Source organism: Microtus pennsylvanicus, chromosome 6, assembly GCF_037038515.1.
Source record: "Microtus pennsylvanicus isolate mMicPen1 chromosome 6, mMicPen1.hap1, whole genome shotgun sequence".
Lineage (NCBI taxonomy): Eukaryota > Metazoa > Chordata > Mammalia > Rodentia > Cricetidae > Microtus > Microtus pennsylvanicus.
In genome coordinates this window covers 57227738-57371916 of record NC_134584.1, presented here as the reverse complement: position 1 = coordinate 57371916, position 144179 = coordinate 57227738, and the positions used below count along the sequence as shown (strand labels likewise).

At 43.0% G+C, this 144179-nt stretch overlaps 1 protein-coding gene across 2 annotated transcripts; it reads right to left on the bottom strand.

Moving 5' to 3' along the window:
• Positions 1-26050: 26050 nt before the first annotated feature.
• Positions 26051-91888, bottom strand: Jmy (junction mediating and regulatory protein, p53 cofactor). 2 transcript variants are annotated; one of them, XM_075976303.1, is made up of 11 exons: positions 90432-91888; positions 73867-74040; positions 63831-63981; positions 61620-61789; positions 46791-46956; positions 46227-46414; positions 45609-45695; positions 37351-37443; positions 35872-36463; positions 34160-34470; positions 26051-31402 (listed from the first exon to the last, which is right to left on the bottom strand). In XM_075976303.1, the coding sequence occupies exons 1-10, from the start codon at positions 91422-91424 to the stop codon at positions 34163-34165; spliced, it is 2922 nt and encodes a 973-aa protein (XP_075832418.1). In that variant the 5' UTR covers positions 91425-91888; the 3' UTR covers positions 26051-31402; positions 34160-34162. The 2 variants fall into 2 exon arrangements, with proteins under 2 accessions (XP_075832418.1, XP_075832417.1); XM_075976302.1 differs by having other exon boundaries at positions 37351-37446; positions 90432-91887.
• Positions 91889-144179: the final 52291 nt, after the last annotated feature.

Here is a 144179-nt window from a genome sequence, read left to right as displayed (position 1 = left end):
ATAAACAAGCAAACTGTAGGGACTCAGTTCAGAGCACTAGTTTTTACAGAGGATCCAGGCTCAATTCCTAGCACCCACATGACTGCTCACTACCATGCATCACTTAGTTTCAGGAAGTCCAGCATTCTCTTCTGATTGCCACAGACCCCAGACATGAGCACAGTGCAGAGACACTGCAGACCCCAGACATGAGCACAGTGCAGAGACACTGCAGACCCCAGACATGCACACAGTGCACAGACACTGCAGACCGCAGACATGCACACAGTGCACAGACACTGCAGACCGCAGACATATACACAGTGCACAGACACTGCAGACCGCAGACATGTACACAGTGCACAGACACTGCAGACCCCAGACATATACAAAGTGCACAGACACTGCAGACCCCAGACATGCACACAGTGCACAGACACTGCAGACCCCAGACATATACAAAGTGCACAGACACTGCAGACCCCAGACATGTACACAGTGCACAGACACTGCAGACCCCAGACATGTACACAGTGCACAGACACTGCAGACCCCAGACATGTACACAGTGCACAGACACTGCAGACCCCAGACATGTACACAGTGCACAGACACTGCAGACCCCAGACATGTACACAGTGCACAGACACTGCAGACCCCAGACATGTACACAGTGCACAGACACTGCAGACCCCAGACATGTACACAGTGCACAGACACTGCAGACCCCAGACATGCACACAGTGCACAGACACTGCAGACCCCAGACATGTACACAGTGCAGAGACACTGAACACAGTGCACAGACACTGCAGACCCCAGACATGTACACAGTGCACAGACACTGCAGACCCCAGACATGTACACAGTGCACAGACACTGCAGACCCCAGACATGTACACAGTGCACAGACACTGCAGACCCCAGACATGTACACAGTGCACAGACACTGCAGACCCCAGACATGTACACAGTGCACAGACACTGCAGACCCCAGACATGTACACAGTGCACAGACACTGCAGACCCCAGACATGCACACAGTGCACAGACACTGCAGACCCCAGACATGTACACAGTGCACAGACACTGCAGACCCCAGACATGTACACAGTGCACAGACACTGCAGACCCCAGACATGCACACAGTGCACAGACACTGCAGACCCCAGACATGTACACAGTGCACAGACACTGCAGACCCCAGACATGTACACAGTGCACAGACACTGCAGACCCCAGACATGTACACAGTGCACAGACACTGCAGACCCCAGACATATACAAAGTGCACAGACACTGCAGACCCCAGACATGCACACAGTGCACAGACACTGCAGACCCCAGACATATACAAAGTGCACAGACACTGCAGACCCCAGACATGTACACAGTGCACAGACACTGCAGACCCCAGACATGTACACAGTGCACAGACACTGCAGACCCCAGACATGTACACAGTGCACAGACACTGCAGACCCCAGACATGTACACAGTGCACAGACACTGCAGACCCCAGACATGTACACAGTGCACAGACACTGCAGACCCCAGACATGTACACAGTGCACAGACACTGCAGACCCCAGACATGTACACAGTGCACAGACACTGCAGACCCCAGACATGCACACAGTGCACAGACAGTGCAGACCCCAGACATGTACACAGTGCAGAGACACTGAACACAGTGCACAGACACTGCAGACCCCAGACATGTACACAGTGCACAGACACTGCAGACCCCAGACATGTACACAGTGCACAGACACTGCAGACCCCAGACATGTACACAGTGCACAGACACTGCAGACCCCAGACATGTACACAGTGCACAGACACTGCAGACCCCAGACATGCACACAGTGCACAGACACTGCAGACCCCAGACATGTACACAGTGCACAGACACTGCAGACCCCAGACATGTACACAGTGCACAGACACTGCAGACCCCAGACATGCACACAGTGCACAGACACTGCAGACCCCAGACATGTACACAGTGCACAGACACTGCAGACCCCAGACATGTACACAGTGCACAGACACTGCAGACCCCAGACATGCACACAGTGCACAGACACTGCAGACACCAGACATGTACACAGTGCACAGACACTGCAGACCCCAGACATGTACACAGTGCACAGACACTGCAGACCCCAGACATGTACACAGTGCACAGACACTGCAGACCCCAGACATATACAAAGTGCACAGACACTGCAGACCCCAGACATGCACACAGTGCACAGACACTGCAGACCCCAGACATATACAAAGTGCACAGACACTGCAGACCCCAGACATGTACACAGTGCACAGACACTGCAGACCCCAGACATGTACACAGTGCACAGACACTGCAGACCCCAGACATGCACACAGTGCACAGACACTGCAGACCCCAGACATGCACACAGTGCACAGACACTGCAGACCCCAGACATGTACACAGTGCACAGACACTGCAGACCCCAGACATGAGCACAGTGCACAGACACTGCAGACCCCAGACATGCACACAGTGCACAGACACTGCAGACCCCAGACATGTACACAGTGCACAGACACTGCAGACCCCAGACATGTACACAGTGCACAGACACTGCAGACCCCAGACATGCACACAGTGCACAGACACTGCAGACACCAGACATGTACACAGTGCACAGACACTGCAGACCCCAGACATGCACACAGTGCACAGACACTGCAGACCCCAGACATGTACACAGTGCACAGACACTGCAGACCCCAGACATGCACACAGTGCACAGACACTGCAGACACCAGACATGTACACAGTGCAGAGACACTGCAGACCGCAGACATGCACACAGTGCAGAGACACTGCAGACACCAGACATGTACACAGTGCACAGACACTGCAGACCCCAGATATGCACACAGTGCACAGACATGCACACAGTGCACAGACCCCAGACATGCACACAGTGCACAGACAATGTATACAAAACACATGAAATAAGTAAAACTTTAAGAAACAAAAGCAATGGCAGCTTGGTCTTCAGAACTAGATTCGGGATAGCCAGGACTATACAGAGAAACCCAGTCTAAAAAACAAACCCAACAGCAAAGTGATCATCAAGGCCTTAGGAAGACAATTCCACTCCTGGAAACTCATTCCTAGCACTGAGGGAGATCACTGGGATATACCATGCTGTTAATTCTGGATGACTAGTCAGTGCTAGCTCTGTAGGCTTCTCCTAGTCGATCTAACCAATAAACAATGAGTGCAAGTTAAACCTTGAAGAAGGCTGAAAGCACTTAACAGAGTCCCAGTCAGAGCACAGCCATGATTAATAGAGTACCTGCATTGTGCTGGGTATGGGGGCTATTAGGGCCTCCTGGGTCATGTGACTTTTTCTCTTATATCAAATTAGATTTAAATAGAAATAACATAAGCATAGCATTCAACATTTGAGCTTCCCCTCTCCCTCAACCAAGACAAGTTTTTCTGTGTCTCTGTGTAGCTCTGGCTGTCCTAGAACTCACTCTATAGACCAGGTTGGTCTCAAACTCAAAGATCTACCTGCCACTGCCTCCCATGTGGTGGCATTAAAAATGTCAGCCACCACCACCTGGCAGAGTGGAGGAGACAAGACAGAACCCTGAGTTGATGTGTCACATCCTCTGCTATAGGCCTCCCAACTCATTTGTTTATTTGCTTATTTATTTTTGAGGCAGTTTCTTTATATAGCCCTGACCATCCTGGAACTCACTCTGTAGACCAGATTGGCCTTGAACTCGACCAAGGTTCGGCCTCCGCCTCCCCAGTGCTGGGATTTAAGGCATGCACCACTAAACCCAGCTCATTTAAACCATTTCTGAGAGTGATTTTTGATACTTTCATGGTGTTATTATCACCACTGTCTGTTTACCCTTCTGTCATCTCTGATGATGTACCTTACACCTCTGTACATTCTTGGATGCATGGAGTCACAGTGTTTGTCTTTTGGGGTCTGACTCGTTTCGCCTAGCCTGATATTCTCAAGGTCCATTCATGTGTTGCTTGTCTGGGCATTCTGTTGCTTCTTGAGGCTGATAAGATTCTGTTGTGTAGACACTAGCTTTACTTCACCTATCCAGTCATTTGTGGATGAACGTTGGGTTGTTTCTGTCATTGTGAATATGCTGCTGTGAACGCTTGTGTACGTGAATCTGAGTCTATGTGTCACCTTTTGGGGGGCTATAAACTTAGGATATAAATAGGAATTTCAAGTGATAATTCTAGGTTTAACTTTTTGAGGAACAGGCAGAAGATTAGGTTTGAATTGGGTAAATTAAAAAAGACTAGGATAAGGTGTGAGCTGGCAGGGAAATTCCAGTCTCCAGGCTGGTGTTTTGTAATAGGTTCATATGTGACCCACGTGCCTTGTTTTAAAGTATGTGTGCATGTCATGCGGAAGTCAGGGAACAACTTTTGTGAGTTGGTTCTCTCCTTTCATGTTGAGTCGTGGGGATTAAATGCAAGCTGTCAGGCTTGCCTTGCACGCACTTTTACCTCCAGAGCCGTCTCACCAGCCAGTCCATATGCCTTTTACACATTCTTTCCTAAGACAGTTACTGAGCACCAGCTATGGCCCAGGCTCTGTACTGGGATAGAAACTACAGAAAGAGGGCCATAGTTGCGTGCTAGGTCAAGTTATTTATGCTATACATGCTGTGGCAAAAGACGACTCTGGCAGGGGACATCATCCCAGGGAAGGGGAGTGGGAAGGTCTTTTCCAAAGGAAGGGAACCCTCCCAAATTCTTGCTGGAGGAACTAGAACTAGTCAGTTATAGGCATAAAAGAATTACTGAGAGTGCTTCATATGCAAAGACTCAGACAGAAAAGCTTTGGGGCCTTTAGATTAAAGTGGGTCAGTGCAGATGAAGCATAGAACATGGGAAAGGGCATGACAACGAGGGGGCAAAAGGTACATTGGAACTTTGTAGTTCATTTGCAAGGTTTGATTGGGGCATTATTCATTCTGAAGGTAATGGAGAGATGAGGGGATTTTGTTGCAAAGAAGTAATGCAATAAAATATGTTTTATAAGACCAGGCAGTTACATGAATGGCAATAATCACTGCTGACATGAATTGACAGCTATGGCGCTGGGGATGGTAACTATGCAATTGTGTGTTTGAATAGGATTTAGGAGGTAGGATTTCCTAACTCAGGTAGGTGAATTGGGAGAATGCGTCTTGAACTGCAGGCTGAGTTCAACATGAGGAAGAGCTGCAAGGCAGAGATCAGATGCGTGGATTAGGCTCTGTTCCTCTTGTGTGAATAGGTGGAGTAGGGGTGGGACTACTGGAGCAAATGAGTTTCCTTTTGAATGAGTTTAGTGTGCATGGAAAAATACCCAAGTGAAGCTTTAAGTCTAGGTATGAGACTTGGGGGAAAACAAGAGCTGAAGATAGCTACTTAGGAATCCTCGCTGTGTGTGGTAGCATAGGGAGAATGCGAACTGGAAGAATCTAGGCTAGATGCATCTTGAAGAAGAGTTACGGGGGGGGGGGGGGGCAGCCAGAATAGTGGGCCTTCTGAGAGCCTAGCGTGGAGTTCTAGAAAGCCATAATTCACATGAAAATACAGCCACAAATCAACTCATGTCTCAGGGTGATGGCTTAAAATACATTCTGTTGAGATCCTTTATTTGATATTTTAGGCTTAAAGGAATAAAAAAAAAACCAACAAACTGAAATATGTACTTTTAGCAAACTCAGATTCTCTATGTATAACCTTTAAAAACATGAAAGAAATTCGGGCTAACAGTTTTTTTCCTGAACTAGCACAGCAAGCTGGTAAAGGATTGCCGCTGGTCTCTGTAGGAATTGGGACTTCCTGAATGCACCAGCTGAACTAAAACCCAAAAATGGCGTCTTCTAGAGACCCATTTTAACACTTAACGAAAACAGCTTTATTTTCTCTAGTGGTATGTTGACTAAATGCTCTGAACCACTGTTTGTGTATTATTGGACTTCATGTTGTTATAGAGAGTGGGGTAATGAGGCTACAGCCACAAGAAGCTTAACTACTCCTTTCTGTAGCTCCCCAACCTCATCAGGGTTAAGTTCTTGGGACTTGAGTCTGAGGTTCTTTGTCTTTCGGTTTGTGAATTTGATACTGAATTCATGACCAAGTATTTGTATATTTTCAATGCTTTAGAAAGTTTGTTTCTGTTATTCTAAGTACTCCTCTTTCTTATTAATTCATAAGCATAACTACTTACAAATTATTCTCTTATAAAAGTAATCTCAAATGGTATCAACAAAAACTATTCTTTGTACTTGGTTTTAGTCTGCTGTGGTATTTAAGTTTTATTTCTAGTTTGAGTTACATTTAAAATTAGTTGGAATTCCTTGAGTAGACATTATTTGTCACTTGGGCAATAGATGGAGCATGTTTGACATTGCAGGAAGGAAAAAGGAACCACCAGTGTTCACAGTTTGCTCAAAATATCCTATAAAATTTTCAAGTCGACTTGGGAATTGTCAAATAAACAATAACTTTGAAGTCACTCGTGTTCATCTTTTTCTGTCTCATTAATTTTGGTATCCCATAGAAGCTTTACTTTACAGTCTGCGCGTGCAGTGACGTCCCAGTGCTGTGTGTATGGGGTAAACAGGCAGCTGCTGCTTCACGGTGTGTGGCCAGCTCTACACAGAAGCTACCACAGCAATTTCGTGCTAAAGCGTTTTTGTCACCTCCACTTCTAAGATGGGGAGCTGGGGACTGGCCTGGTGAGAGGCAGCTGGGGAAGCACAGGCCTTCTACTGGCGGCGGGCTTGAACTGTGCCATGCAAATACGTTTTTAAAAGGCAGTAAGTATAAAAATGTATCAATATGTAACGCTTATCAGCCTGTTAAGAGGAATCAGATGGCTTGTTTTCCATCCCTTTTGCTGTTGTGTCTCTGACCTCCCTAACCTCTTTCCTTTTTTTAAAAAGGAAATTTGTCCTAATTACACAGTGGTTCATGTGTGCTTTCAAAGAAACTCAACTTTTATTATTGTGTGGGAGCATGTGGGCCTCAGTGCTTGTGTGAAGTCAGTTCTGCCTGTACGGATTCTGGAGAGCAGATGCAGGCGAAACACTGTTAACCCGCTGGACCATCGCACCGAACCATGTGCTTTCTCTCTATTTGTAAAATAATACAGATAAAGCAAAAGTCACTAGGATGCTCCTTTCGTCTTTTGACATTATTGCTGTGACGCATTAAATGTCATTCCTTCAGTATGTCATATCCATGTATATACTATATATATATATATATATCTGTTGAGACCTCTAGTTTATGGGGCAAATTGTATCATAAGGTCTGGGTTTTCTCCTGCATCAGTTTCCTTGTTTGAGGCTATTATAAATCTGTCTTATTCTTTTTCTCATAGAGTTCTCTGTTTTGGGAATCAGGTTATATGTTTCCGTATTTTTTTTCCTTACCCATAGATTGCTTGTTAAATCTTAGGAGTATTCAGGGTTAGTTAGTACCTAGTTACCAAATATCCCCCAGTACCTCTAAAACCCCATAATCATTAGAAAGCATGAACTCTGGAAAGAACATTGCTGAAAGCTAAAAAATAAATGTTTGGCTTCCACTGATGAAACTCCAGAATTATCGTACTGTCCAGCAACGTGTGTTCGACAGAGTACCCAGTGACTCGACGCACTGGACATAGTGCCTGCCTTAGAAGGTCTGTCACTCTTCTTTACCTGGTGACTAGGTCTGGGAATCGTGATCCAGTGCCACCATTGCCTTCCATCTTTACGTGGTCTCGAGCTCAAACTGCAGGCTTACTGGGAAAGCAGTGTTCCCAGTGAACCACATTTTGCAAGATTCTATGATCTTTAAACAGGAAGATGGGACAAGACGGAATAGTGCTGTGGCAGATCAGGACGGTGTCTGCCTCTCAGGTCAGGAGGATCTAATGCCAATTGCTTGGTAACCCATCCTTTCATGAACACCTATGAGATATGCCTCAGAAGAGCACACACACTGGTGAGAGAGCTGCACAGCCATCTGACATCAACGCTGCAAGGCAAGGGATACACGTGGGGCAGGAGCTGGTGTCCTGGAGGAGGCAGCATTTGAACTGATGTCAAAGAGGAGTAATCGCTCCCTGAAAACCCAAGCGATAAGAGGGAAGAGAGAACACGTTAAGTTCTGAGACCCTGGCTGCACAGATCAGTGGTCCAGCACGGAAGATCTAGACTGCAGGCTTGTCTCACATCCCGAGTGGAGATTCAGTGAAACCCTGGCTATCATGACCGTAATTGCACTAAGGAGAAACTGAGCAGTCATTGGACTACGCAGTCAAGAAAGGCTCAGAACTTCTGCAAGGCCAGATTCACGAAGGTTCTTAACTGTAGCAGTCTAGAAAGACCTGGAAATAGCAAACAGTTGTGCTAAATATGGGGATCAGTCACGAGGTAAGTGACAGGGAGACACTTGTTCCTTCCTCTCCTTAACACCCACCCCAGTCCAGTACCCACAAGAGCTGTTCAGTTTGGAGGTTAGTTCTCTACATTGGAGTTTTCATGTCAGCTGAGATTTTTTTTTTAAACTGACACCAGAAGGGAAGTCTGTTGGGGTTGGGAGGTCACTAGGAAGGAGCCCCAGCCATAGGCTTCCTCCCATCCCACAGGCTTCCTCAAGGATAAGTAGTGGAGCAGAGAGCCTTGGGTACACAGTAATGCTCCATGAAGGGAAGACGGCAGTGCGGTGTTGCAGCAGCAGCAGCAGGGGTGAAGAGGTCAGGACACGGCACACACAGTCACTAGAATGGGTCTAGGACACAAAGAAGGACCTCTTGGTGAGTTCTGCACATGGCAGCATGGATGGGGCCTCCCACCAGGAACCTTCACCCTAACATGGAACTTAAATAAAGGTCAGAGAAGGTAAAGAAAGCATAAATATTGAGCTGACAGAAGCCATGTTTTTCTAGGCTAGGCAGAATAAATGTTTAAAATAGATTTGTTGCTGTTGTTGGGGTAAGGAAAGCCTGTATTTTATGAAGGTCAGAGGAAAATTTGTGTTCTCTCCTTCCATCTTCATGTGGATTCCAGGGATAAGGTTGGGGGTCCACTTGTGCAGCCAACTCTAGTCCATGAATACATGTTTAGATGTTCATGTTTCCTAGCTGGAGTTTGAGGAAGTGTACCTGCTACTGTGAGCCTGTAGGGGGCACACTGCTGGGCAGATGTCTCCAGGCCTTGGCTCACTCTGCTGCTTGCATCTCCAGAGCGCTTGCTGATCTGATGCCCACACAGGGGAGTAGCAGGAGAAACTGACTCAGGGTTACCAGAAAGGGGTGGCTGGCACAGCCATCACAGAACCAGAGAGTGAAGAGAGGACAAGAGCCCTTGAAAGCCCTGATAGTGAACTCCGAGCACCGGGAAAGGAGTTAGAAGGGATGATCTGAAGGGCAGTCCAGCATGGCCCGAAGAAAGGTGGGTGACACCATGCATCTAGTTCTGAACTTCCAGATGAGAATACTGAGCATAAGGGAGTTTGAATGGTGGGTGCTTCAATTCTTTGTATTGGATTTTTTTCCCTCTTTTATCAAAACGCAAGGCCAAATTGTGACTATGTGTAGATGTCAGGATTCTGAAACTCCCAGGACTAATGTTTGATTACTGTGTGACGTGTGTAGCTCCACTCCATGTCAAGGAAGAGTGTGGTTCATGTCAAGGAATGTTGCTACTGGCTTTGTGGATCTGCTGTGCTGTGCGAAATATTTTTAATGTAATGCCTAATTTCCCTTTTAAGAAAAGATCCTCATCTTGTTATTTTCTAAGGACTAGGAAAGCTTGCTCTTCTGATGTAAGGACTAGGAAAGATTTTCTCTTCTGAGCTGTTGAAATAGGGGCGGCGGGGCTGCGTCCCCAGCACCCCGGCCACCTACATGGCTAGCTCTATGCCCCGAAATAATTACACGGAAACTGTATTCTTTTAAACACTGCTTGGCCCTTTAGCTCTAGCCCTTACTGGCTAATTCTAATATCCCGATCAACCCATCTCTAATATTCTGTGGGCACCAGTCTTACCGGGAAGATTCTAGCCTACGTCCATCCTGGGTTGGAGCTTCATCGCGTGCATGAAGCCCAGGAGCCGGGAGCATGGCGTCTCCCTGAGGTGTCTGCCCCCGAGAGGAGAGCTGTCGAGTCTCTGAGCTCACTTCCTCCCCAACATTCTGTTCTGTTTACTCCACCCACCTATGTTCTAAGCTATGAGCCCAAGCAGTTTGTTATTACTTAGCCAATAAAATCAACAGATTGATATATGACACTCCCACATCACTTCCCCTTTTTCTGTTTAAACAAAAAAAGGAAGACTTTAACCTTAACATAGCAAAATTACATATAACAAAACAGTTATCAAGCAAGAATTACAGTTACAATATTTATATCTATTTTATCTTTTATCATAACAATGGAAAACTATAACTATCTATTCTGCAACTCCATCAAAGACTTTAGGCAAGTTTAGGAGTCTTCTCTCTGTGGGTTCTCTGTGTCCAGTTTATGCAATAGTCCAGGCAAGAACAGTTTCTTGCCCAAATGGCTATCAAACTCCATAAGGATCCTCTTTGATGCCCATCTTCTTCTTGAAGTAGATTGGTGCTGCCAGGAGCAGAGTGTCTCATTGTCATGAAAAGTCCTAAGTTATTAAAATATTTTAAATGCCATATTCTGCAGCCTTTGAGAGATATGAGGAATGCCTATCTGAAATATATCTCTATATATCTAGAAAATCTAAGTAACATGACTACAAACTTGACTATTATTTATGATTATCCATCAACAACCTATATTTCCTAATTATACATTACATTTTTAAATGAACTACACAATCTCAATACCTTAATCAAGATCAGAAATACATATACATATAACAAAATTGACCTTAAAGTCCATACCAATGTAAATTATTCATAACTATATCATATCCCCCTTTAAATGTAAAAGAACATTTATAAACAATATTTGGGAACATGGGCGCAGTTTTTTCTCTCCAAACTACTTCCTGCTGAATGGGGACACTGTTAATCAGATCATTTAGGGTGTAACCTGTGTGCCAGGTTTATCTCAGTTGGCAGTTGAGTGAAGTAATTTTTTTTGAGGGTGTTCACAGGAACTTTTCAGGAGGTCGTGGTGTATCATACCATATCGGGATAGATGCAATCCACAGGATCTGGTCCTCTGTGAAAACAAAAGAAGACCCTCTCCAAAGCATCATATCCTTAGACCCAAATTTTGAAATCGTAATACCCTTATATCCATTCTGGTTTAGCTTGGCAGCCCATGTAATGAAATGTCTGTCTGTACTTAGCTCCTTTACAGTCAAAAATTTTAAAGAAAACACAATGTACATAATCCAGACTCTCTGTGAATTTTCCATTTTTACGTGGCTTATTTTTCTTTATTTCTTTTAATCTCTTAACTATCTGTATTCTGTCTCTTTAAAGACTTTACCTTTTTTTAAAAAACCATTAACTTTATTCTCTATATTCTTTTTCTTCTCTCTCCCAAGCCTACGTACATTCATCCAACACTGTGATCCATAAAGGTCTTTTATGTCTGAATTCTGTTCTATTGTGAATCTGCAATTTTTTTACTATCCAGGAGCACTTTGTTTTGTGTCTTTAAATCACTAAGCGCTTAAGAATCTAAGCTGTGACATTCCTAGGTCAAAAACAGGTATTGCCTGCTTGCCCCGCCCAGTCCAACATGGCGGAGCCGCTCGTGCCTCTGATCCTTGCACATTGCACCACTAGCATGGCGGAGCTGCTTGTGCCTCTGAGCTGCGGCATGCAATGTCCCCATTTTAGGCACATAGCAGTCTAGTTGCCATCAAACAAATCGTAGCAGTTTACTCCAAATGTTCCATTCAAAAGCTCTGTCTCCTGCAGGAGCCAGACAGAGATTGCAATGGCGGCACAGCCCAGAAAGCCAGCATTTTAAAACAGCCAGTTTTTTCCTGCTGCTGAGTCAGGAAAATTTCAAAATGGAGGATGTACCATTTTGTGCTAACTCTGGGGCCGCCAGGGAGGAATGGCACTCAGCACTTTAATTCTGAGACTGAGCGTGCAGCACAGAAATTCTTTTCATCCAAATTACAGCCAAATCTGACACGCAGAGCACTGCGCAGTCCTAATCCGCCATGCTCTCCCGCCTGCCTAAGCCTGATTCGGCCGTCTGCCCAGGTGCAGGCGGGGAGTGCTGAGCCATCAGCACAGTCTCAGAGCACTCTCCTTCCGATCCCAAGTGGGAACACAAACATCCAGTCCCATAAAATCCATTGAAATGCTTTACAGCCAGAGTTCACGCTGGCAGCACAGCCCCAAAAAGCCACGCTTTAAAATGACGCAGTGTTTTTTCTGCTGCTGATGCCGAATCAGGAAATCTCTCTACAGCACGCCACCAACTAACAGCCAAAAGCTGTGTTAAACTGTTTTTTCTCTGTTTAAAATTAAGCTCTCTCAGGTTTTTAAGTGGATTTAGCCCATCATGTCTGGGCACCACTCTGTAGTAGTACGAGCAGCAGGCTGCGTCCCCGGCACCCGGCTGCCCCCACGGCTAGCTTTATGCCCCGAAATAATTACACGGAAACTGTATTCTTTTAAACACTGCTTGGCCCTTTAGCTCTAGCCCTTACTGGCTAATTCTGATATCCCGATCAACCCATCTCTAATAATCTGTGGGCACCGGTCTTACCGGGAAGATTCTAGCCTACGTCCATCCTGGGTTGGAGCTTCATCGCGTGCATCTGCCCAGGAGCCGGGAGCATGGCGTCTCCCTGAGGTGTCTGCCCCCCGAGAGGAGAGCTGTCGAGTCTCTGAGCTCACTTCCTCCCCAGCATTCTGTTCTGTTTACTCCACCCACCTATGTTCTAAGCTATGAGCCCAAGCAGTTTGTTTATTACTTAGCCAATAAAATCAACAGATTGATATATGACACTCCCACATCACTGAGCCATTGCCCATTCTAGGCAGTGAGAATTCCATAAACATATATTTCATCATTTTGCCTGATCAAAATTCACGAATAGGTTTTGAAACCTGGCAGTGGTGGGAGCATTTGGGAGGAAGAGTCAGGCAAATCTCTGAGTTCAAGGCCATTCTGATCTATATAGCCAGGGCTATATAACAATTTTTTAAAAAAAGGAAAAAAAAACAAGAATAATAACATAGGGGGAGAAACAGGTTTTGAGCATAATTGCTGTAGTGCAGTTGACAGTTCTGGTTGTTTTTGTTTGTTTCTACATTTTTTTCCTCTTGACCCTTGTTTTTCTATTTCTTTAACATTTTTATAATTAAAAAGTAAATTATTAAATCTATCCATTTTCTTTTATTCCAGTTTCCCCCCCATCCAACTTCATAAGGTTGTTTTGGTTTTTGGCTTTTTACACACACAGTCTGTCCCCTTTGTGCTGCCACTGTGTAGATGGGTGTGGCGTTATCTGCTGAGCATGGGTACCTTCTTAGGAACAACATGCCAAAGAGCACCAACTGCCCAGCAGCCATCCGTTACCAGTAGCACTCAGGCCCTGGTAGGATGTCATGACTCCTCCCACTCCATGCTGGTTCTGGGTCTGGCTTGACTTGTGTGGGTCTTATGCATGCAGTCAGTTACAGCCTCTTTGAGTTCATGAATACAGCCATCTTCTTTTGTCCCTAGAACACTATTTCAAGACAGTCCTCTACTTCCTCTGGCTCTTAAAATCTTACTGGTTCCTTATCTGATAATCCCTGAACCTTTGGTTGAAGGGATGCATCTATTTCTGTTTTTGTTTGTTATTCGAGGGATTTTTTTTTTTTTTGGTTTGTCTGAGACAGGGCCTCTCTATTATGTAGCCTTGGCTGTCCTAGAATTGGCTATGTAGACCAGGCTTGGTGTGGGAGGTCCTTTTGTCTATGTGTTGCTTTATTGGTTAAAGAATAAAGAACTGCTTTGAGCCTATAGCAGGGCAGAACAGAGCTAGGCGGGGAGAACTAAACTGAATGCTGGGGGAAAGAAGGCGGAATCAGAGAGACGCCATGTAGCCTTGCCAGAGACAGACACAGGACAGATACTTGTCAGTAAGCCACAGCCACATGGTGATACACAGATTAATAGAAATGGGTTAAATTAAGATGTAAGAGCTAGCCTATAAGAAGCTAGAGCTAATAGGCCAAGCAGTGATTTAATTAATACAGTTTCTGTGTAGTTATTTCAAGTCTGGGCAGCCAGGAACGAACAAGTAGCCTCCTACAACATAGGCTGGCCTCAAAACTCACAAAGATCAGCCTGCCTCTGCCTCCTGAGTGCTGAGACTAAAGGTGTGTGCCACCACCGCCCAGCCTTATTTCTACTTTTCTATTTCTTTAATGACTAGCTTACTTTTACTATATTGGTCTGGTGGTATCTGGCACGCGCACGCGCACACACACACACGCACGGGGATAAGCATACTAGGCTGGGCATACCATCTGTCATTCTAGTAACCAGAAACTAAAGCAGGATACATATGAGTTCCAGGCCTGGCTGGGCTCTACAGAGAAACCCTGTCCCTAAATAAATAATTAACTATATAAATAAAACAGCAGTGAGCAGCATGAAAGCCACAAACTTGCTTTTGAGATTCATCTTGATCTTCAGGCTCACAACAAGCAGAGTGATGAAAGGCCTTTGTTTCTCCATGAGCCCGGCTTTCGTTAGGTGAACAGACGCAGGTGACAGCAAGAGCAGATCACAGCTCTCAACAAGCTGTTACTCTTTTTATGGTTTGCTTCAAAGAATCTGTGAATTTCATTCCAGTATTAGGAAAAATGAACCAAGAAAAAAAAACCAATATATTATTTTCACATCTCACATTCCCAAGTCTTTTTTCTTAGATGGGTGTCTTAGTTAGGATTGCTATTGTGATGGAACACAATAACCAAAGGCAGCCTGGGGAGGAAGTGGTTTATTTTGGCTTACACAGCCAGAATCAGAGTCCACTGAGGGAAGCCATGGCAGGAACTCAAACCAGATGAGAACCTAGACACAGGTACTGAAGCAGAGGCTATGGAGGGGCACTGCTAACTGGCTTGTTCTTCCTGGCTTGCTCAGCCTTTCTCACCGAATCCAGGACCACCAGCTCCAGGACTGTCTCCATCATAATCCCTCCCCTCACTCCATCAATCTCCAAGGAAATGCCATACAGGCTCACCTCCAGCCTGATCTTATGGAGGTACTGTTTTCAGCTGTGGTTCCTTCTCTCAGGTAACTTCAGCTTGTGTCAAGTTGACACAAAACTAGCCAGAATAAGACGTGTAATTTTATTTTTTTTGTTGAGATTATGGTTAAGTTTTCAAGCAACTTGATTTTTTTTGTCCTCAAAATATTTAGTTTTTGATTACTTAATTGCTGTAGTGGTTTGAATAAAAATGGCCCCCAAAGGCCCGGAGGGAGTGGCACTATTTGGAGATGTGGTCATGTTGGAAGATGTGAGTTACTATGGCAATGGGCTTTGAGTTCTCAGGTGTCCCAGCCATGTCCTTTGCCTGCAGATCCAGATGTAGAACTCTCAGCTCTTCCTCCAGTACCATGTCTGCCTGCACACCATGCTTACCACCATGACAGTAATGGAATAAACCTCTGAAACCATAAACCAGCCCCAAATAAATGTTTTCCTTTATAAGAGTTGCTGTGGCCATGGTGTCTCTTCACAGCTTCAGAAACCGTAAGACAGTTGGAACACTTAAAATGCCATGTTTCAAGAAGTGTTCAGCTAAAAAAAAAAAAAAAAAAAAAAAAAGAAGTGTTCAGCTAAAATAAAATACTTGTGCTATCACTAAAAATGCTCTTAAAAATCCTTCCCTGGCCAGGCAGTTTGAGGCCAGCCTGGTCTACAGAGTGAGTGCCAGGACAGGCTTTAAAGCTACACAGAGAAACCCTGTCTCAAAAAAACAAAACAAACAATCCTTTCCTGAACAATGCACAGTAACCACAATGGAGAAAAATGTTGGATTTCAACTAGAATCTTACTTATACTGAAATTTGATTTTAATATTAGGAGGTTTTTAGCTAAAGTTTTAGATTAAGAAAACTATTTTGTCATGTAGTGATTTGATTCTGTTTTATTGCAATGGGAAGTGCCATGTTATACTTCATCCAGCATGAAGTGTCCCCATAAAGCTATGGGACTGCTCCCAACTCCCAGAGCTGGCCCAGAGAAAGAACTTTAAAACTTAGAGACTGTGCCAGAGTCCCTGTTGTAGTGTAAGCTAACAGAACACAATGCTGCATCCATACAGTGGACTGCTTACTGAGCAACTGAAAGAGGAAATGGTGTGCATTGGATCCCATGCTAAGCCAAGGAAGGCAAGCCAACCTCTCTAGTGACAAAGAGCAAATCAGTGGTTGTTGTGGGCAGGGTAGGCATAGTCTAGAAAAGAGTGTGGGACTCAGCTGGAGGTGTAGCCCCTGCTAAAGCACTGGGTCCATCCCCAGCAAAGAAAAACGAGGAGGGGCAGTAGAGGGAGGGAAGGACTAGTGGGAAGCCATGCTGTGGACGTTCTGTTACGACGGCATGTTGTCAGTGTGTACAGTCGTCCAAACTCTTTAGGTGAAAACAGCTTAGTTGTAAACTATTTCTCAGGGTGGTGTTAAGGTGTTGTGTAAGCTACTGGAGCTGAGGCTGGAGCAAAGATAAATGCACAGGGACTTTTATGGGGTCGATGTCAGAGTATTGGTGAAGCAACCGTTTAGTATCATCTTGCCAGCCTGGAGACCCCTTGGGCCTCTGGCTATGGCCAGACCCACATAATGGATTTTATAGTTGGGGTAAAATTCCCCCAAAACAAAGATTTGCCTTGGGAAAAATCTGTCCCAGGCTGGTGCAGTGTTTCCCCTTCTCCTAGGCAGTGAGGTGGAGCGTGGCAGGCAGCTATGGTCTTCCTTCACTCTTCCCCAGGTGGCATCTTTTGACTTCTGTGTGAGGTCCACTCCCCTGTGGCTGTTAGGCAGGGGCCACGGGCAGTAGCACTCTTACTCTATTGACTGCCTGCAGGGGAATGTTTGAGTTTGCATGACTCAAAGAAACACAGTGGAAGATGTGAAAACTTCAGATTCTGTCCAGCCTGTGTCTCAGAGGCAGACTGAGGCACAGTGAAGGAAGGCGGCAGGTCTGCACTTACAGCCCAAAGGGTCTAACGTCACTGCGCTCTGGGGTGTCTCCACTGCGCTCTGGGGTGTCTCCACTGCGCTCTGGGGTGTCTCCACTGAGCTCTGGGGTGTCTCCACTGCGCTCTGGGGTGTCTCCACTGCGCTCTGGGGTGTCTCCACTGCGCTCTGGGGTGTCTCCACTGCGCTCTGGGGTGTCTCCACTGCGCTCTGGGGTGTCTCCACTGCGCTCTGGGGTGTCTCCACTGCGCTCTGGGGTGTCTCCACTGAGCTCTGGGGTGTCTCCACTGCGCTCTGGGGTGTCTCCACTGAGCTCTGGGGTGTCTCCACTGCGCTCTGGGGTGTCTCCACTGCGCTCTGGGGTGTCTCCACTGCGCTCTGGGGTGTCTCCACTGCGCTCTGGGGTGTCTCCACTGAGCTCTGGGATGTCTCCACTGCGCTCTGGGGTGTCTCCACTGCGCTCTGGGGTGTCTCCACTGCGCTCTGGGGTGTCTCCACTGAGCTCTGGGGTGTCTCCACTGCGCTCTGGGGTGTCTCCACTGTGTTCTGGGGTGTCTCCACTGCGCTCTGGACGTGCCTGAGTGACCTGTAAAATGACTGGGTTCTAACTGAGGCGGTCGCGTCTTCTCAGCCCTGCCTGCTGTGAGGCAACCTCAGCCCATGACTGAATGGGAGGCATTTAGACTACTGTAGAACTTGGCAGCAGTTACAAAACCATGGTGGAAATGGCCATGTTAAATTTCCATTCATATTTAATGTGCAAAAATAGAACAAAATTACTTCCTGGGTAGAAACAATCTCTAACTGGGAAATGTCGCTCCATTGTCTTCCTCCATTTCTTTCGTCTTGGTGGCTATTGAAATAAGTATTTTACACAGAGAATTTTCATGCCAGCACATTCTTGATTGAAGGAGTATTGAATTCTTGCAGTGAATCAGTCATGGCTAGGGAGTAAATTGGGTCTTTGTAATTGCCTGGTGACAGCTTGGCAAGACCAGTGGGAGCTATAGCTCTGTCCTCCTCCGCGCTGCCTGGGCTGTCAGGCCGGGGCAGGCTACTCCCTTTGCAGGTCAGGGAACACAGACCTAGGACACAGGCTGGAAGCTGTGCTCTGGTAACCTGGTGAGTGCTCCTCACCGATTTTCCAGAAAATCTGAACATTAGCATAGTAATCTGGAAGGGACCTTCAGAGGAAGACTTGGAGGAGTGGAAATCAGCCTGACAGAAGGAAGCAAGATTAGTCTCCTGAGACCAGCAGGCATTGTGGGTAACACAGGTGTATCTACTATGGATGGCCAGCTTTCCACTCTGTGGGTCATCATGAGGGGAGAGGCCTGACCTTCTCTGTGGGTGTCCCTGTGGATACACATATACGGAGGTGCATAGTGCATTCTGTGGACCCATCAGAAAATGGCAGGAAATCAGCTGCTCTTATGTGAACCAGTAGGACCCCTGTACTGGTGATATTAAACACACACACGCACGCGCAGAAGATCCTTGCATGACTACAATAGCTCTGTGACTCCACAGAGAACTGAGATAGGCATGCGGGAGGGAAGCATAGTCTCCCCACCTTATCTGTCCCTTGAATTGAAAGTGTATCACAACCACAGGCGTTGGGCCATCTTGTTTTCTTTTTTCTTGAGACAGTCTTGCCACTTAGCCCAGGATGACCTTGAAGTTGAGATTCTCCTCAGTCCTTTGAGTGCCGAATTACAACTCTACTGCTGTGTAACAATCTTTGCCCACTGTAAATATGTATTACTGTCGTTGTTAATAAAGACCCCATGACCTAGAACTGGGAAAGAAGAGATTGGGCAGGAGAGCCAGACTAGATGGACTCTGGGGAGAAGGGTGGAGTCTGAGGATCCACCAGCCAGACTCAGACACACAAAATAGGATGGAGGTAAAAGCCACGTGTTAGGATGTAGACTAAAAGACATGGGCTAACTTAAGTTATAAGAACTTGTTAGAAACAAGGCTGAGCTATTGGCCAAGTTTTATAATTAATAATAGTCTCCATGTCATGATTTGGGAGCTGGTAGGAGGGACAGAAAAATCTGCCTATACTGTGCCACTATGATGCTCCCCAATTTCTTAATTATAAACTAAGAAACAGGAACACATGGCTATTTCCTGTTACTTTGGCTTTTTTAACCATCACACAAGCATACTCCAGTGCCTTTTCCCTTAAGTGTATCCTACTCAATTCTTTATAGAACTTCTTAAAGCCCTGTTCTCACAGAATATCGTCACTCCACAGATCTGGCCAGATTCCCCTGGGAGCACTCTGAAGTCCTCACCTCCTGGAGTGTTCCTCGGGTAACTTGTTATGTAGGAAAGCAATCCCAACTTGAATTCTTTCGAACAAAGACAGGAAGCAACTGACAGTGCTGCTTCTGATCATTGCACCCCCTAGTCATTTCTCTCCTCTTCCAGGCAAGAATGAGATGTACCCTGGTGGGATTAATCCTCCAAATTGTCCATTGTCCACTCTGGCCAGCTTGCATTTCTTCAGCTATTCAGTGTCAACCCTGGGTTTCACCATGGAATTCTGGCTGGCCTGGAACTCGTTACATAGACCAGACTGAGCTCAATCCAGAGATCCTTCTGCCTCTGCCTTCCTCTTGCTAGGAATAAAGGTGTGTCACTATGCCTGGCCCGTGCCCAACTTTGTAGTCTTAGCTGCCATAGATCTGGTTTCCACGCCTTCCCCTTTGGTCTTATTAGCACAACACATTGTTTCATGGATTATTTTATCATTTTTTTAGATACGTGATTTTTAACTTCCCAGTTTCTGAATTGAGTTTTGTTTTTGTTGTTCTTTTTTAGTTGCTTTCATCATGTTTTGGTCTTATCCGTGGTGTGGAGACTTCTAACAGTGCCTCTAAGTAGCCCGTTCTTGCTCTACAGGAACACTGGAGGCTGTACAGTGTGTGACAGTGACTTTAGGATAGAGCAGTGGGGTGGGAAGCCAGCTTTGTCATTCCATCAACATCTCTCCACAAATAGCACCCATGGACTTTTCTTTGGAGCTGTTTCTACAGGATGACTCTTAAGGCCCACTAGATGGTGTGTGAATGTCTGCACTCAATTCCTTCCACAGAGTCAAAGTTATGGATCTTTTATTCATTTAAAATGTGACTGATAGTGTTCATTTTGTGGAAACCAACACTAACTGCGGCTTTCTCACAATCACAAGGCGTCTTTCTAGTCATGGATGTGTTTACTTCTGAACTCTCTTCCAGGTGATGTCAAGCAGTCCTGTGTGCCAGGACTCTGTTGTGGCTTTCGGGGTTCTCAGATCCCATCACAACCAGGAGACAGATGAGCTCTTGGTGCCTCACTTACACCACTGAGCTGCAGGACCAGGCCTCAGGTGTCCTCACTCCTTAAAGCAGGTTTTGTTCTTAAAAATCTCACCTACTTCAAATCTGCATATTAAAACAAAACAAAACCCATAGCAGGAGTTAAACCCTCCATAGAGCTAGTAAAACAGGGAAACTTTCCAGAAGCCTGCACTGCCCTAAGGCTACCAGAGCTCTGAATTCGGCCCTGCTTCTGCCAGCTAATCAAAGTAAAGCAGCCATGGTTCTCCATGTTTGCAGCAGCCATGGTTCTCGTGTTTGCAGCAGCCATGGTTCTCGTGTTTGCAGCAGCCATGGTTCTCGTGTTTGCAGCAGCCATGGTTCCCGTGTTTGCAGCAGCCATGGTTCCCGTGTTTGCAGCAGCCATGGTTCTCGTGTTTGCAGCAGCCATGGTTCCCGTGTTTGCAGCAGCCATGGTTCCCGTGTTTGCAGCAGCCATGGTTCTCGTGTTTGCAGCAGCCATGGTTCTCCATGTTTGCAGCAGCCATGGTTCTCGTGTTTGCAGCAGCCATGGTTCCCGTGTTTGCAGCAGCCATGGTTCTCCATGTTTGCAGCAGCCATGGTTCTCGTGTTTGCAGCAGCCATGGTTCTCCATGTTTGCAGCAGCCATGGTTCTCGTGTTTGCAGCAGCCATGGTTCCCGTGTTTGCAGCAGCCATGGTTCTCGTGTTTGCAGCAGCCATGGTTCTCGTGTTTGCAGCAGCCATGGTTCTCCATGTTTGCAGCAGCCATGGTTCTCCATGTTTGCAGCAGCCATGGTTCTCCATGTTTGCAGCAGCCATGGTTCTCGTGTTTGCAGCAGCCATGGTTCTCGTGTTTGCAGCAGCCATGGTTCCCGTGTTTGCAGCAGCCATGGTTCCCGTGTTTGCAGCAGCCATGGTTCTCCATGTTTGCAGCAGCCATGGTTCTCGTGTTTGCAGCAGCCATGGTTCTCCATGTTTGCAGCAGCCATGGTTCTCCATGTTTGCAGCAGCCATGGTTCTCGTGTTTGCAGCAGCCATGGTTCTCGTGTTTGCAGCAGCCATGGTTCTCGTGTTTGCAGCAGCCATGGTTCTCCATGTTTGCAGCAGCCATGGTTCTCGTGTTTGCAGCAGCCATGGTTCTCCATGTTTGCAGCAGCCATGGTTCTCGTGTTTGCAGCAGCCATGGTTCCCGTGTTTGCAGCAGCCATGGTTCTCGTGTTTGCAGCAGCCATGGTTCTCGTGTTTGCAGCAGCCATGGTTCCCGTGTTTGCAGCAGCCATGGTTCTCCATGTTTGCAGCAGCCATGGTTCCCGTGTTTGCAGCAGCCATGGTTCTCGTGTTTGCAGCAGCCATGGTTCCCGTGTTTGCAGCAGCCATGGTTCTCCATGTTTGCAGCAGCCATGGTTCTCCATGTTTGCAGCAGCCATGGTTCTCGTGTTTGCAGCAGCCATGGTTCTCGTGTTTGCAGCAGCCATGGTTCCCGTGTTTGCAGCAGCCATGGTTCTCGTGTTTGCAGCAGCCATGGTTCCCGTGTTTGCAGCAGCCATGGTTCCCGTGTTTGCAGCAGCCATGGTTCTCCATGTTTGCAGCAGCCATGGTTCTCGTGTTTGCAGCAGCCATGGTTCTCGTGTTTGCAGCAGCCATGGTTCTCGTGTTTGCAGCAGCCATGGTTCTCGTGTTTGCAGCAGCCATGGTTCTCCATGTTTGCAGCAGCCATGGTTCTCGTGTTTGCAGCAGCCATGGTTCTCGTGTTTGCAGCAGCCATGGTTCCCGTGTTTGCAGCAGCCATGGTTCTCGTGTTTGCAGCAGCCATGGTTCTCCATGTTTGCAGCAGCCATGGTTCTCGTGTTTGCAGCAGCCATGGTTCTCGTGTTTGCAGCAGCCATGGTTCTCGTGTTTGCAGCAGCCATGGTTCTCGTGTTTGCAGCAGCCATGGTTCTCGTGTTTGCAGCAGCCATGGTTCTCCATGTTTGCAGCAGCCATGGTTCTCCATGTTTGCAGCAGCCATGGTTCCCGTGTTTGCAGCAGCCATGGTTCTCCATGTTTGCAGCAGCCATGGTTCTCGGGTTTGCAGCACCTATGGTTCTCTGGGTTTTGAGCTTGCAAATTATTTTGCAGTTCAAAAGAGAGAGGCAACTGAATTCTAGAAGCAATTTTCTGTAATTCTAAGAGAACATTTTAGAAAGGCACAACATGTAATACTTATTTTTAAAATGCATAGACCCAATCAAACAGGTTATTGACCCCATATCAAACCACCATCTGAAGCAATCTGACAGTCTACAGATGGCTTGGGTCTGTTCGCCTCCTAGTACTTTGCTTTAAAGGTGACAACTGTGATTTCTATAGCAACCACTTTCTTTTCTTTATAATTTTACTATCTGAATAACACCCCAAACACTAGCTTAGTTTTGCCTGTATTTAACTTCCATGACTAGAAGTATATGTATACTTGTGGCTTTGTTTTGCTTAGTAAGATTCCTCAAGTTGCCTTCTTAGGCTGCGCCTTTCCTGTTGCTGTCCCCACTAAGTGCATTCACATTTGAAGACTACAATTTGTTCACCTACCTGTTGATAGAGCCCTGGGTTATCTTTAGTTGTTGGCTCTTACAGATCGCTACCACGAGCCCTCGTCTGATTTGATTCTACACACATGCACTACATAAGTAATTGTGTCTCAAGAGAACATCCTGGCTAGTCTTTGTGGATATCCTGTAATTTTCCATTGTCGTGCCCAATTATAGAACCATTGTGGGTGAACTTGTCTACACTTGGAATTACCAGTCTAAACAAGTCTAACAAGTCCAAGACTTGTCTACACTTGGAATTACCAGTCTAAAGTGTAACAACGCATGAGCACGTGTCTTGGTTTCCAGCGTGAACTCTAGTTACTGAGGTCAACTACTTTCCCATAGGTGCACTAGCATTTGGATATCTTTAGCTTGTCATGCCAATTTTTTTCTTTTGTACTGTTTTTCCTCACTTCTCGAATGACATTTTTAGCATGTTTAACTCTTTATGTCATATCTGGTAGCATTGAAGTATTTATACTTTAACATAACTGTTAACTATGGTAGTTTGGGTACTTTTGAGTTCCCCACACAGCCTCGCCAAGTGTTTCCTGTCTTTTCCTCACTTTCTTGCCTAGCTCTTAACAGAAGCAACTCGGACGAATCGGTGATAATGTCCTCGTCTTTGCCATCTCAAAAAAGTCTCCACTACTTCCCGTAGCAGATCTGCATTTTCCAGGCAGGAGACCAGTATTTCTGCTTCTCATCCACTGGGTCCAGTTACCTGGCTCCTCTGAGAGCAAGTGCAGGGGCACCTGGTGGGACAACTGGTTGGTTTGGATTCATCATACTGGCAGACACAGTAACAGGGCAGACTTGAGTAACCATGGTGGAAACCTGACAGATGCTACCTTGGTTTGCTAGGGTTGCTGGATCCAGCTGTCAAAGGCTGGCGGCTTGACATCTCACAATTCTAAAAGGGCAAAGTCAGATGTCTGCAGGACTGGCTCCTTATGAAGTCACCAAGGGAAGGATTTATAGCAATCCCTTCCCTTTCAATAAAAAACCTGAGCACATGTGCTCAGATACAAGGCTTTAGGACATGACTATATACTGAGACATACAATGTTGGTCAAACTGTCGGGAAGAGGGGACATGGACAGTGCTAGGAAGAGACACTTTGCATAGAGCTCCAGCAATAAAAGTCCACAGAAATCCTGTCGTCTAGTCAAGAGCAACACAGGGGAGAAGCAACTGTGCAAAGGCACGCATAGGAAAGGCAGTGCAGAGACCGTATGAAAGCCCATGCCAAAGAACAGCTGAAAGATGGTCTAGCCAGGCCGTCTGCCAGACGGAAGTCAGAGTCAGCTTCAGTAAGACAGAGGGTGGGATGTGGGCAGGGACTGAAAGGTCTAAGGGCAACTGCTTGTGAGATGTGGAGATGGGAAGAAGTGGAGAGATCTAGCCAGATTCACTTTGACAGGGATAGAGTCAGGGGAACCATTTTTAGATCAGAGAAGCTGGACACAGCCCTATGAGCCAAGAAGTCACAGAGCAGAAGAAATCCACTGTCCAGCATAATTACTGAGTCATGGGAAAGGGTGTGGAGAGGGGGGTTAAGACTTTTTGGTTCAGTCATCAGGAAAGCCAAAGTTTAATATTCACAAGGCTGGGATGAGCTGGGGAGTGAGCGGGCCCATATCCAGGTGTTTCCAAAGTTTAGATAATGAGAAAGTTAAGTCAGCCAGGCAAGAGAACATTCCAGGTACTGAGCACAAAACAGCATGGCTACCTCTTCTGATTGTTTTAGGGAGTTGCAGAGTTCTATCCAGGCTCAAAGACTATAGAGCTGGGCCCTGTGTGTGAGGAGAAGCTAACCTGTGTCTGAATAGGGGGTCAAGCCTGGCCTGGGGGAGAACAGACAGTGAGGAATTGAATGGCTGGAAAACCTGCCTATCAGAGGTTTAGATAAATGAAGAGATCCATTTATGAGCAATTGCTACCCACTGGACAAACCCGACCTCAGAAACCACAGCAAGGCTCTGTGCAGGGCTGTATTCCAGGAAGCTAGACTCTTCTGCCTCAGACTGCTCTCCCAAATTCTGACAGAATCTAGTATTCGATTACACAAAACATCTCTTGCCAACCCACGTTCCATGCCCTGGGGGGATGAGTAGCTTTTCACTTGTTCATACTATTAAACTATGCGGACAGAAACTGGCCAGTGTCTGCTGGCCTCTAGTTAGGGCTTTCCAAGTATGAGGTCAACCTCTCTCAATTTAGATAATCACGAACAAACTCCTAAAAACAAACTCCAAGTTTGGGGAAGCATGTTCAAGCTTTGAACATATGTGTACAAACAGTACATATAATAAACAGCGCAAATAAAGCTGCCATGGAAATCCTCAACAGCATCCAGGAAGAAGCAGTTCAGCCATGGATAGCCCATGTCTCAGGGTCTATGGAACTGAGATGCTTTATCGTGAATCATCAACTTTACTGGACTTCACTCACCATGGAAACACAGCACTGGAAATACCTATGCGGGTGTTTTTGGAAAGGTGTGACCGAGAAAGAAAGGCCTACTCTGAATGTGGGGACACCACCGCGGTTACCTGGACTGAATGAGAAGAAAGCAAGCCGAACACAAGGGTGCTTGGTTTCACCACCATGCTGTCATCATGTAGTCCCCAGAACTCTAAGTCAGAATAAATCCTCTCCCTCTTGTCTCTTCTCAAGGTATTTAGTCACCGCAGGAGGTAACTAATATAATGAATACTATTTAAAATGTGCAATATTGGGGGCTGGAGAGATGGCTCAGAGGTTAAATGTTCTTCAGAGGCCCTGAGTTCAATTCCCAGCACCCACAAGGTGGCTCACAACCATCTTGGCTCACAACCATCTATAATGAGATCTGATGCCTTCTTCTGGTGTGCAGGCACACATACAGGAAGAACACTGTATACATAATAAATACATCTTTAAAAAACAAAAGTGCAATATTGGTGTGCTCCTTTCTGAAATGAAAATACTACCAATGTGTTTAAACAAACAAATCAAGTTAATTCAAATAAATATCCTTTTATTAAAGAAAAAAAAGAATATTGTTAAGCACCAAAACTGTGTGTTGTTACATTGCATGTACAATAAGAAAGGTGAGTGCAATATTGGGTGAACAAGTATTTAAGTCAGGAGTGTGAAATGATAAAAAGAGAAAAAGCAACATAATAATGCAGAAAGTTGCACTAAAGAGCAAAAGGCAATAGTCAACAATTATTGGAGATTTCATAGTATTGCTATAAATGCCTGCTTAGTATTTTCTTTGTATTTTTAATACTTTAGAATGTTAATTGAGCATATAAATGAAGTATATAAATTTGCAAGAGATGGCATTTACAGTACGCTGCAGACAAACCCACTTAATGTACTGATGGGAAAGTCATCCTGCAAAGCCAAGCACAGTGCACTAGTGTTTTGCTTCTGCCTTTATAACATTGCACAAAGCTGATAGTGCTGAGTCAGTTTGCCACTGTAATTTTCATATACCCAAAACAGGTGAAAAGAAGTGTCAGTTTCTTAGCCCCAATGGGCTTTACTCATGCAAAATGATCTGCAGCCTTCCGTTTCTCAATAAACTACATATTGTGGTTTCACACTTGGCAATGCATACGGTACAGAGAGATTCAACAAGGCAGTGGGGCTGTGTCAGAGACACTGTGTGTCACTGTTATGGGCTGCACCGTCCAACCTTTGTAACATCACACAAATGAAGAGAAATCACAAGAGAGGGAATGCCACTGCTAACGGCGAGGACTGGAGCAAGGACGATGGACTTTGCAAGGAGAAACCTAAAACAACGCATTACACCCTTTGATAGTTAACTATACAACATGCAAGTAAAAATGTTTCCTCCCGTTAAAACTCAACTTTTTGCTTTTAAACTTCTCAAGGTTTTTCCTACATACTTTCTGAGCCACTTTTATCTGTACCTACAAAAACAAACAAGAAATGAAACTTCCCCTTCCTCTCAAAACAAATGATTGCTTTCGAGTCAGTGTGAAACAGCATCCATGAAGAATGCTTAGCATGTCCACCTCAGAGGTATCTTCTGTACACGCACCTAGCAGTAACCCAGTAGCGCTTTGAAGACAGGGAACATTTCTAAATTTGGAATCCAATCATACAAATGCCCAGCTGTGCATCACTGTGGGCAAAACAAAAATTTACAATAAGAGCATCTGTAACATAACTCACAGGACATTAAGTAGACACACATTCTCTCTCTCTCATTCTCTCTCTCTGGGTCAGGACTGCCTCCCATTTTAAAAAACTTCTGTTTAAATACATGACAATTTAGATAATGATATAAACTCATTTGTATGAAAATTTTTTAAGTTACATTATATTTATAGGATAAAAATACCATTGCTTCACTTTACAAAGCAATTAGGCAGAATTTTAATGTGCTTTAACAAAAAAGGGAAGTTCAGGCATGACTACTGATGGATTTAGTAGCAAGACATAAATGCTGTATGCTGAACAGTAAGGTGCTTCTGCTTTTTACCTCTGCCATCTAAAGAAGTCTTGATGGTCACTAGCAACACCAAGCACAAATAAAAAGTTTAATATGCACATTTAGCTTTATATCATCATATATTCAGTGCAAAAATGAGGGAAAACTAAAGGTCTCCACTTCTCCTGCCAAATGGCATCGTAAGCTGTCTGCAACTGTCCAAATGTTCTGCAGTTGCTCAGAATTTAGTTATTCTGCTCTACCTGGTAAAAGTATAACTCAAAACTCCCTGAAAGGTCTGCTTAAGACCCAAAGTCACTATGCAGGTTGGTTTCTGGTGATGAGCGTATTACAAAGCTAGGTTAAAAGCAATGGTTTAAATAAATACAAATACATCCTGTGAGGATAGAGATGCGACTGCATCACTGTGTGCGTCCCTGTGTGGCATGGCTGCTGCATACAAGGCTGCATCTCACTGAACGTTAGATTCTTAGTGTGTGGTTTCCATGATGCACTGTGCAATTAGCACTTTCTATGATATTCTGTGGGCACACACACTCCACCAAGTGTTCATTTTAGGAAAGGCCACCACAACACTATGTTTTTAAAAATGGGATTTGAAGCACTCTTAAAAGGAAGGCAGACAGGTGGATCCCTGAGTTCAAGGCCAGCCTGATTCTACTGAGTTCCAGGACAGCCAGGGCTACACAGAGAAACCCTGTCCTAGGAAAAGAAAAAAAAAAAGTCCGAGTGCACAATGAACACCTAAGGAATGATTGTTTTTAATGAACTCCATACCCCTACCTATAAAGCACTCTTTACACTCAATAGCCCCTATAAAGGGCATTGCATATCCCCTAGAAGTCCTTATTATTCTCCAGCACTTTCTTATGCTAAAATACAATTAGCATTTAAATCATGAGATATCCTTTTCTATACATACTACATTGGCTATTAGACACAATTTTGGTTGTATTGAGGGAATATTTGGACTTGACATTCAAGTATGAACATTAGTGTCCCCAAGCGATCTACTGGCTATACCGTATTTGGGAAGAGCACAAACAAGCAGGGTCTGTGGGCAGGAACGACAGCAGGAGTCTAGCTGTACAAGCAGACCGGGAACTGGGAGCACTGGGAAGGCCAGAACTCATCACTTCGGGTCCACTGACTTCATCCAAACCCTTTACTATTGTTTAGGAAACTAAGATAGAGGAACAAAAACATGCTTATCATTTTTCTGGGGCTCTAAATCCACTTTAAACTAATGTGGGTTCTCCTAGTGATTTCTCGAACACCTGTATGCTAATTACTTTGTGTTACTGTAAAAACAGTGGCATAATTCTTTAAGTAGAAATCTTTCCTTGGAGGTTAGGAAGCAACACTACTGACGGAACATAAGGTCTTGAACTCTACTCTGAACCACACTCCAGTACAAAACCTGAGACAGAGAAACTGGCATTCAAAATGGGCTGAAGGCTCCGTGCTGTAGCCATGGATTGTCAAGAATGAAGTCATTCCTGGAGAGCTAAGACAGGATGTACTGAGAGCTGCTCATGATTCCCTGCTTTCCCACCTAAAAGGCCAGGAGTTTGATGCCAAGACTGACTACAACACAATGGCTGTTGTTAATTTAATGTTATAGTCCATATTTTCCTAAAGTTTAAAAAAAACGGGCTGTAGAGATAGCTGAGGGATTAAAAGCGTGCACTGTTCCTTCAGAGGATCCAAGTTTGATTCCCAGCAACCATGTGAGGGGGAGTCTGTAAATCTAGCTCCAGGCAAGAGCCTCTTGGACATACATACTTAAAATATTTTTTTAAAAAATGAAACTTTAAAAACAGGAAAAAAACCACACAAAAACACAACCGCAGCCAACCTTATCTTGGCCCCCAGCTGCGGTCCTACCTAGCCCTGGGAGGACAAGGGCAGGACGAGTGCGGATGCAGTCTGCACGGCAAGTCCTAGGCCAGCCAGGGCTCCAGAGCAAGACCAGTAGCAAAAGTGAATAAAAGCTCGGGAGATGGCTCAGTGGTTAACAGCAATGGCTGCTCTTCCAGAGGACCTGGGTTCAATTCCCAGCACCCACATGATAGCTCACAACTGTCTATAACTGGCTCCAGGGAATTTATCACCTTCACACCAATGCACACAAAATAAATCAGTTAAAAATGTTAAAAGTAAAAAAACTAGATGTGTAGAATACTGATACACGGATATTTAATATTAGAAGTGCATAGATGATGGGTGACTTTTACAAAGTTTGTAAACTTTGCAATTTTTCAGATATTTTTATCTAGCCAATGGATCTTTGGGTATGAAGAACCCACACATCATCCTGGGGTGAGGTTTGTACATCGGAGCTGTTTTAATTCTTCTGGACAAGATGTGGGAATTGTGCTAGGACTAAAACCAATATATAAAAGGTTACAAAAGCTCCCAGTCTCATCAATAAACATGCTACGAATATTCAAGTGCAAAGATTTGGTTTACTTTAACCTGCTACCAGAATTTTTTTTCCATAATTAAAGAAAAATATCTCTCAGTATTGACAAGAAAAGCTGTGTTTCTGGAGGAAGTCATTGTGGACAATGGTGTGCTCTCACTGCAGGGTGGTTTCTGGGCTAAGCTGGGGAAGAACTTTCTGGGAATGAAGTTCTTTTTGGTATTTCAATCCCTCCTTATAAAGCCAAGATCTGTCTCCATCATTAGCACACACTACACCATGCTGTAAACTGGGGCCAGCATATCTACTTTCAAGCAGGTCCACAAATCCCATTGACAATCCATGACAGCTCCATTCATAAATGGACCCTGTGTGATACAGCTAAGTCAGCACTACAACTATGTATGTAAGTTTCAAGATTTGGTGACAGCAACGAATGCTATCCTAATGTTCTATCCAAAGCATAATAGTGAAATGCCAGCTGCGGGTTTTGGGGAATGGCTGCCTTCTGGACCTCTACTGAACAAATGCTCTTCACCATGGATCATAACAATAAGAACCTAGAACTGGTGCAGGATACAAACAGCTGTCATCTGTAACCCCACTGTTGAATCCTGATTTTTGATTCTCAATAGGAAAGTCATGAGTTACAGTAATCAAGCAGTAGTTCAAACAAAAAGACTAAAAATAATTTGAAACATTATCAAATTACGAAGAACTGCTTCTCATAAACAGGGTGCACATAAAATTCAAACTATTCTAAATTCAGAATTATGAAATGCTATTTTAAAAGCATGGAAATTTTAACTTCAAACTCTTACAAAATGTAAGACTGTGGCCTCTTAAAAATATGCCTTATTAAATGTGTTGTGTTTTGGTGCACACATTACTAGGTCTATCTCCACTGGCTTCTCAGACACTGAACATCTCTGGAGATGAAAAAATGTGGGGATTTTTAAGTGCGCTCCATGTTGTTTTCTTTTCATTCCTGACTGTGACTACCATGATAAATGTCTTCTTCAGCATGTTACTCTAGTTCTAGAAGCTGATGTGGAAGCAGCTGAGCTTCAGCAGATATCTTCTCGGTGCACCGAAAGATGACTCCCAAAGCAGCTCACACAGTAGAACTCTGCCAACCCAGGGTTCTTCTAATTCAGTGACCCCTAGTGTAATCGGCCACCATGAGGTTGTGAAAGGGTGGGCGGGAAGAGGTGTGTAAGGAGCAGCCGTCTGTCTCCAGGAGGCCTTCGCAAGGCAGTCAGGAACATTGCACATAGAAAACCGACGTCACCACTACCAGCGAGAGTGACTGGACAGTAATATCCTCCAATTGTGCTTCTTTTTTCATACTCAGCAACTAATGGAATTCAATTTTGGGACCAAGAGATTAAACTTTTTCCCAAAAGAATGAGAACCAGTCTTAATCCGTGGGTATTTTTCTTCTTTCTGTTAAGTCACCTGTATGTAAAGAAAGTAACACAATGTGTTAGAATAAGATACCTCTTACAGGTAGGTATATGCTTGTCCCCTCAGACCTTTATTCTTTATATAGATGGGAGAAAAAGCACGACGTTCTGTATTATAGTTCTGTGTTTTCTACTCGTGAAGCTATACATGGTACTGAGGTCTTGAAACACAGCTAGTGTGAGTGAGAAAATATCTTCTAGTTTTTAGATTAAAAAGCTCAAACAAAACCGTTTTCCAATAAGAACATTTCGTTTTGATAGGCTAACTCACTGAGATGCGCTATTAGACTGACTTAGACTCAAAGCCTGGGATTGAAAGCCCTGAAAGAGCCTACAGAGGCCGCGCACACAGAGGTAAAAGAGCCTACAGAGGCCGCGCACAGAGGTAAAAGAGCCTACAGAGGCCGCGCACACAGAGGCATACTATTTCACAACTTTATGGCCACTGTATATGGAAAGGAACCATCTTTGTCATATAAAAAATCAATTTCATATATCCTTTTTTACCTTTGAAACAGGACCACCATCAGTTTTCTTGAAAAGACATTTATGCCTCGCATCTCTTTCCACTGTTACATGGTATTCCTTTCCCTCATGCTTAGAGCCACATAGGGCTACTGTGAGCCACAGCTGTCTGCAGGGAGGCTCAACAGGATGATGAGAACATACATTTATCTTTTAAATGCAACTGCGAAAGTTCCAGGTCATACATCTCCCGAGCGTTTCCTGGTTTTCTTTCAACACTGAAGAACTATCAGCCCCTCCCACTCTCTCAATCAGTGCCCAGACATAGGATCCACTTCAGCTTAGCTACGCAAAATGATGCTGTCTGTCGTGTGTGTCAGGCAAGACCTTGCGGGATGGAGAAGACAAGCACGGAAATGCTGACCTGAGCTGCTGCAGGGAAGGACCGTGACTGGGCGAGGAACAGAGAGTGGGGGAAGCTACAAGCAGGAACAACACAGAGGGGCAAGAACAGTAAAGAGGGAGATAATGTGCAAGTATCTGCTATGGAAAAGGCCCTTGGAAGACGACATGAGTCTGAATATAGCCTATTAGTTAGATAGACTGATATTAATTATACTCCTTTACATTTCTTAGAGGAAAATAAAGACCAAAGTTTACCTATGAGTAAGCAAGATGACTGAACATCACTGCACAGAGCAGTAGTAAAGGAAAAGGCCAATCAGAGTCAACACATATTATAGAGACTATGATAGAAACCGTGCCTTTGAAGCTAGAGGCAGAGCCACGGAAAGAGGTGCCTGACATTTCCTCATTTCCTAGGCTCACAGGAAAAGGTGGAGGTACTTTTAATATTAACTCTTTATTTGACCAATTCCTATTTTACTGTGCCAAGTCTTCAAAATCCATGTTTGCTTGAGTATACATTAAATAAACATTTAGATTCAGAGTTAAAGGCAGAAATCCACTCTTCAGTAATTCCCTTAAGCTATTCTTAAGATCATACATGATCAGAAATCACTGCATACCCTCCCATCCAAAGGTAATTATCCTGGATATATCTCTGCTAGAAAATCATTTACAAATAAGCTCTCCCCGGCTCCTCCCCTGAGATGGGGTCTTTCTGTATTCTGGGCTGTCCTGGAGATCTGTAGACCAAGCTGGACTGAACTCACACAGAACCTCATGCAACTGTCGCTGAGTACTGGGATTAAAGGTGTATGCCAGCATACCTGGCTTTAAGAAATAAGCTATCTTGTATATATCCCCTCTAGAGTGTTCCCTTTTGGAGGGGCTGCTTTCCTGTTTAATATGCAATCATAACTGTCCTTAAAGTCATGCTCCTCCTGTCTCTACTTCCTGATCATTGCCTGAATATTGCAGAACTGCACGGCCAAGTCTAGTTAAGTCTTCCTCTTTTGCTAAATATCATAAAGTCTATCAGAGACCAGAACATGTCACATGCTCTGTACACTTTGCTGAAACCACTGCATAACTTACAGCATATGCCATAACCACTTTATTCTTTTCAGCATAGTGTAATTTGTGCCATTTAAAAGCAGCAGAGGGCTTGGTGGCATGCACCTTTATAATTCCAGCACTCAGGGAAACAGAGGCAAGACTAGCCTGACCTATCTATACAGTTCTAGACCAGCTAAAGCTGCATGGTGAGACCCTATTTTTTTTAAAAAAAAAAAGAAAAGAGATATGTAACCAAGCAGCAGACTGCAAATATTAGAATACATATATGTAAACAAATACAATCTTACTGTGCAGGACTCAAGTGTTCATATTTATAAATGGAGCTGCTTATTAAAGATAACAAAGAAACAGCAGTGTGACAGAACATTTTAAGTATTTATAAAGCTATGTAATTACAGGCAGCAAAATTATCAAATTTTAATATGCCTACTTTAAGTAGTTCAGTTAAAAAGGCTGAAAAATCTGTTTAAAAAAAGTTTAAAAATCTGTTCAATATACAAATAAGACTGCCTCTTTTCTTGGAATATAGCTATACTGTAGGTTTTTTTAAATGAGCAAAACAGAAAAAAACGACCTGCTGCATAGTATTTACATAGCCATTGCCCTTTAAAAGTGCTTTCTGGGGCTGGAGAAATGGCTTAATGACTAAGAACTCTTGGCACCCTGCAAGAGGACCTGAAATGGATTCCTAGCACACTGTCAGGGAGACCACAGCTGTGTCATATGATGAACAGCCACAGAGAACAAGACCCGCTACAGCTGGATCGCTGGCTGGTGCTGCTGAAGACAGCAGGTCATTTACCTGCTAGTTCTCCCAATCTGTGCAAGGTAAAGACTCCTCCTCGTCTTCTGACTCTGGGGATGCTTCTTTAATTCTTCTTAGAGCTTCATGGATGCTCCGTGTCAAAGGGTCTGTATCAGGCAGAAGTGTGAAGGATTCTCTCAGAACTTCCTTCTGAACCTTCTTCAATTTTACCCCTTTCCTTATTTGCGCCAAGATATTGTTACTATCATCTTCATCAGGAAAAGGAGGCAGAGTCCGCTGTTCAACCTTTTTCAGATGAAAACTACCACGCTTCAAAGATGCTAACACCTCATCCATGGGCGAACTCACTTTGGAAAACAAACAAACAGAGTTAGTCAAACTTTGTGACCGCTAATACAAGTGGGGAGATGGTCTTGATATGAAAGCTGAGATTCCCAAAGGACCCCCATATTGCACCCACCACGAGCCCAAGGTAAGACAGTGATTGGTTGATTTTTTAACTGATTTATTTATTCATTTGTTTTCAAGATAGGGTCTCTCTGTGTGTATCCCTGGTTGTTCAGAAACTTGCTCTGTAGGCCAGGCTAGCCTTGAACTCATGGAGATCCGCCTGCCTCTGCTTCCTGAGTGCTGGGATTAAAGGTGTGCACTGCTACCACCTGGCTTTAAAAAAAAATGGAGTTGGAAGGCGAGCATCTGAGTTTAAATTCCCAGCATCCATATAAAAGCTGGACACAGCAGTGCATACCTGTAATTCCAGTGCTTGGGAAGTGCATGGTGACAGGTGGAGCCTAATGGGGTTGACGTGGGGCTACTGACTACCTAGTCAAGCTGAAATGGTAACCTCCAGGTTCAGTGAGAGACCCTGTCTCAAAAAGTAAGGCAGAGAGCAGTTGGGTAAGATACTCAAATTGACTGGCTCAACATGAAAAACTGAGTACATATGCATCTAACACAAACACACACATACACCCACAGTCCCCCCCCCACAATTTAATGCTGGTTCACTGTCGCTGTGCTTTTTCATTTAGTTGTTTCACATGAGATTCTGTTCAGATTGTGGTATGAAGTACTTTACAGAATATTCTCAGGTTAATATGTGATAGCAAGATGCTCTGTATTATTTGCCTCATGCAAACTGAAAGTCCCTCAAAGGCAAGAAAAGTTACTTAGAGGGAACTTCACTGAGGCACACTGACATGTGGTAAGTTACACAGAACTTCCTGCTCTGAAAAAAGAATTGTCTTTTTATATGAAGAACACTCTTAAGTCTTCAATACTAAACTGACCAAATATATGATGTTGTTAATGGCTTCATGCCCTTTCTTACAAATGATATCATTGTCATAAAACAGCATATGAGCTCCACCACTAAGCCAGACTCCCTAGTCATAACAGTTTACCATTCAAGTTAAAAGTCAGATTTGTTTTTTCCTCACACAAAAAGTGCTACCTAACAAATAGGCCAAATGTCACTTGGATATTTTAAAAACCTGTGTAGCTGGGCGGTGATGGTACACACCTTTAATCCCAGCACTTGGGAGGCAGGCAGATCTCTGTAAGATCGAGGCCAGCCTGGTCTACAAGAGCTAGTTAATTCTGGGACAGGCTCCAAACCTACAGAAAAACCCTGTCTGGAAGAAAACAAAAAAACAAACAAAAAAACCACGCCTAACAGCTCAAGAGAAGGTATAAATTTGTAAACAATTGCTGAGTTCCTAAGACTTCTCTAGGTCCTGTTCGCTCACCTCTCCTCCGTTGCAAACCATCAGCTGTCTTCCGGAGCTTCTTCCGGGCACTGACCAGCTGGCTGCTATCGAAGAGCTGAGCTGAGGGGGCGCTGGCTGACTTTGGGATCCTCTTCTCACAGCCCTCCTTTCTAAGTGCATCTTTCTCCAGTGTCTCTGAAGTGGTGGTGGCACCATTGTCCTTTGCAACAGGCAGAGGTGGAGGCGGGGGTGGAGGGGGAGGGGGAGGTGTTGGAGGGAGAGGGGGTGGGAGTGGATCTGCTGCAGCAGAACATGGTTTGAGGTCATTACTGGTCAGAAGTGGAAGTGATGAGGGAGGAGGCAGTTCAGAGGTAACAGCACTGGGAGGTAATGAAGGGGCTTCAAGTTGTACTGATGAAGTGTCTTCAAGATGGACAAGGCTCTGGGGTTCTGCTGTCTGTGAAGACCCAAGCTTGCTTCTTCCTTCTCCCACTTCAGTCTTCTCTCCCTGCAGCTCTCCAGGTAGAGAGTCACACTGCTCCTCACAGGGCCCGGGACTTGCTGTACTTTTTCTCCTCGCATGAGCCACTCTTAATCTTGTTGATTTAAGGATGACTTGCCCAGGGTACCTCTAAAATATCAAAGTTATTGTATGAGTATATTAAAATAATTTGCCAACAAATGCTTAGTTATTTCTCCCTTTAACAGAATGTTATTATTTTGGCTCTTTTCTAACTTTTTCCAAGGGACAAGAAAAAAGACAACAGGAAAACTAGAAAACCTTTGCATACCCTTTCAATACCTTTAAACAATTATCACCACCTCTTTTATTGCCTGCTATCAAACCCTTCTTCCCTCTTACCCAGTTGCTTAACAATGCCACATTTAGGGCTTGTTGGTGCACCTGCCTTTATTCCAAGCATCTAAGAGACAGAGGAGGTGGGTAGCTATGTGTTTAAGGCTAGCCTGGTCTATATACATTCCAGTTTAGCCAAGGCTATAGCAAGACCATATACAACACAAACAAGAAAACTAGTCAAATGACTTTAAGTCTTCAATGGAAAAAAATTGTATATAAAACTCAAGACAAACAGGATCAAATATACATATATATTTGCATATTTACTGGTACTTAGCAAGAAACTAAGAAACTATTATAGTTTATTTTCAAATACTTATATAAAAAAAGTTAAAACTTTAGGGGGTACAACAAGGCACCTTAAAAAATGCCTGGTCACAACTTTATGACAGAAGGGGGAGAGTGCAATAAAGTTCGTGATATCGACATTTTTCTATTCAAAAGAATCCAGGTTTTCTTGACAATCTACTCTCTCCATTCTTTACATTCCTGAAGCAGCACACCAGGGGTAAAAGAACATTACTGTCAGACTCAGCCACAAGAAAGGGAACTGATCACACTACTAAGATTGGAGTAATTTTAAACGGAAATCTTATAATAGGACTATACTATGACTCTCTCTGAAAAGCAGTGAAAAACCAATCGAGTGTTTCTATTACCTGCTTAAATGTTCTAAGTCTATCCAGGGTCCTCTGTCTCTCTTGGCTAACCCAGGCACTTTTTCTTTCCTCTTCATCGTGTAATTTTTCTCTCTTCTGGTAAAAAAGAAAAAAGAAAAGGAAGGAGAAAGGAAGAAGGAAAAGAAGGATATTACATTACACTGTGCCCAGATATATTAACTATTTTCCCCAATATATTAAACAAGTGATTAAGGGAAGATTCACTGGACAAAACCTTTTATGCTGTGCAACACTATAGCTCCTGCAGGATCACACTGGACCGATAAAGATGGAATGTTTTCTAAGCTAAACACTGCTTAGTCTCGGAGGTCTGGGATGAAACAGATTTAGTAATAAATCTATTTCTGGTCTCCACATTCACCTAACTCGAATAAAAGTGGTTTTTGAAATAAAATCAGCAACCATGTCAGTGATTTAGTGTTGAAGAGTTAGAAAAACACACTTCAAACATCCGTGCATCACGTGGCTCACAGCACACCTTGCAGGCAGGAGTTGGCCACGCTGGTGTTATAACTTTCTCCTCACTGTTGAATCACCTAAAAGGTACGACAGAATCTCACTCGTCAGCTTATATCTTAGTGAACAAATGAAATACAAAGGGCTATTACTTAATTTTAAAAGCTACCTGCTTAATTTTAAAAGTACATTCTTCCCTTCAGCAGCCCGTGAACTAAAACTGAAATGGGCGTGGCTTAGGGAGGCCTTGCTCACGGCTGCAAACTCAGGAAGCACTGCACACTTAAAACAAGGAACAAGACGCACTGGAGCTGGCACCTTATGAGGCTGATTTCTCGGAAATTCAGCTTTTCTACACTATCCTTTCACCCCACTCTCTCTACCCACTGTCTCTTAACAAAGACAGTTCTTACTGTATTCTCCTCGGAGATAAAGAGACCTTTGCTTCTTTAAAATGGGAGGCAGAAATCTCTGTGAGTTAGAGGCCAGCCTGGTCTACAAGAGCTAGTTCCAGGACAGGAACCAAAAGCTACGGAGAAACCCTGTCTCGAAAAACCAAAAAAAAAAGAAAAAAGAAAAAAAATGTGAGAGGTGGGGTCGGTGTGGTAACACACACCTGCAATCCCAGTCCTCAGGAGGCAGAGGCAGAGGCAGAGGCAGAGGCAGAGGCAGAGGCAGAGGCAGAGGCAGGAGGATCTCACTGAATTTGAGGCCAGTCTGGATTACACAGTGAGTTCCAGGACACCAGGGCTATATAGAGACCCTGTCTCAAAACAAACAAACAAAACAACAAAAAGAAAAGAAAAAGATGAGACTGCAGAAATAGCATAGTCAGCATAGTGCTTACTACAAAATATAAGACCCAAGAAGCCATGTAAATCCATGTGTGGGGGCTGGGGAGATGGCTTAGTGGTTGAGAGTACTGACTGTTCTTCCAGAGGTCCTGGGTTCAATTTATAGCACCCACAATGCAGCTCACAGCTGTCTGTAACTTCAGTTCCAGGGAACTTGACACCCATGGCAAAACACCAATGCACATAAAATAAAAAATAATTAAAACACCAGTCAGTGGTGGTACATGCCTTTAATCCCAGCACTCGGAGGAGGCAGAGGCAGTTGGATCTTTGTGAGTTCAAGGCCAGCCTGGTCTACAAGAACTAGTTCCAGGACAAGCTCCAAAAAGCTATAAAGAAACCCTGTCTAGAAAAACAACAACAAACCCCAACATGTTCCTTTAAAAGTATCTCAATGAAACCTTAACTACTCCAAAAGGAACAAAAAATATACTTAGAAACAAAGAAGTGAAAAGCAGGGCTACTGATAAACAATGAACTTGCTTAACTCTAGAAGTGGGCCTTAACTGAGAGATGAATGTGACCCTTTCACACCCAAACCCCGAGCACACTGAGTGGAAGGGAACACTGAGAAAGCAAGGCAGTAGCAGCTGCTTTACCGTTCACAGCCCAATGCACTCATCCCAATGCTCAATGCTTTTCCAAGTAGCCTTGCAAAAGAATTTATAAAATTCTAATAGTTCTTTCAGAGTCATGATTAAGGCCTAGCTAAAAGTAGCAACAATTAATTCTGGAATTCATTTTTTCTGGGTTGTTTTATTCTTCTATGATAATCACATATCACTTTATATATTACACACGATAAAGAGGTTAAATCAAAACTTCATAATAAACAAATCTCTTTCCCCCTAGACACGGCTTCTCTGTGAAACCCACTGCTGGAATTAAAAGTGCGTACAACCACCATCAAACATTTAACATCTGGTGTATGATCAAAATTTATGCATAGACATAAAAATACAGAAGGTGTAAAACTTGTTTATAAGAAACCATTCAAGGCTATGCACTATAAGTCATGTAACTTGTTAAAGTGTCCAAACATTCAAATAGTAAGAAAGAGACTGTTTAAGAACAATTAATTCTATATTCTTCGTCATTTCTTGATTTATAAGTCAATGACACACTACATCACATATCAGGAAAAGGGCTCATGCTAGGTCAGGGCTTTAATGAACCACAATCCTTGGTTTTATTTTGTTTTTGGAACAAAGTGTAGTGCAGGTTGGCCTTGAGTTCACAGGCCTGCATTATGGTCAACTAGAGGGGATTTCTGCGAAGTGGTAAAAACACATTTTCTAGTTTGGCCAATCATGAGGCAGAGGAAGGGATGTTGTGCAATATTTTGTGTTCTGATAAATAAAGCTTGCCTGAAGATCAGATGGCAGAGCTAGCCCAGAAGCCTGGCAGTGGTGGCACACCTCTAATCCCAGCACTCAGGAGGTGGAGATGGGAAGTGATAAGGAGGAGTGCAGACAGGATCTGAGTCCTTTTGGGGGAGACAGGAAGGAAGCAACTGTTAGTTGCTCCTAGTTCTTTGATCTTCCAGGTTTTTACCCTGATTTCTGACTCCTGGTTTTTATTGATTAAGATTAATTAGACTTCTTAGTCTAATTAATTAATTAATTAGTGTTCTTCAATGGGATGCTACCCTTTAGATTGGGAAAGCAAGAGAAAGGGGGTTTGGGTTAGGGGGTTGAGTGGACAAATATAAGACAACCTGGCCATGTGACAAGAATTTGGTAACACATTTTTTTAGAATGGTGGCTTTAACCCATGTATGACTAGAGCTCTTAAATGGTGCAGGCAGATAGCACGTATAGGGAAATTTTGAACAGTGTCAGGACTCTAAAGACATTCTTGGCAGGAGGATGAACAGTGGAAGCAGTGTTTTTACTGACTGGAAGGAAGGTGACTTAGGGAATGCTTCCTGATGGGTGGAACTGTCACACACTTTCAGAGAGGCCTGATAACACTTTGCCTCTTAGTGGTAGTAGATCTTTGAATAAATGTTAGTTACATGGATTATGGCAAGGGACAAGGAATTGTGAATGATTAAAAACAGCACACTTGCATGTCTTCTTACATGTCAATTACTACTAAATACAAAAGCTAGGCTCTCTTCCTAAATCTCAGATGCAGACTCAATATATCATCTTCAAGGTTTCCAGCTAGGAAAACAAAGAGAACCATGCTTTAAGCTCCACAATAAAAACAAATATAAAGTTCCAGGCTTAGATATCAAAGCCCAGAACTGTTTAAGAACAGCGAATTAAGAATACATCCCACTTTCTGCCCCCTGCTCAACACACTTCTGTTCCACATCTAAAATTTATACCCTCCAGCCCAGGTGAATAGGTCAAATGAAGGGACTTTCCCAGCCTAGTGTACGTCTGGCAACCACCTGGGATATGGGAGTGCATGCATTATCCTACATTTAGATACATACCACGGATTCCCAAGAGAACAGACTCGAGTCTATAGAGGAGCAATGACTGGAGAGGTGAATACACAAATTCTTCTCTGCTTAGAGGTAAGTGTTTTCTACACCACTGGTGGTGAAATGCTTAGAAAAAACCCTGCATTATCCAAGAGACTTGGGTGGAGCTTCCATTGCAAATCCACACCTCTAAATAAGTCAGATGGACACACAGAGTTCAGGAGAATGAAGTAATCATACAGCTGATCTGTCAGCTGGTATACTATAAAAGTCAAGTATCTAAAGATCCCGGATGAGCCGGGCGGTGGTTGTGAATGCATTTAATCCCAGCACTCGGGAGGCAGAGACAGGTAGGTAGATCAGCCTAGCCTACAGAGCAAGTTCCAGGACAGGATCCAAAGCTACAGAGAAACCCTGTCTCAAAGAAACAAAAAAGATCCCAGATGGAGAGATGTGAAGTGCCAAGGTATTTGGGGAAGTAAATGCTTACAACCTAGAACCTAACATGGTAAGTTCTGTCTCTAAGAGCACAGCCCCTAGGTGGCAGACCTGGAATGTACATCAGTTTCCTACTTTAATATCTGAAGGGCTTTGGTCAAATCACTCAGCTCTAGAAAACTAAACCAGTTCACCTGTGAAGGAGCTGGAGGGAGACTGCTATATGCTAACATAGGAAACTGGGCTCTGTTAGCAGCAAAGTTAGGTGCAAGTAACTAGTAATACTTAGTCTACAGAAATTCAGCTTTCATTGTCACAATGCATATATGTGGGGGGGGGTTGTTTTGGGGGTGAGGAATAACCACAATGCCAGGAGGTCAGAAGACAAGTTTAGTCAATTCTTTCCTTCTACTGAGGATCTGAGGTTCCTTGCACAGGTAGGTTCAGGTCAGACTCACAGCGAGTACTCCTGCACCACCTTGCCAGCCAAGAATGCACTCTTAAAAGAATCTGAGCTGGGTGTGGTAGCCCATTCCTTAATCCCAGCACTTGGGAGGCAGAGGCAGGCAGATCTCTGTGAGTTGGAGGACAGCCTGCTCTACAAAGAGAATTCCAGGACAGCCAGGACTGACACAGAGAAACCCTGCCTTGAAAAACAAGATCAACAAAGAAAGCTTATGAGTTCCAGGCTGGTTGGAGCTACACAGAGAAAACATGCCTCAAAAAACCTTAAAAAAAAAAGAAAAATCTGAGGACAGGGATTGGATATGGCACAGTTAGAAGACAGAGAGTGTGGCTGACATACCTAGGGGGCTCCACTGGAAAATGACTCTTCCTTTCCCAGAAGGTCTTAATTGCAGGTGACTTCTTGGTTAGCGGTGGGACCCAAATCCACTCCCCCCTCAGTTGTGGGAGCCCATCTGGCTTGAATTGTGTCTTGTGCGTGCTGCCACAGTCTCTATGAATTAGTAAGCTTACCAGTCCTGTTATACTGGAAGACACTTTCCTTGGAGTCATCAGAACCTCTGGCTTAGAATCTTTCCGACTCCTCATTTCCTGAGCTTTGATGAAGACAGCCATTTAGGACTGAGTGCTGAAGTTTCTGCTGGGATTAAAGGTGTGTGCCACCATCACCTGGCCCCACTGCTTTGGTTTTAAAACAGCCTGTTTTTCATTCCATTTTATGGTGGCCTCAGTTTCTCATCTTCCTGCCTTTGTCTGTTGAGTGCTAGAACAACAGCTGCACACCGTAGGGACACTTTTAATGAGTAAAAACCTTATCTTCTGACCACAATTTTCTTGTTTACCATTTGCTCAGGAGTGGTAGTCATCAGCAAGTAAACTTTGTGCTTTCTTTAGTTCATTTTTTGAGTTACTATTAGTTATAAAACTACCTTAGACCTGGATATTTAATTTGCATGGTTTCTATGGAAACTGTTAAAACAATAAAATTAATCTATTAGGAGTTACATTTTAAACAACATACCACCCAAGAATTTCTAATAAACATAACTTAAGCTTCAAAACAGGCTTTGAGAGATAGTCAGTTGTAATCTAAGGCTCTGGGAATACACAACCTGGGGCTTCTGGGCCACATGCAGCTGCACACACCAAGGATAGCTCTAACTAAGGTCCAACACGAAAAAATGTAAACTTATATAGCATGATGATGGGGTGCTGAAGGTATGTTTGCATATGAAATTTGTTAAAGATGATTCAAAATGGACATGCCTGAAGCCAACTCTCATTTCCCCTGAGTTATAAATGCTTTAGAATGACTTAAAACTTTGTTATTGCTTTCATCTGTCTTCATTAGGTGTTCTACCTAATGCTGATGTTTGTCCAAACTTTAAGATAGCATTTACCTCTGAGATTCATATTGGTTTTGGTTGTTTTTTAACCTCTATATCTCCTCATAAAATTCTTTGAGGAACAAATAAATTACTTCATCGGCCAAAAACCTGGCATTTATCAGAAACCAGTACAGTCACATGTCAGTAACCAAGCTAATAATGCAGGTACAAACAGGAGTGGGACATCCTCATTCCCCATCTGACCCCTTGCCTAACGAGACACAGACAGAGATGAAAAACAAAGGGCATTAATTAATCTGCTATTTCTGGCTTCTGAGAGAAAGAGTCATATAGTTTAAGGATAAGTGAGTGATCTCCACGTAATCATGAGAAGAGGCAACTTCAGCTCAATTATGCCAAATTAGCTCAAAGAACTAGAAATGAACTCAAGTCCACTGAACTTTTGTGTTGTGCCAAAAAAGAAGAGAAGCTTTCCCATGAGCAAACAGCCACCCTAGTGTTTCTGTTATTCAATTGTCTCTAAGCGCCTTGTTGTCTACATACAGATCTATTAGACCTGGAGGAGTGACTACGCCACAATGGCAAAGAGGGAAACTCCCGAGGGAGTGCCCATAAACTCATTACTCTCAGTCCTCACACAGGGCAGCAGCACTTCTACACCACCACAAGAACGACATGACATTTGATAAGAAGCTAGAGATTTCTATTAAACTGGAAAAGGCCAAGTGTGCTCACACCATAATGGAAGTCACAGCTAACACCATAAAAGAAAGGGAAATAAGTTATAAAAAACTGGCAGGAAGACTACATAGAAATCTATGTAGAAAGAAGAAAAGAAAATCAGCTTAAAGTAATAGTGTAACATTACAGCAGAGATGCTATACATAAACAATTCCTAGTCTACCAACTAGAATTTGAAATTAAATACAAAATGCTACTAGTCCCCACAGAGACAAAATCTACTACATCCCAAAGTTAAAATGAAGAAAACTGTAAAACTCTGACAAATAAAATAAGAAAATTAAATAGTCCTTTTATGTATACAGTAAAATTCAATAAAAATAGATTACTATTTGTCTATGTAATTTAGAGGTTAATAAAACAGTCCCCAAACAGACCCAGGAAACAAAGCCTCCTGACCTTTGACTAAAGGGCAAAAGCAACACAGCAAAACAAACTGTTAAAGCAATGGTGCTGAAGGCAGCGGGTGTGCCAAAAGTGAGAGCACACACTGACCTTAGACCTCCATCAACTCACCACACAACAGGCCAGAGACACATAAAACCCCCACAGTATTTAAAATAAGAGATACACCATGGTATGAGAAACAACAATAACTAGTAAGTTGGTTATTGCTCAAAGTAAAAGCTGTGGACGGGATACTGTTTAGAGAATGAGAGGATAAGCAATAGACACCTGATAAAGAACTCTTCAAAGTCAGTGAGAAAAGAAAAGTTCAGTTCAACGTGAACAAAAGCTGGAGTGGTGATATGTTCCTGTAGTCTGGGAGGAGGAGGCAGGAGGCTCAGCTACACAGGTCATGTTCTACATGAAACACCATCAAAATAGAACAACACCAAAAAAGATAAAGTACGTGGCAGATGAGCATATAAAAACCATGCTCGGCACCATGTCATTTAGAAAGGTGAACTGAAACAATAAAGATACTACTATACCCATTAGAAAGCTACTGCGGACAATAGCAACAGCTGGAGTGGGTTTGACGATACAGAGCTCTCATTTATTGCTAAGGTTAGTAAGTGTAAACTAGCACATTTAATCTTACCATTACTGTCCAACAATCAAAACCTTAAATGTGCATGTGAAATAAGTCAACTTGAATATGCTACATTGTGTATATTCCAAACAAACAGAGGGCAGTGAAACTAACCTGTTTGATTTTCAGTCACAGATTTGTGTCATTTTACATCTGAGAATAGCAGCAGACATCACAACCCCAGGAGAGAACTCCAGGGTAATGAACAGACTTTGGACAGCTATGATGTGCTAACACTCGTACAAGCTCAGTGGTAAAGAAAGCTGGAGTTCGCTAGGAGTGGCACTTAAGACCTCTTGTACTCACCATTCCTTTTCTCCTAAAGTCAACTCATTCATTCATCCATTCATCCATTCATTCAAACACACGCATTCAGTCACCACCATCTAGAGGCACAGTTCTCATACCCTTTTCAGACACCTGTAAGGTTTCATTCCGAGTCTCCAAGAGTCCCCACTTACTAGTTGTGCTGTGTGATGGGTTCTATATTCATCTTCACTCTGAAAACGCTGCTGAAACTTTTCATTGTGTTTTGCAATACAAATTTCCTAGAAAAATATAAAAATGTGTTTTAACTAAAATGAAACTTATAAAGACCACAGAAAAGTTTATCTGACTCGTTTTCCTGAGAAGCAGAGCTAATGAGGACCAGCTCCTCCCTCCTTAGAAAGCAATCTCCACATCTCTGCAGGGTTAAACCTGGCCATTAAGATCTGTCTAACCCTAACAGCAGTGCCTCAGTCCACTCTCTTATCCCAACCTCACTAAATAAGGCTAAGCATACTGACATCACCAATCAGAATATTTTAGCTGTCTTTTCAATGGGGGCTACAGGGAGTCCTGGAGCTGTGTCCTTAGTAAGTCACCCTCAGAACATGTGGGGCACAAACACTGGCTGTTAAGAATATACGTAAGAGGGCAACTTTAAGAGAAATAAAAATGTTTAATGTAAGAAGCTGAGAGTAGGTAATGGCTACTTAGTTTTAAAAATGGAAGTAATGCTGATAAATCATTTTACAATTTGAATTATCAGACATGGATCAAGGATGGAGTAATGAATGAAAACAAGGTTTCACTACCTTTTTATTTCTGAGGTAGGCTTTCTTGGCTGAGACGCGCCCCCTTCTTGCTTCTAGCTGGCGTGCCTTCTGCTGCAGTTTCTGGAGCTCTTCCCTCTGTGCTTGCACAGATGCCACCGTCTCCTCCTTCTCCAGCATGGCCTCCATGCTTTCGTAAGTGTCATAGTATACCACTTCATCTCTCTTTTCTGTCACAGAACGAGTTCTTTATTAAATGGTGATTAAAAGGTGATGTAATAAACCCCAGATTAAATTATGCAAAATTTTCAGCAGTGTCTGGTATACAGGAGGTGTTCAATAAATGCAGACCCTACTCTTCCACTCCACGCAGCAAAAGTGCAGAAATTCTAATTCTAGATGAAGCTCCTTTAACAAAGTGGGTATGCTACAATACTCAAAACCAACATGCAGTCCGAACTGCGGAGTTCATTCACGTTCAAGGACTCCTTCAAAACATTTATGTTCATATTTTTTTAAGTCTTAAGAGAAACACAGTTGGGGTCCATGTCCTTTCTCCACATCCTCTACCTTCTGTGGACCTCTGTAGTTAAATGCACACCATACCTGATATAAGTCTTTTGATGCTCTCCAGTTGTGCGGTCAAAAGTAACTCTTCACACTTCAAGATTTCAAACTGCACTTCATACAACTGAAGCTGCAGATCATAGTAATCAGCTTCAAGCTGATCCAAGTGAGCTATAGCTTCTGTACCTCCCTGCAAACTTTGCATCTGCAGTAAAAATAAAAACACTGCTATTAACTGGTGAAGAAAGTCAACTAGATATTAACACTAATCCAATAAGCTAAATCCCAAAATGAGTACCAGACAGTGGTGGTGCATGCCTTTAATCTCAGGCTTACAGGGCGAGTTCCAGGATAGCTGGAAATAGGGAGAAAACGAGGGGGTAAGAGTAAGACTTCTGCCGAGCTGTGTGTGGCACTGTAGTCTGAGGCTAGCTTGGAGAGCACAGGCCTAAAGTCAGACATGTGAGCTACTTGGGAATTGAAGACAGCAGACTGTCAACTAGGCTAGCCTACTAAAGAGTTTGTTCAGGGTCAGTAGGACAACTTGTTGAGACAATTATCTCAAAATTAAAAAGTTATAAAAAAGCAGCTGACAGCTCAGATATGAAAGTCTGTCTACATCTACAATATCACTATTAAGGTTCACTTACACTATCATAAAGTGGTGGGGAGGCAGTGATACTTTTACAAAATATACATAGAACCAAGGAAGAAAGAGAAAAGGCACCTCCTAAACATAAGGAAAACAAAACAAAGTAAACCCAAAAATTTCAAATCAGTAGTAAATCATAAACAGTGAAAAAAGTTTTAATGTAACTTAACACAAAGCAAACTTTTAATGACTATACCATAGGTCATTCATATTTAGGGTATCAGTGTATTATCATCATCCCGACACAAATCTCAGTGGTTTCTCTTCTCAGTTCAGAAACAGATGCTGAGTTACAGCGTCCCCTTGCCACGATAAACACACAGATGTTTATCATTACAGCAGAGCGGGAGAAACCAATTACTCCACACCGCGGAGATGGAGAGTGAAGAGAGTATGTTTTAAGTAGATCAGTCTCAGAGAATTGCTTTAGATGAGAAAAGTCCTTGCAACCTATGGGTGATGGTCACTGTTATTTCTGGTAACAAAGACCTTTAATAGAAATAAAATCAAGGCCTGAGATTGGGCCTACACTGGAATCCCACAATTTCTGGGGATACTTCTGAAGTGGTAGATGTCTTGTATGAGCTCGTGTGGCTGGCCCTGTAAGAGGGCTACTTGAAGAAATCAAATTCAGAGAAAGGAGGGTTCAGAACTGCTTCCCAACACTATTTCAAGCAGATGCAGCTTTTCCAGAGGCTCCTTAGGCTTTGCACGTCAGACTGTAAGCATCCTTCTAAGAACATTTCTTCTAGAATATAGTATGACTGTTGTGTCTTTAGTTGCCCCAAAAGTCCAGTTCCATAGCCATCAATGTGCCTGGAGATCCTGGTAGCACTGGAGAGGTGACCCCTGGCTTCAAGTGTTTGCAGACGTGACTACCAAAGGCCAGAGGAAAAGAAGGAAAGGAATTTTTAAAGCCTCACTCATGTGAGGCTGATATCCTTTGGGTCCCCAGTTCAGAGGTACTTTCCTAGACCACTGCTCTAGGAAAGCCTATGGCAGAAAGGCGGGGACTCCATATTACTGTTGAATGGTCCCTTTTGTCTTGAAGGTAATGGACACATAAGAGCACAAAAGAATATTTTGAACAAGATTTTAGATTTTGCTGGCTGAGAAACAGGGAGATGTTCAACATACTTAGCCATCAAGGGTATGCAAATCAAAATGACTGAGATTCCATCTTATGATTGTCAAAATGGCTAAGATCAAAAACACAAGTGACAGGTCATAATGGAGAGGATGTGGAGTAAAAGGAACACTCCTCCATTGCTGGTGGGAGTGTAAACGTATACAGTCACTTTGGAAGTCAGTGTGGCAGTTTCTCAGAAAACTGGGAGTCAACCTACCTCAAGACCCAGCTGTACTGTTCTATACACCCAAAGGATGCACACTCATACCATAAGGACAATTCCTCAACTATGTTCATAGCAGCGTTATTTGTAATAGAACCTAGAAACAACTTACATGTCCCTCAACTGAAGAATGGATAAAGAAAATGTAGTATATTTACATAATGGAATATTACTGAGCTGTTAAAAACAAGGATACCAGAAAATTTGAAAGCAAATGGATAAACTAGAAAAAAAAATCATCCTGAGTGAGGCAACCGAGGTATGTACTCACTCACAAGTAGATACTAGCTATAAAATAGAGGATAACTATGCTACAATCCATAGACACAGAGAGACTAGGCAACAAGGAGAGTTCATGGGGGACACATGGATCTCCCTAGAAATAGAAAATAGAATTGATTTTGTGAGTTGACTGAGGGCAGGTGGGGATGGGAACATGAGCAAGCAGGTGAAAGGGTGGACAGGAGAGTACTGAAAGAGACTACTGGAAGGGGGTAAGGTAAAAATCTGGTACAAGGAAACCTCCAGGAATTTACAAGGATGACCCCAACTAAGACTCCAAGCAATAGCAGATATGTAGCCTGAACTGGCCATGTCCCATGACCAGATTGGTGCCTAGCCCAATTTTCAGAGAGGCTTCATCCAACAACTGAAGGAAAGAGATGCAGATACATAGCCAAGTATTAGGTGGAGCTTGGGGAATCCTACAGAAGAGAAAGGATTTTAGGAGCCAGAGGGTTCGAGGACACCCTCTGGACACAAGAAAACTCACAGAACTACACTGGACTCATAGGGGCTCAGAGAGACTGAACTGACAACCAGGAAGTCTGCATGGGACTTTGCATATACGTTGGAGTTGTGTAGTTTGGTCTCTTATGGGGCTCCTAATAGTGTGAACAGGGGCTGTCTCCAACGTTTATTGACTTTTGGGACCCTACTCCTAATATAGGGTATTCTTGATCAGCCTTAATACATGAGGAAATACTGAGTCTTACTACAACTTGATATGTCATGCTTTGTTGACCTACAGGAGAACTGCCCTTTCCTACGAAGAAAGAGAAGAGTGGATTGGAAGGCGGGAACAGAAACCAGTTGGGGGAGGGACTGGGTGGAAAGGAGGAAGAAAACAGCAGCTGGGATATAAAATATTACAAATATATATGTATATTATATATAAAGGATTTTGCTTTATAATCTAGATATTTGTACAGATTACCCAGTGACTAGAATGCTTTTCCTTTTTAAAAAAGATTTATTTATTAATTGTGTATACAGTGTTCTATTTTCAGGTTTGCCTGCATGCCAGAAGAGGAGATCAGCCCTCATTACAGATGGTTGTGAGCCACCATGTAGGTGCTAGGAATTGAACTCAGGTCCTCTGGTAAAGCAGTCAATGCTTTTAACCTTTGAGCCATCTCTATAGTTCTAGAATGTTTTTCTTACTGCCTAATGTCAAATACATTTAGTAAGACAGAAAAAGAAATGGTTAGGTTTAGCGGTACACATTGAAAACTAACCCCAGCCAGGCATGATGGCACCCATAGAAGGGAGCAGAGGCAGGAAGAACTTTGTTGAGTCTGAAGCCTGGTCTACACCATTAAGTTTCAGGACAACCAGCGATGAACAGTGAGACCCTGTTTCCAAAAATAATAAAAATAACTCCATGAATTCAGTCTGGTTAAATCTTTCAATAAATTTCATAAACAAGCTATTAAGTAATCAACAATCAATAGACACAAAAGGGCAAGCCCTCAACATGGGAAGGGTAAAAAACAAGGAAAAACTGGAGATGTAAGAGGCTCTAGTGGAGAAATATAGATTCTGCCAATGACAGCTATACATCTGGGTATATGGAGTACAAAAAATGACAGTACAAGCAAGTAGGATTGTCTAACTCCACATTCCACAAAACTTTGAGAACTTAACATTTCATTCTGTCTTTGATGTCAAATCTAATCTCAGAATGCATTTGTAGCAAAACAATCTGATTTGATATTAAACCACATGTAATTCTTATTTTTCCATTTAATGTAACATGTTTTATCACCATGAAATCAACAGCTTCCTGGAAGTTAGCTACTCTGAACATTATCTTCTAAAATCCCGACATAACTGGAATTCCTCAATGATGGAACACATCCTCAATGATTTCAGGAATGTTTCTGAAACTTAGATGATAATATACATAAAGAAATAAGGAAGGGCCTAAAATACAGAAATTTTCCCATTAGGGAAGGAGATAGAAAGATGGCTCAGCAGTTTAAAGCACATGCTGTTCCAGGCTTTCAGCCCCTACATAAGGCGCCCACAACTCACTCCTAAACCAGGGGTCAGGCGCAGCCCTCCCGACTCCACAGGCCCCAGTACTCACAAGCATATACTCACAGTCACATATATACACACTTAATCTAAAATAATAACCTTATCTTTTTAATTCCCCTGGGGCTGGAGAAATGGCTCACGGGTTAAGAGCACCTACTATTCTCCAGAGGACCTGGGTTCAATTCCCAGCACCCACAGGACAGCTCACACCTGTTTGTAACTCTAGTCTTCAGAGTTCTGACACGTTCTTCTGAACTACACAGATATTTGTCATGGCCATGATACACAGACAAGCGTGCAGACTAAATACTCATATGCATAAAAATAAATAAGTTGAAAAGAATTAAAAAAATAACTTCCTTTTGTTGGGTAGCTCCTGTGAATATCTAAGCTGGATAGCAAAAAAATTAAATAGAGCCAGGCAAAGTGCCGCACGCAGAGGCAGGCAGGTGAGTCCAAGGCCAGACTGGTCTACAGAATGAGTCCCAGGACAGCCAGGACTAAATAGAAAAACTCTGTCTCAAGTGTTTTGTGTGTGTGTGGGGGGGGGGGGGGGTTTAAAATAATATAAATCAAAATATAATAAAATCTTGATGTGTGTATTCTGGAAAAGTAATTGGTTTCTCCCACTCTGCTGTAATGATAAACAACTGTGTGTTTACTGTGGCAAGGGGACGCTGTAACTCAGCATCTGTTTCTGAACTGAGAAGAGAAACCACTGAGATTTGTGTCGGGATGATGATAATACACTGATACCCTAAATATGAATGACCTATGGTATAGTCATTAAAAGTTTGCTTTGTGTTAAGTTACATTAAAACTTTTTTCACTGTTTATGATTTACTACTGATTTGAAATTTTTGGGTTTGCTTTATTTTGTTTGTTTTCCTTATGTTTAGGAGGTGCCCTTTCTCTTTTTTCTTTGGTTCTCGGTGATAGAGTACTTGCCCTGCATATGAGACAAACGAGGGAAAAACATTACAAACTCAGCCTTCTTGCCTAAGAGATGACCCCAATTTCCCATGTATTGCTTGGGCTATGCACACATCTAAGACTCCTGCTCTTTGTAGTCCCTTTCATAATACTTACACAAGATGCCTGTCAGAATTAAAATAGTACTAGTTAACATTATGCTCTCTTTCTATGCTGGGCATTATGATAAATGTTTCACATATACAAACTCGTGGGATCATGACACCCAGAGACTAGACATTACCCTTTTCTATTTCTTTTTTCGTTTTTGTTTTTTCAGGACAGGGTTTCTCTGTGTAACATCCCTAGCTGTCCTAGAACTCACTTTTATAGACCAGGCTGGCCTCAGACTCACAGAGATCCACCTACCTCTGCCTCCCGAGTGTTGGGATTAAAGGCATGCGCCAACACCATCTGGCTTACCTTTCATAAAGAAGGAATAAGCTTGCAGAATTAAGACCCACAGAGTTGTTCTGTTCTGCATGGCAGCTACTAGCTGCAAGTGTTTGTTTTAAAATTTAATTTAATGTGACTTTTTTCATTGCAGGATGTTCTAATAGACAATACATTGAGATCTTAAATACACACATACCATAATGTGCAGTATTACATGTATTAAAGTAAAACTGAAATTAGGGAAAATATAAACTTAATAATAATTTGCCTACATGCTTATAGGAAAAAGCCAAAAGAAATAAATGAGCTGGCCTTAGAATTGGCATACTATATTCAACTCAACACGCTAGCTGTTTACACTGCTATTCACAGAAACAGCTCAGGAATCAACAGAAGCAATGGTTTAAACTCTCTGTAGTAAAAGAGAAAATGCTAATAAGCAGACTTTTACACAAAGTTAGGATCCTTTTGGGAGTTTTCTTATTCATCTTCTGCTAAACAGCAGACAAAAGTACATTGACAACTGAGCTGCAGCTATGCTTTCTGACTGGTTTCATGATGGCACCTTAACTATAATATCTTCTAATGATAGATTAGAGTCAGATCAAAAGAAACTGATCTTTGCCTTAGTCAATGTTCTATTGGTGTGAAGAGACACCATGACTACAGCAACTCTCATAAAAGAAAGCATTTAACTGGAACTAGCTTACAGTTTCCGGGGTTTAGTACATCATGGCAAGAGTAGGGCAGCATGCATGCAGACATGGAGAAGTAACTGAGAGTTCTACATCTGGGTCCACAGGCAGCAGGAAGAGAGAGTCACTGGGCCTGGCTTGGGTTTTTGAAACTTCAAAGCTCACACCCAATGGCAAACTTCTTCCAACAAGGCCACACCTACTCCAACAAGGCCTCCTAGTGTTTCTCAAGGAGCACAAAGTCCTGAGGACTAAGCATTGAAATATGAGCCTACAGGGCTATTCTTATACAAACCACCACAACCTTAAATGTGAATAAAATTCAAATGCCAAATACAGCACTGCTTAAGAGATCAGTAATATCTAAGTATTAATGTTAAAAATTTCAAGTTCATCATTAATCTTGTGAAAAGTATTCCTAATTGTATTAGTTTCTAATTTTAATCTTATGACTTAATTTAATACAAAGAAATTAAAATAACCCAAGTAAATAAATATAATGACTTGTTTATGATTAATAATAATTTTATTTTCCAACAGGTATTTTTCTACTTCTGTATTTTCCTTAGACAACATAAATGTTTTAGAACTGAATCACTTGGTCCTTTCTTTTGTCTCTTCCCAATTTAAAATGCAGTACTGATATTTTTTTAATATTTATTTATTTATTTGTTATGTATACAATATTCTATCTGTGTGTATGCCTGCAGGTCAGAAGAGGGCACCAGACCTTATTACAGATGTTTGAGTCACCATGTGGTTACTGGGAATTGAACTCAGGACCTTTGGAAGAGCAGGCAATACTCTTAACCGCTGAACCATCTCTCCAGCCCCCAGTACTGATATTTTTAAGAATAAAACTCAGCACTCAAGAAGCCAGCCTATTCTGCAAGGCAAATTCCAAGGCTAAAGTAGGACATTACCTCAACAAAAACACATAGAAACACAGATCTTCCCTTACGCAAATAGGCTGTGTGTTGCCTGCAGGGGAAAAGCATTTGTCTGGGATGGGCTTAATATTTTACATTTTACATGTATTTTAATATTTACATTTCTTATGAGTAATGCAGACACCTTAAATTAAGGCATTAAAAACCAACACTGCACATCACTGCACTGCAGTTAAATATATATAAAAGACAACACCTATATTATATACACAGCAAGTATAAACCTGGCAAAATGACTAACTAGCAATTTTTAAAAGTCCCATGAAGAGTTCAGACACATCATGCAAGACTTTAAAAACAGACTATTAAACCACAGATGACCACACAGACTCAAACTCTAGAGCTCTGGTTTAGCCTCTCCCTCTTACCACTGGAGGCCTATTTAAAAGAAGCCATACTTTCTAATGTTAGGGGTCAGGAGTCTTTAACTTTGGCACTCTACTGCCAGAGCAGGTCATGTCAACACAAATGAGAGGAAGGCAAAGTATATGTCAAGGCAATAATAATAAGGCTGGGGTTCTGAGAGCACTCCAGATAGCCAATAACAAGAAGGAACAAGCTCATTAAAGGGAAACTCCAGTAGAAATGCCTCAGGAAACATGGGATGGGGTTGACATCCTTCAGAGACTGAATACAAAGTGCAAATTGTCCCAGACAAGTCCAATTTTACCAAAGAACAGAGTGAGAGAGGACACATAAGAGGAGAAATGTAAAAGAGGAAGAAAAAAATCATGATTTAATATGCTAACAAAAAGACTGCTTTCTGGAGTACAGTTAAGAGTACAGTTCAGAGTTTATTTCAAGTACTATTTTTTCAATCCAGCAGAGAAGCCTTACTGCAGTGTCAGTACGCTCAGAGTGCTGGCATCACTGGTAATCCCAACACAGAAATAGGCAAGGGCAGGAAGATCAAGTTCAAGTGCAGCCTGGTCTATATAGTAAGACCCTATATTTAAAAAAAAAAATTAATGACGCCATTGTGGAACATTTTTGTATGCTCAAACCAAAAACAAAATATAAATACAAAATATAAAAAACAAAATATAAATACAAAACAAAAATATAATCTTTAAACTTTTATGTGTATGGGTGTTTTGGCCTGCACGTCTATCAATGTGCCATAAGCAGGTAGTGCTCAAGGGGGGCAGAAGAGTGGGCTGGAACACCTGGAAATGTAGTTAGAGAGGGTGGTTAGCCACCTTTGTGGCTGTCTGTTCTCTTAACTACTGATCCATCTCTCTCCCTCTAACCCTGATAAAGCAACTCATAAGAAATGTAAATGTAAAAAGAGCGGCCTGGAAAGATGGCTCTGCAGTTAAGACAGGAGCCAGTGTGGTTCGTAGATCCACATGGTAGACAATCATCTATAACACCAACTCCAGGGAATCAGATGCCTTCTTCTGGCATCTGTGGGCACCAAGCTCTATATGGTATTCATACAGGTAAAACAATCATATACAAAAAATTAAAAAAAAATTTGATCTGTACTTTCAGAAGCAGGCATGAGAGTGCAGCCTGACAAATCCATGAGATGTGAAGGTGTGGAGATGGGATCACTCACGCGCCTGAGGCTGGCTTGTACTTGTTAGGCAGCTGAGGATGAACTGAACTCAGCTCTCCTGTCTTACCTTGAAGGTGCCAGAACTATTAAGAGCATGCTTTACCGCACCTGGTTTCATTTAGTACTTTAAAATCAAATGAGAAACCAACAAAATGAGAGAAAAGCAGGTCTATATTGGATAACAGACAAGAATCCAAAAAACAGATTTCTTAAAAAAAAAAAAAAGTCTTTTAAAAAGAGATTGTTACAAAAAAAACAGCTAAATATTTCAAGAGATGCTTCTTAGAAGTAAATACACATAGTTTTTCAAACCAGTGGGGATACAAAGTTTGATTATTTACTATGTAGTTCTCTGCAACACTGTAGAGAATATTCTACACTGTAGATAATATTCTACATTATGTGACTTTAACATTTCATTATTATTTTAGTGCTGGGCATTGTGTGCACTCTATGCAAGCGTTCTACCACTGAGCTACATTTCCTAATAAAATGACTTCTAAATGTATATGGCTTTGTAAATGTATAAATATATATGTACATTGGTTTGAATATGGGTGGAAAATATAGAAAAGAGATGAAAAAAATATTATTAATTAGATGATAAAATAAAATTTTCTATAGCTGGGCAGTGGTGGTGCACACCTTTAATACCAGCACTCAGGAGGTAGAAGAAGGTGGTTCTGAGTTTGAGGCCAGGCAGGTCTACCGAGTGAGTTCCAGGACAGCCAGGACTACAGAGAATTCTTTTTTCTTTTCCTAGTTTTTACTCCTTTGTAGCTTTCCTTTTTTATGGTAGATGTGATTTCAACTGGCTGGGTGTTAAAGCAGCAACAAAAATTTTTGCATTCCAGAGGAAACCAACCTGTGTTACTCATTTGAGGCAGTGACTAAGAAAGCTGGGCTTACTTTCCTCATAGAAGAGAAAGTGAGAAGTATACTTGAAGGCATTCGCACAGGAGACTACTTCCTAAATATACCCCAGCAGCACAGACACTGAGAGAAACAATTAATAAATGGGACCTCCTGAAACTGTAAAGCAAAGGCCACGGTCAAAAGACAAAACGACAGCCCACAGAATGGGAAAAGATCTTCACTAACCCCACATCAGACAGAGGTCTGATCTCCAAAATATACAAAGAACTCAAGAAATTGGTCATCAAAAGAACAAATAATCCAATAAAAAAAATGAAGTACAGACCTAAACAGAGAACTCTCACAGAAGAATCTAAAATGGCTGAAAGACACTTAAGGAAATGTTCAACATCCTTAGTCATCAGAGAAATGCAAATCAAAACAACTCTGAGATTCCATCTTACACCTGTAAGTGTAAGTCCTCCATCTTTGGAGGCCCCGCCCCTGTGCTCCTTGACCCAAGGCAGCCTGCCAAATCTTGACCACTCCCCCAGTTTATTTAAACTGCTCCCCAGAAGGTCCCTTTATGGTCAGTCTCCCTCATCCTTACTCTCCCATCCCCCAGTCGCTTTGGCAGCTCCACTGTTCCCCTTTGGGGACACCAGAAAGTGCAGGAATTCCATTAAACATGGATATCCTTTAATTCGACTTGTGATTAGGCTTGATTGGGATTTTTTCGTAGGCGGAGAGCTCGCGTTAGGAAATATTCCTAACAGTAAGAATGGCCAACACTGATGACAACTTATGCTGGAGAGGTTGTGGGGAAAAGGGAACATTCCTGCATTGCTGGTGGGAATGCAAGCTGGTATAACCCCTTTGGATGTCAGTGTAGTGATTTCTCAGAAAATTAGGAAGCAACCTTCCTCAAGACCCAGCAATACTACTTTTGGGTATATATCCAAAGGATGCTCAATCGTGCCACAAGGACATGTGCTCAACTATGTTCATAGCAGCACTGTTTGTCATAGTCAGAACCTGGAAACAAGTTAATGCACCTCAACCAAAGAATGGATAAGGAAATGTGGTACATTTACACAATGGAGTACGACACAACAGAAAAAAGTAACACCTTGAATTTTGCAGGGAAATGGATGGAGCTAGAAAACATCATATTGAGGGAGGTAACTCAGACCCAGAAATACAATTATCAAATCACATGTACTCACTCATAAGTGGTTTTTAAACATAAAGCAAAGAAAACCAGCCTACAAATCACAATCCCAAAGAACATAGACAACAATGAGGACCCTATGAGAGACATACATAAATCTAATCTACATAGGAAGTAGAAAAAGACAAGATCTCCTGAGTATATTGGGAGCATGGGGACCTTGGGAGAGGGTTGAAGTGGAGGGGAGAGGCAGGGAGGGGAGCAGAGAAAAATGTTGGGCCCAATAAAATGAATAAAATTAAAAAAAATAAAATAACTAGTATAATTTCAGTTACCTTTGTCCAGCTCACTCTACCTAACCAATAAAAACACACATTATGCCATTCTTACCATCCTATTCAAGATGAATGTGTTGCAAACTAGATCTAAGCTGGACCAGACTAATGCTCGGACTACAAGACATTTTAAGTGTAGTTTTTATGTTTTCCTAACTCCACACATTGCTTTCAATACAGTCTTCATTCATTACTGTGCAAAAGGCACGAACTGAGAGAGCTGTATATATTCGTTTGATTCAAGACTTGATTTCTATTATTGACACTGAAATTAAGTTTGTGAAGTTGAGTTTTCCATAGAAGGATCCCCCTAAAATTCATCCTCTATCGTTAGCTATAGCAACTGTTCATACATAACAAACCGAATCATGGTTTTCTTACAATGGAGACACTGTAAATGTGACTTTCGGCAAAGCATACAAACACTCTTGTTTTTCCAACTTGGCTTCTTACCTCTCCTCCCACACCAACTGTCCTGCCCAAGACTCTCTGCTCAAAACTCCATTCTTCAATGGTCCACCATGAATGTGATCCAGCTCACAAATCATTTTCAAATATACTTTTCAAATCTCACTATATTCTATGACTATATCTTACTCATGTTTTCAAAAAAACAGGAGAGGGACTCGATCGAGGGAGGGGGAGGGAAATGGGAGGCAGTGGCGGGGAGGAGGCAGAAATCCTTAATAAATAAATAAATTAAAAAAATAAATAAAACATTTATTAAGAAAATCAAAACACACAAACAAAAAATAAATAAATAAATAAATAAAAGACTATGTGTAGGGTCAATGACATGGTCCAGTGGGTTAAAGGTGAGTTTTATCCCCAAGAACACCAAATTCCATTTCCAGAGCCACCTAATTGTTGAAGGAGAGACCTGATCCTACAAAGTTATCTTAACTCCACAGAAACACCATGGCATGAGCACTCCTAAACACAACACAATAATAATAATAAATTCTAGATGCAGCCTATGTGGAGAGGGCAGGGCAGAAGGTAGGTTGAGTCATTTATCTCTACCATTTACTAAAATTTCTGGGGAAACAACTTATTTTTAATAAACTGAGGGGTTATCATGTATTGAATAAGAATGGCCCCCATAGGCTCATATATCTGAATGCTTAGTCACCAGGGAGTTGCCTTGGAAACGGTGTCTCTTCACAGCAACAGAACAGTGACTAGGACAAAGGGGTAATTTGAGTTGTGTAGAACTCCAAAAATCAGGAAAAAATAACAGCAAAGAAAGAAGAAGAATTAAACAGAATACCAGAGTTTGAAGATTAAAGTACCTTTAAGAATCACGGGTCAAGCCGGGCGGTGGTGGCGCACGCCTTTAATCCCAGCACTCGGGAGGCAGAGGCAGGCGGATCTCTGTGAGTTCGAGGCCAGCCTGGTCTACAAGAGCTAGTTCCAGGACAGGCTCCAAAAGCTACGGAGAAAACCTGTCTCGAAAAATCAAAAATGAATCATGGGTCTGCTGGGCAGTAGTGACACACGCCTTTAATCCCAGCAGCAGAGGCAGGCGGTTCTCTGTGAGTTCAAGGCCAGCTGGACAGGCACCAAAGCTACAGAGAAACCTTGTCTCGAAAAAAAAAAAAATCATGGGTCTGTGGGGCTATAGAAGTGGTTCTGGTTAGGACCCAAGTTTAATTCTCAGCACCCACAACAAGCAGCTTAACTTATAACCATGGGCACTTAAATTTGCAAATAAAAACACACAAATGTTTTAAAAACTTAAAAAAAAAAGATCTGCTTTGGAGAAATGAAGGAGGCCAGGCAAGATCACAAAGGGAGATTCTAGTTCATATACATAATAATAATGTGTACTAAATAAACAATTATACCAAGGTATAAAGCTGATAAGAGAAAGCAAGCAGAAAAGTCCAACATTTAATAAATACCTAAATTTAAAATAATTTACATGTATAGATGTTTTATCTTCATATATGTCTGTGCACCATAGGTATGCAGTACCCAGAGAGGCTGGAAGAGGCCAACAAATCCACTGGGACAGGGGTGACTGCCACCTAAGGCACCGTGTGGACGTTGGGAATCAGACACCATCCTCTGCAAGAGTAGGCAGTGTACTTAACTACTGAGTCATCTCTCTGGCCCTTGACTACACTTCTTCCTGTTAAATACTGACAGAAGAGCATATGAAGCTGGACTGTAAGCATCTAGCAGAATGTGCGCACAATTCACTGCCTCTTCCTAAAGTTCTGGCAGAGAAACTTGCTTCTAAAAACAACGAAGTTCCACTGGACCTTGTTCCATTGACCTTTTTGCTCATTAGTGTACAGCTGTCTACTGTTAGGCAAAGAAAGATACCATGTGTCCAGAACTTCTACAGGTGGCAATCTTGAAGTGGGTGCCATCACAAACATCTCACAAAAAAGATATGAAAATGGGCTACAAAGTATGGTAGTTTAAATGATAACAGCCCCACTGGATCATATTTGAATGCTTGGTCCTCAGTTTGTAACCTGTTTGGGAAGGATCAGGAGGTGTGGCCTTGCTGGAGGACAGTATCACTGGAAATGGGTGTTGAGGTTTTAAAAGACCATCACCATTCCCAATTGGCTTTCTCTGTCTTAAGCTCCTTTTTAGACTGAAATGGGAGCCGTCAGCTACTGCTCCAGTGCCATGTCTGCTGGACTGCTGCCGTACTCCTGCCATGATTGGTCTGGGGCTGGAACCATGAGCCCAAAGTTGAACTCCCTTCATTTTAAGGTGCCTTGTTCATGGTGTCTTATCACAGGTATAAAAAGTAACTGAGATAGGAAGAGAGCCGTGTATCCTAGTTATCATGAACTGTCAGCCTGCCACAGCCTAGAATCACCTGTACTATTCCCTGAGCAGTGGCCACCCCACCCCCAAGACAGGGTTTCTCTGTGTAGCCCTGGCTGTGCTGGAACTCACTCTGTAGAACAGGCTGGCCTCAAACTCAGAGATCTGCCTGCCTCTGCCTCCTGAGTGCTAGGATTAAAGGTGTGTGTCACTACACCTGGCCATCCTGGGCAATTTAAACAACTAGCTGAATATGAGCCTGATCCACTGAGAGAACAAGTAAGCAAGCAGCATTCCTCCATGGCTTCTGGGTGAACCTCCTGTCTTGACAGCCCTCAGGGATGGATTGTGACCTCAAGTTATAAACCAAATAAATCCCCCTAGTTTCTGTTGGTCTACATTTTATCACAGCATCAGAAATAAACTAAAATATTGTGCAAATCTAAGAACCCAATCCCTGGAGCCCACATAAAAATGCTGAGTATGGTGGCATGGATTTGAAACCCAAGTGCTGGAGAGGGTGGAGCCTTGGGCTGGCCTGCCCTGCCTAATTGACAACTCCTGGGCAGTAAGATCCTCAAAAATGAAGTGGTCACCAACTAAGGACTAACACCCAAGGCTGCCTGCCCTTGTGCATCCACATCTGCACTCGTGTATAAACACACACACAAATGCATAAGAAAACTGGCAGTATAACCCGTGTTATAAAGCGTTATATAAAAATGTATCAAAAAACATTTCTATCAAAACTAAGAAACTAACGTACACAAATCCTAATGTTTTACATTTTATATATTTTAATGACGGCTTCTGTTACCTCTTCTTTCAATGCATGTTTCTTCTGTTCCAGACAAATCTCTTTAGCTCTCATCATTTGCAAAGTCTCCTTAGAAACTGCATACTGGAGTTTTTCCATGCGTTCTGCAGCTGCTGCCCACGATGCTTTGCCAAATTTCTTCTGATCTGCTCGCATCCGATCATACACAGCTGGTAATAATAATTTAGCAGAAATAGTAAGGCACAAAACTACTAGACACTAAGGAACTAAGGTGCTAGATCTCACTGATTCCTACAATAAATTATGTTTACTGTCTCTAAATTATACTCTAATAATGTACATTCTCTGTTAGCTCAAGCAATGCTACACGCCTTTAATCACAACACTCGGAAGGGAGAGGCAGGTAAACCCCTTAAGTTTGTGTATACACAGTGAATTTCAGACAGACCCACCTTTACTATACCTTCAATTTTCAATGTAATCATATTGTAAAAAAAGCTAAATATATAGCTGGCATGGGAAGTCCTTCTGTATGTGTTGCTTTTATTGGCTAATGAATAAAGAAGCTGTTTCAGCCAGTGGCTTAGCAGAATAGAGCTAGGCAGAAAGAACTAAACTGAATTTTGGAAGAAGGCAGAGTTAGTGAGACAGCCGCAACTGCGAACACACAGACAAGCCAGAACCTTGCCAGTAAGCCACATCCATGTGGCGATACACAGATTAATAGAAATGGGTTAAATTAAGATGTAAGAGTCAGCCAATAAGAAGCTAGAGCTAATGGGTCAAGCAGTGATTTGATTAATACAGTTTGTGTGGTTATTTAGGAACTGAGCTGCCGGGCAGTCGGGAAATGAACTAGCAGTCTCTCCCGACATGTAGCTTTGATCTTTTACTATATACACTTTCATGTCCCTGTCCCAAAATAATGTACGTGTGTGTTGTAGTAATCATTTGCTAGAAGCGGCCAACAGGTTGCTCTCAACCTTAAAAGAAAACAAACATCCACTATAAATGTTGGAAGCAACATATAGAAATAAGCTGATAACATGTTTGTAGTTTGAATACTATCTTGGGTCATCTTATATCAGTAAAACATCTCTTGTACAACTCTAAAATGTTTATAGAAGAAAATTCATTCCTTTCCCAGATCATGTTTTCTGTACTGTCCAATAAATATGGAGAAAAACCCTTTGTTAGGGAAAGTCAACAGACAAACATCGTACACACAACAGACAACAAATTACAGATGTAACAGAAAATATTAGCAATGAAATTCAAGTTTGTGCTTACTCTTAGACTAAACTACTCCAAGACGAAGAACCTTTTTATTATTTAATGCAGCATGAATGGACATACTAACAATAGAGTTGACAGCGTCTCCTTGAACCTCAATCTTAAGGTCTCAAAGAAAACATCCCTATTGTCTGCTTTGTATCAAATATATTTCTCTCTTTTTAAAATTTCTGGTCATCTTTTAAAATTATCTCATAAATTACAGCAACTGTAAGATCAATAAAGTAGAGTATACTACAAGGGGGAAAACATTCTGTTTTAAGTATGATAAATTTTACAGTTGTTAAGGTATAGTTTTGTTAAAAACTTCGTGTGTGTGTACATAGAGAGTTAGTTGCTTCAGTTACGTTTATCCATTAACTGGCTCTATCCAAGATGAAATGATCTCACTGTGTCTGTTTCTGTACTTGAAACATGGCCGGCTTAGACCTTAGTAGTCCCCCAGATTTTAGCACAACTGAGTCTATGATAGAGTACCATTTATGCCATAAAACTCAGCATGCAAACAGTACCACCTGCCAAAGTGAAAACAAAGACCCAATCCAAAGTACCTAATATTGAGAATATCTCTAAATGGACTAACCTTGCTTTTTGGCTTCTGTGGTTCCACATCTCAAGTATGTCAACCCAGAACACAGATTCTGTGCTTAAAACCTCCCTCTAAAAATGGTTCAGGACTACACTTTGATCCCCAATACCCAGTAAAGTTGACAGCCAGCTAAAAAAAGACTTCAACCCATGTCTGAGAAGTCTTCTCTGGTGGCTCCTCCAACAGCAGTACTCTCTAGCTTTTCTATTGATTTGGTAGACACGTGCCTAAAAGGAATGAAAGGAGACCTTGCCTTGCTAATAATAGTTACTCTGTGCTGGGGTGCTTACCCAAATCTATATAATTATTCTAAACATAAAAACTATTGATCATCAAAAAATGCCTAAGGAATCTTACCGAAAACTTACCTTTCTGTGCTTTAGCTGTTATTTCAAAATACTTGACAGTGAGATCCTGGATAGACAACACAGCCATGTGAGCTTTCCGCTGCCAGTCAGCGTCTTCTTTTTGTAGACTCTCAATTCTTCGAGGTCCCAGATAATCATTCTCCATGGAAATCTTCAGAGAGAAAAAGGGGAAAAAAAAAACTTCTTACTTATTCTTCAAACATTTAATGAATATTATGTGCCAGGAACTAGTCAGGCTTGGTGCTAAAATAAAAAACACTACTTGTATCCTGCTCTAGAAGAGACACTAGTGATATTTACAGAGTAACTTAATAGTGATGACATGTGAATCTTCCCTCCATCCTTCCCTTTCTACCTTCTTCCACCCTCCCATTCCCTTTTACATATACAGTAACAATACACAAAGAGTTTGGTCATTTCTAAGTGTTGAGATAATGAGCAATTTATTTTCACACCATAATAATATTTAAGATTAACAATTACTTGTACAGTGATTAATTTTAAAAGCCATTAAATATTAAAAAGAGATTTTATGATTGGTGATATTGTAAAAAATATACCCATGTACATACTGAAAAGACTCTAGATAAATTTTCCTTATTTATTGTTTCCATTTTTCAAGTACTAAGGCCTGGCATAATATCCTAAGCAAGCATCTATCCCGTTAAGATAAAAATAATAAAAAACTAGCTATGTAGTTTGTGACCTGGTCACAAACAACAAATGTGAAACAACAAAATGAACAGAAACAGATCATGTATACACACAATCCTGCTTTATCACATTCAGAAGATTGACTAAAAAAAAATTAACAAGAAACATTTAAGCAGGGTATGGTGGCCCATGTCTATAACTCTAGCTCTTAGAAGGCTGAAGCATGAGGGAAAGAAAGTTAAAAATGCTGTTATATAATGAAAAACTAGAGTGTTGGCACGCACCTTTAAGCCTAGGTAAAGGTAGCCTATCTCTTGAGTTCAATGCTAGTCTGGTCTACACATGGTATGTTTCAGGACAGTCAGGGCAACATAGAAAGCACCTGCCTCAAAAAGTAGTTAAGAGTACTGGCTGCTCTTCTAGAGAAACCAGATTCAATTCCCAACACACATGGGTGATTCACAACTAACTTTAACTCCAGTCCCAGGGGATCTGACACCCTCTTCTGGCTTCTATGAGTACCAGGCACACATGTAATATACAAATGAGCATGCAGGCAAAACACCCGTACATATTAAATGAAAAACAGGTAAATCTAACTCACCCATCAGGTATAAAATAAAAAACATCAGGTATCAAATCACTGAAAATCAATAATGAATTTTGAAAGTTAAAACAAAACAAGTCATATTCCCTAAGCAATGCAAGAACCAAATTAACATAATAACCTAAAACTGAAGTAAAATTTAATCACCTGGTATTTAGCACCCTTAATTTGAGGGGGAATGGGACTTCAAAAAGGAAAATATCTAGGATTTACTTTTGTGTGCACTGGAATTAATTTTGCAAAGGTCACGGCCAGAGATATAAATCTAGGAATCAACAACACAAAGAGAGCATTTATAAAACTCTAAAGGTATAAATGAGGTCATCTAAGGTGTGTACACACACATACACACACACACACACACACAGAGAGAGAGAGAGAGAGAGAGAGAGAGAGAGAGAGAGAGAGAGAATGTTACCTAGACAATGGTGCCCGACATCGAAAGATTATACAACTGCCAGAAAGAGCTGAGATAGACATCCAAGAAGATCTTTGAGAGAATAGAGCTGCTAAACTGAGACTACCTGAAATAAACAGGGAGTTAACACCAGACATGGAATGACAAAGTTTATAGAATCCAATTGTTTTTAATAATAAATGTTTACAAAGTCTCTCATAACACAAAATTATGCTTTAACTGTAGGTGAATATAGAGCAAATCACGGATAAAATAAATTTCAATTACATAATGAATTTCCAGAGAAATAAAGGCAAAGCGTGTAAAATATGCCACTTATGTCATCTTCAGAGAGCAGTTTTCTGGACCAGTCATTTTTCCCTGCACCTCCTCTTCACTAGAGCAATAAGACACCAAAGGGAGATCAAGGGGACACAAATTGGAAAAGAAGAAGTCAAACTCTCACTATTTGCTGATATTATAGTTTACATAAGTGATCCCAAAAATTCTACCAAGGAACTTCGACAACTCAGAAACACTTTCAGCAATATAACAGGATACAAGATTAATTCAAAAAAATCAGTAGCCCTCATGTACACAGATGATAAAATGGCTGGGGAAGAAATCAGAGAATCAACACCCTTCACAATAGCCACAAATAGCATAAAATATCTCAGAGTAACTCTGCCAAACAAGTGGAAGACTTATATGACAAGAACTTTAAATCTTTGAAGAAAGAAATTGAAAAAGACACCAGAAAGTGGAAAGATCTCCCATGCTCCTGGGTAGGCAGAATTAACATAGTAAAAATGGCAATCTTACCAAAAGCAATCTACAGATTCAATGCAATGTCCAGCAAAATTCTTCAAAGACCTTGAAAGAACAACACTCTTTTTTTTTTTTTTTGAAAAGCAAAAAACCCAAGATAGCCAAAACAATCCTGTGTAATAAAGGAACCTCTGGAGGCATCACAATCCCTGACTTCAAACTCTACTACAGAGCTACAGTACTGAAAACAGCCTGGTATTGGCATAAGAACAGAAAGGAGGACCAATGGAACCAAATAGAAGACCCAGATATCAAGCCAAACATTTTCGAACACCTGATCTTTGATAAAGAAACAAAAAATATCAAATGGAAAAAAGAAAGCATATTTAACAAGTGGTGTTGGCATAACTGGATATCAACATGTAGAAGAATGAAAACAGACCCATATCTATCGCCACGCACAAAACTCAAGTCCAAATAGATCAAAGACCTCAACATAAAGACAGCCGCACTGAACCTCATAGAAGAGAAAGTGGGAAGTACACTTGAACACTCTGGCACAGGGAACTGCTTCCTAAATATAACCCCAGCAGCACAGACACTGAGAGAAACAATTAATAAATGGGACCTTCTGAAACTGAAAAGCTTCTGTAAAGCGAAGGACACGGTCAACAAGACAAAACGACAGCCCACAGAATGGGAAAAGATCTTCACTAATCCCACATCAGACAGAGGTCTGATCTCTAAAATATACAAAGAACTCAAGAAATTGGTCACCAAAAGATCACATAATCCAATAAAAAAAAAATGGAGTACAGACCTAAACAGAGAACTCTCAACAGAAGAATCTAAAATGGCTGAAAGACACTTAAAGAATTGTTCAACATCCTTAGTCATCAGAGAAATGCAAATCGAAACAACTCTATAAGAATGACAACTTATGCTGGAGAGGTTGTGGGGAAAAGGGAACACTTCTGCATTGCTGGTGGGGATGCAAGCTGGTACAACCCCTTTGGATGTCAGTGTGGCGATTTCTCAGAAAATTAGCAAACAACCTTCCTCAAGAGTCAGTAATAACCACTTTTGAGTATATAGCCAAAGGATGCTCAATTGTGCCACAAGGACATGTGCTCAACTATGTTCATAGCAGCACTGTTTGTCATAGCCAGAACCTGGAAACAACCTAAATGCCCCCCATCGAAGAATGGATAAGAAAAATGTGGTACATTTACACAATGGAGTACTACACAGCAGAAAAAAATAATGACATCTTGAGTTTTTCAGGAAAATGGATGGAGCTAGAAAACATCATTTTGAGTGAGGTAAACAAGACACAGAAAGACAATTATCACATTAGTCACTCATAGGTGGTTTTTAAACACAAAGCAAAGAAAGCCAGCCTACAAACTACAATCCTAGAGAACTTAGACAACAATGCAGACACTAAGAGAGACATACATAGATCTAATCTACATGGGAAGTAAAAAGTATAAAAAGACAAGATCTCCTAAGTAAATTGGGAGCATGGGGACCTTGGGGGAGGATTGAATGAGGGAGAAGAAGGGAGGGGAGCAGAGAGAAATGTAGAGCTCAATAAATATAATTAAAAAAATAAAATAATAAAAAAAGAAGAAAATGTTAGGTTTGGAATCTGCAAACCCTTTTCAGTAATGTCAATGGAAAGGCTGCACTGCAGGCCTCATCCCAGACTTGCTTTTATACTCCAGCACTAACAGTTCCTTCCTCAACAACAAAATCAAGTCTGCAGCTTCGTCAGCCTCATTAACACTTTTTGGTTTGTTTTTTGTTTTTTTTTTTTTTTTTGTTTTTTGAGGCAGAGTTTCTCTGTAGCCTTGGTGTCAGTCCTGGAACTAAATCTTGTAGACCAGGCTGGCCTTGAATGCACAGAGATCCACCTGCCTCTGTCTCCTGGAGTGCTGGGATTAAAGGTGTGCACCACCCCTGGCACCTCATTAACACTTTACCTTTTCCACTAAGACAATCAGTACCAGCATACCAAGTGTCCTATCTTTAGACTTCTGGATCAAGGGTTTCTCTGTAGTTTTGGAGCCTGTCCTGGAACTAGCTCTTTTAGACCAGGCTGGCCTCAAATTCACAGAGATCCAACTGCCTCTGCCTCCTGAGTGGCAACATCCTCTTTATAAGGATATAACTCCAGGGACCCTGCCCTCTGTGTTTAACTCAATAAATCCAGTCCCTTTCCTTAGTTCTTTCATGTCCAAAAGTGGTGACTATTTTTATAACTGCTTCCTTTGAGGTAGCTTACTTTCTTGCCTTCTTAATTACCTGCTTTACTTTATACCAGTTAACAAATCTTAGTGTTACAACACTCACTGTTGAAATTACTATCTTGATTTTCTGATCAAACCCCAATAGATTTAACTACGGAATAAAAACTTAACAAACACAAAGAACATACAAACTCAAAGCTCAGAACATTAAGACGGAAATCATTTCCACCTACATGAATACATGGCGTACAGACATTAACAGACAAAAGGAGGGGATGGACACCAAAAAGACCGAACTTCTTTATTATGGCTTTTGTAGGAGGAGGTTACTAGCCAAACAGAATAGCACACTCATCTGATAACTTGCACACTGCTGCTGGATTAGTACTTGTCTATCCCCACCTCACAACGCTCACAACAGAACACACACATGCTTCAACACACACACACACACACACACACACACACACACACACACACACACACACCAAACCACACAGCACGTCAGTTTCCTGCAACGCATTTCTTCTGCTCCTTTGTGGATGACCTGAACTCAGCAGCTATATATAATGCTGCAATCCGCTGCTAGAGGCCCTGCCTCATCATTTTACTATACTCAAGCTCTAAGCAACAATCCTCTCCTAACTTCTTTTCCTAACTTGGAAAACTTGAAGATGTCGCAGCGGCCCTGTTCAGTTGGACTGTGTGCTTAAAAACAATGACAGCTCTGTTTGGAATTCCAAGGATAGAAAGAAAACAGAGCCTGTTTTAACATGGAAAAAGGTGTGTGTCAGTTTAGGTAGCCAGGAGAATAAAACTAATTTATAAATACAAATTTTCTGGCACAGACTCCTTATTATAAAAGCACATCATGAATTTATTATGTTATTTCTATCTGTTGTTAAGATACTGGGAAAACCTAGCTTAAGCTTCTTCAGTGAAACAAATGCCAACACAGATTTATGAACATACTTATTGATACTATAGTACAATGTAACTTTTCCAGACACTGGGGTTGCTTGTTCAATGAGCAATTATCAAGAACTATTTAAAAGATATTTATTTATGTGCGTGTGTGCATGTGTATGTGTGTGTGTTAAGGTGCCAGTGGAGGTCAGAAGAGGGCTGTAGATCCCTTGGAGTTGGAGTTACAGATGGTTCTGAGCCACCCATTATGGGTGCTGGGAACTAAATTAAGATCCTTTGGAAAAGGGGCTGGAGAAATGGCTCAGACGTTAAGACACTGGCTGCTCTTCCAGAGGTTCTGAGTTCAATTCCCAGCAACCACATGGTGGCTCACAACCATTTATAGTGGGATCTGATGCCCTCTTCTGGCATGTAGGTGTACATGCAGTACACTCATACATAAAATATGAATTTTTTTTTAAAAAAAGATCTTTTGGAAAAGTAGTAAACATTCTTAATCATTGAGCCATCTATCTCTCCAACCCCATGAGAGTTTGTTAATACACCAGCCAAGAGTGTGAGATGGGTGTTCTAGCATGCATCTGTAATCCTAGCTGCTTGGGGTGCCAGCAAAGCAGATACAAAATTCAAGGCCAGACTGGGCAGTGAGAAGGCTGAGGGAAACTCTCTGAGTGGCTTTAAAAGACCCTGGATATGATTCCCTACCAGACCTCTTTGGGCAAAGAACCTAAGCTGACAAGACTGTGGCTAACCGGTATATAAAAAATATTCTATAGCATTAATCAGAGAAATTAAGTCAAATCCATAATGAGGTATGATCGCACTCCTATTTAAAGGGATATTATTAAAAGACAAAAAATTACAAATATTGGGAAGGAGACAAAGAGAGGAGGTTTTGCACACTGTTGGTGGGAACTATTGTGGCAGCTCCTCAAATAATTAGAAAGAGACCACACATTCTTCCAGTCCTACTTCTAGATATATGACCCAGGACTTAACACCAGTATGCTGATAGGAGGTTCCAACGTTAACTTCAGCATTGCTCACAAAAATAAAAAGATGCAATGAAGGCATGTGTCCATCAACAGATGAATGGACAAAGAAACCATGGACATGCATATACACAAACACATAAAAATGTCATTCAGCCAGTCTTTAATGGTGGCACACGCCTTCAATCCCAGCACTCAGGGAGGCAGAGGCAGGCGAATCTCCCTGTGTTCGAGGCCAGTCTGGTCTACAAATATGAGTTCCAGGACAGTTGGGGATACACAGAGAAACCCTTTCTAGGGAGAAAAACAAAATGTCATTCAGCCTTTAACAAAGAGTAGAATGGTATCACTAACTCATGTAGAAGAGAGGGATTTGGAGCTTAGAGAAGGTTTTAGTTAAATGGTACAAAATATTAGTTAGGAAGACTACTAAAGAGATCTGTTACAACATAGTAAAATATACTTATCAATATGTAATATTCTTTAAAAACATAACAGCAGATCTTAAGTGCTCTCACCATAATTTGGTTAGGTATGTAAGATGTTAAGTAGTTAAATTTAGCCCTTCTACTTTTTGGGGGAGGCAGGGGTATTGAGACAGGGTTCCTCTGTTTAACAGCCCTGGCTGTCCAGGAACTTGTAGACCAGGCTGGCCTTGAACACACACAGATCTGCCTGTCTCTGCCTCCTGAGTGTTGGGATCAAAGAGTGTGCACCACCATGACCAATTTAGCCCTTGTATGTGTATAAATAAAACACAAAACACTACTGTATATGAAAAGTTTTATTATTAAGTTAAATACTAAAACTATAAAGGCACTGCTAAATTGATTTAATTCGATATATCAATTAAATGAGATCTTACTGCTATAGTCTGTCTAAACTTGTTCCCCGTGACGGTAGTGATGGGGAGGTAAGAAGCTCTCAGTTCAGCTTATTGCACCCTCAGAAGGGACTGCAGACTGACTGACTGCATGATCTTATCCTCATACTTCTACTCCTAATACTGCAACCACCAAAAGGGGGTATTAGTGAAGTCCTCGTCAGAGCCTGCACCGACTCAGACTATCTTCCTTTGTTATTATAAGAAGACTACCTTGGATACTTTGTTGCAGTAATAGAACAGACCAGCATACTGACAGACTATAATTATTACTGAGTCTTTCAACCTATTAATGTGCAATACCTCTCAAGTTAGGTGCTCTATAGTTTCTGCCAAATTTTGGTGTTTACTTGTCCTGTGCTGCTGGGGACTGCATCCCAAGGCAATAGGCACAGTCAGACTACTACAGTGACCTCAGCATTACTTTAAGAATTGTATTACTGAAAGTCTGGTGTACAAGAACTGTTAAAGTAAGTAGCATTTTAAAAAATTCAATTTTCAATTGTTCACATCCAGAAGACAATATGCAACCAAATCTTTCATAATGACTGTATACATTAAACTTATATATTCTTCCTAACAGCTCTTGAGTACTTAGAATTTTCTACGTGATCTTCCTAAAAATAATGGGCCTTATTTCAGTTTTTCCAATTTATGTATTATTTCTTTTTTGTATTTTTTTTTTTTTTTGATTTTCGAGACAGGGTTTCTCTGTAGTTTTTTTGGTGCCTGTCCTGGAACTAGCTCTTGTAGACCAGGCTGGCCTCAAACTCACAAAGATCCGCCTGCCTCTGCCTCCCGAGTGCTGGGATTAAAGGCGTGCGCCACCACTGCCTAGCTTTTTTGTATTTTATTATACTACTTTGTATTATACTTTTATGTATTATTTTACAGACTTTTTGGACTAGTTAGACCTCTGGAATAATATTGAATAAAAGGAGTGAAAAGATGGAAATGGAAGCTGGGAATGGTGATGTGTAATGATATTTTGACAAATAAAGTTTGATTGAAGATAAAAATGCAGAGCTAAGCCACAACAGGCCAGAAAGTGGTGGCACACACCTTTAATCCCAGGACTTCGGAGACAGAGGGATCTGTTAGTTCAAGGCCACCCTGGGCTACACAAGATTGAATCTGTCTAAAATAGAAACAGAGCTCACACAAAGGTGATCCTAACACTTGGGGTCACATCCTTTAATCCCAGCATTAGGGAAGTGGAGACAGGAACTCAGGTTCAGTTTCATGTTTGAGACAGCTGCAGTCTGAGGACAAAGTCTGAGGACAGGATGGCCCCTTCAGTCCATCCCAGCACTCCGGAGGGCAGAGGTGGGCAAATCTCTGTAAGTTGGAGGCCAGCCTGGTCTACAAGAGCTAGTTTCTGGACTAGTAAGCAGCGACTCCTCCATGGCCTCTGCATCAGCTCTTGCCTCCAGGTTCCTGTCCTGTTGTTCTATTCTTATTCTGACTTCCCTCAGTGATAGCCTGTGATGGGGAAATTTAACCGGAAAACTTTCAAGTTGTCTGTGGCCATGGTGTTTTATCACAGCAAAAGAAATGCTGCTAAGCCGGGCGGTGGTGGCGCACGCCTTTAATCCCAGCAGAGGCAGGCGGATCTCTGTGAGTTCGAGGCCAGCCTGGTCTACAGAGTTCCAGGACAGGAACCAAAAAAGCTACGGAGAAACCCTGTCTCGAAAAAATCCCCCCCCCCCAAAAAAGGAAATACTGCTAACTAAACTACGTCACATTCACAGGTAACAAGCAATTGTTTTTAGTTGTACTTATAACAAATACTTTGTCAAACCAATTATAATTCCTTTTTTAAAATGTGTGTTATTTTCTAACTTAATAGTAACTAGTAATAATAAATAATATAACTTTAAAACATTATTTGGAATTACAGTCACCTAAATTGGTGACCATTACTAGCTACGGACAAGGACATGTGTTATTTGTGTAATAGTTCCACTTAATATACTCATTCATCTGATACACTATGAACTCAGTAACTAGGTAGAGTGAATTACTAGGATATATGCCTATCTGTACAAGTATTCATAAGAAGCAAAAAGAATCAAATAGCTGTGGTTGATGATGTCAGAGGCAATAGTCTATAACAAATGTTATTAATTAATATCCCTCTGAAAATGAACCTAAATTTACATAGTCAATGCTGAACCACAGGTGATATCCGTAAACACCACACGCAGTCCAGTGTTGGTAGACACCCATGTCCAGTTTTCTGCCTTTCAGGTTAGAGTCTCAAAAATGTCTACAGTTGATTTTTAGAAGTAAATTCTAATATCCTGTCTTAGGTTACTGATACCCTTTAATCCAAATGCCAAATTTTATTATAAAGTAACTGGCAATTAAGTATTTTTCAAAAGTGCAAGTAAGAGTACAATAATATGTGTACTTATTGTCCCAACAGTAACTTTGGAGAAGAAGGGCCAAGAATCTGCATTACTTCTAAACTTTTGTAATTAAAATGTGTGACTAGCCAGTCTCAGAACTAGAGTCACTACAGTTCATGCTTTAAAAAGAAAAAAAAAATGATACCTTGATCTGCTGTCTTCGCAGCATGGCAAGCTCTCGCATGTCTCGGAATGGCTGAAGTAAATACTGGTAGAGTTCAGTTGTGGCCTCTGCAAGGCTGCTGTAGGCTTCATCCTCCATCTGATACAAGTCCAAAAGCTCCACCATGCTCTCTATAGTCTTGTGCTTGTCTAAGAGCTGTGAACAGAAAGTTTCAAAGCTAAGAAAACTAAATATAGTAACTGATAATAACCACTGTACTTGCTTTTGACCCAGAATCAAGGTTACTAAACACAGTTTGCATGGTCACTTATCTCTATACTTCATGTTTCACTATACAGACCACAGCCTCATCTAATCATTAGGGTGAAGGAATACACACTACCTGCCTGCCTTTAAGTCGTCCCCCAGTGGTGCTCTCCAGTCATATAATGAAACAACACCACACAAAAGCCCACTTTATTACTGTGCTGGTTAGTTGCTAACACAAACCTACACGCATCTGGGAAGAAGGACTCTCAGCTGATGATTACATCATCAGACTATCCTGTAGGCATGTCTATGGGCATTTTCTTGATTACTAATTGATGCAGGAGACCCAGCCCACTGTGGGCGGTGCCATCCCTGGACAGTGGGCCTGGGTTTTATAAGGTAGCTGAGTAGACTATGGAGAAGTTCAGTGCCATCTTCATCAATAATGTAAGTGGGAAAACTAACTCAGCTACATGCCTCAGATCCAGCTTCAAAAAGGACTACAAGGACAAGTGCACACACACACACCTAAAAACTAAAACAAGTAACAATAAAACCCCACCAGCTCCAAATATCAGACAGACCTATGGTAGGCCATAAAAAGAGTCTTAAAAACTAAACAGAGCCAGGCAGTTGTGGTGCACACCTTTAATCCCAGCACTTGAGAGGCAGAGTCTCTGTGAGTTCGAGACCAGCCTGGTCTACAAGAGCTAGTTCCAGGACAGGCTCCAAAGCTACAGAGAAACCCTGTCTCAAAAAACCAAAAAAATTAAACAGAACTAGAGGTTTTTTTTTCTTTTTAAACCACAATGAAATTACAATAGCTGGGATGCTCTAAAAAAAATCTAAGTTAGGTACTGGAGAGATGGCTCTGCACTGTCTGTTCTTACAAAGAATCCAGGTTGATTTTGGTTGATTACCAGCACCCACATGGTGGCTCAAGACTATAACTCCAGTGACGGGAATATACACCCTCTTCTGGCCTCCAGGGCCTCTGGGAATATACACATGGTAAATAGTCATTTATTCAGCAAAAACACCCATACATATAAAACTTTTTTTAAAAAAAAAGTTTTTAAAATCTGGAAAATAACACAGAGACATATCAAAATGGAATAATATGTAGCAATTAAAAGAACTACAGCTTGTTAAGGAAGAGAGAACATACAGAGTAGGGTAAAGTTTCTAAGCTCGTGGTAACTATTTAAAAGAAAAGGCTCCCATGAGGCTGCCTCAAGAGAAGTAACTGAACAGAGAGAAGAATGAGAGAAGGGAAACAGAGATGTATATATTACTCATACTTTTTAAAAACCAGCCATCAAGCAAATGTATGTGTGTTTACTTATTAAGCCAGGATTTTATTATGTAGCCCATACTAGCCCTGATCTCAGATCCCCCACCTGTTTCAGTTACTTGAGTGCTGGGGTTCTAGGTATACACTATCATACACATTGTATAGACTTACAAAGTAAAGGTTTTGTAGACCATTTCTTCTCTACTTCCCAAAGATATTCTGGCTTACAAAAAGGAGGGAGGGGATAACAACGATTAAATCCCTTCACCTAATACCCCAAATTATGTATACCTTTCCCATGAGATGAGGCATAATGAGTCTAAAAATGATAAACGCCTCTCTTCCTGTGTCCCAACTTTTCTGAAGCAGCAAAGTCAGGTGTGAATGTCTTCTCTTGGCAATCCACGTAATGCCAAGTTAATGAAAGCAGTATCTCCCACTATGGAAATGACCAGTTAGTTTATTGTTGAGATCTCAGATCCCAGCAATGAGTTCTAATTTTAGGCAAGAGTGCCCACCTTTATAGTGACCTACTACTCCAAGGCATGGGGCACGCTACATACAGCAGAAATAATAACAATAGTAAGGAAGGGTCGGACTTGCTTGGGGGGAGGGAGTCCTAAATTTGTGCAATAAATCCTTGCAAGAAAAAGTAGATAAACCTTATCTTTAATTCTACTTGAAAATGAAACTTTCTTTAAAATGATTCAACAAGTTCACAAACAGCAAAATAATAAAAGAAATGAGAAAACACAAATGGCAGCAACATTTCTACATATAATGAAGCTCTCCCTAGTCATTCATGGCTACTTAACTCCAATCAAGAACAATTCGGTTAGAAAACTTCAGATACTAAGTAGGCTTCTTTGAGTTCTGCTTTCAACAACACTAAAGTTAATGCAGTGCGGTAAAATGGTTGTAGGCACTACTTTCTGCCAAATAAAAACATCCACTATATGACTAAGTTTCACAGATTTGAACAACTAAAATAGAAATAAGTTTTTAAATATTAAAGTACTTATCCAGTATTTCCTACATGGATTTATTCTCCAACAGAGCAGTACGCAACTATGCGGCAACTAAACTTAATACTCTTGCAGAAGCCCAGGGCATCTCACCTAACAATACTAATTTATTAATCTGTCTTTGCTATAAAGTTTCATGTTTTTCCAACACTAGATTACTTTAAAAGCAATGACAACTGTATTTTAATTTCAATTATACTTCTATTTTTAATCTAAGTACTCTGGAAATAATCTTAAATGAAATGTTCTTAAAATTACAATTTACTCAACGAACTTCAAATCTTTTTCTATAATTCATGATGAAGGAATTCAATGGAACTGGCACAGGGGTGAGTGTTCACCACCTACCTAGCATAGGAAGGCGAAGAGAGGCAATCGCTACGCAGCTAAGGAAAAACTGAAAAGCTCAGAGAATAAACACAGTGCTTTGGACACTAACAGACCATAAACTGTGAAATATACAAGATGCTATTATACATAATACATGGGTAGAAAAAAATTAGGACAATTAGAATATTTAGGATTGAGGCTCTCAGGGATAAAGAAAACGTGAGAAGAATCTAAGTGAAGCTGATCCATGCAAGCTTGACAAATTTGAAAGCATTCACTGAGACACTAAGAATGCAGATGTACCTGGATTTGAGTAAAACATCCCTCAAAATATTTTCTAAGGGCTCAAGACCAATCATCATACTACAGTGACAGTTGAGATAAGTGGAGAAAGGGAGGCGGGAAGAATAAAGTTCTATGTTACTTCTGCTTCAATATCTGACACAGAGGGCTGGAGATCACTGGCAGCTCTCCCAGAGGACTCCCAGCACCCACAGTAGCTCAAAGCCACCTGTACCCTCTTCTGGCCTCCACAGGCACTGCACACATGTGGATAAAGACATATGTGCCGGCTCAACACCTATAAACATAACAATGGTTTTGGGTTTCTTTGGTTGTTTTTGTTTTGTTTTGTTTTACTCTGACAAAGCTCTTCTGCAATTTTAGGGAATTACTTCACAAACATAGAAGATGCAAAGTAAAAATTTACCAAGCATTAACATATAATTCGCTAAGCCTAATAAGTAAAACAAATGGTGTGTGTAGGATTGAACCTTGTTTACACAAGTAGGCAAATACTCCATTACTTAGCTGTATTTCCAACCCTTCTTTTCTTTTTCCTTAAGACAGACTCATATAACCCAGGCTAGCCTTTAACTCTCTAAGAAAGTATACAACGACCTTGAGTTGAACTTCTCATCCTTCTGTGCCTACCTCCCATATGCTGACCTTAGAAACTTTCTGCAGAGTAGAAAGGCATTCTGTGGGAGACATCCAGCTCTTTCTTTCCTTTTTTTTTTTTTTTTTTTTTTGTTGCTCTGGCTAACCTGGCACTTGCTAAATAGACAGATCCTGTATCTGCCTCAACAGTGTTAGGATTAAAGGCAAACCATCATGTTTGGCATTTTGGCTTTACCCAACTTTTTTTTCTGCCACAAAGTCTTGTAAGTTACTTGGACTCCTGTGGCTCTAATAGGGGTTGAATTTGCAATTCTACTTCAGCCTATTAAGCAGCTGGAATTACAGGCTTGCATCAGACCCCTCTAGATATCTTTTAATTTGTTTCCATCTCGATGTAATCCTGTTAAGAATGGACTCTGAACCTAAGAGATTTTTCAACCTTAAGTCTAAAACAAAAGTATGCTTAATGAAAAATTTCTCTCACACAAGGTTATAGTTTTCTTTAGTTTCTTAAGGGAGTCAGTAATAACTTCAAAAAAAATTTCTTTTTCAACTGAGCCACAGGCCCAGTAAGCAGAAGAGTGGGTGGGTTACTAGGAGGAGGAGCAGAGGAGGAAGGTGAGGATGGGAAGAAACTGTTAAATGGAAACAAGGTAAAAGAATAAGCGGGTGCTATATTACACAGGTCATCACTATGTAGTTACTACTGTTTCACAGAATCCAAAACAAAGACTTTGAAGAACTACATGTGTGAGAGGACACCTGAATCCTGGTTAAATATATATATACATACATACATATATATATATATATGTATGTATGTATGTATGTATATAACACACAAATGTACCGAAGTGCCCTAAATAAATCAATATATATAACATACAAATGTATCCAACTATTACCTAGCGCCCTAAATAAATCAATATATATAACATACAAAAATGTACCCAACTATTACCTAGTGCCCTAAATAAACATGATTATTGTGAATAAATGGACTCAAGGGTCCCTAAAAACTATAGCAAAAGAAAAAAAACGCCAATTTTCTTCACGAATGGGTGTTAGGATCATCTAACTACATGAGATACACTTTGTCACTATGATAGCAAACTGGCAGACAGCAGCAACCCTACCACAGCTCCAACGCCATCACACCCTAAGCTCTCATACTTATCAATGACTCACACACAACTTTTAATCCTGTAAGACCCATTCATTGACACTGCCTTACACAGACACACGTTTTTACAGTGCCTCTTCTGTTCAGATGTACAAATGTTCATTGTGTTACAACTGCTTACTGCATTCCATACAGTAATGTTATGCAGCCTTGTAACTTAGAAGCAACAGATCACAGCATGCAGCTTAAGCGTACAGTTCCATAACACCTACATCAATGAAAGGACGGTGTATGAAACTGACTTACACCAGGTTAACTTTCCATTCCTTCCCAAATAGGAATAAATACTTTCAAAGAAAATTGACTTCATAAGGATAAAACTCCAGGGGGCTGGGGAAAGATAGTAAAGTGCTTGCCATGCAAACAAAGGACCTGAGTCCAGCTCCCTGGCATCCATAGAAACTGAGGAAGACACCCAACACGGTTCTTTGGCCTCCACAAGCACACACATGAACACATATACATATACAGAGCACATATAAACATATATATATATATATATAATGAAAACTAACTACATAAGTAATAAAACTGGGCTGGGCATGGTGGAGCAGCAACTAGAGACTAAATAATAGAAATAAATAGAGACAAGAGGACCACAAGTTTTACAGAGCCAGGAAACCTCCTGACTATATGAGATTGTGTCTCTAAAAAACCAACACATGTGAAAAGGATCCTAATGAAGTAAAGGTGGTAGGAAGCCAATACAATAGTTCTCAACTAGCAGGCATGCCCTACCCTAGAGAGGCATTTGATATTCTCTCACAAAGATAATATTTTTTTGACTGCACAATCCATGACTACACAAGACCGAGGTAAACATGTGTAAGTGATGAAAAAGAAAACATTTTCAAGAGCAAGTACTAAAATACTGACCAAAACAGTCAGCACTTAAAAAGTAGAAAAGTAGGAAGAATTAGAACAGGTAAGTATAATGTAGTGGTTCCCAACCTTCCTAACACTGAGACTTTTTAATACAGTTCATGTGTGATGACCCAATCATAACATTACTTTGTTGCTATTTCATAACTGTAATTTTGCTGCTTTTATGCAAAATATTGTAAATATCTGATATGTAGGATATTCAACAGGTGACCCTCCCCCAAAGGGGTTAAGACCTACGGTTGAGAACCACTGGTATAATGTATAGTAAAGTTTAAGGAGCTCCTTTTGTTTGGTTTTGGATCTTTCAAGACAAGGTTTCAGCCGGGCGATGGTGGTACACGCCGTTAATCCCAGCACTTGGGAGGCAGAGGCAGGCGGATCTCTGTGAGTTCGAGACCAGCCTGGTCTACAGAGCGAGTTCCAGGACAGGCTCCAAAGCCACAGAGAAACCCTGTCTCGAAAAACAAAAAAAAAAAAAAAAAAAAAGACAAGGTTTCTCTGTGTGTAGCCCTGGCTGTCCTGGAACTTGCTCTGTAAACCAGGCTGGCCTCAAGCGCAGAGATCCACATTCCTCTGACTCCCAAGTGCTGAGACTAAAGGCACGTGTCACTACCACCCAGCTAAATTTTTTTTTTAATTGTTGTTTTGGGACAGGGTCTCTCTATGCAGTCCTGGCTGTCTGGGGCTTATCATATAGACCAGGCTGGCCTGGAACTTACAGAGATCTACTTGCCTCTGCCTCTCCTAATACTGGAAATTAGAGGCATATACTGCCATGCCTGGCTAAGGGGCCACATCTATATTATGTCTAGTACCTAAAAAGAGAACTCTGAGTATTATCTAGTTGCTTAGTTATTAATGATTAATGAGTAAGACCCTAGTCAAACCTAGGGCCTTACTCATGTAAGCCCATAAACTATTAAATGAATAAATTACTGTATGTAATTTAAGGCTTCTAGGTCAGTACTTACAATTTAACAGCTATTCCAACTGTAGCTTTGCAAATGTAATCAGAGTTGTCTGATATGCTTGTGAGTAAAAGGAAGATACAGAGCCAGGTGGTGGTGGCGCACGCCTTTAATCCCAGCATTTGGGTGGCAGAGGCAGGCAGATCTCAGTGAGTTTAAGGCTAGCCTCGTTTATCAAGTGAGTTCTAGGACAGCCAGGACCACTACACAGTCTCAAAAAACTAAAAAGTAAGATACAGAAAAGATGGATAAGATTTATAAGAAATAGTAAGAGAATAATGACTGTCAGGCTCAGTAGCGCACACCTGTGGTCCCAGCTCCATGGGAGACTGAGGTAGATCCTTTGAGCCCAGGAGTTTGAGGCCAGTGTGGTGGTTAGAATTGGAGTGGTCCTCATAGGTTCACATATTTGAATGGTTGGTCATTAGGGAACAGTCCTACTTGACAGGGATTAGGTTGGCCTTTTCAGAGTTGGTGTGGCCTTGTTGGAGGAAGTGTGTCACTGGGGAGTGGGTTTAGAGGTTTATAATGATCAGGCCAGGCCCAGTTTCTCTCTTTCTGATGCCTGTTGATCTGGATTTAGAACTCTCAACTACCTCACCAGCACCATGTCTGCCTGTGTGCCACCATGCTTCCTGCCATGGACTAAACCTCTGAACTGTATGTAAGCAAACCCCAATTAAATGTTTTCTTTTCTAAGAGTTGCCGCTGTCATGGTATCTCTTCACAGCAACAGGACACTAAGACAGCCAGCCTGGGCAATACAATGAGAATGTATCAAAAACTAAAATTCAAACAATCAAAGGGACACCAAGAGCTTAGCTCAGAAGCAGAGTGCATGCTTAGCAGGAGAAAAGCTCTGGGATGTGGGTGGGGAGATTCAAAATCATAACCAACTGTACCAAAAGGACTACCATATCCTGTAAAGTCAACCAAAATAATTAGATACATATGTAGCAGCGGCATGTGTCTTGGGAGTAATGGAGGAGTTTCTGCTGATGCACAGACAAGACCAACCTGCTATTCTTATTTAGAAATTATATCAGCTTGGGAATAATTCATCTTTGTGGAACCAACTTCTATCAATGCAAACATGGCTTTGAATTAGCAACCTGGTTTTTAGTAAAAATAGGTTTAGATTTAACAGCCAGCTCGTGTTAAGTGCCTCAGGGGAAAGTAAATAGTTTTAATTTACTATATACTAAGCATAGGGCAGGTACACCTCACAAAGAACCTTGACAGTCTTTTGAGTTTAGGGAGAATGAAATATGATGGAATTCCATGAAAAATAGTAAATTGAATGGGGCAACTGGAAAGTGGCATAGTTAACTAAGATTTGAAAAGAACAAAGGCATACTTTAATTTTAGATTTCTCCCAGTTCTAATCTATAAACTCTAAGCATGCTGACACTTCAGACAAGTTCCTTTATCTAATCGGTGTCAGGCAATTTTCCCTGAGACAAAGAAAACATCCTTAATAAACTAGCTCCAGGTTCCACAAAACTTAACACAGAAAAGAGTCAATTCTGAGGAATTCCAGGAAACCAAGTGAAACAAATTGTTTAAAAAAAAAAAAGCAGCGTTACTATAGACACAATTTCCTTAATAGAATAATGAATATTATTCCCCTGAAACTTTCAAGGTTCAATATTGCCTTTAGAAATTTAATTCATATATTTTCTCTTTCAAGCCTTCATTAGCCCTACTTGGTATTATCTATTTATTTAGTTTTCTAGTACCAAAAATATACTTAATATAAATATATGGAAGACTTCTAACTAAAATTAAGGCGAGAAGTGGCCACCTGTCTCCCTACTTCCAGATCTACACTAACTAGTAAAGGAAATAAGCTCAAGCGCAGCTATGAAGGAGAAAGAAGAGGAAAAGTAGCAGTATAGACTAGGCCACACTTCCGACTTCTCCTTTGGAGGCTAATAAGTAGTACTAGGAAATGCTTGTTACAAAGGTATTTTTTTCTTCCAAATAGTATGTATTTTTGAAAATTTTTAAAGAGAAATATCCCCATATCTAAATCAGATGTGGTTACTCCTGGCCAGAACATCCAAAGGCAGAGGTTGAATATATTAAGTCAGGCATGGTGGTGTAAGCCTTTAATCGGAACCCTCAGGAGGATGAGGCCAGCCTAGGTTACATAGTTACAAGTCAGCAAGCACTACATGAAACCTGTCTCAAAAAAACAAAAAAAACATATTCCTCCTATAGCTTTATATTGAGACACGAGTACACACATACGGGGTGGGGGTGGGGGTTAGAGTTTTATTTGAGGCAGAGTCTCATTTTGTAGCCAAGTCTGGCCTAAAATCCATAGAACCTCCTTCATGCCTTAGCCTCCCAAACTCTGCAATTACAGGTATGAGTACAATTACAGTACCATGACTGACTATAAAAGTAACATTACTCCCCTGCAGTTGCTTCAGAAAGGTGAATGCTTTTATATTTATTTATAAAAGTTAATTACACATTTAAAAAAAAAAGCCAGGAAGGCATAGTGGAGAATGCCTTTAATCTCAGCTTCTGGAGGCAGAGGCAAGGAGAATCTGTGAGTCTGAGGCCAATCTGGTCCACATAAGGAGCTTCAGGACAGCCAGGACTAGATGATTACAGTATATGTACAAAAATCAAGGTTTTCCAGAAGAATGAAGTTATGTGACGGTTAGTCCTGACTGTAAAATTTGTTAGCACTTAGAACCACCACAAAAACAAACCTCTGGCACTCCTGTGAGGGTGCTTCTAGATTAGGTGAACTGAGAAACAAAGACCTACCCTAAATGTGGGTGGTTTTACTCCACGGGCTGAGATCTTAGACGCTTCTGCTTACCAGCTGCAGGGGAACAGTGCTACCACCTGTTCCATGCTGCCATGGCTTCACCACCATGATACACAGCAACCTCATACTGTAAGAGAAAACCAATCCTTCCACCCACTCATGCTTTTGACAGGTGGTTTGCTCCAGCACACATCAGAATCCCGGTACTTCAACATGTCTGGCCCCATGCTAGTTCCAGAAGTTAGATACTATATGTAACAAAATGCTAGAGAAGCAAAAATCACCAAGAACTACTTATGGTCTCTTGTGTGCATATGACCTGCCACTTAAAAGCTCATGTGGTGTGTTGAAGGCTTTGTCAGACACCCGAGCACAAAGGATTAATCTACTGATATGTTCATAGTTGAATGGGCTATGAGAAGGTGAAGGCTAACCAAAGGAAGCAGGTCACTGATAGTGTGCCTCTAAAAGGTCTATCTTGTCCATAGCCATCCAAGAGGGGCAACCCAGCTCCATCACTCCCTCTCTGCTTTGAAAGGCTGTTCAGAGTAACAGTTAACCATGAACTTGCCAACAGCTTTCCTCCTTTTAAGTTGTTTATGCCAAGCATCCTTCATGGCAATACAGTAAAAACTAAGTCTTCAACGCCTTCATCTTAATCTTGGAAGTCAATCCTCCTCTCAGTAGCAGAGAACTAGGCAGATTCAGAGGAACCACAGATAGCCTTTTACAGAGTAAAGAGCCACAAGAAATTTCTCATTACAAGAAAACAAGCACACAGATATTCAAACAGATGGCCCACTTTTTGTTTTTTGTTGGTAACAGTACTTATAGTCAGCAAAAGGCCAAGTGAATAATAACGGAGAACAGTAACACCAATAAAATTACAGGTGAAGGCTTTAGAAATGAATGCAAGGGCAGTGGTGGCACATGCCTTTAATCCCAGAATCCAGGACGCAGAGGCAGGCACATCTCTGAAATCTAGCCCAGCCTGGTTTACAAGAGCTAATTTTCCAGGACAGGCTGGTCTATAAGAGTTAGTTTCAGGGGGCTGGAGAGATGGCTCAGTGGTTAAGAGCACTGCCTGCTCTTCCAAAGGTCCTGAGTTCAATTCCCAGCAACCACATGGTGGCTCACAACCATCTATAATGAGGTCTGGTGTCCTCTTCTGGCGTGCAGACATACACACAGACAGAATATTGTATACATAATAAATAAATAAATAGAGTTAGTTCCAAGATAGCTAGAGCTATTAAACAGAAAAACCTTTTCCAAAAAAAAAAAAAGGTAACTATAACCATTATAACTATTCTCCCTTCCAAACACACATCATCACATAACTAAGGAATTTGTACATGTTGGCCCTGCTTAAGCAAGAAGGAATCAAACTCAGATTTGATGTGTAAAATAATTTGACTGGGCGCTATGAAGTTTTGAATCCTTTCTAATGGCTCCAAAGCATTTAGATCAATGGTTCTCAAACATGTTGGGTGACCCTTAGGAAGAATGAGAACCATTGATTTAGATCAAGAAATTCCGAAGAACCAAGTGTAATAGTAGGCATAGGGAAAATAGAGGCAGAAACAGCCTGGGCTACTTGAGACTCTTTTCTAATTATTTTATTTTTGTCAAGAAAAGAAAAAGGAAACAAGAAAAAGAAACCAAACAAATAGCACATTATGGCAAAAAAAGCAAAAGGTTGGTAAGACAGGACTGGGTCTGCATCTGAATTTTGTCACTCCCTAACAGTTTAATTCTGTCAAACCCAAGAACCCAAGACCATTTTAAGCCTCTTCTTTGGCTTGAGCCTGGCGCTGGTGGCGCACGCCTTTAATTCCAACACTGAGGAGGCAGAGACAAGCGGATCTCCATGAGTTTGAGGCCAGCCCAGTCTATAAGAGCTCGTTCTAGGACGGGCTCCAAAGCTACAGAGAAACCCTGTCTGGGAAAAAAAAAAAAAGTAAACCTCCATTTGGACTGGGGATGTAACTCAATGGTAGAGTACTGCCTAGCCTTCAAGCTGGGCTCCACCAGAATACTTAAAGCTTGGTACTTCCACCATACTTATTAGAAGCTACCTATCTTTGTAAATGCCAGGTAGCTGTGATTCCATACAGTCCTCTCATTTAAGAGACTAAATAGCTAAGCATGCCATTAGAAGCGATGAGTCACAATCAAAATCCAGACTGTTCTGACTCCAAACCCTAGTGAGATGTTCAGTGGCCTCTTTGAAAGCACTTTCTGCTCTCTATGAATTTAACTCGAAAGTTAGAGTTCAGCATATTTATGTAAACAATAATTTCCAAAGTAAGCAGATTTTCAGATCTTAAGTAAGTCTGTCATAATTGAGGTTTATGAGCTGAAACACCAAAATCAATCATTTGAAAAATAGTTATCATCATACAAGAAACCATTACTTGAAAATCTAGGTCAAAGTTAAGCTTTAAGCTACCTATGAGCACACACAGTAATACAAACCTTAGCTTTGACCAGCAACTAAGATCTACTGCAACACTGTTCAAAGAGGCCTTGAAGCACCTGTATTCACATAAAAATTGCCTGCTGTATAAATAATAGATACTATAATAAACTCACATAAAACGTCCAACAAAACTACAAATAATACTGCATTTTATTTAGAATGAGGCTTTAGTATATAATTTTAGAATGTGTATGTCATCTAAAAATACTGTATTATTGTAAAACTTGTAAACCCTCATGAACTATAATCTACAGGTGTGAATCTGGACAAAAACCTGCAGTAGAAAACACACACGGGAGGGCTTCTTCAACTCCCCATACCAATCTTCTTTCCTTTGGAGTACTAGGGACTGAACTGAGGCCTCACATACAATAAAGAAGTGGCCTATCTATCTCCCCAGTTCTTTATTTTTTGATAGAAATTCACTTAAATTTACCCAGGCAGGTCTTAAACTTGTGACTCTCCCACCTTGCCCTCCTGAGTGGCTCAGACTACAGGCCTGGTAACCCATATTAAACCTTAAGGGTACTGCAAATATTAAACTCCAATTCAAGTGCCACAACCTTACATAGCAGAGCAAATAATTTGCAGTAGTGGTTTTTGTTCTGAATGTTGTTCATGTTTATGTTTTTGAGACAGTGTCTCATGTATTCATTTGGCTTCAACTTGCCACACAGTGGATGCCTTGAACTTCTTCTGATCATCCTGCCCCACCTCCAAAGAACTCAGAGTCCAGGTGTGGGTACCAAAGTTCCAGGGCTGGGGATTGAAACCAGAACTTCATGTCAGACAAGCACTCCATAAACCACACTTTCAGTCCCCATTCCTTTTTGGTATTTAAAAGTTTAACAAGCCAGGAGTTGAGACACCCACATTATTTCAGTCAGGAGGCTAAGAGAGGAGGATCATAAATCTGAGGACAGTCTGGGCTACATACATATGGAGAACATCTAAAATCTAAAAACTAACAATTTTAAGAGAATTTTTGTCTATTTTAAATAATCTTCCCTGAAGAATATACATTTGTCAACTTATAAAACTTGTATTTAGCCAGGTAGTGGTGGCGCATGCCTTTAATCCTAGCACTAGTGGGGCAGAGGCAGGTGGATCTCTGTGAGTTTGAGGCCAGCCTGGTGTACAAGAGCTAGTTCCAGGACAGGCTCCAAAGCTACAGAGAAACCCTGTTTCGAAAAACAAACAACAACAACAAAAAAATACCACCAAAAAACTTGCATTTATCTATAACTTTACATTAAAATGGCATGTCTTATCTACTAATATTGAGTGTTCTGAACAAGTGGTTGGAAAAGCAGGAAATTCAACAGAGTCAAGGTCAGTGGCCTTCCTTACCAAGTTGTTTTTCCACTTGTTTTTTTAAAGGAGAGGACTGGAGACTGGCTCAGTAGGAGAAAATTCGCAAGCGTACCAGACCCTGTATTTGAATATCCTGGAGACAAAACCTCCCTTAAGTGATCCCTGATCATCTGAACAAAAACAAGTATGGAGCTTACAGCTAGGAAAGTCATGCTATGGGAATAGATAACAGACTCAAGAAAATTGAAGAAAAAATATGAAGAACTACATTTTTTAAGTATTATCTGTTAAACATGTGATTTACCAGACACAGCCAACATAAAAGAGTTTGTTCTGCCACGGCAGTGGTGGCTGAACCTTTAGTCTCAGTACTCGGAAGGCAGAGGCAGGTGGTCTCTGAGTTCAAGGACATCCTCGCCTACAAAGCAAGTTCCAGGGGATGCTCCAAAGCCAAAGAGAAACCCTGTCTTGAAAGAAAAAAAAAAGTTCAATTCCACAAGCTATGTCAATTGAGATATGGGAAGATGACACTAAATTAAGTAGAATAAAAATAAACTCAACAGAATAGAAGCAACATACAACTGCTATAAAACAATTTTTTAAAAAAAAGTAGTTGGCGCATGCTAGAGAGGTTGATGTGAGATTCCGTGCGCCAGCCTGGACTAGAGTCCTGTCTCACCAACCAAATGTTACATCAGGGATGACATATTACAGCTCTTTGGTAGAGCACTTGCTTAGCACATTGCAAACCACTCCACATACTCCTCTCCCCAAAAGCAAACTACTAATACAGAAAAGAATCTAAGCTGCGGAAGAACACATTAGCATCCTAAGTAAGTCACTTAGAAATTCTTTTTTTCCTTTTTTTCAAGACAGGGTTTCTCTGTAGCTTTGGAGCCTGTCCTGGAACTTGCTCTGTAGACCAGGCTGGCCTGGAACTCACAGAGATCCACCTGCCTCTGCCTCCCAAGTGTTGGGTGGGATTAAAGGTGTGCGCCACCTCCACCCGACTTCCATCACACTTAATACACTTCCATCACATCCATTGCAGACATCACTAACTAGTCTCTACACTTAATCTGCCAGCATTGGAAAATGTGTTCTTTTAAGAAAAATTGGCCCTCAAAATTGAATTCTAAAAAGCTAAAAGCTCATTTTTGACCCACTGGAAATTTGAAAACAAAGATAGCTACTTTTTTAGTATCATTTAAAGTTGAAATCAGACATCTCTAAATTAAGGGATTAAAAAGCTTCTAGTTTGATAAACAGTAGCTATTTGTAATTTTCTGAGAAACTAGCATATATACACACACACACACACAAAACTAATAAAAAATTTCAGAAGCCCTATATAAAAGAAACATAGGGCCAGGCAGTGGTGGCGCACACCTTTGATCCCAGAACTCGGGAGGCAGAGGCATCTCTGTGAGTTCGAGGCCAGCCTAGTCTGTAAGAGCTAGTTCCAGGACAGGCTCCAAAGCTGCAGAGAAACGCTGTGGTGGTGGTGGTGGTGAAATATACGTTAATTTAAACACTAGAAAGAATATCATCACATTAGTTACCTCTGTCCAAAACATATCAAGGTAGAAGTCTCCAGGAAGTGAGATAACAAAGGGGAAATGAAAACAGATCCCTTGAACTCGAGGATAAGATCACTGTAGGTGACGTTTACCGTACGTACAGTAAACCAAAGGGAAGGAGTGAAAAACCTGAAGAATCTTTTTTTTCCTTCCAAGACAAGGTGTCACTAAGTGGTTCTGGTTGTCCTGGAACTCACTATTCAAACCAGGCTGGCCTCAAACTCACAGAGATCCACCTGCCCTGGCCCCCCAGAGTGAATCCCAAGTGCTGGGGTTGAAGGCTTGGACCTAGTAGTGAACTATTGAAAAAGGAAGTTTTAAATGTATTGTGTGTGGTATACAGGAGAAATAAGTGTTTCCTAAATATTCCCAGAGTGAATCCCAAGTGCTGGGGTTGAAGTTTGGACCTAGTAGTGAACTCTTGAAAAAGGAAGTTTTAAATGTACTGTGTGTGGTATACAGGAGAAATAAGTGTTTCCTAAATACTCAAGTCTAGCAAAGAGAAACACCTAATATTCTATGAAGAAACCCAGACTGTCCCAGCTTCCTGACTTAACAGCAGAGGGGCGCGCGCGTGCCTGTGTGTGTGTGTGTGTAATACATGTATGATACACACAGACAAATGACACCATGAAATGTGTGTGTATCATACATGTAAAATACACAGACAAATGACACCATGAAAAACAGTTTTTTTCCATCCCAAATCCAACTATAATATAAAATAACATTAAAATAGTAAATTGCTTTGATATACAGTAATACTGAAATAGTAAAATGCTAACTACATATACCATCCATTGGAAGAAGCTCTTAAGTTACTCTTTTCAGTAAGTTTCAAAAGAAGCCAGTAAGGAGGCCTGACTTTGTAAACACACTGCAGAGCTCCCTATGGATGGTCGTCCTGGCATCTCCCTCTTTGTTTCCTGTTATTTAAGGAGTATGGAAAAGTTTTCACACTACATACAAAAAACATGAGCATTCCTGCCCATGACCTTCCTCCTCCATAAAACAGGAGTGAAACTTGAGCCATCTGTAAAGACTTGATAGTCTAAAAATTTGTTATCAATTGTCATTTGGTTCTTTCTCATTTGGACAAGTCAACACTTGAATTTAGGGCTGGGGTGAAGCTCAATGGTACACTTTCTGCAGTGGTACACTTTACTGAAAGGTAAAATTTCATACTTGCCTGTGTTGCCAGAGCACACAAGGGAAACAAAACGTAGATCATATTTGTTCCTTTAAGACAACTATTTTGAGTTATTTGAAGAATAGTTAAAGTGTGGGCAAGTTATTGTCGTTTAGTTCAAGTTTTACAGAATATCTATTTTCGTAAACGCTTTTATCTACCTATATTTAGTAAACTACCTATATTTAGTAAACTTTTAGGAGGAAAAGAAATAAAAACGGGGTCGAGAAAGCCTAAAGACTTCCTAAACATCCTTCGCTGAGATAATTAAAGAGAACCGGCTCAGAAATCCCTCCTGTTCTGCCTTCACACACTGGCGCACAGCCCAAACCGAGGCTCCAGCCCTTGACAGAGAGACACCAATCCCAGGGCGGGCGGCCGCTCGCACTAGACTCTCACCTCCTGGATGCGCTTCCTCGCCCGCTGAAGCACCTCTTCGTAGCCCTTCTGCCGCAGCTCGCTGAGGCTTTCGTAATACTCCTCGGGGTCGTCGGTCTCGGTGAAGAGCACCTGGGACAGGATCTTCCAGCCGCACGTGTCCAGGCCGTGGCCCAGGTAGACCTGGAGCTGGTAACACAGAGCGTCGATCTCCTGCTCGGTCATCTCGGGGGCGCCCCCGAACAGCACCGTCCACATGCCGGACGGCTCTTCGGGGAACACCGGCAGACACGGCTCCAGCTGTGAGTTCACCGAGCACAGCTGCTGGTGCACGGCCCGCAGATCCTGGAAGGAGAAGAGCCCGGCCCAGCTGCACTCTTCAGCCGGTGACTCCAGCTCCGCGGTGGACGGCGGCCGCTCCGCGTCGGGGTGCGGCGGTGGCGCCTCATCCTCCCTCACCATTTCCAGCACCTCGATCTCCTCGGAGACCGCCCCGCAGGCACTCATCACTCGCACCGACGACACCGGGGGCGCCGGCGGGGCTGGCGTGGCAGCGGCGGCCGCATCCCGGGATTCCGCGCCTCTGCGAAGCGGGCTGGCCTTGGCCCGCGCGGGACTACGGAAGGGACTCTCCGGTCCTTTGCCGGCCGGACCCCGAAGAGGATTCCCCCTCGGGCTGCGCGCGCTGCGCGGAGAGCCACCCTCGGCCCAGGCCGGGCTCTTCCGCGGCCCGGGGCTCCGGAGCGCTGTGGCAGAGGCAGCGGCCTCGGGTCGGCCCCGGGTCGCCGGGCTGCCGGGCCCGCGACTCCCATCTGGCGCAGGAGTCCCCGCCTGTTCCCGGGAACCGCTCCTCTGCCTCTGGGCCGTCCGGTTGTGGCAGGTTATGGCAAACTTGCCTTCTATCTCGTTCCAGGCCACAATGAACACGAACTTGTGCTTCTCGCGCTCGTCGAATACATGGGGCCGCACCGCCACCCAGTCGGACTCGAGCGTCTCCTCCAGCGCGAACGACATGGTAGCTCCAGTGACCGGCCGAGGGGGGCCGCCCGGCCGAGTCTCCGCGGTGGCCGCGCCCCCAGCTCACCCTTGCCGGGCGCCTTCAGCCATCTTAGCGCTCCGGCCGCTCTCCCACCGCCTCCTTTGTGGCGCGACTCTCCGAAGAGACAATACGCGGCCCGGAGCAGGTAGTTCACATAGTCACGTGCGGCCGGATCTGTTTACAAGCCGCTCGCTGCGGCAGTGCGGGGCCCAGGGCCGCCGGGCCGGCCTGCGTGAGGCTGCGGGAGCTGCGTGATGTGATGCGCCGAGGCGCGCGTCCGCGCTCGCCGGGGCCGATCGCCCCGCCGCCGCTCTGCCTCCCGCCGACCGCGCCGAGCCAGCCGGAACCAGAGACCCGACTCCTAAACTCTGCGTCTCAGCGTCGCCACAATGTTGCCATTCGGCTGTGACGTCGGCGGCTCCACGAGGGACGTAAACACGGGCACGTGCAGCACGCTGCTGACGCGGCGGTGGCGGCGGCGCGCGTCGGGCCCGCGCGTCGGCGCCCCGCCCCTCCGCGTCCCCCAGCAGCGCCTGCGCGCGGCCGCGCGCCTGGCCCGAGCCCCGCCTCCTCCTTCCCGGCTGGGAGCTTCCTTGCAAATCGGTTGTTTTCCTGGGAGGCACAGGTGAGCTTGGACCCTGGGCAGGAGGAGCCAAGGCAGCCTGTTGCTGAGACTTTTTCCAGGGACACTCACGTGCACATTGGCTTCCCTTAGCCCGAAGAAATCTGGATGAACACCTGTGTTCAGAAAGTACCCGGTAAACAGGACGGGAACTTCGCCTGTCAAGGCTAAACCAAACGGTTCGCTTCTCCCCTCGCACCATTAAGATAAAATTTAAGATAGACCAGTATCCAAAGACAACCCAGTGGGACACTAGAACAACAGAAAAATTCAATCTAAGAGTGTGAACGTTCATCTCAATATATCCGTCTTTTATTGCTTCAACTTTCATAATTTGTGTACTGTTCTGAGAACTTCTTTGAGCAGACACTGGGATAAAGATCTCTTGAGTTGTTTTTAGTTATATGAGTTCCCTCAGAGAGCAAACAACAGAAAGTTTTATCAGTCCGACCTGGCAGCACTGACCACAAGTAGCTTCCAGAGCAGTTGGGAATTCAAGGCCACCCTAGGTTAAAAAAGGTCCTACTTCATAAAAACCTAATTATTCATATGAAACTATGATAAAACATTCCTAACCTACTAGGTCTATAATCCTGTTTGTATTGTTGGTGTTATCTTAATTCCTGTCAATGGTCAAGTCATCTGCATAATGGGAATTAGCTGTTTTACTTTAGGTCACATTTCTTAAACTTGTGTGAAGCCCCTGGAGCTGGGCTGTGGTGGTACACTCAGGAGGCAGAGGCAGGAGAATCTCTGTAAATCAAGGCTGCCTGGTCTACCGACCGAGTTCCAGAACAGGCTCCAAAGCTTGAAACAGAGAGAAACCAAAAAATAATAATAAATAAATAAAACCACCTGGATTACCCTCACATTGTCATCTACAATCAGCTTTGTATTTTTCTGACATCTAACAGTCAAAAGTTTTAGCCCCCGGTCACTTGGCTGAACATTCTAGACCTCACACATTTGCTTTGAAACTCATGCCTCCAACCAAATTTAAAGTGGGGGGGGGGGGCACTGAAAGAAACGTAAAAAAAGTTGAAAATGACTTCAGCCCGGTACAGTTCTTTGTATGAAACTGTGTATTTTCAACACTTGTATGTGCATTTTAAAAACATACCTTTGAAAGAGGGTTAGGTGTGATGGCCTATTCCCTTAATTCCAGAGCTCTGGAGAAGAAGACAGAGCTCTGAGAGTTCAAAGGCAATCTGGTCTACAGAGACAGCTCCAGGCTAGCTAAATGCTGCCTGGGGTGAAAAAAAAAAAAAGGTCTGGGATATAACTCAATGCTAGTGTGCTTAGGAAGCATGCATGAAGTCATGAAGTCTTCAGTCCAATCTCCAGCGACACAAAAATAAATAAATAAATCAAGGCTGAAGAAAAGAAAACCTGCTGCAAATTAGTCTCCAGTGATGCGAATGATAATGTACTATAGGAAATTGTTCATTTTGATAGAAAGACAACCGCTAAGTTTTCTTCTGATACAGTTACTGACAGGATCACCAACTCTCTTTGTTCAGAACATTTTATATATAGGTATGAATCTGGAGAATACAAGCTAAGTTTATTTAGAAGAAACCTATGCCAGGCTCGGTGGCTCATACCTATAATCTCATCATTCAGGAGGCTGGCACAGGAGGATTGCCTCCTGTAGCCAGCCTGAGCTACAGAGTTAGATCCTGTCTTATACAAAACAAAACATTTTATGTATACTTATTAACTGTAATATTTATCTACAGCTATAAAATTGCATCCTATCACAAACCAGCAAGGGGAAATAAATGGGTTCGTGGCTGCAGAGGTTTTGAGTATTTTCTCCTAACACTCTGGCCACTGTGTTTTTTCCAAAGAGAAGTCTCGATGTTTCATGTTACCTCTATCTTAGTCATTGTTCTTCTAGAAATGAAAAGAGACAGACCAAATTCCCATGGCAGGTTACTATAGGACGCTAGAGTTCTTTATTTAGGTCTGTATCTGATTGTCAAGTGTGTAAATCACTCCCTGGGAATAAGCAAAGCACAGGAAAAGCACATACACCATACCAACTTTGAAAAGGCTTTGAAAACTGTTGAGGATTGTTTGGTGATCTGGGAAATACTTTAACACTTCAGGCTTTTTAATAGAAATTCGAGAAATTTAATTGTGACTTTAAGAAGCAGGGCATTTCCACACACGGTCTATCCATCCTCAGAGTGCCATGCGGTGTGGGTATGAAAGGAATGGCTAGCTTTAACTTTGCGCGTGAGAAAACAGAATCTCTGGATAGCTGGGGTTAGTCCCAAGGGTGGGAGTGAATGACAAGTTCAGGAAGTGGGCTCTAAATCCACGGCCAGCCCTGCTGGATTTTCCCAGAAACAGACCCCAAAACGAAGCGAGGAATATAAAGCTCAGGAGAATGGTGGCTTTGTGTGTGTGTGTGTGTGTGTGTGTGTGTGTGTAAGTAACATGTAAAAGACAAGAGCCGGAGGGTGAAGTTGATGAACTCCAAAGATTCTATCTTTCTGGAGTTCAACTCTGGTGGAAATGGTTAAGCCTTGAGAGGCGATGACAACTTGAAGTTGACTCAGAAGACCCTTACTGCTGGGTGTTGTCGGTTTGCCATGTCTTACAGCTGGGGTCAACCTTTGCTGCTGCTTGGTTCATTTTGAGTCAGAGTCACACTATTTAAACTGGGACTGGTCTTGAACTCACGCACCTCCTACCTCAACCTTCTGAGATTATGAATGCTTTCCACCATATATTTATCCAGTAGCTGTAAGGAAATGGGTCTTCCATTTACTTATTTACCTAGTTATGTATTATTGAGACAGGGTAGCCCTGTATAGTCTCACTGTGAACTCACCATGTAGACCAGGTTAACCACAAACTCACATTGATCTACCCACCTCTGCCTTCCAAGTGCTGGGATTAAAAGGATTTAATCCACACATCTTTGTATCTATTATAGTACAGTTTGCCCTGTGAGCCACGTGGCTCCATCTCCTAAAAGCGTTTGGGGAGCTGCTCTTCCAGGGATGTGGTGAGCCTTTTTTTTTTAGAAGAAACATAAAAGAGAATGGTCAGGATGATTCACAGAATCTGACTTCGATGGCTTTCGTGGCCATGTCTAACTTACTATCTCCTGCATTCTGCAATCCAGAGCCCCCGTTTTCCTGCTGACATCAGCCGCTCACCTGATACGATGTCCCAAATCCTTATTTTTGGGAGGTCTAAATCCCGGTAATTTTATTCCAATATCATCACCATACATATTATAATTAAGCTGGCATGGTGGCATATGCCTGCAATCTTAGCACTTGGCAAGTGGATCAGGAGTTTCACGTCACCCTCAACTACATAGTAAATTTGAGACCAGTCTAAGCTACATGAGACCCTATTTCACAAAACAAATCAAAAGCAAAACAAAAAAAAAAATCTACCAGGGCTCAAGTCCCCCCATGCATCTCTTGAGTTCCATATGTATTCCTCCTTGCGCCCATCAATCTCTTGCCTCCTGCTGCTCACGGTCAATGAGATCTTAGGAGATACTGATTCTTTTTTGGTTTGTTTGTTTTGTTTTTTGAGACAGGGTTTCTCTGTAGCTTTTAACTTGTGCCCATTCTCATGTCCTTGCACCTAACTTCTTGTCTCTAATATTCTAATTTTCTCTTTCCAGGCTCCTGATCACTCATCACTGTCTATTAATCTCTACACAGTTTGACTCTGTGTTTCTCCTTTCACACTGTGGACGGACAGCTGGATGTGCTTCCCTGCCTGCTGGGAAGGCATCTTTCACACAGTTACTCATCCCGTCATTCATGATCATCCCTTGATTTACTTCAAGAGTTTGATGGAAACAGCATCTAATTCACTCACTTAAGATACCCTAATGCACTCAGGTTGCAGTGGTTCTGAGCAAATTCTCCAGCAGATGAATATGGGACTATCACATGGTCCAGTGACCCACATGTTCCACCGACGTCCATGTTGGAGAATATGTAGTCATGGGCAATAGCAATGACGCCATGATTCCATCTTCTCTCTCCTTTCTCTTACCTCCCTCAATTTGATTTTCATTAGTTTTATTTTGAAACAAGAACTAGCTATCATCATGGTTTCCAAGATGGCCTTGAGCCTGCCATCCTTCTGCCTTGGCCTCTGCACAACACTTGGCACCGTTTACATCTTAAAAACCTGAAAACAACACAGCAGAGCATTCCTCTCCCTAGGACATAGTCTCAACTCACCAGCAGCGAACACTTCAGAAATGTGACTATCATCTCATGAATGTTCAGTCTGCTTGTATGTGTGTGCCCCTTTTGTGCTGGTACCCAAGGAGGCCCGAAAAGGGTAGAGGTTCCCCTGGAATGAGAGTTATAAATGGTTATAAATTGCCATGTGAGTGTTAGTAGCCAAACTCTAGCCTCTTGAAGAGAAGCAATTACTCAACAATTGAGCCACCTATTTTGGCCAACCAGAGACTATCATCTTTTGTCAGGAATGTTGATGCTCCACCTACCATTATGAATTTGGTTCTTGGCTGGGTGGGGTGGTGCACACCTTAAGTCCCAGCCCTTGCGTGGCAAAGGCAGGCAGATCTCTGTGAGTTTGAGGCTGGCTTGATCTACATAATTAGTTCCATATTAGCCAAGTCTATATAATGTGACCTTGTCCCAAGTGAAATAAAAAGAATGGGGTATTTGTGGCTATCAGCCAGAAGGTAAATAATCAGTCCCCCAAATCTACCTTCCTCCCTGTTTTGTGGGACCATTTCTAGTATCACCTGTGCCAGCTGGCTCTCTGGGAAGCAAGCCACAAGAGAGTGAAGAAGTATTTATAGATGAATATCTATGAAAGAAAAAGGAAACTGGGTTGAGCAGAGAAGTCAATGACCTGTACCCAGACCTCAAGGCAAGAAGTCAAAGCAGGGGGCAGGCCTGTAGCAATGATCATTAGAGAACAGGCAAACTGGAAGAAAATGATCCACCACTCAGTAGTCGCAGGGACCACCCCAAGAAGAATGTGACCTTGGCAGCCTTTTTGTCACAGTTTACCAGGGGCCAAGGCCACTCAAGAAGGGTTTGCTAACTGGGCAGTGGTGGCACATGCCTTTAATTACAGCAATTCCAGCACTGGGAGGCAGAGGCAGGTGGATCTCTATGAGCTCAAGGTCAGCCTGTCCTACAAGTGAGTTCCAGGACAGCCAGAGCTACACAGAAACTGTTGGGCTCTAGCGTCCAAACACCGAGGAGGAGTCGCCCCCAGAGACCACCTCACACACCACAGCCCATGCAAAAGCATGAGGATTTTATTAATTCTGTCATGACAGGGTCCCTCGGCATTCGGGAAGCTGAGAGACCTTGAATAGCTGGTACAGTCTACTTTTAAAGGGGCCACAGAAGTAAGGGGGTTGTTCTTTGACTATTCTGATTGGCTTATTTGAAAGGGCTATTACCAATAATTGGCTGGAGAGCTGTTGCCAGATCAGATGAGGTAAGAGGTCGTTTTGACCCTGTTTCCCAGGGGACCGAACCAAAACATACGTATATGGGTAATTGTTCAGGAACTGAGTACGTGCATGTGTAGCTGTTAGGTCCTTGGTTCCCAGGGGAGGAGGGGAAGCACTATGGCACGGAGGCTGAGAGGATTCAGAATTGTCAGAAATGGCTTCAGAATTGTCTTAAAGTCTTACAAAACCCTGTCTGGAAAAACAAAACAAAGAGGAAAAAAGTGTCTGCGCTCAGCTAAAAGCTGAGACAAGCTGGTTTTTGGTGGTGGCCATCTGTAATCCAGGAGGCTGAGGGAAAAAAATCTCAAGTTTGAGGCTATCTGAGCAAAATAGCAAAATTCTGTATCAGAAAAATAAAAGGAAGGAAGGAAGGAAAAAAGGAAGGGAAAGAAACAGAGAGGAGAAGGGAAAGAGGAAGGAAGGAAGGAAGGAAGGAAGGAAGGAAGGAAGGAAGGAAGGAAGGAAGGAAGGAAGAAACTTTGATGAATGTGCATCCAAGGGAGAAAGCTGGGCATCCCAGGGAGAAAGCTGTGCATCATGGGGAGAAAGCATTTTTCTGCACATATTGTCAGCATCAAAACTCAGATCTAAGCAAGGCTTTGCCATTCCTATGAGCTTTGACTCTCCTATAGGGCTGAAACATTGGCTCTTGACACTGCCATGGGGCTGAAACAGTAGTTCTTTTTTTTGGATTTTTCGAGACAGGGTTTCTCTGTAGCTTTTGGTTCCTGTCCTGGAACTAGCTCTTGTAGACCAGGCTGGCCTCGAACTCACAGAGATCTACCTGTCTCTGCCTCCTGAGTGCTGGGATTAAAGGCGTGCGCCACCACTGCCCGGCTGAAACAGTAGTTCTTGACGTGGCCAACTCATATGTCAACAACACACACCCACTCAAGAATTAACATACTCAGGGATTTCTCTGTGCTCCCCATAGGAGACACTAGAATGACAGAAAAATCGCCCTCAGGGAACTGACTGGAGCTGAGGAGAAATGGAGATTGTGTCTTACTGTTTCCTTCCTACATCTATTTCTCCAAAGCCAAGTTTCATCCCATGAAGAGCATATCTTTTCAGGCTGCCACATTCAACTCTTCAGGAAGACAGAGTCTGTGCCCTGAAGATCAGGATCTCAGCCAAGCCTGGGAGTGGGAGAGAGAGCTTCCCATGCCAGAGGGGTTCCCTGAGCCAAGCCTGCATCCATTAAGCTGTGTAGAGAGAGACGTCTGAGATAACACAAGACATGACAACAAGGGGACAGTCTGGGATGACACAAGCCATGCCTTTAGGGATATCAGCAGTATGGAGAATTGGAAGGCAGAAAAGTGACGTCCAAAAAAGCCTGTGAACACCATATGTAATCAGACTGTTTCTTTAAAGCTTAAAAAGCATTTGACAAAATACAACATCCCTTTATGATAAAGGTCTTGGAGAGAGCAGAGATACAAGGAACATACCTAAACATATTAAAAGCAATATACAGCAAGCCAACAGCCAACATCAAACTAAATGGAAAGAAACTCCCAGAGATCCCACTGAAATCAGGAACAAGACAAGGTTGTCCACTCTCTCCATATCTATTCAATATAGTTCTTGAGGTCCTAGCTAGAGCAATAAGACACCAAAGGGAGATCAAGGGGATACAAATTGGAAAAGAAGAAGTCAAACTCTCACTGTTTGCTGATGATATGATAGTTTACATAAGTGATCTCAAATATTCTACCAAGGAACTTCTACAACTCATAAGCACTTTCAGCAATGTAACAGGATACAAGATTAACTCAAAAAAATGAGTAGCTCTCCTATACACAGATGATAAAAGGACTGGGGAAGAAATCAGAGAATCAACACCCTTCACAATAGCCACAAATAGCATAAAATATCTCGGAGTAACGCTAACCAAACAAGTAGAAGACTTGTATGAGGAAATAAATTGAAGAAGACACCAGAAAGTGGAAAGAACTTTCATGCTCTTGGGTAGGCAGAATTAATGTAGTAAAAATGGCAATCCTACTGAAAGCAATCTATAGATTCAATGCAATGCCCATTCAAAATCCCAGCAAAATTCTTCAAAGACCTCGAAAGAATGGTACTCAAATTCATTTGGAGAAGCAAAAAACCCAGGATAGCCAAAACAATCCTGTACAATAAAAGAACCTCTGGAGGCATCACAATCCCTGACTTCAAACTCTACTACAGAGCTACAGTACTGAAAACAGCCTGGTATTGGCATAAGAACAGAAAGGAGGACCAATGGAATCAAATAGAAGACCCGGATATCAATCCAAACATCTTTGAACACCTGATCTTTGATAAAAAACAAAAAATATCAAATGGAAAAAAGAAAGCATATTTAACAAGTGATACTGGCAAAACTGGATATCAACATGTAAAAGAATGAAAAGAGACCCATTTCTATCGCCATGCACAAAATTCAAGTCCAAATGGATCAAAGACCTCAACATAAAGCCAGCCACACTGAACCTTATAGAAAAGACAGTGGGAAGTACACTTGAATGCATTGGCGCAGGGAACCACTTCCTAACTAGAACCCCAGCAGCTCAGACACTGAGAGAAACAATTAACAAATGGGACCTCCTGAAACTGAAAAGCTTCTGTAAAGCAAAGGACACTGATGGAGGAAGGTCATTGGTTAAAAAAATAAAGAAACTGCTTGGCTGGCCCTCATAGGTTAAAACATAGGTGGGAGGAGTAAACAGAACAGAACGCTGGGAGGAAGAGGAAATGAGCTCAGACTCAATAGCTCTCCTCTCGGGAACAGACGCCTCAGGAGGGAAGCCATGCCCAGCTCCCGGGCAGACACACACGATGAAGTTCCGACCCAGGTTGGACGTAGGCTAGAATCTTCCCGGTAAAACCGGTGCTCACAGATTATTAGAGATGGGTTGATCGGGATATCAGAATTAGCCAGTAAGGGCTAGAGCTAAAGGGCCAAGCAGTGTTGAAAAGAATACAGTTTCCGTGTAATTATTTCAGGTAAAGCTAGCCGTGTGGGCGGCCGGGTGCCGGGGACGCAGCCCGCCGCTCCTATTACAACAGGACATGGTCAAAAAGACAAAACGACAGCCCACAGAATGGGTAAAGATCTTCACTAACCCCACATCAGACAGAGGTCTGATATCCAAAATATACAAAGAACTCAAGAAATTGGACACCAAAAGATCACATAATCCAATGAAAAAAATGGAGTACAGACCTAAACAGAATTCTCAACAGAGGAATCTAAAATGGCTGAAAGACACTTAAGGAAATGTTCAACATCCTTAGTCATCAGAGAAATGCAAATCAAAACAACTCTAAGATTCTGTCTTACACCTCTAAGAATGGCCAAGATAAAAAACACTGATGACAAAGGCAACCCACCAACTGGGAGAAGATCTTCACCAACCCTGCAACTGACAAAGGTTTGATCTCCAAAATATATAAAGAACTCAAGAAACTAGACCGTAAAAGGCTAATCAACCCAATTATAAAATGGGGCATTGAGCTGAACAGAGAATTCTCAACAGAAGAACTTCAAATGGCCAAAAGACACTTAAGGTCATGCTCAACTTCCTTAGCGATCAGGGAAATGCAAATCAAGACAACTTTAAGATACCATCTTACACCGGTCAGAATGGCTAAAATCAAAAATACCAATGATAGCCTTTGTTGGAGAGGTTGTGGAGAAAGGGGTACACTCATCCATTGCTGGTGGGAATGCAAACTTGTGCAACCACTTTGGAAGGCAGTATGGCGGTTTCTCAGGAAATTCGGGATCAACTTACCCCTGGACCCAGCAATACCACTCTTGGGAATATACCCAAGAGAGGCCTTATCATACAACAAAAGTATATGCTCTACAATGTTCATAGCAGCATTGTTTGTGATAGCCAGAACCTGGAAACAACCTAGATGTCCTTCAATGGAAGAATGGATGAAGAAAGTATGGAATTTATACATATTAGAGTACTACTCAGCAATAAAAAACAAGGACTTCATGAATTTTGCATACAAATGGATGAAAATAGAAAACACTATCCTGAGTGAGGTAAGCCAGACCCAAAAAGAGGAACATGGGATGTACTCACTCATATTTGGTTTCTAGCCATAAACCAAGGACATTGAGCTTATAATTAGTGATCCTAGAGAAGCTAAATAAGGAGAACCCAAAGAAAAACATATAGGCATCCTCCTGAATATTAACCTTCAGCAGGCGATGAAAGGAGACAGAGACAGAAACCCAAAATGGAGCACAGGACTGAAATCTCAAGGTCCAAATCAGGAGCAGAAGGAGAGAGAGCACGAGCATGGAACTCAGGACCGCGAGGGGTGCACCCACACACTGAGACAATGGGGATGTTCTATCGGGAACTCACCAAGGCCAGCTGGCCTGGGTCTGGAAAAGCCTGGGATAAAACCAGACTCTCTGAACATAGCGGACAATGAGGACTACTGAGAACTCAAGAACAATGGCAATGGGTTTCTGATCCTACTGCACGCACTGGCTTTGTGGGAGCCTAGGCAGTTTGGATGCTCAACTTACTAGACCTGGATGGAGGTGGGGGTTCCTTGGACTTCCCACAGGACAGGGAACCCTGATTGCTTTTCGGGCTGGGGGGAGACTTAATTGGGGGAGGGGGAGGGAAATGGGAGGCGGTGGCGGGGAAGAGACAGAAATCTTTAATAAATAAATAAATTAAAAAAAACAAAACAAAAAAAAAACACTGATGACATCTTATGCTGGAGAGGTTGTGGGGAAAAGGGAACACTTCTGCATTGTTGGTGGGAATGCAAGCTGGTACAACCCCTTTGGATGTCAGTGTGGCGATTTCTCAGAAAATTAGCAAACAACCTTCCTCAAGGCCCAGCAATACCACTTTTGGGTATATATCCAAAGAATGCTCAATTGTGCCACAAGGACATGTGCTCAACTATGTTCATAACAGCATTGTTTGTCATAGTCAGAACCTGGAAACAACCTAAATGTCCCTCGATAGAAGAATGGATAAGAAAAATGTGGTACATTTACACAATGGAGTACTACACAGCAGAAAAAATAACAACATCTTGAATTTTGCAAGAAAATGGATGGAACTAGAAAACATTATTTTGAGTGAGGTAACCCAGACACAGAAAGACAATTATCACATGTACTCACTCATAGGTGGTTTTTAAACATAAAGCAAAGAAAGCCAGCCTACAAACCACAATCCCAGAGAACTCAGACAAAAATGAGGACACTAAGAGAGACTTATACAGATATAATCTACATAGGAAGTAGAAAGCAGAAAAAGACAGATCTCCTGAGTAAATTGGGAACATGGGGACCTTGGGGGAGGATTGAAGGGTGAGGGGAGAGGCAGGGAGGGGAGCAGAGAAAAATGTAGAGCTCAATAAATATCAATAAAAAAACAAAATAAAATTTAAAAAAATCTATTATTGCAAATAGCAATGTGTTTTATAAATATATATTTAAAACTACAGGCAAACCAAAACAAAATTGTATTTATTTTTAAAGATATATAAATAGGGATATTTGGGTTTTTTGTTTGTTTGTTTGTTTGTTTGAGACAAGGTCTCTCTACTGTCCTAGAAGTTCTTAGGTAGACCAGTCCAGCTTCAAACTCACAGAGAGCCACCTACCTCTGCCTCCTAAGCCCTGGAAATTAAAGGCATGTTCCCCCACACCTGGCCCAAGATTTGTATCATTTAAAATTATATGTATGTGTGGAGGGGTATTCATTCATATGTGTGCAGGTGCCTGCAGAGCCCAGCAAAGAGTATTGGATCCCCTGGAGCTAGAGTTATAGGAACTTGTAAGCCTACTGAATTGGTTGCTGAGAGCTGAACTCTTTTTTTTTCCTGTAGCTTTGGAGCCTGTCCTGGAACTAGCTCTTGTAGACCAGGCTGGCCTCGAACTCACAGAAATCCGCCTGTCTCTGCCCCCTGAGTGCTGGGATTAAAGGCGTGTGCCACCACGGCACTCTTATTCTTGAAAGGTCATCATTTTCTAGTTATCACAGGTCTTTAATCCCAGCATTGAGGGGGCAGAGACAGGTTAGACAGAGTTTGGGACAGCCAGAGCTACATAATGAGACCCTGTCCCAAAAGGAAGAAAAAGAAAGAGCACACTCTCTACCATTTTTAACTCTGGGCCATCTCTCTAGCCCCTAAACTGTAAATTTTGTTTTATTTATTTAAGTAATTTATTTTATGTGTATAAGTATTTTGTCTTTGTGTCTATGTGCCACATGTGAATTTACCGTGGGGGGTACTGGGAACTCAAACTACAACAATAGCAAATGCTCTTTTTTTTTGTTTTTTTTAAATGTTTATTTATTTATTATGTATACAATAGTCTGTCTATATGGATGCCTGCAGGCCAGAAGAGGGTCTCATTACAGATGGTTGTGAGCCATCATGTGGTTGCTGGGAATTGAACTCAGGACCTTTGGAAGAGCAGGCAATGCTCTTAACCACTGAGCCATCTCTCCAGCCCAGCAAATGCTCTTAACATCACTCTAGCCTCTCCAAAACAAGAATCCGCCCCCACCTCCCCAGAGTAGGACATGTAGATTGCTGTCACCCTTGTAGCTAAGATTTGAGCACATCCTTAATTATGCCTGTTTTCCTTCTTCGAGTCCTGTCTAGGGGAGCCTTTGAAACTCAGACATTTAATCGCTGTTATTTAAAAATCCTCTAGGCAACAGACATCAGGTGGGATTAGATGTGCAAGGGATTCGAAAGGAAAGCATCTCCAAGGGAAGGAAGGACCCTGAAGAAGGAACACCAAGGCCAAGCTATCCACCTGACTGCTGGGAAGGGAAGGGCATAGGGGTATATTATCTGTATTTTAATAAATAAAACTTGCTTGAAGACCAGAGGCAGGAGGATCTCTGTGAATTCAAGGCCATTCTGGTCTACAAAAGATCAATGTAGAAATAAATCCAGGTGGTGGTGGCTCACAGAGACCATCTGACTCTGTCTCCCAAATCCTGGGGTTAAAGGTGTGTCACCATGACCTGACTGCTAGTGGCTTTAGCTTTGCCTTTGGTCTTCAGGCAAGATTTATTAATTAAAATACAAATAATATACCACTACAGAAGGGAAGATTTGAAGTCTCATCAAGCTTCCTAGAGTAGAATGTGGCTACTTTGGGGCAAAGCAAGCGTGGGGGTCTTCCATGCCCCGTTAGAGGCCGCTGTTTGAGACTTTCTGCATCTCGCAGGAGCAGGCCTGCCTAGTCCCATGCCTTATTCACTGTCTGGGAGCCTGGGGGAAGGGTGGCAGATCCTAAAGCAGCTGCCTGGGCATCTGTTGCTTATGTTCAGCAGTCCAAGGCCCATTCTCATGGCTGCCATGAACACCATCTGCGCTTTCAAAGGCTTTCTACTACTGATTCATTGATTGCTGCCACATCGAGGACACAACTGTAAACGCGATCCCGGCACGTACAACCTAGTCATCAACTCCAGTCTGATGGCTTAGCGCGACATAGTTCCCGAAATTAGAATCGGCACATTTGCAGACTATCCCAAGGCTAACCGCCGGGATATAAGTTTATTGTTCATTGTTCCATTCGCAATAATTTTTTTTGATTCTAAGATAACTACACAATAGGTTTTGGGCTTTTCTTAATTGCATAGAATCTACTGTACTAATTCTCCTGATGTAGTAAACCCAGGTACTTTAAAGTCTAGATATGGCACAATAATTACATTTTAAGTGATTTATTTATTTTTGTTTTATGTACATTGGTGTTTGGCCTACATGTATGTCGATGTGAGGTGTTGGCTCCTCCGGACTGGGGTTACAGGTGTGAGCTGCCATGTGGGTACAAAGGTACAATTGTACCTGAGTACAATTCTCTGGAAGTACAATTCTCTCTGGAAAAGCAACAGATACTCTTAACTGCTGAGCCATCTCTCCAACCCCCTAATAACTGTATTCCTGGGGGGTTGTGTGACTGAGGGAACTCACAGATATCCACCTTCTTCTGCTGCCCAACTTGCTGGATTTAAAATGTGTGCCACCATGCTTAGCCTTGGTTGGTTTTGAATTGTTTTGCTTTGTTTTGTTTTGTGACAGGGTTTCTCTGTAGCTTTGGACCCTGTCCTGGAACTAGCTCTTCTAGACCAGGCTGACCTTGAACTCACAGAGATGCGCCTGCTTCTGCCTCCCAAGTACTGGGATTGAGGGTGTGCGCCACCACGGCCCAGCTGGCTTTGAATTTTTTTTTTTTTTGGTTTTGAATTTTTAAAAACTCTCCTTGTCTAGCTAAGATTAATTCTCACTGTATGAAAGAAGCCAAGAGAAAGCTCCCTCTAACGTCCCCTAAAGACAACCCATTGCATGAAGTTTAACCCTTCATGGTGTTGCACTTGCCTGCGGGGGTTTCTTTCTGGAAACCGCTGGGTACATTCAGCAGTTCTGGAAAAGTCTGCCCATTCTGCAGTCCGTGCCCATTCCGTTTCTCACTTTTTTTTTTTTGATGATTCTTTTTCTCTGCAAATCTGTTGCACTCTCCTCTACGAGCTCTTTTCTCTGACTCTTTCACAGCAGTACAAACTTCCCAGCCCTGTACTTGCTACTACCTGGCTTGATTTCTTCGTGTGTGTGTGCATTTCACATATGCATACACAGGTGTGTGAAGACATCAATCACTGGCGTAGTGGTAGTAGTATAGACAGGGTTTCACTGTGATATCCCTGGTTCGCTGCAAACTCACTGTGTAGACCAGGTTGGCCTTGAACTAACATAGTTCTGCCTGCCTCTGCTTCTAACGGGTAGCTCTCCCCCTCATCTCTGAGGCAAAGAGTAATGATCACATACTGTTTTAATGCATTGAGAAGCAGTTCTGGAAACAGAGCTGCCTTGTCTCCTCAGATCCAAACATGCTATGTTTATGTCAAGTGTCCCCCTTAACTGGAGTTAGGCTGTTCCCCTAACTCTGTGACAGGGAGGAAAAAGAACAGTAAAACAGCCCAAGAGTAACAACATTGTATCCTTGAGAACTCCTGGAAGGCCAACAGTTTCCAACAGAGGTTACTATTGTTCATCCCGTGATACAAAAGTATCTGTAGGGGGCAAAGAAGCCAGGGTTTTAGTCCTGGGAAGCTCATCCATGGAGAGAAAGCTCGGCCAGAAATTCCAGCTGATGTCTTAACCCCTCCACTCGGCTTCTGATGGAGTGAGTGCCCAATTTGATGATGTAATCTCAGCCTGTCTGTCTGCTCTTTTACTTGGAAGCCTCACCCAAGGGACACTCTGCCTAGGACTCTATGGGGAATTCCAGTTGAGTGTCCCAACGGGGCTTCCCCAGTCAGTTTCTGCTGGAGTTTCGAGCAGCTGATTTGATGATGTTTGGCTATCGATCCATCCATCCACTCACCCACCCACCCATCTATCTGCTATTTGCTATTCTTTTTCTTTGGCTTCCTTATATACTTAATAAATTCATTCATTCAAAGGAAAAGTATGGCTACCATAGATTATTCTCTGTATTATCTAGAACAGAGGATCTCTCACTAAACCTGCAGATCATTGATTCAGCCAGGCTGGCTGGCCAGAAAGATGCAGAGATCTTCTTGTCTCTGTCTCTAGCGCTAGTGCTGGGATTCTATGGACATGCGGCAGCATCTAGACTTCTAATTCAGATCTTAGGCTTGCGTAGCAAGTGCTTTACCAGCTAAACCACATCCTCAGCCCTTAGTTATGCTTCACAGTTTTTTCTCAACCTCAGGGTCATTGCAGGACCCTTCTCTTCCCTCCACACAATTTAAGACAGGATGATCAAGGGTGGGATTGAGAGATTCACACTGTCAAAAGTACCTCTAGTGATTCTAATATAGCGAGAAGAATTAAAATGACTTAGTCTAATTTCTGGGATTATTACTCTATACCTTCGTTCTTCTTTTTCTTTATGACTCAGTTTTCCCTCAATTCCCTACAAACTGGCTTGAGTCTTCTGCTTTCCCCACTCCTGGGTTCTAAGCGTCAAACTTGGGGCTTTGACCCCTGTCTTAGTTAGGATTCTATTGCTGTGAAGAGACACCATGACCACGACAACTCTTATAAAAAAAATTAACTGGGGCAGGCTCACAGTTCAGGTTTAGTTAATTATCCTTATGGTGGAAAGCATGGCAGCATGCAGACAGACTGGGCGCTGGAGAGGCAGCTGGGAGTTTCACATCTGGGTCTTCAGGCAGCAGAAAGAGATTGATATACCCTGGCCAATCTTGAACATCTGAGATTTCATAGCCCAGCTCCTAATGACACACTTTCTCCAACAACTCCATACCTACTCTAACAATGCCACAACTCCTAATAATAATGCCACAGTTCCTAATAGTGCCACTCTCTATGAGCCTATGGGGGCCATTCCTATTCAAACCACCACAGGCAGACTAATTAGAGTTTTACCACTAGGAGTACACTCTCAGCCTCTGCTGTGTGTCTGTCTGTCTGTCTATCTATCCTTTACTATGTGGCCTTCAACTCAAAATCCTCCTGCCTTAGCCTCCCTAGTCCTGAAATACAAATAAATGTATGCAGCTACTCCTGGATCAGCCACTACTTTTTTGTTATTTGTTGAGACAGGGCTTCCCTGTGTAACAGCCATGGCAGTCCTGGAACTCTATTTGTACAGAGACTTTGAATGTACAGAGATCCACCTGCTCTGCCTCCCAAGTGCTGGGATTAAAGGCATGACCACCGCACACTGCTCCAGAGCCACTGCCTTTTTGAAATCAGTTAACATCTCAATTCAATACCATGTAATCCTAAAGTGGTAGGTATACCAGTTGGCTCTGGTAACTTTCTACACGCTTCATGATTGTTGTTTCTATGCTTTCCATTTTAATGTCTGTATTTATTGCCCCTTTGCAAACTGCCCTGAAAACTTAATATCTTACAACAGTAACCATGTCTTTTTGTAGCGGGCTGGGCAGGGGTGGGTGGGGATCACAACTCTCACTCCAAGTAGTGCTGGTAGAGACTGACTGACTGGGACTCAATAAAATGTCTTATGTTTCCACTCCTCATTGCCTTCTTTCTCAGTGGAGGAGCTGGACTATTTTATGCAATGGCTCCAGGTCTTTGAAAGCCAGAGAAGAAGTTATCTAGCTTTTGTGGCTCTGTACTAGGACTAGCAGGGGACACCTTTGCCCTGTGCTATTGGTCAGACCAAGCCGCAGGCAAGTCCAGATTCAAAGAAAAAGAAAACAGAATATATTCTCCACAGAGAGGAATAGCAAGTGTGGACAAGGGCGCACAGATATGCAATCAGTGGAAGAGAATATATATTAGTTAGAATTATGGATGGTTGATGGATGGATGAAAGGGCAGATAAGACAATTTTTAAAAACCATTGATTTCAGGGGCTGGAGAGATGGCTGGGGGGTTAAGAACACTGACTCCTCTTCCAGAGGACTCGGGTTCAACTCCCAGCACCCACATGGCAGCTCATAAGTGATTGTAAATCCAGTTCCCGGGAGATCTGACACCCTCACACCATTGCACATAAAATAAAGTTAAGTAAGTCATAAAAAAATTCTTTAAAAAGCCGGGCAGTGGTGGTGCACGCCTTTAATCCCAGCACTCAGGAGGCAGAGGCAGGTGGATCTCTGTAAGTTTGAGCCTGGTCTACAAGAGCTAGTTCCAGGACAGGCTCCAAAGTGACAGCACTCAGGCAGGAGGATTGCCTAGAGTTTGAGGCCAACCTGGAACACATAGTGATATTTTGTCTAAAAACCTGGAGGAAATAAGAGCAAGGAAGTGAGACATCTCTCCATATAATGCAGGGACAAGGTGGCCAGAGCCAGAAGTTTCTGATGGCCCCAGGGAAAAGCATTATCCTCTCTAATCAATAATGCCAAGAAGGATGCCCTGACACTGGCACCACTTCTGTGTCCCATCGAGCTGCCACAAAAGGCCATTGTGTGCAGATGTGCACTCTCTGCTTTACAATGTCAAAAGGTATGTCATGTAGACTGTTTTCCTAATAGCCTGATGGACAACCACTCGTAACTCTAGCCCCACTGTTTATACTGAAATCTACCCAGCCTATTATGTAACACAGTTTATGTTTTATTACATGCCAAGGATACCAGTTCAGCTCAGACTCTGTCACTAGTATAAAGTGAGGGAAAACTTGATCTTAGCATATCCTTTTCCAAAGTTACATTTTAAAATGTTTATTTTAATCTCTCTCTCTCTCTCTCTCTCTCTCTCTCTCTCTCTCTCTCTCTCTCTCTCTGTGTGTGTGTGTGTGTGTGTGTGTGTGTGTGTGTGTGTAGTGTGGAACCCAAAAATGTGAGCCTATTCCACCTTGTCTGAAAGTCAGAGAGTTTGAGTTTATTTTGCTCACTCAACAACTCAAAGTTGTTAACAAGTATGGCTACACCCCCTGACCTAGGGTGTGGTTACTTGGTGTTTTGGACATTAAGATGGCCCAAAGATGTAGATCCTCTCCACCTTGACCCAAGGTCAGAGAATTCAAGCACACTTCTGCTTCTTCTTTTGAAATAGATTTGACCTAGGGAGAGACTGTCTTCAGAATACCTGGTCTAAGGTATTTTCACTGGCTAAGCAACAGCTTTTTTTTTCTTTCTGATTTTTAGAGACAAGGTTTCTCTGTGTAATAGCCCTGGCTGCCCTGAAACTAGCTTTGTTTGTTTGTTTGTTTTTGTTTTTTCGAGACAGGGTTTCTCTGTAGCTTTGGGGCCTGTCCTGGAACTAGCTCCTGTAGACCAGGCTGACTTCAAACTCACAGAGATCCACCTGCCTCTGCCTCCCAAGTACTGGGATTAAAGGCATGTGCCACCACCTCCCAGCTAAACAACAGAATTCTTAACTCAGGATATAGTTGCTTCATGTCTCAAGTATTGGGACAAGCAACTGTTCTTGTTGTCCTTTGTATCATATTAAAATGGTTCTTTGCTTTCTTCCCCCTCTTTGGTGGGGGAAGTGTACGGAAAATAAACACTAGTGAATTAGTATCCTCGAAGTTATCCTCTCTTGCTATCCTGTGTCTCTGTGTTTCTTTCTTCGCTCTGTTGCTCCTACTTAACATTTTCTAATCCTCCTACCCTGGAAGGCACGAACCTGCTGCATCTAGGATAACAGCAGAAGTCACCCCAAAAAGGTGGCTCCCGACAGTGGAGTGTATGTATGTGTACCATATCTGTGCAGGTATCTGAGTGTATGTATGTATGTATGTGCGCTACATGTGTGCACATATGCAGGTAACCGTGGAGGCCCAAAGAAGGCTTCAGATACCCTGGAACTGCAGGTACAGGCAGTTGTGGGCCTCCTGATATGGAGTATTTTGTGGGGGAGGGGATTTCTCAAAATGTGGTGTTGTGGCCAGCCTCCAAGGTGGCCCCCGGAGCCCCCTTTATTCAGTATTGCCCTCTCTCTTGCTACACTGTCTGCGTGGTCTCTGTGACTAATAGACCATACCCGCTCCCAGGTAATAGTACATCCCTTCTGACATTAGGTTGTTTAAGACTGAGGCTTGATTGTTGAGTCCTCCCTCTCTCATCTCCCATCCCTGCCTCTGCTCTATCTCTGTCATCTCCTCCCACCACGCTCACTTACCTGGAAGAAGTATGGTGTTGTGTTGTGAGTTGTCCTATGTAAAGGCCCACATGGTACAGACTGCAACCTCTGAGCAGCAGGCGTGAATATGAACTTGGAAGATAGATCCTCCGAGACGGTTTAACCAGAACCTTATGAGAAACCCTGAGGCAGAACCATACGATCAAGCTGCTCCAAAATTCTTGAGCCCCAGGAACTCTGAAAGTTAATAAATGTGTGTTCTTTTAAGTGTCTGAATTCGGGTAATTTGTCATGCAGCAGTAGAAACTTTATTCAGATGGCGATGTGTGTCAGAGGTCTCTGGAGGACTTGCTGGGTGTGTGCTTCCCAGGACACATCGAAATGAAAACCATCCTTGGAGTAAGAACCAGGGATCCATCAATGTTCTCTCCCTCGATCTCCCTCTCCCAATATTCACTGTAATTGCAGGGCCGTGGGGGATGGGGTAGGGTAGGCACACGGCACACCATGGAGGGCAGAGGACGGCTCTGTGGAGCTGCTTCTCTCCTTTCGCTTTTATTTGGCTTCTAGGCACTGAACTTGGATCACCAGGACTGAGAGGCAAGGGTTTTTACCTACTGAGTCATCTTGCCAGTGCAAAAATCTATAGGCCATGACCCCTCTAGGGGTCAGATATCAGATATCCTGCATATCAGATACTTACATTACAGCTCATAACAGTAGCAAAATGACAGCTGTGAAGTAGAAACAAGATAATTTTATGGGTGAGGGTCTCTACAACATGAGGAACTGTATTAAAGCCACAGATTCTGTGAATCGTCCTGACCATTCTCTTTTATGTTTCTTCTAAAAAAAGAGGCTTACCACACCCCTGGAAGAGCAGCTCCCCAAACGCTTTTAGGAGAGGGAGCCACGTGGCTCACAGGGCAAACTGTACTATAATAGATACAAAGATGTGTGGATTAAATCCTTTTAATCCCAGCACTTGGGAGGCAGAAGTGGGTAGATCTCTGTGAGTTTGTGGTTAACCTGGTCTACATGGTGAGTTCACAACGAGACTATACAGGGCTACCCTGTCTCAATAATACATAACTAGGTAAATAAGTAAATGGAAGACCCATTTCCTTATAGCTACTGGATAAATATATGGTGGTAAGCATTCATAATCTCAGAAGGTTGAGGTAGGAGGTGCGTGAGTTCAAGACCAGTCCCAGTTTAAATAGTGTGACTCTGACTCAAAATGAACCAAGCACCAGCAAAGGCTGACCCCAGCTGTAAGACAGTGTTTGTCCTAGCTTGCTTTCTGCTGCAGTGATAAATGCCCCACTCCTGGTACCAATGTCTTTGGGGGTTGATTTCCTGTTGCTGTGATAAGCCATGACCAAAAACAACTCAGGGAGGGAAGAGTTTATTTCATCTTACAGATTACGGTCTATTGTTGAGGGAAGTCACTATAGGAACACAAGGCAGGAGCTTGAAGAGAAACATGGAGGAACGCTGTTAACAGGGTTATTTTCTAATTTCTCTTCAGCTAGCTTTCTTACATAGCCCAGCACCGACCCCCAGCCTAAGGAAGTATCACCAATAGCAATCAAGAAATTATCCCTACAGACTTGTCCGCAGGGCAGTCTGATTGACGTAATATCCCAGTTGGGACTCCGTCACATCACTCTGGGCTATGTCAAGTTGACAGCTGACAAGGGAACATGTCCATTTTTTTTCCCTATTAGGTAATGGGAATTGCACCTAAGGTCTCATACTGGGTGAGTGCATCACTATTAAGCTCCATCCTTAACCTCCACCCCTTCGGGTTTTATGTAGCCAGAGTTGACCTCCAACTTGACGTAACCAAGGATGACCTTGGGTTTCTCATCCTTTTGCCTTTGCCTCCCAGTTGCAGGGATGTGCTCCTGCCCTTGGTTTGTTTATGCGGTACCAAGAAGCAAACCCAGGGCTTCATGAACGCTAGGCAAACACTCTACCAACTAAACTAGAGCCCCAGCTCTTCTTTCTTAGCTGTATTTTTTAAAAGGGCATACTGGGTTTTCTGGTCTGGCTTTGAACTTCTGATCCTTCTGCCTCAGCTTCCTAAGTAGATGGAATTACAGGCCTACTCTACCAAGCCTGTGTCCTGTTTAGATATTTATGATCACATCATATCCATTTTTATTTCTCCACTGAGTGTTAGTATTTTGTCCTAGTCTAGCATGTGACTTTGTTAGCTTGGTGATTTTAATTAAAAGGTAGTGGAGGAAGTGGGTGAGCCAATGTTGTATTTGTTGGGCATGGTGACACACGTCTATAACCCTAGCGCTCAGGATGCAGAGGCAGCTGGATCATCAGGCCAAGGCAAGCCTGGGCTACAAACAAGAAACAACAACAAAAAGCTAAAATAAAGGAGAAATCCCCCCTATATTCATGAATAGGTAGCAAGGTTTGAAGGTGGTGTTGTAGGTAATGATGGAGAAGCCTGGGAATTGGAAGTGTGATGGAGGAGGGTCATCTTTCTATCTGTTGTTTCATTGGTTAAGTAATAAAGAAACTGCTTGGCCTCTGATAGGACAGAAAATTAGGTAGGCGGAGTAGACAGAACAGAATGCTGGGAGAAAGAAGCTGAGTCAGGTGAGTCGCCATGGTTCTCCCACTCCCGACAGTCGCAGGTTAAGATCTTCCCTGGTAAGCCACCTCGTGGGCTACACAGATTATTAGAAATGGGTTAGATCAATATGTAAGAGCTAGCCAATAAGAGGCTGGAACTAATGGGCCAGGCAGTGTTTAAAAGAATACAGTCTCCATGTAATTATTTCGGATAAAGCTAGCCATGTGGACAGCCGGGTACCGGGGATGCAGCCCCGCCGCTCCGTATTACAACAGAAGTGGACATCTGTAATGAGTGGCCCCTTGAGACTACAGGCCAACTAAGGTAGATAAGCAAGGAACGGATTGTTTCTGGACACTAATGGTGGAGTTGACTCAGCAATTTGTTCACCTATATCAGTCCTTGAGTTCCTTAAGTGTGGTGTATGTGGAGAGGAGGTACCTCCGGTAAGCTAGACTAAAAAACCTCAGGTTTGAAAAGGATCTTCTACCGTCACAAAATTCTGATTCACAGCCTTCTTACTGAACAGCTTTCTAGTCATTTAAAGGAGGCCCATGATAAAGGAGCTCTCTGGGCATCTTTTCAAACTCTTATTGCCAAAGTACTCATTCTAAAACCTCCTTGCCTACGGCCAGGGATGCATTTTACAATGTCTCCCCATTGCTTCAGCAAAGGAAGAAAAACAACATTTTTCTTTACTCGTGGTAAGAAGGCTTGTGGTTAAGGAACATAAAACAAAAGACAGATTAATAAAAGAGAAAATACCAATTTGTTACTACCAATTTTATGTGACATGGATGCCTTCAGACATGAAGAAGAAAAGGAAGAAAATACTGTGTCGGCTTAGGTTTGATGAGGAGTGGCGGGGAGCGCAGGGGTGTGCTTGAGCAAAGAGTGTGAGCTCATGCTAATAATGAGGGCGAACTCAGCAAGCCTGTTCGTTCGGATTCTTCTGGGCGTCTCTGTGTCTTTGAGGATAAACATGTTCCTTTCCTGCCAGGATGAGGAGGGCACCCTAGGAATGAAGATTTTATGACCTGCTTCACAGGATACAGGCAACGAGACGCCACTTTCTTCTGCTGTTCTGACGCCATGGTGCCATGTTCGGGGTTAGCATGTCCTGAACGCCAGCCGTTTTCTTTGAGGTTTTGGACACGTTTATAGCTGTCGACTTCCTCTTCTTCATGAAAGCTTTCCAAACATTGTCCTGACTCTTTCTTCCAGCTTCCTTTTATACCGTGAAGTAATTAACAATAATAAGAAACGGCACATAGCATATCTTTGGCCCACCCTGAATTAGACACCATCTAGATGTTTCATGCATAATAGTGCCATTTTTTTTTTACCAAGACATTAGAGTAACCACATTTTCACTCCTGCTCCGTAGGTGAGAATGCAGCAAAACTTCCAAGTGGTTGACTTCAGATATGGGTGGGGGCAAGGGTCTCATGTAGTTCAGGTTGCCATTGAATTTGAGATGTAATCCAGGATGACTTTGAACTTCTGATCCTCATATTTCATCTCTCAAGTGCTGGGACTACAGGAATTCACCACCATGCCTGAGTCCAGGACCTCATACACCCTAGGCAAGGCCTTTATCAACTAAGTCGTATTCCCAGCCCCTACTTTTTAACCTTTTTGTTTGTTTGTTTGTTTGTTTCTTGAGACAGAGTTTCTCTGTAGCTTTGGCTGGAATTTTTTATGTAGACCAGGTTGGCCTTGAATTCACAGAGATCCTTCTGTCTCTCTGTCTCTGCCTCCTGAGTGCTGGGATTAAAGGCTAGTTTTTAAATTTTTTTAACTTTTAATTTTTTTGTTTGGTGTTTTTTTTTTCTTTTCTTTTTCCCCCAGAGAGAGCCTGACTGTGAAGCTTTGACTGGCCAGTGCTCACTGTATAACCCAGGCAGTTTTCAGACTCACAACAACCCTCTGGCCTCAGCCTCCGGTGGGATAGGGATTTAGAAGGCAGGTGGGTTGGAGTCCAAACACCACATTCCCAGCTGTCCCAGCTCTTTTATGTCCCAAGCAGCTCTGTCCCTAGGACCACAGAGCAATGCTGGATATGGTGGTACACAGCTGTAACTCCAGCACTGCTACAACCAGACGTCCCCCTGTGTCACAATGTCTTGCTGCACAGCCCTGGCTGGCCTTGAGCTTTCAACCCTCTTGCCTTAACATGCCCCACGTGACACCTGGCATGCCCCCCCCCCACCAGACAAGAGCTTGTCAAGTTGCCTAGACTGGTCTTGGACAATCTTCCTAGCTCAAGTGCTCTTTCTATAAAGAACCATCTTTTTTCCCTGATTCTAAGAAAGATTGCCTTACACGTGCTAGGCAGTCACCCCACCACTGAGCTTCACTACTGTCTTGAGATAGTGATGTGGGATTCCCCTCTGTACACTGTGAATATATTTTATTACTGTTCGTTAATAAAGAAGCTGCTTTGGCCTATAGCAGGGCCGAAATAGCCAGGTTAAAAGAGATACAGAGAGAAAGTAGGTGGAGTCAAGGAGAGACGGTATAGCTACTGAAGGAGAAAGCTACTGAAGGCACCAGAACCTTACTGGTGAGCCACAGCCTCTTGGTGATACACAGGTTAATAGAAATGGGTTAATATAAGATGTAAGAACTAGCTAGGAATATGCCTAAGCTATTGGCCAAACAGTGTTGCAATTGATATGGTTTCTGTGTGATTATTCGAGTCTGGGCAGCAGGGAAATGAACAAGCAGTCTCTGTCTACAACACAGCTTTTGAAACTTTCTTTCACCTCTGAGTATTAGACACCTCTTGTCTGATGTTGAGAAACAAACACATATAATGTAACAGGTCCCCCCCCCCAATATTTTTTTTTTTGAGCACCAAGGTTGTTGGAAAACATCTTGATCAAATACAACATTCTTTTTGAAAAACCCACTTTATTGTCAAAGAAAGTGGAAGGGGAAGTATTAATTTAAAAATATTTATTAGCCGGGCATGATCAGGCATGCCTTTAATTGCAGCACTTAGTAGGAGAGGCAGGTGGATCGCTGAGTGTTTGAGGCCAGCCTGGCTATGTAGCAACCTCTAGGACAGCCAGCACTACATAGTGAGACCCTGTCTCAAAAACAAACAAACAAGCAAACAAACAAACAACTATATTGACTGGAGATATAGCACAGTAGTAGAATACTCTGCTTGCATGTCCAAAGCCCTGTGTTTGATCTCCAATATTGTTATGATTGTTTGTCACATTGGAAGACACTCCCTCTCCCATCCGCTGAGGTAGGCTGATCTTCAGCTTCTGGCCTGAGCTTGCTCTCTTTTCTGTCTTCATCTCAGAGAGGCAGCCTTACTTCTGCCTCTCTCCTCGCTTCTCCACTCCCCCTTCTCTCTCTTTCTCTCTCCTCTTCTCTCTCTCTCTCTCTCTCTCTCTCTCTCTCTCTCTCTGCTCTTCTCCCCTTCTTCCTTCCCCCTCCATAAACCCCCTGAATAAATATTCAACCTCACTCTGCATGTCATGTCTATCCATGTCTCTATCTCCTGCCTGCCCGCCATGTGTCACCCTGCCTGGGACCAGCCACCACTGGGGGGACCGGCAGCCATCTCTGCCTGGGACTGGCTGCTCTCAGGGCCTGCTGCCTGCTGCCACATGGCCCGCTACCACCATTTGGGACCTACAGTATTTCTGCTGCCTACTGCCACCAGGGATCTTACAGCATTTTTTAAAAAATCATAACAAATATCATTACCCCCACCACACACACACAACACACACAAAAGACACTTAAAAAATAACAAGGAGCGGGCTGGAGAGATGGCTCAGTGGTTAAGAGCATTGCCTGCTCTTCTAAAGGTCCTGAGTTCAATTCCCAGCAACCACATGGTGGCTTACAACCATCTGTAATGGGGTCTGGTGCCCTCTTCTGGCCTGCACGCATACACACAGACAGAATATTGTACATAAAATGGATAAATAAATAAATATTTAAAAAAATAACAAGGAGAGGTCGATTTGGCAAGCTGAGGCAGGAAGATTGCTTTGAATTTGAGAAGGCCTGGATTAAATGGTACCAGGTCAGCCAGAGCTACATAGCCAAAGCCTGCCTGGAAACAAATGACAATAAGAAAGGAAAATATTTTGAATCTTTTTTTCTGGCATAATGCTAGGGAATTTTCTTGTCTTCTGTTTGGACTCTGGGAAAGTTGCACGATTTCATGATTTTATCATTTTGCTTCCCATTGATTTGAGGTTAAATTGGTTAGCTTTCATACAGGCCTATCTTTGTGGCTATGGAAGTTTTTTTTTCTCTCAGTGCCAGATCAAGGTCACCAACGACAGCAACTACAGCTCTCAACTTCCTGAAGGCACTGGGTCTTCACTTGAATGTTATATTTTTCTTAAGTCTTTGCCTCATATTTGAATCTTCAAAGGTTGAACAGAAAACTTAAAGACATTAAAAAAACAATAGTTTAATACTGGGCATGGTAGCACATGCCAATAATCCCAACACTGGGGAGGTCCAGGAAGGAAGATTGACGCAAATTAGAGGATGGCCTGGGCAACAGAGTATTAGGCCAGCCATAATAAAACCTTGTTTGGGCAGTGGTGGTGCATGCCTTTAATCCTAGCACTTGAGAGACAGAGGCAGGTGGTTCTCTGTGAGTTCAAGGTCAGCCTGGTCTACAAGTGAGTTTCAAGAATAGCCAGGGCCATTTACAGAGAAACCCTGTCTTGGGGGACAGGGCGTGGATGACAGAGGGAAAAAAAGACTTTGTCTCAGAAAGTAAAAAGCAAAAACAAATTTGTCATCATTGAGAAAAAGTTGTAACATCAGAGATAAAGACAACCTAGTATGTTTAGGAGCTGCAGTAAATCTTACGCAGCTAACACCAGCAAAGATGCATTGGTTATCTGCTGAGTACCTGGCTATCACACACCAGTTTCCAGACTATGGGCATCTTGAATCAGTAATTGTGACCACCAACAGGCGACTCTTACCTTTGAGAAGCTGAGCCTATTAACATTCCCTTCCTGGAGAGAGCCATCGGGCTCACAAAGCTTCTATGAGGAGGCTCCTGTATAGTTACTTTTTTTCCTTTGAGACAGGGTTTCTCTGTAGCTTTGGAGCCTGTCCCCAAACTAGCTCTTGTAGGCCAGGCTGGCCTTGAACTCACAGAGATCAGCCTGCCTCTGCTTCCCCAGTGCTGGGATGAAAGGCACGCCACCACCGCCTGGCTTTTTTTTATTTTTTGCTTTTTGTTGCTGTGATAAAAACCAAGGTCAAGGTAGCCTAAAAGAGAAAGAGTTAATTTTGGCATATTGTGAGTTTATTATGGTTCAAGAAGACATGGTAGCTGGCAGCCAGCTCAGGAAGCTGAGCGATCAGATCTTCAAGCCCAAACATGAAGCAGATTGTGCAAACTGGAAGTGACATGAGGTGATGAATTCTCAAAGCTGCACCCGGTGATGTATCTCCTCGGGGAAGGCTGCACCACCTCCCCAAACATCACTGACGAGGAACCAAGCCTTCAAATACCCGAGCCTGCCTTTGCGTTCAGACCATCACACCTGTCTTCAGTTTTGTGTAAGAGGTAAACAATGGACTGGGGGTGGAACTCTTTGGTGGTGCAGCTGCTTCTGAGTCACCCATGCTCCTGTAAGTAACCCCAATAAACTCCATGGTTCACCAGGCTAGAATCCTTTCTTTGTCTGTTGGTCCCTTCTCTGTCAGGAATAAACAGACATTTGTTTAATCTCTCAAAGGAAAGGCACTATGGGATACTGGCTTCCAGAGCCCCCAGCCTCAAAATTGAGGAAGGAAGGTCACATTCTGGCATGCGGAGGATCTTTATGATATTTTGGGGACCTTAAGAAGACAGAACTAGGTCAGGCATGGGGTGGTGTGTACCTTTAATCCCAATACTCAGGTAGCAGAGGCAGGAGGATATCTTCGAGTTCGAGGCCAGTCTAGTCTATAGAATGAACTTGAGGACAGTCAGGACTACATAAAAAGACCCTACCTCAAATAAAAAATAAAACACACCCCTCACACCCCCACACAGAAGAAAGAACATCATACAAATCTAAAAGTACTACAGATGAGGTCTAGCTCTTGGTGGAGCCTCCATGCTTTGGGTTGCCTTTTAAAAGCCCACTCTATAAATTGAAAGCAAGGGGAATTATGGGAGAGGGTAGAAGGGGAGAGGAGCAGAGAAAAAAAGCTCAATAAAAACAATTAATAAAATAAAAACCCACTCTAAGTTATGTGGCATGGGGCATAGGACAAATATAAACAAAGTTCTAATAAAATGACATATGTATGAAAGCAACAATGGAGCCTGTGTCTTTCTAAGTTAACCCAAAATTAAACTTCTAAATAAACGTCTATCCTCAGAGGAACAAGGGCTATGTCTACAAGGTCCAGTATGTGACGTAGGTATGAGGTAGGAAGCCAATTTCCAGGTTTCCTATGGGAACTTCCTGCAAAACAAGCTAAAAAAAAAATTAAGCCTACCACGGTAAATGTTCATTACTGCAACTGTGAGGACAAATCCATGAGAGTGGGCTGGTCAGAAGGAGGCCTTTGTCTGGCAGGAACTGCTTAATCTTGGACCCAACAGACTGTTTTTTGTTTTTTTTTTTCAAGACAGGGTTTCTCTGTAGCTTTTTTTTAGAGCCTGTCTTGGAACTAGCTCTTGTAGACCAGGCTGGCCTCAAACTCACAGAGATCCACCTGCCTCTGCCTCCCAAGTGCTGGGATTAAAGGCATGCGCCACCACCTTCCGGCCAACAGACTGGTTTTTCTCTCTTTTCAGACTGGAAGCATCTGCTACAAACATGTGTCACCTAAGCCAGGCCAGGAGGCAGCCAGGCCTGCAATCCTGGCCCCCACACTGCATGCTGAGACAGAAGGATTGCTGTGAGTTTGAGGACAATAAAAATTCTATTCAGAAATCCCACCACTCAGGAAGCAGAGTAGATGGATCTCTGTGAGTTCAAGGCCAGCCTGGCTTACAGAGTGAGTTCCAGAACAGACGGGGCTACTCATCTCAAAAACAACAACAAAAAAATCCAAAACAAAATTCAATTTGGTGAATGCAGATTTACAGAAAAACGAACAAAGGTAACCTAGACTTCTAAATAAAATGATTCACAGAACATTGCTTAGTCCAATGGGAACTCTTTCCTGGGCGAGGAGATGGCTCAGTCACAGTGGTTCCCAACCTGTGGGTCTCAACCCCTGTGCCAAACCTCTATCTTCAAAAATATTTACATTATGATTCATACCAGTAGCAAAATTACAGTTGTGAAGTAGCAACAAAAATAATTTTGTGGTTGGAGTTACCTAGGGAACCGTATTAAAGGGCCGCAACATTAGGAAGGTTGAGAACCACTGAGTTAGTGGATAAGGTGCTTGCTGTGTAGGTGTGAGGAGGTGACCCACATCCAGCTGGACATGGGTGTATATGTCTGTAAGCCCTGCACTGCTAGACAAGAGGCAGAAGCAGGCGGACTCCTGGAAGCTGTGTGTCAGCTAGCCTGGTATAGCAGAGGCAAACAAGAGACCTTGTCTCTAGACAAGATGGAAGGCAAGGACCAGCCTGGAAGGTTTCGCTCTGACTCCCACACGTAAACTATGGTGTATGTGCATAGTCCACACACAAAGATGCTAAAAAGAGAGATAAATCTCTCTTCTAAATTAATGGAATCATAATGGTTTGTTTCAGTTTAGGAAACATAGCTTATTAAATCTCTGATCCTTTTTACTTGATCCACGTCTCTCCCCACTTTCCCCCCGTTTTGCCAGTGAGTTCACAACGCCCTTGTCCCTGCCGCCTGCCTGCTAAGGCTGTAGGAGACTGTGCCATGATCCTGCTCTTGCTGCTGAGTTCTGAAATCTGCCCTGATGTTTATTACTAGGCTATCAGACGCAAACGTTCACATCTTAAACCAAAGACTAATAGTCTCCCTGGACAGTCTTTGACTGAAAGGGAGTGACTGCTAAGAAAGGAATATTTTGTATTCCAGAGAAAGCTAACTGGCACAATTGCGGGCTGTCTGGATCTGCCCTATTTGTAGGGTGCGAGCTCTACAGCACCCCTTTGTTTACTGCAAACGACGAATGAATGGGAAAGACGTCTCCAGATGCGATTCCTATTCATAAACTGGGCCGAATCCTGTTATCGTTTATCCAGTGCCAGTTCATAGCAGATTTTCAATTCATTTCCATAGTTCTTTGCTACCTCCTAGCCATTGTCCTCCAAAATAGTGTTTCCAGTTCTACCTCCTTCCTGACAGGATACCACGGAGCGCTCAGTACTTACAGTGTTCAGATTAGCCATGAAGTCCGGGTTGCCGTGTAGTTGGCCTTTCTCCTGGATCCAAAAAGAACCCTGAGAGTTTAAAGTCTGGGGACCGGATGAGTCCATCAGAAGAACTCTCAACCGCTACTGTTGCAGGATATTAGTTTAAGATGCATTACATTTGTTTGCCCCGTGGAACATTTGTGTAATGATGCAAAGACGTGTTGCTTTCGTTTATGTTACTCTGTGAAATGGTGTTACTTTGCCTGTCCTAACACCTGATGGTCTAATAAAGAGTTGATCAGCCAATAGTGAGATAGGAGAGAGGATGGGTGGGGCTGGAAGACAGAGAGAGTAAACAGGAGAAAAAGAGGGTTCTGGAAGCAAGAGAGAGCAATGAGCAAGAAAAGAAGGGGCCAGCCACCCAACTACACAGCCAGACACTGAATCAGAAGAGAAGAAAAGGTACCCAGAAACGGAGAAAGAGGAAAGCCCAGAGGCAAAAAGGTAGATAGGATAATTTAAGAAAAGCTGGACAGAAACAAGCCAAGCTAAGGCCGGGTATTTACAAGTAATAAAAAGCCTCTGTGTGGGCCACCAAGGAGTTCTGTCATGCCTTCCTTATCTGAGACGTCACTTCCACAATTGTAGGTGGCATTGCTGAAATCTCCTAGAACTTCGCTTCCAGGAACTCACCCAACAGTATTGCATCATCCAAAGTTTTTTTACCCATTGACCTCTTAGATTTTATTATAAACTTATGTTCTTTATCTCCTTCTTTTCAAACTTTATCTCTCTCTTTCTCTCTCCATCCATCTATCTATCCATCATCTATCTATCTATCTATCTATCTATCTATCTATCTATCTATCTATCTATCCATCCATCTATCTGTCTATCTTGGTGCTGAACAAAGCCCACTCCCACTCCCAGAAGCTGTGAGACAGTACCTCATTTTGAAGATGACTAAGTATTTTATAAATACCGCTCCCTTTTTAATACCACAAGGAGTTGAACTGAGGGCCTTTACTAGGCAAATCTCTACCAATGAGCTCTTAACCTTTTAAGTACCTCTCTTTAAGCCACCTAACCCTAACACAACTGACCTTTCCCATCATCCCTTAACAGATGGTCCCACTGATTTTGTAAGAAACAAGACCAGCTGGAGTCACCGGGAAACTATATTTTCCACTGTATGTCACCCAGCTTGGCTTTATGACTCTGAGTTGCGCAGTGACAGCTGATACCATTCATTTTGAACAAAGGGGAGGCTGACAATGTTGAATTTTACCTTAGCCTGGAAAACAGCCCAGAAATCTTAAATTTCACTAATCTCAAATGAAAATATTTTCAAGCTGTATTAGCAAGGAAGGAGGAAGAGTAGATGACGCGCTATTCCCACTCCAGGACTGAAGTTTTTGTGAGCATGTGCCAGAGATTGAACCTAGTGCTCTGAGCATACTAGACACACACTCTAAAACAGAGCCACACCAGGCAGTGGTGGCACATGCCTTTCATCCCAGCAGTCGGGAGGCAGTGGCAGGAGGATCTCTGTGAGTTCGAGGCCAACCTGGTCTACAAGAGCTAGTTCTGGGACAGATTCCAAAGCTACAGAGAAACCCTGTCTCAAAAAACCAAAAACCAACCAAACAAACAAACAAAAAACAAAACTAAAAACCTGTTTCTAGTGAATGAGTGAATGAATTCAAAATATTCTATTTGAAAGATTAAATGCAAAGGTATTTCTCACATACCGAATGGTAAATACATGACATTACATTTGTTAAAATCCATGACTTGTTCAATGTGAGCAAGTCCCCTGGATGTGGCAGCACATGCCTTTAATCTCAGCAGTTGAGAGGCAGAGGTGATTTTGAAGTCAGCCTGGTCTACATGGTAAGTTCCAGGAAAGAGAGTGAGCTGTTAATACTAGCTGTAAACTCTGGCTGCCAGTGCCCTGGTCCATGGGTTAGAACACGTGCACAGAATGTTGATGGTGGGGGAGGCTGGGTGGTCAGTGAACGAATGTGGGGACCAGGCAGTTTCTATCTAGTTTTGCTATTAATCTACTGCTAGTATAAAAACAGTTTTCAAATGAATATAATTAATTCATTTTTATGATGTCATGAGAAAGTACATAAAGAAATGAAAGAATTCTTAATTGACCTTTAAGACTTACTAACTGGGCAAAATAGATAAATGGGGAGTTATTGTTTAAAATTTGAAACTATTGGGGCCTGGAGAGATGGTTGGGTGGTTGTTCTTCCAAAGGAAGAACAAATCCCAGCACCCACATGGCAGTTCATAATCACCTGTAATTCAAGTTCCAGGGGACCCAACACTTATGGCAAAACACCAATGTGCAATAAAATAAAAATAAAATTTAAAAAATTTTAATTATTGTTTAAAATTTGAAAATTTGAAGCTGGAGAGATTAGTCAGCCGTTAAGAGCATTGGCTGCCCTTCTAGACCACCTAGGTTCAGTTCCCAGTAGGACACACCCACCTATTATTCCAGTTATCAGGGATCTGACCATCTCCTGGCCTCCTCAGACACCCGACATGCACACAGCATACAGATGTATATGCATGCAGAACACCCCTACACATTAAATAGAAAGTAATAATTAAAAGTATTTGAAACTATAAACGAAGCTCACTAGGAAAGGCAGTTAAACAAGTATGGCCCTTGCTTTGAACTAACCTCCTACACTGGACCAAAAAGAAAGAAATGATTCACGTCATGGAGACAGAGCCAAGCTGTTTGTCTGACCTCCCAGAGACCAGGAAAGAAAATAGCTAACCTTCAAACAGGCCTGCTAAAGGAAGCTTACCATGGGGCCAAAGAGCAGAGATGTTGAAATATGTTTAGAGAGTGAAACAGTCAAACTCAGAAAGCTACTGAAGAGTTTATTCATCATACCGCCCTTTCTAGTCCTAAAGCACCTTCAGAGGGTAGGCTGTCCTCTCCTGCTCCTCCTCCCTCACTTTCTCCAGAGTCTCGCTCACCACAGCTCTGGCTGGCTTCGAACTCATGTACACCACACTACTCAAACTCTCAGAGACCCACCTGCCTTCCACGTGCTGGAATTAAAGGTGAGCATCAGCGCGTCCAATCTGTTGATCCTCCCTGAAGCCTTGGCACATCCTCATTTGGTCCCTAAACAAAGCTAACTTCCCAGACAAATCACTCTTCCTCATCTTCTAGTTGGCACGCTGCTGTTTGTGACTGTCTAGCCCGTGACCATGCCACCCTCCGATCCCCTGCACTAAAAACCCAGGGGCTGTGGGTCTCCTGCCTGTCTTTATCCATTCCCTTTACTCGCGGGCAAATGATAATTAGCGAAGTCCTACTACTAGCTAGCTTGGCCTGCCTTCCTGTGAGGCCGGGCTCCTTGCCAGGCTGTCCGCGCTCCTCCCCCATATCCCCCCTCCCGCCTCCAATCCCGACAACCCTCCACTCCAACCTCAGCTCTCCTTCTCTCTCTCTTTTGATTTTTTGAGACATGGTTTCTCTGTAGCATGGGAGCCTGTCCTGGAACTCACTCTGTAGTCCAGGCTGGCCTCAAACTCGCAGAGATCCTCCTGCCTCTCTGCCTCCCAAGTGCTGGGGTTAAAGGTTTGTAGCATGACTGCCCAGCCCCAGCTCTCTTTTTCAAACACTTTCCTGGGAAAGGCTCTTTCACAGTTTCTTTGGCCACTGGTTCTCTGGATGCCCCAAATCCAGCTCTGCTTTAGATCCCCACCCCCAGCCTGTGGGATATCAGATGAGAGGGTTATACACGTTTTCCTGTGTGCTTTGAGGTAAGTTGATTCCCTTTGGAAGCTATGCTCTGAAATCACCTTGAAGCATCAGGTCACCTTCAGGTAGTACCTTGAATTTCCTTTCTTTCTTGTCTCTGAAACATTCTGATTATTTCCTAATCTTTAAAATCTGTTTAGTTGGGAGAGGAGAGGAAGGAAGGGGAGTGGAGAAAAATGTATAGCTCAATAAAAACAAACAAACAAACAAAACCCAAAAAGTACAAAATAAAAAAAGTAAAATGATCTAAAAAAAATCGGTTTAGTTGGCTGATCTAGACATGGTATCTTTCCTCAGCAGGATGGGTGTGGATAGTAGTAGCCAGTAAGAGGCCTAGGGAGTGAGATGGCACCATTCAGGCCTAGTTATGGCAAATCTGGGACATCTAGAATGACCACTGTAACTGGATATTTCTCTCCCACCCACCAGTTCCTGAATAACCACTCAGAGGTGTATATTAGTTATAAATGTTTGACCAATGGCTTGGGTTTATTGCTAGTTAGCTCTTACATTTAAATTAACCCATTTCTGTTGACCTAAGTATTACCACGCGACCATGGCATTACCTGTCTGCTGGCATATTTTTCCTTGAGCAAATAGATGACATCTCTCCGACTCTGCCCTTCTTCTCCTGTATCTCTGCTTGAATTACCAACCTGGCTCTATTCTGCATTGCTGTTAGCCAACGCAGCTTTAGTTATCAACCGTATTCACATGTGCAATGGATATCCACAATATACAGGAAGACATCCCACAGCAGACCAGGATCCCAGAATATATGAATTCAACTTTGCATAGATCCAAGGCTGCTCTAGTGCCTAACTTCACACTTGTCTTAGGATTCAGCCCATATCAGTGAGACTTAAGGGAGAACCATTTGCCAGATTGATTTTTGCTGTTCCTCGTGACGATCCTCTCTGCTAGGTGCCACAGTTCATTTTGGAAGTCAGATGTGACATTTTGTATCTCTGCAGCACACACAAGCACATGCGAGCCTCTGATTCTACTGGCAGAGGCCATCTGCCTATAGGTGAGGCGCTAATAGAAGTTAGCATGATGCACACCACCAAAGGCCTGTCTGTGTCATTATGACCTCCTACAAACGGCCTCTTCTCTTTTATGGTCATAAAGGATGCTATTCCTTCCAGCTCATGATTACAGGGTGAACGAAACAAGTCTGCTTCTTCCCTCTCACGTGCATTTCCTGTAGTATGGCTACTGTTATGGTTTGACTGGGACATGTCCTGAGCTGATGGTGCTCTTCAGGGAAGCTGTGGAGCCTTTAATAAGTGACCCTGGTGAGTGGAGGTAGGTCACTGATCTTTGAAGGTATAACCCAGCCCTGGTTCCAATCTCAGTTCTCTGTTTCCTAGTTCCTGCCCCGGGAGCACCAATGGCACACTCTCCTGTATCCTAGGGCTCCTCCAAGCTTTCCACATTGTGATGGAACAAAGCATCGGAACCTGTGAGCCAAAAGAAAATTTCTGTAAGGCACTCTGTCTCAGGAGCAAGAAAGGTAACAAATAATGCCACCAAATCTGCTGGAGACTAGAATTCCTGGAGCTGCCCTGGTGCCTCAGAGCAATGTCCAGATTTACTGCTTCATGTTGGAGCATATATCCAAGGTCATCTATCCCGTTCAAACCAGTGGCCATGTGAGGGGCACTGTCTCAGGATTAGGGATCAGCAGACTTTGATTTTGATTTTGAGGTAACCTAGAAGAGTTGTTGGTATAGCTCTGTCCACACATAGACTGTCCCCAGTCCCAGCTGCTCACTGTCAAGGACAGAGCCCTGTCTGCCTTCCACAGGTATGACCTTTTTTAGACACCCTCGTCTTCTGCTTTTCAGTCCCTTCTTTGTCTTTTTTTTTTTTAAGTTTTGGTTTTTGAGACAGGGTTTCTCAGTGGAACAGCCCTACATGTCCCTCAACTCATTTTGCACAGACCAGGCTGCCTTGAACTCAAAGATCCTCTTGCCTCTGCCTTCTGAGTGCTGGATTAAAGGAATGCGCCACCAGGTCCAGTGGTCTCAGTCCCTTCTTTAGGGCTCTGTTGACCTCTCCATTTGTCCAGAAAGCCATTCTTGATGTTTCAGAACTTCAGTCCCTGAGTTTCTCAGGAGCTTTGTGGGACACCATGTAGGCAGAGTTTTCCTGTGCTGGCAGTTACTACTCAGAGTCTTAATATTAATTATAAATGCTCGGTCAATAGCTCAGGCTTGTTACTAGCTAACTCTTTTTTTAAAGAAAAAAGATTTATTTATGTATATGAGTGTTCTACTTGCATGTATGTCTGCATGACAGAAGAGGGCATTGGATCCTATTATAGATGGTTTTGAGCTACCATGTGGTCACTGGGAATTGAACTCAGGACCTCTGGAAGATCTGTCAATGCTCTTAACCGTTGAGCCATCTCTCCAGCCCCCACTAGCTAACTCTTACACTTTAGACTAACCCGTATTTCTTAGCTACCCTTTGCCACATGTCTCATGGCTTGTTACCTCATTTTCTACATGTCTTGCTTCCTCTGCCTCTGCTGATATCTCCTCTGACTCCATCCTCCATCATCCCAGCATCCTTAGTTTGGTTGTCCTGCCTATACTCCCTACCTGGTTACAGGCCAATCAGATTTTTATTAAACCAGTCCTAGTGACAAATTTTCCCAGTGAACAAAAGGATTATTCCACAATAGCACCAAGTTCTCATTGTTTTCTAATGTAATCACTCAAACTCCCCTGCCTCCACATCAGAAGCTGTGAATTCATCTGCATGACTCTCTGGGGCCATTACTAGATATCTGTCCATATAGAAATAATGCATACTAGAACATGAATAATTCAAGTTGCCATCAACTCATTGGATCAGGAAAATTGTAGCATGAGAAATGATTATGTTATGGGTTGCTTTGAATTCACTTTCATTCTTTCTGGGCATACTTGGCAAGATCACCTTCTGGCTCATCTTGAATTGACTCTATTGGCAGATAGAAAATGAGAAGTCAGGTGGGGTGGTGTACTGAAGCTCACCAGCTATATTTTGTTCATTGTTATACAATGTTATGCCAGGAGCTAACAGTGTGGGGTGTTCAGTTGGTCTTCCATCTTCCTAAATCAATGAGGCATTGAGCCCATAGCTGTGAGTATCAGAAGTGTGAAGGTTAGAGTTCCCTGACCAGGAATAGCTTCCAGGCTGAGTCCAAAAATGGCTACCTGGGTGTCTCAGCTGGTCTTCTGTAAAAGCAGGAATCCTGACAAAGCAGCCTCCAATGCCAGGGAAGGTATGGGTGTGTTGACAGGAAGAGGACAAGCAAGGGAAGAAGGAACACACCCTTTTCCTTCTCCATTATCCCTCCAGCAGAGGGTATGACCAAGATTAAAGGTGTGTCTTCCAGCCTCAAGATCTGGATTAAAAGCCTGTGTCTTCCAGCCTCAAGAACTGGATCAAAGAAAGGCACATTGTCTTCTTGTCTCAAGATCCGGATCATAAATGTGCCCTCCATTTCCGGATTATAGTTCATTCCAGGCTGACGACCAGGAATAGCCATCACACCAGGGCTCCCTACACCTCTCTCCTACAGCTGTTTGATCGGAAAAGGGCACCCAGACTTCAGTGACAGTCATATCAATGACAGTGTGTTAGTGGGGTACGCGATGCTCAAATGAGTCTGGAAAGTGGATCTCGGAGTGGCACCAGCCTTGCTGGCTTCACATGTGGTCTGACTTTGGATAGGAACCCTTCTGTTTGTGGGCTGGATCTAGATGTCCTGGTACTGGGTATGTTGGGCACTGGTGGTGGGAGGAGGATACAGGGCAAGGTGCCACATGCAGGCTTGGAGAGTCCGAAAAGCAGCTTTGTCATTTCCTGAAAGCCTGGGTTGAGTGTTCCCAGTCATCTGTTTCATTACCTATAAATTGGGGACAAGAATAGAAATCTCGTGGAAATATGCCCCTCTGTCACAGACAGCAGTTATCCTGTAGCTGCTGGAACTGGAGAAGGTTGGAGAAGCTGAGCTTTTAACTGCATTGCTCCAGTTTTAAATATTCGTAAACGAGCATGCATGACTTAACTGGATTAAGATTTAACTTAACTTAGTAGCCATGCAAGGACTTCATGGAGATCTTGCTGTAAAGCTATGACACTTTGCCAGGCAGTGGTAGTGCAAGCCTTTAATCCCACCACTTGGGAGGCAGAGGCAGAGGCAGGCAGATCTCTGTGAGTTCAAGGCCAGCCTGGTCTACAAGGCTAATTCCAGGACAGCCAGGGCTACCTACACAGAGAAACCCTGTCTCAGAAATAAACAAACAAAAAAACTGTGACACTTTGTGTGTGTATGTGGGTGGCGGCTGTGTGTCTGTCTGCCTGTCCTATAAGCCAGAGAGGCCAATGTGCCACTGTACTTCTCTGTCATCAGCTCTCAAAACCATGGACTCTGCCTTCTTAGCCAAATGCTTCCCGTCTCGTCCCGGGAGCTGTTTTTACAGATGTTGGCAGATGGTGCATTGCACTAACCACATTTGCCTTTTGCAGCTTGTCAGTTTTCCTTGCTTGTGGATGATCTCTGTCCTTCCTCACGGAGTCCATGCACATACGCGCACACACACAGACACACACACACACGTATGCACACACACACATGCATGCACATGCGCGCACACACACACACTTTTCTATTTTTGAATTTTCAGAGGTTTTATGCTTCCCCCTTCTCCTCCACTTTGGGGAGTTCTAGTGCTTTTTTGGGGGTGTGGTTCTTCTTGATGCCTCGAACATCCCCACAGCTTCAAGCTCCAGCTATCCCTCTCCTCGCGGCACATCTCGAGACATCCAACAACCCTGAGCTCCTAGTGCTCCATCATGACCTGGCCTTCGTCCCGAGAAAACACAGAAACCAAACTCAGAGGGCAGTACTTTGAAGCCCCACCATGAGTCTTGGCTCCATGAAACTGGCAAAGCCCACTGCCCCAATTTTATGTTTGGAGAAAGCAGCGTAAGTAGGGCCAGAGGACGGAGGCTGGTTGAAAGGTTTGGGTTGGGCCTGTCTCTGGGAGCGTGGCCATTTGACCGAGGGCCAGCTGCCTCACAGATTCCCTTCTGCACAGTTCCATGGGTTATTTGCTCATAACTGTATTTACACACCATCTTTCTTCCCCCCAGAGTCACGATGCTGCCAATGCCATCATTTCCAACAAACCGCTTCTCTATTTGCTTCGTTTTCTCTACTTCTGGGACAGACTAAAAACTTTATCCTGGCTGTAAGAGGAATGGTGTGTTCTGGTTAGTTGAAAGGCCTATTCTGGTGCTCCGGAGGTTGGGGCAGGGGGATCTTGATATGGAGAACAGTCTGGGTAGCATCACAAAATAACCCTGTCTTAAAATAAAAGCAAAGTAAATTTTTAAAAATTCATGCTGGTTCTGACATCCAATACAGGCAGACTTCCTAACAGCTCCTTTCAGATTCAATACATAGGCCTTTTAGAGTTCCACACAGGAGCCTTCTTCATACCCAAATCTGGGCACAAATGGGCTCTTTTTCTCCCCGTTCTAGACTCTCCAGTGTCCTTCCTCAGTAATCCCAACATTTGTAAGAATAAATGAATGTATACGCTTATGGTTCCAGTGCTGAGGATCCAAATCTAGAACCACGTGGAGGCTCTATCACTGAGAGATAGAACCAGGCCCCCATTTTCACTTTTTCTTTTGAGGGGGATTAGAGCCTTTCTGCCAGGATGGTGTTGGCTGGCCTGGAACTTGTTCTATATCCCAAGCAGTCTTAGAACCTATGGTCTTCCCACCTCAGTCTCCAGATTAGCAGAATTACAGTTCTCCTCCACCAGGCCCATATATAAATAAACGTGTATTTTTCCTTGAAAGAACCAAACATAAAATTCTATAAGCATGAAGTGTGTGTGTGTGTGTGTGTGTGTGTGTGTGTGTGTGTGTATGTGTGTGCTTTAATTACAGCCTTCAGGAAGAAGAGACAGGAGAATCTTTGTGAGTTCAATGTCAGCCTCGTCAACGTGGTGAGTTCCAGGCTAACCAAGGCTACATGATAAGACCCTGTGTCAGTTCATGGTGCTGGGGAATGACTCCGTGGGCAAAGTGCTTACTCCTAAGCATAGCTAAGTCAGCACCTTTGGCACCCACATACTTTAGGGACTCATCCTTGGAGCTACATTCCTAGTCTTATTTGGTAAAACTGAAATTGCCTTAATGCCTGAATTATTCTAACTCCAGGCAGAAGAAAATCCAAGACAGCAATCAGTTATGTATCATGGGGCTTTGTCCTCCACTCTGATTTTTTTTCTGGGGGGGGGGGCACAGGGCATCATTGCTGTGCACCAGGCTGACTTGTTTGTAGCCTGGGCTTATGTTCTTCAGATGCTCTGGCTTCATTCAGGTTTCTGACTTGGAGCTCTGGGTTACATGTACCACTGTGCCCAGCCAGCAGTCCCTCTGCTAATGGGTTTGAGGGTCATGGAAAAGAAATCCAGAAGTTGTGGTGGCTGTTTGTAGACTCCACAAACTTGTTCTGCAGGTGGAACCTGAAGACTCAGAATCCTCGGCTATTTCTGCCCTAGTTGGAACTGGATACATCCTCTTTCATGGAAGCAATCAAATATGAGTTTAGATACTGCTGGGAGGGACTTGGCAGGTGTATAAATTGCCCAACAGGAAGTCCTGGCTAGGGCTCATTCTGTCAAGCTCTCTTCTAGTGATGGGAAGATCAAAACAGTCTTTTGCTTGTGGGAGAGTAAGAGACAAAGAGGGAATGCCAGAAAATTTGAGGCAAACATTTCCCTTGGAACTCTGACCCCACCAAAACCAGGATCCCTAAATGCAAATCCCACAGAGAGGGCGCAGTCCAGATGTGGTTGATGAGACCTCTCAAACAGGAGAGCTAAATTGTGCCCAGAATACATCGACAAAGGCGAGAAATTCAATGTATTACTTCCTATATCCAGTGTCCCTGCTGCTCTGTGGTGGTCACCTCAACCTAGACTCCAACAGAGAGCACAGAGCAACCTCAACTTCTAGAAGTTTCTAATGGACAGAAGAAGGGGGGAGTATGAGGGGAGTGGGAGACAGGAGCAGAGTAGCCAGGAAGGCTCTGGAGAAGGGAGTTGGAGGCTGCAGGCTACAGAAGCGAATTCCAGAGAACCTATAGAATTGTAGGCCTGAGGTTAGTCATGGTGCCCATGGTCTCTGAGGCCCTGTCGTTCAGTTCCTTGTCTGAGGAGAGGCAGTGGAAGCAGAACAGTGGAGAATGAGAGGGGGCAGGTAGTCTTGCTGAAGGCGGCCTGGAGACTGTGCTGTGCTCACCTGGCCCTGCCCAGAAGAAGATAGGAGCTCGCAGGCAGGGCAGAGGGAGAAGCTGAGAACATTCGACAGGGTGGAAGGTGAAGAGGGGAAGGTGTATGCTGCTCCTTGGCTGCCGTTCTGGGTAAAGGGTATGGCCACAGTGAAAAGGAGAGGCCTAGATACCAGCACGGGAAGGGACAGGCGTCCCACAGACCTAGAAGCTTGTGACTTTGCCCCTGCGACTCAGGACCTTTCCTGACATGAAACTGTCTTGATAGTTAGACAGCAATGACAACAGGAAGGCCCACAAGAGTGACCATGGGATGCCTGCAGTGGCCAAGAAAGCTGTTCTTTCTCAGCAAGCTGTGTTGGAAAGATTTGTGGCCTTGTCCACTAAGACTCTTTGCCGAGAATCATAATGATGGTTTTATTAATGTTAGTCCCACAAATTCTCCTTCAGATTCACTCCAAGTTTTTAACAAGCATGCATGAGACAAAGTAATAGGAACATGGAGTTGTGGCTTTGGCAGTGCTGTGATAGAATAAAGTCTCTCTCTCTCACACAAAATAAATTCTGACACTGAGAACCCAGTGGTTAGCCAGGCGGTGGTGGCGCATGCCTTTCATCCCAGCACTCGGGAGGCAGAGGCAGGTGGATCTCTGCAAGTTCGAGGCCAGCCTGGTCTACAAGAGCTAGTTCCAGGACAGGCTCCAAAGCTACAGAGAAACCCTGTCTCGAAAAACCAAAAGGGGAGAGAGAGAGCAAGAGAGAGAGAGAGAGAGAGAGAGAGAGAGAGAGAGAGAGAGAGAGAGAACCCAGTGGTTCTTGAACTTCAGTGTATATGGGAATCACCTGGAGAGTTCTTACTCAATTGCTGGGTCTCTTGGAGTTTCTGAGTCAGAAGCTGTGGTGTGGGACCCAGCTCTGTCTTTCTAGTCTAGTGTGGTGGTAGACACCTCGTAACAACAGCACTTGGGAAGCTGAAGCAAGAGAACCTGTAGTTTTCTTCCAGCCTGGGCCACCTACTGAGAATCTGCTCACCCTGCCCCACACCCCCAAAAACATGACTTTCTAATAAAGTCCCCAGAGGAGCTATTAGTGCCTGTGTCTCACCGAGGAGGACCCATTTCTTTACCAAGCAATCCGTCCATGGAGTCTGGCTCCACTTCTGTTCCAGATGTGCACAGTGGCCTCAGGAGGGTAAAACTGACTCAGCGGGTGACTGGCCTGCATGATCTTCAGCTGCTGGTTAATGTGACGGAGAAGGTCAGATTTAAAGCTCCAAAGCACAGGAAATGAGGATGAAGCATGCAGGGTATGACACCCATAGACCGGCTAGCAGTCCTCCGTCCAGTCAGACACCTGCATCCTGCTTCGCTCGGGCTCAACATGAGACCACTCCCTGAGCAAACAAAAGAGTCTGCAGCAGAGAGTGATCAGGGTCACAGGCCAGTAGGAGAGTGGAAATAAATTCAATGACATGAGGTTCTGGTGCTGATGATAAAAAATGACATAGTATTAGTTTAGCTTTATAAATACCCATGTTAGCTGCAATGACAGTGGAGTAGGAATCGGGATTTCTCTTACCTCCAAAGAGAGTGGTGGCTTCATATCCTCCATTTCACTATTAATCTCCCTGTCTCTGCTTCTCTCTGCCTGTTTCTCTCTATGTGTCTCTCTTTCTTTTTTCCCCTCCCTCTTCCCCCATTTCCTCTCCTTCCTCCTTCTCTCCCTCTCTCCCTCTCCTCTTTGTAGACTGGAACTTTTGTACCCCAGGCTGGCTTTTGACTCTGGATAGCAGCCACTATTGGCTTTGAATTTCTGTTTCTCCTGCCTCCACCTTCCAAGTTCTGGGATTATACACGAGTGAGGCTCTATCAGTCACTCTATGAATGTGTCTTGTGAGATGGAACTTCATGTGACTGTTTCACATAGATTAGGTAGTGATTTGGACGATACAGCGTTTAGAATAAAAGACTACAACACACGATAAGGTATGTATGAATTTTAAATGTGGTAGGCTGAGGAGGTGGGAACAAGATGAAATTTTAGCATGCTGATTGACAATCTCTTAACATCTCAGAACTTGATCTTTTCACTTTCCATATGTAATCCTTTTAAGAATTTTAATTGATAAGTGTCAATAAACTGATAACAAAAAGTCCAGGGAATCTGATTGGGTGGTTTTGAAATGTTAATCTGAAGATTCTTTTCCTATTGTGTCCCTTTTGTGGGGTCATAGAGTTCTTTCTGATATCATACATTCCCTAAATGGTTACTTTATCCTTGGCATTTCTTCTAAATAAAACAAGATGATTTTTTAAATTTTTTATTCATCCTATGAATCTCTTGAGTGTGTGGGGTTTTTTTTCCATTCTGCTCCATCCACTACTCAAGATGATTGCACTGATGTAGGCAATTTAGATGGAATTGATTTAAATAAAATTTATTTAAATTTAGATTACTACTCAGGAAGGGAGGGAGAAGGAATGTAATAAGTTTGACTTCAGCTTCCTAGCTCTTATTTAATTTAGCCATCTTATTGTTTTCCACTCATAAATAAACATAGCTTCATTTCTGGAAGACCTATCCTATTCATTTCAAGTGGTGAATTGTTTGGATTATTTATCAAATTATTTCTGATGTTTAATCAGAAAAATAAAGCAGTTAAAATGAATAGTTGTGAGCTCATTGAGGGATTTAATCACTTCTGAGTCAACAGCTTTTTATTTGGTATATTTATGATTATGTTTAATGTATCAACCAATACACAGGAGAATAGTGATGTGTAAATGTCTTGTTTGATTAAAACAAAACATACAGAAAAAAACTAATGACACTCAAATATGTTGCTATTAGTATACCTTAAGTTAAGAACAGCTCTTTCCCCTCCACCCCGACTCCTTGGCAACTGGCCACTAATCAGCGCAGCCTCATGTTTGCAATCTTTGCAGAAACTAACATAGGAAACGAGAGGTGTGTTGCTGCAGAATCTAGAAGAGACTAAAATTTCAGATTTTTTTTTTTTGCTTAATATGCTCATGAATAATAAGCTGGGAACATTCAGAAGCTTGGAACTAGGTAGGTAAACTTAAGGGAATACGGCTAAGTAAGGACGTGACATGCATCTCCAAGGGAGCTGAGTCTCTGTGTGTCATCTTACCTGTAAACCACTGGGCCTTATTCTCAGAAGATACAGGCTCTGTGCACTGCTTATCACACACCCCATGATGCGTCAGCAAAGCCAGGCGTCATCCCCAGACTACCCTGAGTCCAATGCTGAGCAGCTCCATTCTTGGGCGCCTGACGCTCACTGAGTAAACTCTCAGATGTATTGTTGTCACACGCTGATCCAACTGGAGAGGTTTTTCATCTTTCCTCAGTGGTGCAACTATAAATTATCTACCTTGGTGGGTTAATTTTGCAGAATGTTTGTTACCTATAACAACAGTTAGCATTGCATGTTGGTTATATTTGACTCAGGATGGTTCTCACAATGATCCTATACAGCCAATAATCTTAAGTAAGGTAGAAGCCAGTGCATGGAAGAGTAAGATAGCTTTTTAGTGATAGTTGATAGAGCTGACATGAAGTCCTTTTGGGTCTGCTCAGGATCGTGTGTGTGTGTGTGTGTGTGTGTGTGTGCGCGCGCGTGTGCGTGTGTGTGTGTGTGTGTGTGTGTGTGTGTGTGTGCGCGCGCGTGTGCGTGTGTGTGTGTGTGTGTGTGTGTGTGTGTGTGTGTGTGTGTGTGTGCATACGCACATGCAGTTGCCCAGCAAGGCCAGGAGAGGGCATCAGACCCTCTGGAGTTGGACTTACAGTCATCTGTGAGAGTTTGACATTGCTGCCAGGGACTGAACTAGTATCCTCCAAGCCGACAAACTCTTTTAGGCAGGACAGAGAGCCTTTGCCTAGAACTAGACTGATGTAGATGTTCAACTGTAGAATGTTCTAAGTTCCCAACACAGGAAAGCCAGAATCACACAGAGAAGAGCAGCAAAACTGGCAAGGACCTGGAACAGCTTTCAGGAAGAAGAGAATGAGAATATCATCCCTTCGGGTCCTCTGTCCTCATCTGGGTCAGAGTCAGGGTCAGCAAAAGGTAGAAGAATTTCTATTACAAATCTGGAGATGGGCTTCTTTGGCTACTCTGGTTGTCTGGATGTGGGTGGGTCTCAATATTTCTGGTCTTTGGGTTCACCATCTATAAGATGGAATTTGAGTTTCAGAAAACAACCTGTACGTTAAGACCGAAAGGTTGACAGTGAGGAGCTATTTGAGCCTGAAACAAGACCCCTTGATTTATATATCCAGTTCTCCCTTAAGTCTTGTGGAATACTGCCTTGTCAGTGTGTCCATCCCTTGCCTGTACAGCTGGGTTAATAATCCCCATATGAGATAGATAACATAAATTCATAGGATATTGTAGAACAGAGCCCAGCAGGAAATGCTTGGCAATGCTAGCTTTTATTGTTTGAATTTGTTTTGGCTTTTGAGACAAGATCTGCCTTACAGCCCAAGGTGACCTCAGACTTGTGATCCTTCTGCCTCAGCATCCTGAGTGCTGAGACTATAGGTATGTACCAGCAGGTTTGGCTAAATGTTAGCTTCTGATATCACACTATCTACAATCCCAATGTTCAGTTTCACACAGCAGAGTATTTAGAGGTGCCTGTGCACCTGCAGTCCTAGCTCTTATTCTTTTCACAAGCTCGAGAACCTTGGGGCGTCAGAATTCCAGGGCTGGAGAGATGGCTCCGAGCGCTCCTCCTTGTAGAGGGCCTGGGTTTGACTCTCAGCACCTGCATGGTGGCTTCTGGCCTTTGTGGAAACTAGGCACACATGTGGGATACATACATACAAACACATTCAAGCAAAATATGTGTACGCATTATAAAAAAGAAGTCAATTTTTTTAATAACTCCATTTTGTTCCTACCGTTGTCCAAGGAACCTTCCAACTTTATGATGATACTTTTGTGTAACAAAAACATTTAATCCAAGGTTGAAACAATTCATCCTTTTCATAAACCGTAAGGCAAACAGTTCAAAATAGCATCAGGAACTCCTAGAAACTGACCAGATTCACCGGGCACTTTCTTTCCAAAAGGAAACAAGCCAAGTTGCTGAGGGTCACTCTGAGAGAGGATCAGACAAGCCAAGTTGCTGAGGGTCACTCTGAGAGAGGATCAGACAAGCCAAGTTGCTGAGGGTCACTCTGAGAGAGGACCAGCTGCCTGGAAGAAGAAGAAGAAACAGCTGAGCTGCCAGGAAGAGCCTGAGACCAACTGAGGCACCCCGTAAAGGCTCTCTCCACCCTGTTGAGCTGCCTGCAGGCACTGCAGTGTGCTTCAGATTTCCCAGATTTGTGAGCTGTCGCCCATGCTGAGTGGGCTTTGGTGATGCAGCTGTCTCAAGAGTTATTTCTACTCCTATAAGAATCCCTCACTCTCTTGTAAGTAACCCAATACTTACAATTGGGCAAAGTTCAGCAAATTGGGCTTGCATGGTATTCGTGCTGTGGTCTGTTGTGGACTCACCATCTGGGTGAGTAGACTGCAGGATCCCCCCAGGAAAAGTTTTGTTACACAGCAAATGCTTCAGGCAGGGATTCAAGCAGATAGAGGCAAGAGTTAGAACAAGAAAAGAAGAGGGCCTGGTGGTGGTGGCTCATGCCTTTAAACCCAGCACTCGGGAGGCAGAGGCAGGCGGATCTCTGTGAGTTTGAGGTCAGCCTGGTCTACAAGAGCTAGTTCCAGGACAGGCTCCAAAGCAAGAAAAACTCTGTCTTGAAAAACAACAAAACGAAGAAGAAGAAGGAGGAGGAGGAGGAGGAGGAGGAGGAGGAGGAGGAGGAGGAGGAGGAGGAGGAGCAGGAGGAGGAGGAGGAGGAGGAGAAGAAGAAGAAGAAGAAGAAGAAGAAGAAGAAGAAGAAGAAGAAGAAGAAGAAGAAGAAGAAGAAGAAGAAGAAGAAGAAAAGAAAGAAAGAAAGAAAGAAAGAAAGAAAGAAAGAAAGAAAGAAAGAAAGAGGGCTAAGTTCTGAGACAGGCCAAGTAAGCTGGTAAAGATGCGTGTCACGAGCCCCTTACAGAGTAATATGTTTGGGTGTGCTTCCTTTAGCAAAGTCACAAAGTCCTTGCTGCTAATAACCTTGGCAGCTGGGAGTGTCCCTCCCTTGGTATGCCCCACCCTTCCCTCTCTTGAGACTTCTGTCTTTCCACTACTCTCCCTTACCAACAGCTCTGTCCAGTGTCTATAGGTCATTATGTGAAGAAAGGTGCCTGAGACCTTTGCCAGAAGTGCCTGTCTCTGCCTCCTGAATACACGACATCATCACAGCTAGTGTGAGAGCCAAAGTTACATCTTAAGTTTTTGTTACTATGCCTACAAGATCCATGAAATAAAAATGCCTCTGATCTGCAAGCCCCTTGCCCAAGGACAGATGGTTCCTGAAATGCTGAGGCTACTGCTTATGAGAGATAACAAGCCATGTGCTCTCAGTCCCCTAAACAAATTTGTTTGACCATTCTGTACCAGATGTGGGTGATCACATGTGGGCGGGAGATGAATAGGCAGAAAATATGTCAGGATGAATTCTTGCCCCTGATAGGACCTGATGGAAAATGCTTTAAGCTGCTGCAAACTGTGACTTTAGATCCATTTCTTTATATATATATATATATATATATATATATATATATATTTTTTTTTTTTTTTTTTCTAGACAGGGTTTCTCTGTAGCTTTGGAGCATGTCCTGGAACTAGCTTTTGTAGACCAGGCTGGTCTCAAACTCACAGAGATCCGCCTACCTCTGCCTCCTGAGTGCTGGAATTAAAGGCGTGCACCATCTGGCTGACTTGAGGGCCATTTCCTGGGAGCCCGGGTGTGGGTCTGGCCAGAATTCATCCATCTGGCCAGTAATTAAAGCTCACTTCAAAACTGACTTTAAGCTGTGGTAGTGGTCTTACTCTCAACCAGTGGGGTTAACACTAGATTCATCTTTCTACAAAGGCTGCATGAGATTAAAAAAGTCTTGAACCTTTTATAAAGTGCACAAACAGGTCACAAAGGGCTAAGAATTATAATTAAGAGGTGGGAGAGGGGACTCATGGCTAAGAACATGCTAACCACTCTTTCAGAGAACCCAGGTTTGATTTTCCAGCACCCACATGATGGCTCACAACTGTAACTCCAGATCCAATGTCCTCTTCCGGACCCTGTGGGCAGGTATGCAAGTGCTGCCGAGATTCATGTAGGCAAAAATACTTATATGTTGGACCTTGAAGTCCAGTCACCAAGGAGGAGTCGCCCCAAGAGACCACACCACAGTTGATGTAAAAGCAAGAGGATTTAATTAATTCTGTCACAACAGGGTCTTTCAGCATTCGGGAAGCCAAAAGACCCCGAATAGCTGGTACAGGCTATTTTTAAAGTAAAAAGCCACAGAAACAAGGGAGGGGGGGGAGTCTAGGGGTTGTTTCTCCAACTATTAGGATTGGCTGATTCAAAGGGCTATTAGCAATGATTGGTCTGAGCCACAGCGAGAGAGTGGTTGCTAGATCAGGCAGGGTAAGGGGGAAACATCCGTAAGTCATCCTAACCATATTTGAGGAACTGAGTCAACATCTAAGGGTTATCTTGCCCCAATTTTAATAACTGAGTTTTATCTGGAGAACATCCACAAGGACACAGGGAGATGGAAAATCCCCAACATTCCAGTATGTGCATGTTAGGTCCTTGGTCCCCAGGGGAGGGGAGAGCACCAATGTTGACAGGCCTCTGTCAGAAATGGCTTCAGAGTTCTCCTGGAGTTTTACAAAACACATTTTTTTTTTTCCGTTTGGAGATAGGGTTTCTCTGTAACTTTGGAGTCTATCCTGGAATAAGTTCTTATAGATCAGGCTAGCCTCGAACTCACAAAGGTCCTCTTGCCTCTGCCTCCCAAGTGCTGGGATTAAAGGCGTGGGCCACCACCTAAAGGCATGCACCACCACCACCCGGCCTACTCATAAAATTTTTAAAAAGTAAATGAAAACACTCTTTAGAACATGTGCTTAAGAATTATATATACCTGAGATGGAGTCTCACTCCATAGCCCCATCTGGCCTAGAACTGACTTTGCAGACCAGGTTGCCTTTGAACTTGCAGAGATCTGCCTGTTTACACCTCCCGAGTGTTGAAATTAAAGTGAAGCACTATCACACTGGCTTAAAGATTTTGAATAGGCCTTCAGTGTGTAGCCCAAGCTGGCCTCGAACTTGCTGTATAGCCAAGGTTGCCTTTGAACTCAAAAATCCTCCTGCTGTAGCTTATCAAGTCCCGGAATGATGAGTGTGTGCTACTCAGCCTGGTCTGACTTTGTGACCCTTCAATGTCATGTCAACAGGTTGTAGATGGGGGACTGCGAGGTGGTCATGCCAACACACGTGGCTTTGCTGCAGGGCTAATTAGCGGAGCTGAGACCAACACAGAATTCCATCATGGATTTTGTATTAAATCACAGGGACGCTTCCTTCTACGCTACTTGCTGCCTCTGTATTATTTACGTCTGTATCTGGAAACATTTATGGGTTTGGGCACTCAATAATTGTTAACTGTTAGTTCTGAAAGACACACTGTGGGAATCTAATGTGATTTTAGTCTCCAACTTTGCCAGGTTTGGAGTATTGGAAATGTCTATATCTTGGATTCTTCTTAACGTCCTTCCAGCCTTAAGACTTGGAGAAGTCAGAATTCTGTTTCTGACCCAACCCTCTGCCCCTCAGCCCAAAGGCATGATCCTGTCACTCTGAGGATGAAGCTCTAGGCAGGATTCATCCTCAGAAATATTCCCACGTTCAGCCCAGCATCGGGAAAAGAAGCAATTGTAAACAATGAGCAATACTTTCTGGAGAGTTATGGTGCGGGCGTGGGTTGGAGGTCATCATCTGACTGGCCTTGTAAAACCGCCTTTTCTGTCGGAAACGGTGGCAATGGAAAGAACTGGTCACTGACCCTCCCCAGCCACCCCTTAAAGTTATTAATGAATCAAGATGGCAGAAAGGGTTAGGGAGGAGTACTATTCCAAAGCAAAATAGAAACAAGAGATAACACACCCAGAAACCTGCATTCGCAGACACCATCACTAGGATGAAACTCCCATGGATACCATGACACTGTGGGGGAAGGAATATCACAGGGGGACTCCCATTCTAGCATGGTGGTGTATAACTGTAATCACAGCCTTTCGGAGGTGGAGCAAGGAGAATGTTAAGTTCAAGGCCAGGCTTCGAAATACAAAGTTCCTGTTTCCAAAAAGAAAAAATAAAGTCTGCACTGTAATGATTATGTAGGAGATATATTTAGGAGCTGGGTGTTATGGCACACACCTTTAATACAGAGTCAGGGGAAATCTGTGAGTTACAGGCTAGCTTGAACTACATAATGGGTTCCAGGACAGTCAGAGCTACACAGACCCTGTTCCAAGAAACAAACATGGATGTGTTCATTTCCTCAAATGAAGACAACTTGAACCTAGCCTTTGACCTCAGACTAACCCCGAATTTAGAAAACAATATTCTGGAAAGCATGTGTTTATCTCTAATAAAACACTCAGTTTTTCTCCCTTTTCACCAACTTTAATTCTCCCAAATTTTGGCTCAGCTCTACTCTGATGAAGCATTTATGTCAGCAAGTAGCACTTCAAGTGCTGCTCTTCAGCTTCCCTCACCCATTCCCTCCTGCCCGCCCCCCAATTCTTCACAGTGGTAGTAGATTAATGAAATAATGTGTCAGAACATTTTACATCTTAATATGAAGGAAATGTTAAAGTTCTGATCTGGAGTGATCTGCCCACGAGATCTAAGTAGACCCTTGGTTAATAATGGGTTTGTTTAATTTGCCTGCTTTGCTGAGATTTCAATTGACTTCCTACCCCCCACCCAGCAGGTTTTCTCTGTGTAACAGCTCTAATTGTCCTGGAACTCGCTCTGTCGACCAGGCTAGCTTCGAACTCACAGACATCCACCTGCCTCTGCAACCCAAGTGCTGGGATTAAAGGTGTGCACCACCACTGTCCCGCTTTAATTGACTTCTTTTCTCGCTTTACCTGGACTGAGAATTATCCGTTTTCTCTGTTGACAGGCTGGGCCTGTTCTTTCTCATTTCTTTTTATTCCTTTCTACAAACTGGTCAGACTGGTCTTGGCCTCCCGAGACAGCAGGCAGCAGAAGTGTTTGCAGTCTTGCTCAGCCATTGCCCAGGGATTGAGTCTGAGAAACATTTTTGTTAGACATTTGCACATCATTTCAGAAAATTGCTAGCATGCATGAGCCATTAAAAATATCTACTTTTTTTTCTCTTTCAAAATGACAACACTGTTTATTAGAATCACAAATTGCTTTCTTCGCGTTGCTTCGTGGAGCAGAAGCTTGTCTTTGGTCGTCATATCTAGTACCTTTGACAGGTTGAGCAGCGTTTTTCTGCTATGACTGAGGGCTTTTTTATCTGGTGAGCCCTGCCTTTCCAGTAGAGCTGAAATGGCTTTGTTTTACTTTTGTTTGTCACTTTTGAGTGTATCTATCAATTTAATTAATATCAAAATGATTCTTGGAAGGGAGTTTTATTCTCACCTTTTGTTTTGGATGCTGGGATGATTAGCTCTGGATGACAGGCGTAATAACAGTGGTGGCATTTCTTACCTTTCTGCCTCTGCTCACATTTGTTTACAGTACACCCATATGGGATGTCCCAGAATTCATCACTGCTCCTCTGGTCTAGACGGTGGGCAGAGGCCTTGTCTCCAAGCATTTACCAATGAGTCTTCTGACAAAGGGGCAAAGGAACCAGCAGTGGACCAAAAAAAGGCTCTGAGGAAAAGCAGTCATTGTTTATTAACAAGGCTTCTTGGTGGTGGTGCACGCCTTTAATCCCAGCACTTGCGAGGCAGAGGCAGGTGAATCTCTGTGAGTTCAAGGCCAGCCTGGTCTACAAGAGCTAGGTACAGAACAGACTCTAAGCTACAGAGAAACCTTGTCTCGAAAAACCAAAACAAAACAAAAAACAAGGCTTCTTTAGTCTCCTCCACTGTCTGAATA

Bases quoted from the DNA above. Each gene is read 5' to 3' on its own strand.
- Jmy (XM_075976302.1), bottom strand. From the start codon at position 91,424: ATGTCGTTCGCGCTGGAGGAGACGCTCGAGTCCGACTGGGTGGCGGTG. The intron at 74,041-90,431 runs GTGAGAGTCTAG...TTCTGTTCACAG, and splicing joins CGAGGAAGCGCATCCAGGAG to CTCTTAGACAAGCACAAGAC. The intron at 36,464-37,350 runs GTAATAGAAACA...TTGATATTTTAG, and splicing joins GACTTAGAACATTTAAGCAG to AGGTACCCTGGGCAAGTCAT.